This window comes from Oxyura jamaicensis, chromosome 1 (genome assembly GCF_011077185.1).
Source record: "Oxyura jamaicensis isolate SHBP4307 breed ruddy duck chromosome 1, BPBGC_Ojam_1.0, whole genome shotgun sequence".
NCBI classification, from domain to species: Eukaryota; Metazoa; Chordata; class Aves; order Anseriformes; family Anatidae; genus Oxyura; species Oxyura jamaicensis.
The window spans coordinates 173,684,925-173,807,635 of record NC_048893.1 but is presented as its reverse complement, the minus strand read 5'-3'; the positions used below and the strand labels follow the sequence as shown (position 1 = coordinate 173,807,635).

At 39.7% G+C, this 122,711-nt stretch overlaps 2 protein-coding genes and 1 long non-coding RNA gene across 7 annotated transcripts; 1 reads left to right on the top strand and 2 right to left on the bottom strand.

The window, feature by feature from the left end:
- Positions 1-24,304: 24,304 nt before the first annotated feature.
- On the bottom strand, positions 24,305-48,514 carry DNAJC15 (DnaJ heat shock protein family (Hsp40) member C15). Its single transcript, XM_035322321.1, has 6 exons — positions 48,354-48,514; positions 40,967-41,018; positions 38,977-39,050; positions 32,131-32,207; positions 27,765-27,835; positions 24,305-24,601 (listed from the first exon to the last, which is right to left on the bottom strand). Exons 1-6 carry the CDS (start codon positions 48,453-48,455, stop codon positions 24,531-24,533), a joined length of 447 nt encoding a protein of 148 aa, XP_035178212.1. The 5' UTR covers positions 48,456-48,514; the 3' UTR covers positions 24,305-24,530.
- A 6,076-nt stretch (positions 48,515-54,590) lies between these two features.
- On the bottom strand, positions 54,591-59,211 carry LOC118164647. Its single transcript, XR_004749586.1, has 3 exons — positions 58,872-59,211; positions 58,376-58,390; positions 54,591-54,884 (listed from the first exon to the last, which is right to left on the bottom strand). It is a non-coding gene; the product is annotated as an uncharacterized LOC118164647 (long non-coding RNA).
- EPSTI1 (epithelial stromal interaction 1) lies at positions 54,760-110,494 on the top strand. Of its 5 annotated transcripts, none has more exons than XM_035322282.1 (12): positions 54,760-54,887; positions 57,935-58,181; positions 68,259-68,317; positions 70,103-70,186; positions 74,460-74,533; positions 75,151-75,234; positions 80,976-81,049; positions 91,281-91,374; positions 98,128-98,201; positions 99,662-99,767; positions 105,142-105,182; positions 107,627-107,845. In XM_035322282.1, the coding sequence occupies exons 2-11, from the start codon at positions 57,997-57,999 to the stop codon at positions 105,160-105,162; spliced, it is 855 nt and encodes a 284-aa protein (XP_035178173.1). In that variant the 5' UTR covers positions 54,760-54,887; positions 57,935-57,996; the 3' UTR covers positions 105,163-105,182; positions 107,627-107,845. The 5 variants fall into 5 exon arrangements, with proteins under 5 accessions (XP_035178173.1, XP_035178178.1, XP_035178196.1 ...); XM_035322287.1 differs by lacking the exon at positions 54,760-54,887 and adding an exon at positions 57,766-57,836 and having other exon boundaries at positions 57,930-58,181; XM_035322295.1 differs by lacking the exons at positions 54,760-54,887; positions 107,627-107,845 and adding an exon at positions 109,559-110,494 and having other exon boundaries at positions 57,850-58,181.
- The last annotated feature ends 12,217 nt before the right edge of the window (positions 110,495-122,711 follow it).

The following is a 122,711-nucleotide window of genomic DNA, read 5'->3' as shown; positions in this document are numbered from 1 at the left end:
AGGAGAAGGAGAAGGAGAAGGAGAAGGAGAAGGAGAAGGAGAAGGAGGAGGACGAGGAGGAGGAGGAGGAGGAGGAGGACGAGGAGGAGGAGGAGGAGAAGGGGAAGAAGGAGGAGGAGGAGGAGGAGTAGGAGAAGGAGGAGGAGAAGAAGGAGCAGGAGGAGGAGGAGAAGGAGGAGGAGGAGAGAACAAGAAAAAAAAGAAGAAATGAAGAAGAAGAATAAAAGAAGAAGAAAGAAAAGGAAAAATCTTGCTACATCTTGCTTAAAATCCCTGCTACACCTTCTGGGTTTTGATTCTTCAGCCAGCCTTCAATCCCACCTTCAAACTTTTTTTCCCCTGCACTTACAAGAACTGGAAATTTATTTAATTGAAAGGTCTCAAAAAACACCAAGGATTCTGAGACCGTGGGACATCTAGCCCAAGCATGTGTACAAATGGATACAGTTGTGCACACACAGCTTCTCTGCAAGGTGTACCATCATTGCAAATTTGCCCTAATTCTGAGAAGTTCACTTCTAACCCTCCTCCACACTCACACATACTCGATTGCACTCCCTCTTGTACAAATCCACCCTCTCCCACGCTGACATATATAGTCTCACTCTCCTTCACCACTGTCTTTGCCACTGAGCTAAATTACTCTACTGTAGAAATTTCCATCAGCAGTTTTCACCCTTTGCTGCTCTTTCAAGGAGTTTATGCAGTGATGCAGTCATGATATTCAATCATCTACTTGATATCTTTTAAGATTTTTTCCAACTATTTGCATCCATGTGTTACAGGACAGCATTGTTTCTCATGACTTCTGTGTACTGAGGGCATGGGCTGGGTGAATGAGGTTGCACTTTTGTGTTGATTGGGCTCAAATGTATGTTTTGGGAACTAGATTGGTCCCATTATAAGGTCTCTGACTAAGCTTGGAAGCTTCCAAGCACTTTTCGAGTCATGCATGGTGCACATTTGCATTTTATAGGGAGAAGGTTAGTTCAGAGGCTGAAGAGGTGTCCTAAGAACTGGAGGCAGTCTCAGATCCTGGTGCTGTCACAAAGAGAACAGATGTCCTTCTGAACTTTTTGCTAAAGTCTGTAACATCACCCAGATGCTTCTTCCCATCCTCACAGTTCATGGTGAACAATGTGATAAGTGAGGTGAACATTCTGAAGGTTGTCTTAATTCTAGATATATCCCACAAAGACACTGAAATATTCCCAGGTCAGAGATATGGAAGTTGCTGTGACCCATTTTCCTTAAAAGTAAGCTTGAAAAGAAGTGAGAAGTGAGGAGGTCCCAGCTGAAGGCATCACTCAAATACTTTACCACTTACTGACTTTCTCCGGCCACTAGAAGAGTCTTCTAATTTTTCTGCACTTCAGTTTCTCAGTACTTTACAACACTTCAGTTTCTCAGTACTTTACCAGCACTTTACAACATGGAGAAATTTTGAGGAAAACACATTAAAGACTGTGGGCACTATCACACTAGAAAAACAAAGGACATACAAGTGCCCAAGATTTTTTTTTTTTTTTTTCATATGTGAGAGTAAAAAAGCAAACAAAACAAGTTAAAATGCTTACATTTGGGATGGAGGCAAGAGCACTGTAAGTTTTACTTTTTTTTTTTTTTTTTTTTTTTTTTAATTTTAAAGCAATTTTTTTAGTTCTATTCTTTGTAAATCACTAAAAAAGTATATTTACATTTGAAGGCTGCAGAACCTCTCGTATGAAGATAGGCTGAGGAAATTGGGGTTGTTCAGCCTGGAGAAGAGAAGGCTCCAAGGAGACCTAATAGCAGCCTTCAAGTGCCTGAAGGGGACCTACAGGAAAGCTGGGGAGAGACTCTTTGTCAGGGGATGTAGTGATAGGATAAGGGATAATGGCTTTCAACTAAAAGGGTATGTTTGGTTTAGACATAAGGAAGAAAATCTTTACTCTGAGGGCAGTGAAGCACTGGCACAGGCTGCCCAGAGCAGCTGTGGATGCCCCATCCCTGGAGGTGTTCAAGGCCAGGCTGGATGGGGCTTTGGGCAACCTGGTCTGGTGGGACGTATCCCCAAGCATGGCAAGTGTTGGTTCCTTCCAACCAAAACCACTCCATTAATCTACACGGGGGCATTTAAAGGAGAAAAAACGCTGTGGATTGAGGAAGTAGATGAATCTTTATTTCACATCAAAATGGTGGCTCCTTCATATTGTTAATTCCCTGTCAATACCACTGGTGGTTATATCGAAGAAGCTGGTCCTAAGCATTCAGTAGCTGAAGGATGAAGAGCATTGATAATTCATTTCTCACCTAAAGGAATGTCAAAGAAGCAGGCATTTAGGTAAACTGTAGCCCTTGAATAGATTAGTATCTAGAGATATCCTTGAAAAGTTTCCAATGATAATACCTGTTTCTCCATAACCCAGGTGAAAAGGTTGGGTTCCAAGAACAGCTTTCTGTTCATGAGAAATGCTAATTTTGTGTGAAGTGAAGAAAACCTTCACTCAGCTGTTCTGATCTTTTAAGTAAATATTTATTTATTTTCTGTATGAAGTTATAAAGTTTCTTGGGAATACAGATACTGTAGCAGAAGGAAAATTAATTACCGTAATTTTGCCTGTGCTTTTGGAAAATAATCCATCTCATATGTGCTCCATTTACATTTTGTGAATTGCACAGCTCAGCATATGAGCATCTTAACTAGATGCATGCAGTCCCTGTTTATCAACCACTATCATTCTCATGCTAACAGAAGCACTTGTCTTGGCCTCTTGCTTTTCAAAGAACATGTGACTAAGATGTCATTGACTTTAAGCGTGCTTTGCATCCATTTTTTTTTTTTTGAGAAATGACTTGTTTGCTGCTCGGAGATGCTCCCTGAGGGTTAGCAGTGCTTTGAAATGGGAAAGAGGAACCTCAGCCTGTGAAGGCAGCCAGGCACTGAGAAGTTGCCTGTTCTTTTCTGCATGGCTCTTCCCAGCATTCTGGGAAGGGGGTGGTGCAAGCATAAAACCAGCTCACTTTCTTCTTCTTCCTAGATGTTTATTTTCTATCAGAGGGAAATATTTATCACTCTGATTTTCTGGGGACAAAAAAATAGACTCTGGAATAAAACCTCATGAATTTACTGTGCTATAGATGACATCAAAAATACATGCTTTAGGAAGAGAAGCCACAGCCTGCAGGGGAGAGGGGAATGAGAACTGACCTAGCATCCATGCCCGCCAGGTAGCCGGAGGATTGTGTGCTCCCATCAACATGAATGAGGGCTGAAGGCACTCAGCACCTTGCATGATTAAACCCAAAGTGAGAGCAAAGCTTCTCATCAAAATCGTGCTCCCTTCCTCCCTCCTGAAAGGCACATCGATCTGTACGACTGCTATCCTTGGCAATTGTTTCCAACTGAGCTCTTTTGACCTCCCTTCCCATCATCTGATGGGAGAGCGAGACCTTCACACACACCAGCTAAGAGCTTCGGGAAGCTTCAAAGGCAGCCCACAGGTACTTCCATTGCCCACATCACCTTTTTCTCCCAAGAAAAGTGCTTTTTGGGCAACTACAGGGCAGAGCCAGTTGGCTATTTTCTCACAGCTAGAGGTCAGTGAGATAGGAGACTGGCCTCCTTTCCCACCTCCAAGATGTATTTGTCGCAGTGGCACCTACATCATGGAAGCAATGCAGTGGGAGGAGGGAATGGAGGAAAAAGAGCATCCCACCTTAGCTCAGCATCATCTGTGTCTTCAGGACAGCATTTCCAAGCAAAGCCTGGGAAGGCTGGATAATCTCCATAATGGTTTGCTGCTTCATTCAGCGTAGGTTCAGGGTCTGCAATGATATCCAAGTCACCCAATGTCCAAGCATGTGAAGAAGGCAAGCAAGATGCCCTCTGCTTGGAAGAGTCTGAGGGCTTCTCTCTTCCCTGTCCCTTTCCTACCAACCCTCATGGCAGCTGAGCTGTGGCTTTCCATTAGGCTGCCAGCAGCAAAGTTTTTATTTATTTATTTATTTATTTATTTATTTATTTATTTTAATATATATTCTACTATGTTTTGCACAGAAATCTGTAACTCTGCAACAGCGTTCATGTGACATGCAACAATACTTTTTTTTTTTTTTTTTTTTTTTCTGCTGAACATTTTCCCCTTAAAAACACTTTCTTTCCTTTGCAGAGCAACACACAATATTTCTAAGGCATCGAGCTTGTTACACAGATTTTTCCTCACTGCCTATATGCCAAAGCATTTCACAGTGGTAAAAATTATGAGGCTGCATACAGTGAAATGTAAGGAAAGCTGTTGCAGAGCAGCACTGCACAGCGTGTGTGGGAGAGGGAAGGAGGAGTCAGTCATGAGACCAACAACTGAAGGAGAAATAAATTAAGAGTCAACAAACAATAAAACAAACTGCCATTCAAAACTCCCTTTCCGCAGCAAGGCCATTACTGTGCTTTTTGACAGCTTTACAAAATGAGGATAATTTGGGAATGGTCCTGAGGATCTCTGCTCCTGAGGTCTCTGCTCCTGTTCTGTGGCACACGTCAGACCTCTTCCACAGCCATGCTCTGAAATCCAGCAGAGCACAGGAATGGGGAATTCATAAAGATAACAAGAACAGCCATAGTTAGAGCAAATGAATGAAAAAGGGAAAGGGATGTAAGGTTTGGCTTCCAAAGCAAAACCCTTTGCTGACTGCTCTCCCACTGGAAGCCCATTGCCCGGTGCCTCCTTGCCTGGCATGTACTAGTATTATTCTCAGTATGTATGTGTCCCACAGCAGTATCCTACAGGCCTGGTAGGCAGATCACTGGCTCAGTTTGGCAGGACACCCACCCCATGATCAATCTGTGTTTCTGCATTAAGGCCCCTGCATGGATACAGGAGTTTCCCAGGGCACCCACCTAGCTCAGACGGGCATAAGAAGATGAAATAACATCTGGATGAGCTGCATGGAATGGCACTACCACAGCACGGAGCATTCTTGCATATATTGAGGTCAGAGAACTCTAAAGGAGGAAAGCAAACTGGACAGTTAAAATGCTAACATGGTGGGAAACACACAAGCCCCAGCCTATGCTTTTTATTGTCTACTTGCAGATACAGAGGAAAATGTAGCTGGCTCAAGGACCCCCTGTATCTATCTGCTTCAGTGTATGAAGAAAATAGCAGTCACAAAATAGTATGGTGTTAAAATCTATCCCAGTGCTTCGCTTCTGAAGAGATCCCGCTTGCTACTGCCAGTGTTGTAGAACAATGTAAGATTTTTTAAAAAAATCTTGATTGAACTTACATACATATATATATATATGTGCCCAAAGTACTGATTGTTTTGTATGTATAAACTGTCAGTGTGAAATATAGAAGAAACTAGTGGTGCAAAATATAAAATAAATGTGCCACTAAGTGCTTTCAAAATGAAAGGAGCATGAATTTTTTTTTACTGACCTCTCACTTTAGTCTTAGAACATCTCCTGAGACACTGAGCAAACAAAACATTGCGTGTGTCTCTCATCAAAGCTCATTTCTTCTCATTTTCACCATGAATCTCTACCCTGGCATGCTGAGTGAAAAGGAAAGCAATCAAAAGGAATACTCTGTGTAATGGAGGTTGGATAATCTTCTGCCTTTGGAAGAAATTTCTGCAGAAAATATATATATATATACATATATATATCACTTGGTACTGCTTGCTTTTTACAGCTTCTCCTCTGCTTCCCACACACCCTCCCTACCTGTTGCTGGTTTTGTGGAGTAGCCATCTTACTTGGATTACAAACAATTACTTGTTCTTGTCCAAAAACATTGCAGATGCCAGTAGGGCTGTGAAAATAATAGTCAGCTTAAAGCCTCATCAGTAACAACGCCAGATACAAACTGAGTTCAAAATTAAATGGTTAGTGGAAATGAATATAGAAAACACAGCATCACATAGGAAAAAAAAAAAAAAAAAAAAAAAAAAAAAAAGACTGTGGGAGAGATGTGCTTGGGATCGCTGGATGCAATGGGTGTGCTTCCCCCGGTACACAATTACCACTTCTTTTTGTGGGTATGACACATTTGTGCAGACACTTATATAGCTCTTGTGCCTTCCACCAGCTCTGGTGCTTTCCTGCACAACTGCTGCCCCTATTACTGCACGGAGTGAAGATGAGGAATGGGAAAAGGTAGGTCACTGAATTTAGTGGTACATGTGAATACTTTTTCATCTTCTCTTTGTGCAACATAATAGAAAATATTTAGGAATGCCTTTTCCTCCAAACATGTCCATAAGAGCAAGCTGTTCCTGAGCAATCAAGATCCTTACACACCTTCTGGCTCAGTATCCAGACTCTTATCTCTTTCTCCAGCAGATTGAAATACAAAATCACTTGGGTCTTGAAGCAAATAACTCACAAATTCAGATGCTATTTCCAGTAAGCTTTGATGCCTCTGTTGCAGCTGTCAGCAAGATGGTAATTTACTTAATTTTAAGTGTGCAGCATGTTAGAAGCTGTTTGTGCTTGCATTGGTGTCAAAACAGATGGGGTCTCTTGTTTCCTGTGAACTGCATTTAGCCAACCTCGTTGCATGCACACCGACCTATGCACTGCGAATTGCTAGGGTTTGCTATTGGTAGTTAACCAAAGCCAACTTCACAAAATTATTTGTGCATTGCTACAGTCAAGCACCTCACAGATGCACAATATGTATAGCAGAACCACAGCCTATGTGGAGGACATCCATCACACATGGTGGGTCAAACAGTGCATCCCAGTAGGTCTGTGTAAACCAGAGAGAGGCCAGTATGTTGCACAGATAGCAAACACGAACAAGAGAGGCCAATCTTTCCTAGAGTGGTGGAATCTGAGTTTCATCTTCTTGTTTCAAGGATTTCTGTTGTGTTTTAAGCAAACAGTCTTTGGAGCAGAGAACAAATCCCAGGATTGTCCATCTCTTTCCTTATCATGGGACATGTTCTTTGGGTTTTTCAAAGACATGCAGGAGCTACACACTACAAGATCAAGGGCACGCTTCACATTTTGTTCTGAAAGACACCTACACATGCCAAAATGTTTTGTGTAGCACCCACTCCATTAGGCACTAGACGTCCTCAAAGAACAGCTAGCAGTGGAGACCCTTGGTATCACTGAATGCCTAATGTGTATTCAGGGTTTTTCCGGGAACTTACAGCACCATTGCTGGGTTTTTTAGAGGATTCTCCCTCTCCTTACAGGTGACAAGGAGGTGCAAGGTTATTTGTTGGAGGTTATTTGTTGAATTTAAGGTTGGAGGCCATCCTTTGCTCTTTTTGTTGTAAAGTTGATGCAGGCCCGTGAGGTTGCAGATGATTCTGGTTGCACCTGGGTGCGGCATCCCCAGGACTGGAGACCTTCAGTGATGGAAACCCACCATGTGCAGCCTTCTCGTGCCTGTTGTAGAGCTGGATAGTAGCAAAGCAGAAGTTTCTAGATCTCCACTGTGGATTGTCTCAATGCTATCCAACGCATCTATTGTAGGGACAGACTTTCATTCATATTTAAACCAGCAGCAGTAGCCTTCTGGGGTTCTCAGCATGTTACATGGACTATAATGTCCTTGTGAACCATCTGCCTTATCTGGGAGAAGAGCTCTCTCTTTGAATGTGATATAACCTGATCTTTCCCAACAGGTATTGATTATATTTTTGTCTTCCTTCAAACATTCACAGGTCAGCTGATGCCTGTGATCTTTTAATTAAGTAACAACAGGCTCTGTTGTAATGAGTGGTGACCTGAGAATTTTAAAATACATACTGGCAAAGGGTAAGTTGCAATATTTTGCCACCAAGAGTTTTATGATATATATTTCCAGAGAGTAACTAGGTCTCCCACAGTCTCTATCAATACAATCATACCTGTCCTTTACATGCCTAAAGCTGTGCTAACACATACTCACAACTCCTCTCTTAGGAGATGATGATGATGCAGAACATGAGGGACTGTCTAAAAGTCAAAGAAGGTGTATATCAGACTGGTGTTATTGTTTCCAAGTGCCACAATAGTCCCACCTGTCACAATTTTCTTTTCCAAAACATAGTTATCTTTGCAAGATAACATATCTAGAAGCCATGTCACCCGAGGTAATTAGAAGATTACCACACAAATTTCAGCCTGTTTCTAATCTGAGACAGGCTGTAGTATTTCAGTCACTAAACATTATTTTTATTTATTTATTTACTTATTTATTTATTTTTCCTTTGTTTTAACTTGCCAGCTACAGTGAGTTTTTAAATTTGGAAAACCTCTTCCTTTTCCCCTAGTGCTCTGCTTCTCTAAATCCTGCAAATAAAAAGTTACAGTTTTCTCCTGCATGCAAACAGCTCTGTACAAAAGGATAATGAGATTAAAATACATAACTTGACCATTTCATATATGAAGCCTTGAAAGGACTGCAGGATAGGATTTGGGGAGCAGAGGAGGGAAGGCTCTGAAGGGTGATATTTCCTAAAGATTCGTCTTAGCAGTTGCAATTAGCTTCCTCAATACCCTTTTGGATAAAAGTTATCAGATAAAAGATCAAGAGAGAGAACATGATTTAGCTTTAGCACATCTCAATTTACAGTCTGTCTTCCCTGATCTGAGTTCATTTTGTGCAATTCCTGTGTCATGTTCTTCTCTTGCAGAGATGGAAGAAAGAGTTTAAGTCAAAATAGATAAGTGTAGAGCCTCTGGAAGCCAAAATGAAATGTCTCTTAATAGCATCTTTATGGCACTCCCAGGATATCTCCATATCCTACAGGGCTATTATAATGGGAATTTTGTCAGCTTTACTCAAAAAAAGAGCTTTGGTGACATTCTGAAAAAAATGCCTAATGCAGCAATTTAAAATTGCTTAAATATTTGGTTCAGATTTCCTGGATTTCAGCTCTGTCTGAGAAAAAGTGGTGGCAGGATGCAAAAGAGAATGCAAGAAATTAGAAATAACCTTCTTTCTTCTCTTTTTGCTCATTTTTTGGGAAAAAATCCCAACTACTCTCTTACTTTCAAAATCATCCCAGGGATGGAAATAGAGGATGCTCCTATTCAAGAGCACTGGCTAGCAGGCTTCACTGCAGGGACATATGATTTTCATGAGTGCAAATGGGAGACCTCTCTGATCATGATTCCAGGCCAGGATTATTAATGGTCGTAGTTTCAGCCCTTTAATTGCTTCCCCTTCTAGTAACATCTTTTTTAGTCTTTCTTCAGCTAATAAGTGCTCAGTGATGAAAATGCACAATCAAGGCGCACACGCCTTGCCACTGCTGTTTATACTTGAGGATTTAAAACTGGTAACGGGAGGTTAATGTTATTCTTGGGAGATAAGGCTCGTTGCCATGGTGAAGACATCTTCTGTCATTCACAGTTGGAAAGATGGCGCCTGTGCTGTGAACACTTGACAGTATTTTTGCTTTCAAGATTAGCAATAGTAATTATTTCATTGCAGATTCCCATACAGATGCTGTGTATCAAAATAGGCTTGTCTCCGCCTCCTCGGTGGGCTCCACATACCAGTAGTGATAGTGGTTTTTGACACCTGAAGAAACAGCAAGAGCTTGTGTCTGAAGATAACATTCTTGCAACAAATAAACTAGTGGAGAATTTAATTTTTCTTTGTCTAAAGTACATTGCTGTTTTCATCGTCTTGTGGAGATCCTTCAGCTTTCTGAAATATATAACATTTCACTAGGCCCAATCTGCTGCTCACAACTTCATGATCTGCACTTCCTGCTGAAATTTATTCAGGCAATAATCCACAAGAAATTGGTTGTTTTCAGCAGTTTATGACTTGTTATTTAACATTTAACAGAATGGCAGTTTATTTTGGTAACAACCAATACTGAGAGGTTTATTGCCATTGTAAACCATAATCAACTGTTTGTATCATTACTAGTTTTTCAAGATATAAAAATGGCCAGCTGCATTGGAAAATTGTTTAGCAGCCATAAACATTTGCATTGAAGACTATGTGTGAGGCTATTTCACCTTAAAGGTCAAAAGTAGTTAGAGAAACCGCTCACTTCAGTGTAAATTATTCAGCAGATTGGTAAAGCCCAATCCCTGAAAGATAATACTGAAGCAATTTCAGTAATTTTTTTAATTATGGTCATGAAAAAGGAATCTGTCAGAGATGGACAATGCAGAAGATTGCATTTTCTTCATTACAGCATCAGGCCAGAGAATAAGGCTTGGTGCCTTTATAGACGCTGCAACTGTTTTGCTGAATAATTTATTGTACTGTACTCAGAAATAGCTTAATCATCAAGGTTTTCTGTTTCTCTCTTGGCATCAGGCAACTGGCCACAGAATTCATAATTGACATGTTTAGAAAAATTTAAAATACTTACATGTTGATTGGAATAGGTTTCAAAAGACAGCACACATGTTTTCTAACATCACATCAGTTCTTCATCTTAGACCATTATTGTGGGCCAAATCCTCAGCAGAAATAAGAGAATAATTCATGGTGAATAATTCAAGTGTTCAAATTAGTTCCTATTTCTGCTCTCAAAATGTATCTACAAGCAGACTGCAATTTCCTTTCTTCTATTTATTTCACTACTGTTTCATTTTACTCTGTAGTTGTACAAGTAGTTATAGCAGAATATTTGAGCTCAGTTTTATCACAATAGCTCTTCTGTTGCCACTATTTCTGTGGATATATATATTCGCACAATTCTTGCAAATGCTGTTATGATTTAAAAAAAAAAAAAAATGTTTCTTTTAACACTTGTGCCTGGCTATAAAGTTCATTTACACAGAAAGTTTGTGCTAGCAAAACTTTCACATAGAACAACTGTACGCAGTGGAAAAATGGATGAAAAATATTAAGCCTTTGAGCACTTAAAAGGAGGGTTGTTTTTTTTTGTCATTTTTGTTTTGTGTTTTGTTGTTGTTGTTGTTGTTGTTTTTGTTTTTTAATTTATGTTTAATAGTATCCATTCGCCTCTTCTCTTCAAAGCTGATTGGAATTTCTGGCAGGAAGCATTAACTCATTTTTCCTCCAGTCTTCAAACATTATGAAGCAAATTAATCCCTAGTATAACTCCAGTGAATTTGAGGACATTATATAACAGAGATGACTTTGGCACTATATTTCTTAAAGTGCTTACCTGCTCATGCACACTTTTTATACTGTCAAGAATGATGGTTGCTGGGTTTCATTATTCACATTCAAATGACATAAAATATGAGAGATTCCCTGGCTTTAAATCTCACTGAATTTTTGTGGGTTTCACCTTCTGTAACTTGAAATGGGTTCTTCGGATTTCCAGGTATATGCAGCTGTTGCCACACTACTTAACTAGAAACAGGTTTTCTGCATCTTGACAAAGGTGCCCAGCACTGTGGTGAAGAAAAGAAAAATGAAGAGACATGCCTCTTGGAAGCATGGTCCACCATGTCAATCCCTTTTGGAGGGAGAGGAGAATTTATCTTTAAAAAAAAAAAAAAATAATAATCAAAAGAACAACAAACACTTATTTTTCCCTCCCTCTCAAGCCTAGAAATAATATGTGAGATGAAAGGAAGTGAAACAAAGTCCTCAGGAAAAAGAAATCCAAACACAAACCCTGTGCCTAGCCATGTTCAGTTTGCTTTCATGATCTTAAAAATTCTCTTCAGCCCTGGGCACTGGTGGCAGAAGCGCGGCAATGAGGATCAGGCAATCTTTCCTGTCAGTCAGAGGCATTAGCTTTTTGCTGGTTGCAGAAAAATAAAAAATAAAAGCCAAGTATTTCATAAAGCAACAAAAGTAAGGCAGCTTGCTTTCTACTGGGCTCTATCAGTATAGCTGTAGGCTACCAGGCATTGGAGATGAAGAGCATTTAGAGCTGTTTGATGCTTTTTCACAAATGCAAGCAGGGATACAAAAGGAAGACTCAGAGGTTGACAGAACAGCTGCATTCTTCCATTTACTTGTATTTACTGAAGTGAAACTAGATATTTGCAATCAGAATCACTATCATCCTTTGCTGGTTTGATGCAGTAGAGGAACACGTGAATTGGAGGGTAGCTTTTCCAGGCATGGATGAGTTATTTAGTTGAAAACATATTTTTTTGTCTTTTGTGAAGTCATTTCAACTCCATATTTTTATGAAACATTGAGTCATTCAAAAAAATTGAAAGCATTTATCTTCACACTTTTTGCTGAATTTCAGGTAACATTGTAAATCAATGATATTCCATTTTTTCCCCTTCCTGTAAGTGAATCACAGGATATTCCAAGTTGGAAGGGACCCACAAGGATCACTGAGTCCAGCTCTGGCTCCACATTATACAACCCAAAAATCGTTCCAACATATCTGAGTATGTTCACCAAATGCTTCTTGAACTCCATCAGGCTTAGCGCCGTGACCACTGCCCCAGGGAGCCTGTCCCAGTGCACAGTATGTGTTCACTTACTTTTTTTTTTTTTTTTTTTCTTTGGTCTGGAATCGTGTGGGCCAGCAGTTGGTATCATTAATAACTTTTGATTCATTGTGTTTCAACTTCTAAATTGGGCTATAAAAGATTAGGCGTTCATGTTTATTAGGGGCTACTGCTAACACCAGCTTGTATCAGAAGACTCATTTTCAGGGCTGTAAAGTCATTTGCTTACGAGTTCAACATCCTCACCTTGGGGGCATCCTGAAACCAGGAATTCATCAGGCAGCAAGGAGACCTCAACAAATGTTGCTTCTTCCGTTTTCTTGTTATCCATGGACAGGCTTTTGAAATAAGACTTTGATGATATAGAACAAAATTATGTGCCCTCCCTGCCTCTACTCCCAATCCAACAAAAAACACGTGTTTGCGGCTAAGCTTCGAGTCAACCTGAATGAACAGGTTACACTTCCAAAGCACCGTCTGCTTGTCAGCTAGCACTGAAGTAGCATAAGCTAATTTAAATTCTGTAAGGTCATTTAAACTCTCAAGTGTTAAGCTAAAGTGTCAGCCAGGTCCCAGCGGAGCAAGTCTCTGCAGCTCTTGGAGCACTTATTAGGAGGGCAGTTTCATCCCTCATTCAAATTAATTTTGCATCTTTCCTTCCTTCCTTTACTGGAAGGAATAATTAGGAACAGTTATCACTGCGATGTTTAAAGCGTTAAAAGAATTGAAGACCACTGAAACAAGCAGGGAATTTGTATCTCCTGTATGAACTCCTGAAAATGCAGTCATTGTTAGACTGCAGGAGGGTCACTTTAAAGCTTTCCTCAGCTTCAGCTCCAGCAACCTGGCTTTTATTACAAACCAAGAAGACAAGAGTACAGCAGCTGCTGCCTGAACCTCTGGCTTGGCCTTTCTTTGTCCAGATTTTGGAGGAAGGTGTTCAAAAGAGTAAAAGAAGCCCTGATAAACTTCTCTGTTTTGAAGTCTGACACCTCCTTCTTGTGCTCATTTTTGCTACCACATTCACCTCCGCAGAGGCTATTCATTCGCTTTGGCTAAATAACTTTTGTAAGGTGCTGTCTCTGGGTTTTGTCAGTTCAATATTTCAGCTGAGCATAAAGAGACAAGCATCCCTTGCTTTGGTGGGGGGAATGAAAACAGGGGAGAGATCATACAGCCAAATAGTGTAAATCACTGAGCTGAAGAATGCATAAGCTGTCCGTTTGTGATTGGCATTAATCCAGGCAGACTCCTGGAGTGCACTGAGGATAAGTTCCTGGTCCAGGTATTGGACAACCAACCGGAGAAGTGTTACTGGATCTGGTGCTCACCAGTGCAGATGAACTCATTAAAGAGGTTAAGACTGGAGGCAGCCTGGGCTGCAGTGAGCACGCCCTGGCTGAGTTTGTGGTCTCGAGGAATATGGGCCAGATAAAGAGCAATATCAGGACCAGGAACTTTGAAAGAGTGAACAGTAGATAAGGAATTGGCTTAAAGGCTGCACCCAGAGAGTGGTGGTCAATGGCTCCATGTCCAGGTGGTGTCTGGTGACAAGTGGTGTCCCTCAGGGGTCTGTCACAGAATCACAGAATTTCTAGGTTGGAAGAGACCTCAAGATCATCAAGTCCAACCTCTGACCTAACACTAACAGTCCCCACTAAACCGTATCCCTAAGCTCTACATCTAAACGTCTTTTAAAGACCTCCAGGGATGGTGACTCCACCACTTCCCTGGGCAGCCTGTTCCAATGTCTAACAACCCTTTCGGTAAAGAAGTTCTTCCTAAGATCCAACCTAAAACTCCCCTGGCGCAACTTAAGCCCATTCCCCCTCGTCCTGTCACCAGGCACGTGGGAGAATAGACCAACCCCCACCTCGCTACAGCCTCCCTTGAGGTACCTGTAGAGAGCGATAAGGTCACCCCTGAGCCTCCTCTTCTCCAGGCTGAACAAGCCCAGCTCCCTCAGCCGCTCCTCGTAAGACTTGTTCTCCAGACCCTTCACCAGCTTCGTAGCCCTTCTCTGGACACACTCAAGCACCTCCATGTCCTTCTTGTAGCGAGGGGCCCAAAACTGAACGCAGTACTCGAGGTGCGGCCTCACCAGAGCCGAGTACAGGGGGACGATCACCTCCCTGGCCCTGCTGGCCAAACTGTTTCTTATACAGGCCAGGATGCTGTTGGCCTTCTTGGCGACCTGAGCACACTGCTGGCTCATATTCAGACGACTATCAACCATCACTCCCAGGTCCTTCTCTGCCTGGCAGCTCTCCAACCACACATCTCCCAGCCTGTAGCTCTGCTTGGGGTTATTGCGCCCCAGGTGCAGGACCCGGCACTTGGCCTTGTTGAACTTCATGCAGTTGACCTTGGCCCATCGGTCCAGCCTCTCCAGATCCTCCTGCAGAGCCTTCCTACCCTCGAGCAGATCGACACACGTACCTAACTTGTCCTGGGACTTGCACTGTTTAATAGCTTTATCAGTGACATAGTGGGATCGAGTGCGCCCTCAGCAAGTTTGCAGATGACACCAAGCTGAGTGATGCACTCGATACACCAGAAGGAAGGGATGCCATCCAGAGGGACCTGGGCAGCTGGAGAAGTGGGCCCGCATGAACCCGATGAGGTTCAACAAGGCCAAATGCAAGGTGCTGCACTGGCGTCAGGGCAATCCCAGCCATGAGCACAGACTGGGAGAAGAGCTCACTGAGAGCAGCCCCACAGAGAGGGACTTGGGGTTCCTCGGGAGGCCCCACCTGGAGTGCTTCGTCTAGAAGGATGAGGACCCATTAGAGCAGGTCCAGAGGAGGGCCACAAAACTGATCAGAGGGTTGGAGCACCTGTCCTATGAAGAAAGGCTGAGAGACCTGGGGATGTTCAGCCTGAAGAAGAGAAGGCTTCAGGGAGTCCTCATGTCGGCCTTTCGGTACTATCAGATGAGGCACTGGAACAGGTTGCCCAGAGAAGCTGTGGATGCTGTGGTGTTCAATGACAGGTTCAATGGGGCTTTGAGAAACTTGATCTAGTGGGTGACATCCCTGCCCATGGTGGAAGTTGGAATTAGGTGATCTTTAAGGTCCCTTCCAACCTAAGCTGTTCTATGATTCTGTGATAAAGGGATCTAAGACATGCCACAGTCAAAGGCTACTCCCCTCCAGCACCTGTGTGTGTGTGCCCCTATCTATTAATGTCAGTGCAAGCCAGAGACCGTGCAGTTATAAGATTTGTTGAAATTACAGCCCCATCACAAGCCCTAATGCAAGGGGGAACCCTGTGTAAACCAAGGATGCTTTCAGGAGCTACAATGATATTTTAACTGGGTATAAGCATGTTACGCTACTGCAACCTCTGTCCACAGAAAATCTGATAGAGATTCCTAGACATTCAGGAAGAGGTATGCCATTTTCATTCCGACTTCAGCCTCTGATAGAGCCATAAGAATCTAGGTTCACATCTTCTAAGCCTTATCACTAGGCAGAGAAAGTGGAGTGGGAAAGAGAGCCCTTTCCCATTTAATTCTCAGCAGTTGGTACCCTAATCAACTTGCTAACCAGCTTTTCATATGCAACTTCAGTGCTTAGCAGTAGATAGATTCACACGTGTAAGGAAGGGAAAAAAATACCAAAAATAGATCACGTTTATAAATTCCAGGCAGATTCCAGTACCAAAATGGAAGCATGGATAAAGTGTCCAGAAACTTAGGAGGAAAAAATAAAAAATCCCTCTGAGTGCTGCTGAAAAAAAGACAAAGTCTACAGAAGACTTCATTATAGTGTAATCCTTCCATCCCCCAAAACATTTTTAAGCAATCTTCTCTGTTCCTGATTGCCTTTATATTGTCATTGACATTGTGTTGCATTAAGTCAGTCTCTAATATTAGATGCAATTATGATACGTGACATTGAAATCGTGCTTAAAGTAAGTTTCCACTTGAAGAAGTCACCTTAAGATCTATGCCTCTGTAAGGCTGTTTATTGCTTTTGTGATTGTGCTATCAAGTATTCTTTCTATACAGATGCCAAGGTGCTAACAGCCAGATCCAAAACAGATAAAAAGAGCCAAACATTTGAGTAACTTGAACTCCAATGTCTGTGGTCAGATTTGTACTCTAGAAACCCTTCTATAGCTGCTTCCTCACCTCAGCTTTGAAATGCACTGCAGCTATGTATTTGCTTGTTTTAACCTCTGTTTTCCCAAAACTATGTTCTGCCTTTGCATGTTAGAAGAAATAAGCACATTAGTGCTAACCACCCCGATACCCAAGAGATAACAAGAAACTAGGAAATTAGAAAAACTATGAATTTTGTTGGAGCCAACGTGATTCTGGACCTACAATTGGACATACTGGCATCTCTACAGTTAAGTCCAGTGGAAATTAAGATTTTAAGACATTTGGTGGATTTATCTCTGGATACTCTGTTAACAGTTTTTTCCCCAGACTTACTATCACCCTCACTGAATAATGTTTCTGAGGCCAGATTGCACCATGGGTAATACCGACTTGTGCTTTCTGTCTTGAGCAAATACCTACAGCACTGTTTGCCTCATCAGTGGCAACTCACGCAACTCTAACTCACTGGCAATTAATCCCACAAGGACTAAGACCTGCCCAATTCAGGGTTAAAACCATGACAGCAATACAGCTAACAGCAGAAAACAAATTTAGAAGGAGAAAAAAAAGATCAACAGAAATAGGATGTGACAAGTGCTTATTTACGTAGGCAATTTTTTAGGAGTTGAGCTGCACTTTAATACATAAATGCATTGTAACTTTAGTGAAACCTTCCTCTTGAATAGCTAATGAGTTATATTTAAGTGCTTTCACCAACGAACTGACTTACTTTAGTTACCGTGAAATCATGTTTATTATCCTTCTGCCCAAAAAAGTTGTAGTTAGCTAAAATCACTTTGGAGCACCTCCTGCAAGCTTATGAATTATTGAAGACAGAAGGTAAAGTGGGTGCACCGAGAAAAAGACAGATAGCAAGTGCATTTTCACCATTACAAAGATTGCTTTCAGGGACGACAGGAGTGCCGGAAACATCTGCAGGATTGTATGCTTAATGAAGGGGGTGGTAGAAAAGACCTAAGCTGACTCACCAAAGGTTGAAATCCTTCGTTGTGCAGCATCAGCATATGGAGATGCCAACCGAACACGTAAGCACGTTGCAGATGTTTCTCTGTAGCATGGCACCTGGCTCTCAGCGCTCTCTCAGGTATTTCAGGCCCCATGGTATCTATGTTCTATTCACAGCGATGTTGGCTGGTGGTTAAATCACGTGCTCGGATCAGCAGAAACATAAATTCTCAAACGGGGATCCTGCTGCTTCTTCCCTGGCTGCGGCTAAAGAAAGCCTAACTGGGAATCTTGTATCCCTCTACTTAATTCAGGCAACCTGTGCTGCTGTCAGTAACCTCAGCACTCAGATCTTTAAGCCTCTCTTAGCTGATCAATTTGTCCCCTACAGCAATGCATACCACAGTAATTCCCACTGACGCCAGCCAGAGAAGCACTGAACAATTATGGGCTGGCTGGTTGCTGAACCCACGAACAAGGCACTCGTGATTTGAGGAGAGATTTCTGTCTGTTTAGGCTACTGGCAGTTTTACAAGGCCGAATGTATTGCTCTCAGCCCAGTGGAGAATGGAAGGCTTTCCCCACCTGGTATTAAAAACAGACTGACCTGACCAGCCACACCAACACTGGGGTCAGTCTTCCCCAGTACCACCAAGGAGTGGTATCACAGTACCAAGCTTCAGCTCCTCTGCAGCTCTCCAAACATTCAAGACTTTTAACTATGGTTCTAAGCTCACACTAGGCCACAAATGTTGTACTTTGGACTTCACAAAAAGCAAGTGGAAAAAACCTATCCACAGACATTGTTACAGGGTATTTCCCAGATAAGATGGTTGTGCAATTATACCTCTTCCATAGGATAAGGCAACAGAGGCTGAGAGGGATCTAAGGAGATCTCTAGTCTGTTGCTCAAAACAGGGTCCAAGCCAGGGGTGCAGTATCTGGATGTGCTTGTATGAGTAGATGGGAACGGATGCTTCTGGCAGCCACCACGCTCCTGTCCATACAGTCATTAAGCTGTTATCCTTCTTTGCTGCTGGCTCATGACCTTATTGTCCTCCAAGTGTTGTCCTTTCAGCAGAGCTGCTCCCCAGCCTGGCCATGCACTGCCCATAGTGCTGAGGGGCTCTTCCTCCCCAGGTGCCGGGCTCTGCATCTGTGTCCTTGTCGAATTGCATGAAGAGTTCCTGGTAGCCCCTTCCTGCAGCCCTTCCAGGGCCCCTGAAGGTCAGCCCTGCCCTTGAGTATTGGCTATTTCCTGCACTTTGGTGTCATCTGCAAATTCGATGCTAACCAGCTTTTTACCCATGGAATTGCTAAGTGGATTTTTGTTGAGGTTTCTCACGTCATATATTATTCACAACAGTGTTTGGGAACACCACCATTCTTTGCAAGACAAGCTTCTCACTCACCTACCAGCATGTAATGAACACTCACGGTGCCCACATCAATTCCAACGGGCAGGAGAAACCACTACATCCAGAAAGAGGCTTCATGTGACATTTAAATCATGTGACATTTAAATCATACATTCATTTCAGAGAGGAATCATTCTCAAGAACTTCTCAACTATTTAAAACTGGAGTTTATTACATGATTACATTATCTGCTATATTTAAAAAACTAATTAACCTCTCCTTGTATAAGTTAGTATACAAATAAGGAAACCGTAATAGCACAGTAGGTGGTTTTTAATGTCATATCAAGCTGTACAGCAATTATTCTGTGTACTATGACTACCTCCTGAAGAATCTTAAGAATACTAATGTGATGGGGTTACCATTGTCAAAGTGATATTCCTCATTCTAAATATAGTTTGGTTACTTCTTAGTATTAAATGAAGTATGCTTATTGCTATCTTGGCTAATAATTCAAGTTACTCATTAGAGTTTCTCACTTCATGGTTCCTGGATCACCAACAGTCAGTAAGACTGATCTAAAATTCCCTCCCTAGTAGTATTCAGTGCCCTGAGCAAGTGAACAAACCTATAAAGTGAGAAAGTACAAATAATATATTTACATGAAGTTTTAATTGTTTGCAAATTGAAATTTTTATTTGGGCAACAAAGCTCTAGAGTTTTTTGTTTTGTGTTTTCCAGAAACTTTGTTATTCTCTTTATTTAAAAAGGGTTAGGAACATGCACCTGAAAAGGAAAAAAAAAAAAAAAAAAAAAAAAAAAGCTTATAGAAGTACAATATTGGAGGTAGGGGGAGGAAGAAACAGTGCCAAAATTTCACCTAATCACTTTAAGCATGTGCTTATATCAGTGCAAAATCAGGTAGAAAGAAACCGAATGAAAGAATATAAATTGGATGTTTTTGGGTGGTGTATTTTTTTTTTTTTAATTGGCTTCCTCTTTATGTAACAACAATTAAATTTTTAAAATAAATTGTTTTGCAACTTACTCTGGCATTATTTTTTGTGAGACGTGTGAGGAATTGCATGTACCCAGGAAGAGGAAAGTTTTTCTCACTCTGAAATAACATTAACCTGATTTGGAAAAATAATATAGTCAAAAAAAAAAAAAAGAAATATTTTTAAAAGTGAACTGCACTATTGGACCTTGAGAAGCAGTACGTGCATATACACGTGTTTATACACACATGTACATATGCACACATTCTGTTGTTTGACAGCAGTTGTTGAAATGACAAACATCAAAGTCCCAAGATTGTGCTGGCATCACTGATTCACAAATAAGTATGTCTTGGCAACCTCCATGCCAAAAGCTGCGTTGATGACCCAAGGAAAATGTTAATTTTATCACCACTCAACTAAAAAGTTCTGGAGGCTACAGATGGAAATTTACTGCCAGCCTACTGTGCTGCTTGTCAAGGATGGAAAGACAGACAAACTCACATGAGTGTGAATTAAAGGAAAGATCCTAAAGATCCTGTAGAAAATGATGCTCCTGAAGAAGTTAACAATACTTTTGATCGTAAACATCTTCGGTAAGAAGTGAGGACTGGAGCTCACTACTCTGTTCCTTGGATCTTGCAGGCTTTATTGTTTTTCTGTTCTGCAGAGAGACACAACTTCAGCAATAAGTGGGATAAGCACCATCACCTACTCTGACCAGCCTAATCACCAGCCTCATCTGAGTACCAGGACAGACGCGAGGATTTTCACACCAAGGCTGAAGGCACATTATCCTCTGTAATGCCCTAACCACATCCTCTGTAATGCCCTAACCCTAACCACCTACTGGACCAGGTTTTTCAGGGAACTTAGACAACAGACACCACATCTGTGGATTAAAGTGTGAGAAGACCATTAAGATGAGCAAAGATCTGGCAAGATAGAAGCAGTCTTACATCTGTGCAGAAGCAAAAATTTAAGCATACAAGAACACAAATTTTTACTTCTAAAATTCCAAAGAGATGAAGCAAAGGTTTTGTGAATTGTTCCCTTGTGCTTGTATGCCTCGATTCTACCCAAGTCCCATTTTAGGCCAGTGAAGGTTTGCAAATTGCACTCTTGCAGTCAGATGACCAGATTTCACCAAGTCTTTATGTAAACTTATGTCTGCTGTGGCAAGGGCAAAGGAAAGAATGATACTTCAGATTAAACTCACACGGATTAAGAGCAAAGAACAGGCAGATGAGTAATCTGTTCATTAAGCAAAATGGGAATCACCTGCAACAACGACACATGAATGCACTCAGTCCTGTCTCACTTCTGAAGTGATTATCATATGAGGAGAAAACTACCTAGGAATTCCCAAACTAAGAATTCATAGATGCATATTTTCTAAGCATTAGAACACACACTAAAAGTATTTTACTTGTTGCTGGAGTTACAGATGGAGATAAATTGCATCAGAATAAATCAAATTCTATGCAGTTTTCTTACACAGATCACTTCTGCATCTGACAAGTGCAGTAGTCTCAAAAGGCTGAATATTTTTAAGGTTAAATTCATGTAAGGCTATGCTACTAAAGAAGTAGTGTCTTGTTCTTCCCAGTCCAGCTGAGGATGAAAATACCAAGCACAGGTGCTGTTCTGCATGGCAGTCTGTGTGAGCATCCTCCAAGGACATTCCTTAGCCTGCACAATTTACAGTCAGTGACAAGAAATTGAACAGTATTTACACGATTTGCTTGACTACATCTTTCCTTTCACTGTCCTATCTTCAACCTCCCAAACATCATTTGGTAGGTAAAACATAAGCTTGGCCAGTGACCCGACAAGGAAAAAATTAGTTGCTTCCATGGATATTTATGCTATTGAATGTGTGATGTTAGAGTACTGGACGTACGACTATTATGCTTTTACCACCACTGTTCATTAGCTTCACTCATTTTATGGCATCTTTCAGAGACACTACTGGCCAAAGTTAATATTTCAAATTTGTTAATTTGCATTAGTCTGTCCTGCAAAGAGGGAGAGAGCAGAACTAGAACGTGGATCTTTTCTTTTTAGATCAAGGAAGACAATCTCTCTCTAACTCAATACCAGAAAAAAACTGCTGCTTCCAAAATAATCGGATATGAATAATGAGATCAGGAAGAAAAGAATCAACACCACCATCTGACAAAAATAAACACTGTACTTCCTACAAAGATATGGGATGTTAATTTTTAAGAACAGAACTAGATTAGCCATCTTCAGTGTGTTTGCTTAAATTGATACTTTAGCTATTTATACCTCATTTTACTCAGCAACAAGAAAAGGCAATCACATGAAAACAGCAGCTAGTCAGTTCAAAATCATTAGAAGGAATATTTTTGCTACCTACCATACTCAGCAACTTTGGTTTGGGGCAATGACTCAGATCACCAATACTCATTCAGAAAATTAGGGACAATCCCACCTCTCCCCAAAAACCTGCAAAAACCCTCATGCTTTTTTTTTATTTTTCCCCCTCATACACACTGATGTATCAGTGAAAAGAATAACTAATTTTTACAAGTAGTAATGAGTGGCTACTTCTTCAAGAAAAAATCAGGGATACTGCATAGGAATAAAGCAGCTTCTTGTATTGGAACATTAGTTAAATGACTCAAATGTAGTACATAGTGTATGCCCATTACCAGGCTGGATTCTCCCTGCAGCCTTTTTTGCTTTATCCAGTCAAGATACAATATGGATGTCCACTGCAATTGTCAAAAAGTCTCTAAATCACCTAAATTTAGCATTTGCTGTCAGAGTCAACTTAAACTTTTTCATCTCTCCTTAGTAAAAGAAAGGGAGTTGTGATAAAACGGGAGGAACCTGATATACTAAAAACAAAACAAAACAACAAAACAAAATCATATTTCTTTCATCCTTTCAAGGAAATATCCAAATAATATGGCCATCCACCACTGGGTGGGCAGGCGTATTTTTGTTCTGGTGTATAATATGTAGCTGTTTGCTTTAATTATTTAACTGCTCTTATCCACTTTCCTCTAGCTAAATATCAGAGGGAATGGGAGTATCTAGATTTTATATCTGTAGCACTTCAATGGGTTGTTTGTTGTACCTAAAATAATGAGTATGAATGGATACTATGAAGTTTTTCGGTTTTACACTGAATCCACTAGACTGCTGTCTCATCTCATCTTTGTCCTCTTAAGAGAGCTAATTCATCTGCAGCCAACTTACTGGTAGGAATTTGCAGTAGCCAATAGTGTCTGAAATAGCATCTTCTCACAGCTGTCAATTAAAAATTGTTCTCTTTAGTCAGATTCATTGGCTTCAGTATTCCGGGAAACCAGCACTAAGTTGCTGCTTAAGGAAGTATGGACAATACTTCTGGAAATGGAGCATAATGCAGAGATGTGAGAATTACTGGAGACCTAACCCAAAAAGTCTACACAAAGCAATAAGCAAAGCACCTGCCATCAGGCATCCAGCCATGTTTGTTCCCTGCTGTATCAGTCCTGCTCCAGGCTGATATGACTGGACTGACCTACACAACAAGGAGTAAATCTCCATCTGACTTCACACCATGCAGACCTATCTCCTTCACTTCCACTGCCATGAAAACAAACCCCCATAGTACCCCGGCTTCTACAGACTTAATGCCCTCTGCAAATTCAAATAAAACTATGTTCCAATAATTATATGACATTTACAAGGATTTTTTTTTTTTTAATATGCAAAAGAACTAACCAAAACATAGAGTCTTCCTTCACATCTAAGCCCCATATATAAAGCTAGTGGAAAGTACAGTCTGTACTCCCATTAAATCACAGAATCATTAGGGTTGGACAAGACCTCCAAGATCATCTGATCCAACCATCACCCTACCACCAGTGACACCCACTAAACCATGTCCCTAAGAACCACGTCCAACCTTTCCTTGAACACCCCCAAGGACTCCACCACCTCCCTGGGCAACCCGTCCCAGTGCCTGACTGCTCTTTCTGAGAAGAAATGTCTCCTCATTTCCAACCTGAACCTCCCCTGGCACAACTTGAGGCCATTCCCTCTAGTCCTATCACTGGTTACCTGTGAGAAGAGGCCGACCCCCAGCTCCCCACACCTTCCCTTCAGGTAGCTGTAGAGAGTAATAAGGTCTCCCCTGAACCTTCCTCTTCCCCAGACTAAACAACCCCAGTTCCATTACTCATCCCCTCCCCTGAGTAGCACCTCTGAAACTGCACTCATCAATAAACCCTACTATTTCAGAGAGAAATGGATTCATTTGTTAGGTATTGATGAAAACTTGCCGTATGGGGTCTGTTACGCTTCCAGTGACCAAACGCACTGTCATGGATTTTCTCACAACAGTTGTCTTCAACAATGAAGGAAAAGTCTATATTTAAGATCTCTTCCAATTTTAAGTAGGTCTAAGAGTTTAATATAAATAACTACTTCAGACGAAAAACACATTAAGAGAATTTTCAAAGCTTGTAACTTACCATAATTCAGTAAAAAATACACTAAATCTTAAACGTAACTGTAATAGAATTGTTTGCTTTTAAATAGTCTTACACCTTTAATTCTGACAATAAATATAAACATTCAGTGCAGTGTTAAGAAACCATGCAGAACAAGTAGATGTACTTGTAGTTGCACACAATGTATCTATTGAATCTTCCACAGAAAGACGTGTAAAAGTTGATTCTTTTTTTTTTCTTTTTCTTTTTTTTTTTTTTTGGATCTCCTTTGATGGAAGGATTTCAATTTTTGGCACTGGATTCCAGCAAGTCTTTTGCTTCATTTATTTTTGTTGCTAAGTAAGGTGATCCACCTGAGAAGAAAAAGAAGTATCAACATCAGTATCAACCGCTTCACTTACAGCATCCCCTTATTACTTGCTTTTATTAGCTCCCCTTCCTAAGTAGATCCTTTTCTTACAACTGATTAAAAAAATGACACTGATATGAAGAAAACTAATTGATAAGGGAACATGAAGAATGTAATCAAAACTGAAGTCACTGAAGAATAAAGCTAAACAATTTGTCTTGGAAACAAGTCTGAAATCTAAAATCATTTCACACTGGTGTGAGTTAGACTTGCAGTGCAGTTTTGCTGCAAATGTATGCAAGGTCAGCTGTCTTGAACATTCATCTAAAGCTAATAGCTATTATGCCAACCCACCCCAAAAACTAAGAGGCAAAATTTTATAAATAATTTTAACAAAATCATTAAGCATGTGCACACACACACACCAAGCCTCTGCTATTCTAGATGCCCAGAATTACCAGGCAGAAACTGTCACATTAAAGCTATTTAAACATGGTATGCCTTCTAACTTCTAGTCCTGAACACTGTCATTGCTTTACGCTCCATCTAACAATTTGATTACAGTTCAGCAGTCTTTTTGTGTTTGTTTTTTTACTCTCCCCCTGAGTGCCAACCATCTGCCTACAGTCACTGAAAACAGCATTACAAGGTCTGTATCAGTAACTTACCATTTACTAGAATACACCTATATTTTTTTAACGTAAAAATGTGATTCCAGCAGTACTATTCAGCACATTGAACAGCCTTTTCCAAGGCATCTGTTCAATCATAATTTTTCATTCATCATAAAAGACAGTGACTGAAGAAACAGAGAAGAAGTAGCAGTAAACATGTGTAAGCAAAAACAAAAAGCCATTCCTGCAGCAATTCAGATTATTATAAATTCAGTTCATGGTCTAATAAAACAAGTGAAAAAAATAATGGAGCTCAAGTCTCTTGTTCATGTTTTGGTTTTGTTTGAATGTAGTCCTAATTGCTAAAACACATTTGAGCGAAGTGAGGCAGGACAGGGAAGGGTAGAGAATTGAAATATAAAAACTAAAAACTAAAACTAAAAGTAATAATGATAAAAGAATTGTCTTTCTACCCAGGATTTGCTACATTGGTTGAGTATTGCTTCTTTCAAAGAGTAGACAAGAAAATAAAACAGTAAAGACTATAAACTGCAATAAACAAGGTATCCAAAATAATTTTTAACTTTGCCTTTTATCTTTGTCTTTGGTTTACTACATATCTACAGTGCAGGATCTTAAATTCCAATCTGCTAGAAGTGTTTTCACTACATTTACATCCTTGAGTGTCATATTAATTTTGTAGCCCTCCAATGAGAGAAAATTCAATTTCATGATTGCCTAAGTGTTTGTTTATAATTAAGGCAAGTCCAAAAGACTTATCTCTTCCTCTGTTTCTGTCAGCAAGTATTCTCTCATAAAATTATTAACTGATAAAAAATAACATACAATATATAAACATAAAAACACTTTTAAACTGAACTAAGTAAAGGTTAATAAGCAACCATTTTAGTACTGCTCACTGGGGATGTTATTATGCAAACTTCTATATATTTCTTATTTATTTCTAATCATGTTCTCTTCAACGTTTTGAGTCTCAGATAGCATGTAACTTTTAAAATCTGTATTACTGCCCTTTCTTCAAACAACTCCAGCTGGTAAAACATTATTTTGGAATAACACTCTAATTCTGGATATTTATTTTTAAAAGAACATCTGTGCTACCAGAGCCAGAAGAAATCAAGATACATACATGCACAAAAAAATCTCTCAGTGATGCCATACGTTCAATATCACTCGAGGCCTTAGCTCTGCAGCTGAAGACATTAGAAAACGTTTTTCTTTTTGGTCATGCCAGGAGAGCTGCAGGGGCAGCAAGGAGGCACAAATCCCTTCAACTGGTGCTCCTGCTGTGAAAACGCTCCATCCTAATAGTGCACAGGAGCCCTCACTACATCCATCGAAACCTGCATTGTGTCCAGCTGCAGGTGCATTATGCTGTAAGAGCCGTCGGTCGGTTAAAATGTATGATCTTCGTAACAGGAACTGCCTCCTTAGGGCTACTCAATACCCACATGGAGATTCATGGTTCTGGCTCAAGTCTCTGAATACTGCTACAATAAGACTTTGAAATGTATTATTTAAATCTTTTGACCTCCTGGGTACTCTAGTGGTTAAGAGGCCTTTGACCATCATCATTTATTAAAAATGCAAAAGATAAATTAGAAATTATATTTAAGCAGCTTGTACATTAAAAAAAAGTGTAAAGAGTGAAAGCATGACATCAAATAAGCAGGAAAACTTCAGAATTAAATTGAGGGACACAGACATTAAAGAAAAGCATTGACTAAACGCTTTACATGGCCAGTGGTCAGTTATTTTTCCCTTTTTCTTAAAATGGGGTGCAGGCAGGGAGCCCTGTAATTCTGTCAAAAAGATGTAAAAAAAACCCTCTGATTTCCCCTTTTGACTTCTGAAATACAATGCAACTCTTCACCATCTGTTATTTTAAAGTCGAAACAGCAATGAACATATGGGCTTTCTTTCTCAACCAGCTGTAGTGTAGTTAAAGTTATAATAATAGCCTTTCTGTAAGATAAATTTACATTAAAAACCTGGTCAGTAAAGCAACAGTGCCCAGCCTTACATTTTTTTCCAAGTAAATTCAAGGAAGTCTAAAATTCGTAAATGATATACCTACTGCCTGCAGAACATTTCCCCACGAAAAGTTACTTTTGTACATGTGACTGGCCCATCCCATTTCAAAACAGGAACAGGAATTTAATATAAAAATGTTGTAGCTCATTTTTCCTTATTTTGCAGAAGGGTTCTTTTTTTTTTTTTTTTTTTTTTTCCTTCTTCTTGTAAACCAGTGTGGAGCACCGGTACACGGTACACAAGCTCATAGTTTTATCTGAGCAACTTACTAAAGATGTAGTTCATAAAGTCTGGAAATCAGTCTAGTTTATCTGAGATAAAATGCACAGAAGCTTAAGTCTATAAATAAACTTCATACAGCGTGGCTCTTTATACAATCAGTAAACTGAAGAGATCTCATTTAAGCCTCTGCCTTTCCAGCTTTGATTGAAAAAAAAAGAAAAAGAAAAAGAAAAAGAAAAAGAAAAAGAAAAAGAAAAAGAAAAAAGAATTACTTACCTTTATCAGGATGATTCAAAATCATGATTCTTCTATGGGCTGTTCTGATTTTGGCCTTGCCAGCAGATGGACTGCAAAAATAAATTGAAGTGCTTACTATAAATGCCACTGCATTCAGGCTATAAATTAACAGTTTATACTGGCTTCAAAAATAATTAAAACTTGAGATTTTCACCATCTTGTGGACGAAACATAAAATTGCACCTTTGAGGAAACAACAAGAGACATGCAAGATACTGAGAAGGACGTTTTTAAAAAAGCCTGTGTATTTGACACATACAAACATCCTTCATCCTTTTTCTTTTTTTTAAACCCAATACACCCACAGTGATTTAAAATACATAATTCAGGAAAAAAAAAAAAAAAAGGCAGCTTTAGGTGTATCTAGTTGGTATTCTTATCATCAGATGCAGAAAAAATATTTTTTCCTCCTAGAAAAGAGGTATTTATATGACCAATGACAAAACAACGAATATTAAATATTATCATATTTTTTCTACTGTAAATATTTTTATAGTTGCTATAAATACTCTCTGTTGGAGCCTGGTAAAAAAATATATTTGTTATTTTTGCAAAGCTGTTCAATACATTGCATTTAGGGACATGTTGATTTACAAGAGCTACATAATGTTGTTTTCTTCAATGACAGATACATAAAATATGTACTTCAACTAAATTAAATATGTACCTTACCAGACAAATAACCACTTATGGATGCAGTATGCCAGCACAGTAGTCTCTGGTATGCAAAAGGACAGTTTAAATGGTTTAGTTTTTCGTAATTTGTTAGCATGCAGAAACGAAGCAATATTTTCCACTTCAGGTAGCTTCTTAATCAGTGATGATTCAATTAATCTTTTTGTAGATACGGTCTGAACGCAAGGTATCAGCCTAACTATGCTCCCGAGGTAAACAACCTCAAATTATTACTCTGTCACAGGGAAATTAGTGTATGTTACAAAAATAGTTCACAGAAGTGTGTAAGAAAAGAACATTTCAGTGGAACAAAATAATCCAGAAAGTAAGAATTAACCAGAGGGTGAAGCACTTAAAACTATAAAAATGATTTATTATCAGATAACTAAAAATAAGATACCCATATTTTTATTTGTCCATCTGTTGCTTAATATTGTAATAATAGTTTTATATCACAATAATATAAAGGTAAGTTGATATAGCATGTTTAGAAATTCAAATGGCTAACTGGAAAAGTTGCTGCTGCATATTATGGAAAATCACACAGTTTAGTGTTTAGTCTGGAGAAGGGGAGGCTCAGGGGAGACCTCATCACACTCTACAACTTCCTGAAGGGAGGTTGTGATGAGGAGGGGGTCAGCCTCTTCTCCCAGATAATTAATGATAGGACTCAAGGAAATGGCCACAAGTTGTGCCTGGGGAGATTTAGATTAGATATCAGGAAAAACTTTATCTCTCAGAGTGGTCAGGCACTGAACAACCTGCCCTGGGAGGTGGTAGAGTCACCATCTCTCACGGTGTTCAAGGAACATCTTGACAAGCTGCTAGGAGATACGATCTAGTAGCTTAGTGGGTAGTATTGGTGATAGGAGGACAGTTGGACTAAATGATCTTGTAGGTTCTTTCCAACCTTGTGTTTCTATGATTCTGTCGCATCCAGATGCTGCACCCTTGCACAGAGCATACATGGAACAACCAGAGCGGGTTCAGGACAGGCCCCACCTTGCTCTGGGGCTGGAGCATTTGTCTTGTGAGAAGGGGCTTGGGGAATGGGGCTTGTTCAGCCTAGAAGAAACAGCCCCTCGGTGCCTACACAGAGACAGGGAAGAGTACAGGTCCAGGCCTGCCACCGGGACTCCTGGTGGGATGGTGAGAGAAAATGGACAAAAAGTGAGATGAGAGGTTTGGACTGGACACGATGCTTTCTGCTCAACCAGGACAGCCCAACAGTGACACAGGTTGCCCAGAGCATCTTTGAAGACCCTCTGGGTAAAGAGCTGAGCAACCTTGTTTTGAGCAACAGAGATGACTAAAGACCTCCTGAGGTCTCTCTCAACTTGAGTGGCCTTACAATCATACAACATAAGTGTGTTTATAATGAGAAATAAAACACAAGGAAAAAAAAGAATAACTACCAAACCTTAAATAAACTAAATCGTTTACGTAGTGTATGTTCTTTTATGTAACAGCTTTTTTAAAAAAAGGTTAAGTCATTCATGTTTTAAAAATCACAACAAACATTTTCAACTAACGCATATTATAATTAATTTTGTACAGTAACAAACACTTTATTTGGAAAGAAATATTTTGCATCTCATTCTGTGGAAGAAACTGTATGATATAGATAATTTTATTAATTTTTATCTAGAATTTTAGCCTACAATTTTCATCAGACATTTTCTAACTTCAGAAATTCAGCATCAGTGATTTGATAGTAGTAAGCCATTACTACTTACGACATCCATAGACAAAATTACTTTATACTGGCAAATCTAACGTTTGGATAACACTCCTAACATTTTCACTTCCTATCTCATCTCAGACATTTTCCCATCTCTCCCACTAGCAGTTCCTCCTAGAGGGTATATAGCTGTTAAAAATTATTGCCATGTTGTACTGAATTTCAGTAATCGGTTCTGCTTCAGAACAATAAAACTTGAAAAGAGTTGGTATTTTTAGTACAGTACTCTGTAGCTTTGGATACGTTTAAATACAAACAATGCACATACATGTTTCTGTCAAAAGCCTTGCAATCTTAGAAAATGGTTACTGGAGTATATCTAGAATGTGTAAAGAGCCAATGTATTTGAAATGTAAAAGCTGTCATTATATGTTCACCTTTATCATGCCTCTTTAATTACAGAGTGCCCACAGACATACTGAGCACTTAAAATAATGTACAAGGTCTCTGCCCCCAAATGACTTGGAAGTGGAGACAAAGACAAAAGCTACAGAAATAAGATCAATGCCCAGACAAAATCTAGTTTATGCATAGCTTGGCAGTTTCCATAATACTTTAAAACACACTTTTTTTTTAAATGTCACCTTTATACATGCAATACAGTAAACCGAGTTAAAACTGGTCTATGAAGATGTTTTCAAACAATGTGAAAGCTTCCTATAAAGGTATTAGCCATGCAGCTACACAAAGGCTCAATTCTTTAAACGTCAGGAACATTCTTTATATCTGATTAAGAATGGTATTTGCAAGCCTGAGCCTAAACACATCTAGCAGTGTCACTGTGCCCTGTGCAGACTCAAGCTATTAAAATAAAAAATTAACAAGGGACTGACTTCAGACGTGAAGAAACTTCAGGCATGTACATGAGCAGTGTTCAGACTAAGCATTACCACTGTAAACAGACTTTAATGAGCTGCAGTGTGCTACTCTGCAACATGACCGAATCTGCCCTTATAAAGTAAGTGAAAATGTAAATACATTATCAGACATAAAGGTCATAGGAACTATTTCTGAATAGCATTCATATAAATCTCCTGTTCAGTGTTCAAGCATAAAATGTTTCAAATGTAGTTTTTTATTTTACAAATTCTTGAAATGAATGCTACATCTCCATAATTTCCATTATGTTAAAAGTAAACACAAAAAACACACAAACAAGATTCTAAGTCTCAGTTTTCACTACCTGAAGTAATTTCTTCTGGAGATAATTAAAAATACGCTCTTTATTTTTTCCTAATCTTAAGATTCAGAAGTATTCTAAACTAGAAACAGGCCACCTACTACCTAAAGTCAGATCAGCCCCTCTCACCTGGAGAGCCTTTAAACTCACCATTTGCTTTACAGAAAATGCTAAAGCATGTGCTACCGTTGGCCATCCACGTTTCTGAAGAAAAAAAATCTGCTCGAAAATCCACTGATTCCTCAGCCTGGAAAAGACTCATTCTAAAATGACAAGTCTCTCAAAAATACATTGTTTGGAGTATGCTGTAAACTCTTAATCCATACAAATTGAAGAGTAGGGAGAAGAAAAGAATTATTGACAAAAAAAAAAAAAAAGAGCAAAATTGATTTGTTTTCCTTGTTTATCAATATAATCTACAATATTGCTCATACCAAAGTTTTTTACTGGAAACCAAGCCATGTGATCACTCTAATTAGCACAGTCTGTGCTATTCTGATAATTTTAAGAGCACTAATTCTCCAATGCAGTATGTTACCATATCTTCAAGCCAAACCTAAGTCACATGTTCCATCACTATTTTATTCTTTGCTTTCTAGCTTAAGCAGAATATTGGAATGGTTTAAGCCATTAGATGTCATTAAAAAAATAGTAATACGATTTTGGCCAGAGTATTCCACATTCTTGCAACATGCATTTTCTTCATTCAATACTCGCCAAACAAAAACACATTAATGCAACACACCTACCTTACACCTAAAATAAGACTTGCTTCTCGCCTACTCATGTTCTGTTCAAATCCTCCTTTATAGTAGGATGAAAGGCTCTAAGAAGAAAAAAGGCAAAACAAGCAATAATTAGTTTCATCTACAAGGTGCTAGGACCTAAATCCTATTTATTTGACCCCAGTCAGAGCATAACATTCATCTATAATTTATTTTGAAGACATGGAACGAGTAGAAACCAGATAATGTGAAAGGACTTCTCCTGGGTGTTAACACTTACAAAAGCCAACTTAAAAATAGCTATCTGTATTTTTACAATCTTCAACTACTAATAGAAGATATTAATAGCTACAACCATTAAAATCCTGCCTTCAGGCAAAACAGTCCAGAATCAAAGTACATGCTAGTATAAAGTGGTACACTGCCTGTATTTGGGGAGACAGGGAAGAGAAAGGAGGAAAATTGTTTAGAATAGCACTGGTAGCACTGAGATTGAAAATGGCAAGAGTCACAACATTCTGGCATCCAAAGAATTATGGATGGTCACTCTGAATTCCACATATTTCTACAAAGAAAGTAGGTAAAAGCTATAATATAAGAATGATAAATATAATAAAACGATGAAGAGTCTTTTTTTTTTTTATATGAATCAATGTTACTTAAAAAGATATATCAAAGAATTCTTTGAAGGAATCCTGGAAAAAACAAACACGACAACAACAAAAGAAAAAATGAAAAAAGAAAAGGTTTAGCATAAAACTGCAAGCTCTATTTCAGGAAATCACTGTGCTGGAGAACACTGGAAAGTAGCAGAGTACATGGGAAAACCCTAGCCAGCTTTTGCCTTTATATCCTTCCCTATACATTAACGACTGATGAAGATTAGAAACGGGATTTGGGGTTAGTTTTTCATTAAAAGCTCACTGGCATGTGCGACTTCAGCCACTGTTTTAAGACAAAAGTAAGAAAAAAAATGGAAAAGAACATTAAAGAAGAGATAGAGAGTAAATCATTGCAACAATTAATTGTCATAGGGAATAGGTTGAAAGTATACTTGTCAACTGCAAATACATTTTTAAATAAATTTTTAAATAGTAAGTGAACCACAAGGATGGTTAGCAACGATTTCCTCAACGCAAATGTTTCTTACATTAGAATTAGGAATAGCCCACTGCTATACAAATAACAGTCCCAGAGGCAACAGTCATAGCTCCAAGACAGCCTGCCTTTGGGAATTGGCACACAGTGCCAATTGAATCTGTACTCAACAAGACTGAAGTTTTTTTTCCTCAGTGCATAAACCTATCAACTAGGGAAAAATAAGCTGCCTTTGCTGCTATCAAAGCGAAGTCTGGTCTGAGAGCTGAGATTATTTTTAAATGTTCCTTTTACCCCCAAGTAAACGTGTGCCTGGCCCTTAATAAAACACTTTTCTCACTAGCTACACTAAATATATCCATTCATATCCGGTGAGAATTTTGCCTTACATTTATACATACTCTTTCTCAAGTAATTTCAAATGCATTAAAGCATTTATAAGGCTCTGTCTATGATAGCTAAATAAAGCCTTTAATTAAGGTTAGGAACAACATTCACCCAAAAGCATGGTTCAGAAATAATCACCTATTGCTACCGGTACAGAATGTCTCTGAAGGCAACAATTCCCTCGTGTAGCCAGGAAGTTTCACACAGCCACAGAAAAGATATAATATATATATATATATTTGTCAACTTTTTTTGAGCTGCTATGATCTGTAGCACATCTTACTTTTCTTCTTCCCACCCCACTCAAAACATACATGAAATTACCACCACTGCAACACTTCGGTTATCAAAATCAAAGCAACTGCAGACATGCCATGCCTACAACAAAAATCTGTTGCAGAACCACTGCGACAGCTATAGGGTAATACAAAGCAGGTCTGTCATGGTGCACAGCAACATTAGAGGTTACAGTATGTAATACACAGAGAACACAAATGGCTTCTCTAGTCCAAGAGGAAATTATTCTAATGACTTAATGGTCACCAGGTAATATCCTTGAAGAGATAAAACTGCCCAGAAATTTGCAAGGACGTTGAAGAATTACTACAGCCAGGAGAAAAGAAAAAAGCATGCTTTAATGCCCTGTGAAATATTTTTCAGAGCTTCTTCCAAAGAAACTTAAATACAGATGGATTTCTGAAAAGGTTAATTCTTCAACCCTAGCATACAGCTCTAATACAATTGGACACTGATTCATGTACAGAAAAGCAATATTTGAATTCCCTCTAATAAAGCTCCTCTCTGTTCTTGGTAGATTTCATCTAAAATAGCTCATTTGAAATCAGGGAATAAGGAGAGAGATGGCTATAGGCTTAAATTCAGAAATACTTTTTCATGTTTTTAAATCACTTTTCCTTGACACTGTTCTAACCTCAGGAAGCCTTGATTTGGTTCACTTCCAAGAGAAATCAAAAAAGACATTCTGTTGTCTATGTCCTTTGGCACATAAACAAATAGGAACCTTCAAAAACAGCCTGTGCAAGTGGGCATCAAGAAAGAGCATTTTCTTCTCAGAAATGAAGCACAAGGCAAGAATAATCAATTTCTTAAATTAAAATATTGAACCTAAACAAAATTTAAAGCAGAAGGAAATTAGACATCGAAGCCACTGTTCCTCTTGGTTAGAATATGGGGAAGAAACATCAAGTCTTCATCTTAGGAAACACCTTGGCAAATTTCTAGTTCCCAAATAAAACAACTTTTCCACGCTATTCAAATTAAAACTAAGAAAAAATGCTTTCTTTTCTAAGTAATGACTACAGTGAATGAAAAAATACTCAGATATTTTTCTGTTATGAGAACTTTCTGATGTGTAGACAGTTCCAGACACTTTATTATTTATTATCTCTGGCTATTGCAGAAAAATTTTGTACTGGAAGAATCATTAAAATGAGCTCTCAGTTTCTTCATCCTAATGGAGAGGGGCAGGGGAACTTGCATTTAATTTACTTCATTTCCTTGCATATTGTTACTGTTTAGTAAGTTATATAAGCAAATTCTGCTTACTGAACAAATGCTATTAATAGGTTGAGGGTGAAATAGAAGATGGCTGGACTTGTTCTGCAAACATGTATTCACTCTTGTAAATTCTCACAAAATCCAATTTATTTGGACTGTGACGTCTTCAAGATACTTTTACTGGAATAGCACAGAGAAAGCATAATGACTATTTCCATGCAAGATAAATGATATTCAAAACTCCGTAACTGAAACCAGACATCACATCATATTATACAAGGTGGTGTTTTTTTCTGATAACCTTGTGTGTTGGTCCACCAACAACACAGTCCCCCACAGAAAAAGATGATAAACACAGTATGTATGTGCTATTTAGAAGCTGTGTTATAAAGTAACCTAAAATTTGCTGAGATCATCATAGAGATTAACATAAAATGGGCTGCAAATTGTATTAGCCTCTGGTAGCTTTATTTTCAACGTACGACAAGATGGATGATTGCTACTCTTACTTCTTAATTCAGAACTCTATGCATCTGAGCAGAAAAGGATCAAACAAGGGAAAATGAGTGCAAAAATTTCCTATGAGGTGTTATAGAAGGTATCATTGTTTTCTGGAACACAATTTTCAGGGTTGGGGAATTTGAGGATTTTAACAAATTTGCCTAGAATTGTCTTTTCTATAGCTGAATACTAAGTATCATTGATTTAAAAAAAAGTAGCGCTCTTGAAATAATTTTTATTTACTCTTGTAAGAAAATATTAACATTATGATTAATAGCATTAAGGTCTCTCCGAGGAAGAAAAAACAAGTGACTACTTAGCACCATGAACCTTCCATTTGCAATACATTGAAGACACTACCCAGACAAACAAAAGAGTGCCATTGGCATTAGTGATACAAGTAACAAAATAAGGTTCAAGCTAAAAATAAATAGATTTAGAAAAAAAGCGTTTCTCTGGAAACCATTATGATGGACTTGCTATAGAGAAGAAATAAAAAAAATGTTCCCTCTTATGTCTTCTTCCCCTGAAAAAAAAAAAAGATGGTAGAAAATTTCACTTCTAAATTACAGCAGCATTTACTCTTTATACTTAAAAAGACTACACATTTAATTGCCATAAGTTAAAGCTAAATGAGAGGTAGGAATTCAGAATAAAATGTAACACTTTTTACTTGCTTTTACTTGCTCCTTTTGGCTAGAAGATGAGTGGAATTGTTGACTCTACATGTTAGTTATTTAGGTAAATAAATAGTGTCAGACACTCAAGATCCAACAAGCAGGCATTTTAAATGATCACTTTGTAACTGCTCAACTTGACCTCAGGTAAGTAATTTATTAGTGAGCAGGAAGAAAGGATAACACTGCAGCTATAGCTAACAAGAGGAAAAAAAGAGTAACTGCAAATGTGGGGGGAGGGAGAGTAGGGGCTTAGAGAAAGAACCAGCTAGCATTTCAACAGGCAGCTGCTTCACACTGTTCTCGCAAAAATGAAGGCTACAAGGGACAGGGTTTGTTTCTAGAAGACTAGAATAACCACTGAAAACTACAGTGACCAAGTTAGGTGCCTCCAAACACTCCAGGAAACCAGCAAAGTAGCACTAAGCCTAAACACAAAATGAATACCAGGTGCTTTTTCCAGTAAACACAGGCAGAAGTACTAACTGCTTGATTTCCATTGTCAGCACAGTTTTGAGAGCAATACACTGTAAAGAGACATGATGAAAGTGCTAACCCATAGATTATATTCAGCAGCTTCAAATTCCCCCAAACGAAATCCTCTGAAGCAACTAAAATAAGAAGTTTGGACAACAAGCACTTACCTAGAATCTTTGTATGTAGTATTTTCTCTTTCAATTGTTTTACAGACAAATTAGAAATAGGAAATGATTGTTAAGGAAAAAAAAAAAAAAAAACTCAGAAAATATACAATCCAATAAAGTTGTACCTGTAGAGTAATAGAGAACAGATAACCTTTCCTTTGGAATTAGACAAGGGACTTAAATTTGAACTATGATAGTAGAAAAAAATTGCCATTACCTTCACAAGTATACAGTTAACAAATACCTGAAGTTAATGGCAAACCAGAAAAGAGTTTTAGTATATCCAGCAGATCTCATGTCGTATTGAAAACTTCTATTTTTATTATCAGCAATAGAAGAGAAGCACCCTACCGGAGATCAACGTACAACTCTGGGCTTTAAGGCAGGATGTGAAGGCAGAAACAGAACTCAACTCCAGGAACACTGGGAATTCAGAAGGTACTCTGGGTTGTTGGTGAATTCTGAAGGACTGTGAAAGTCATTAAGGTAAAAATGAAATCGACCTCTGGTGAGCCAGGCTCAGCCAACATACTGGTTCTGAGGGGTACGGTTTCCTAGGAAGAGGCACCCCTCCATGCAGTAGCGTGTCATATTTCAATGTATTAAAGAGTCACAGCTTGCATTCTTGCATGCAAATGTTAGATATGGATAGATGAAGTGCTGGACTAAAACTTCTGGAGAAGGAGGATGAAGACTGAAGCACTGGTGAAGCCACGTCCTTACTGCTTGCTAGTTGTAGTCACACTGTATCTGCTTCACATGAAAGCAATTTAATTTACAGTACCTAAAGTCCCCTCTGCTGTTTTGGCAGGCAACATGGGAATCTCTCCAAAAATGACTTTAGAAAGGAAAAATGAAATTGGTGTTGGTCTCACAACAACAATGCAATAGAAGGGCAGAGAACAAAAATTGATCCTGGCACACCATTTCTGGCTGATACACATCACAATTAAGAACAAGTGTGGAACTGCCCTAAGAGGACAGCCCATGTTTTGAGTGTCTTTCCTTCCCCCGGAAGCTTGCACTGATCATTCCTGCACCTTCAGCACATCAACACAAAGTAGAGAAGGCAAACAAATATGGCCTCTAGCTTCTGCCTATTCTTGACATGCAGTATATAGACAAGCTCCACATTGCAACTGGCCTCACAAATACATGCAATGTTAAGGAACACTTCAAAAATCCTGCCTGTATGTTTTTTTTCAGAAAATAATCATCTGCAATAATTATTCACTCATGCTCACACATCAAAAGGGGAATGGTGGAATTGTCCACTTCCATCTTGGACAAGTGTTCACAAACTGAACTTTGAAAGAATCAATTGCTATAATCAGTCACCTACCTCAGTAGGAATTACTTTAAACAAACAGGAATTAAACATATTTATTTATTTACCAGATGAGAGTGTAGTCATTGAAGCCAAAAAGAAAACAGCCTACCTTTTGATTTGTCTTCTTCATTATTTTATTTTAAAACATGGAGCAATAAAGAAAACAGAATGTTGGTTCAATGTTGTAGCTGGGGAACTACAACAAAAAAGACAACTTGTGTGCAAAGAGATGGAGGAGCTTGTTTTCTTGTTCACACGTGAGTTGCAAAGAAAGAAAACAAGCTCCTCCATCTCTTTGGCAACCTTTCCTGGAAGTTTATCTGTAAGAAAAATGACTGAATTTGTTCCTTTTTAGCTTCTTAAAATGAAACTGCAGGTCAATGCTTTGTAATTGCTAGGATTTAGCTATCTTCTCACAGTCCACTTCAACAATTTCTTATAAAACTTACTAGTAAAAAGTTCTGAAACACAGAATGTCACCAGGAAAATCAGAATTGCTTATGAAATCTCACAAACATTTTTTGATACAGTTTCATCTACAGAGACTTAAAATATACCAAGTAAAATGCTAGAACATACAGAGTAAGGAGCGCCCTCACCCTGGGGGAAAAAAAATCTAGCTGGCACTTACCATGTTCAAACATAAAATGACTCCTTTATAAATACTTAGATTTTAAAAATTATTTAGCTATTATGAAATAAGCTCTAAACTTACAGAAGCTGAAATCTTCCTTGTTGTCTCTGTAATTGCTTGCTCCAATGGCTTCCAAAGGTGGAATGCATAACGGCCTGAAAAAGATTGAAGTTAGGTGAACTTATAATCAACATTCACATATACACACACAAATAGCCTCTGATATCTGTTCCTCAGCTTACAGAATAATTTTCATTAAAAAAAATAATAACCAAAATCATTTTTCATTGTTAGTCTTTTCATTTATTTGCTGTACAGCACTGTTGCATTTTGCTGCTTTTCAAGATACTTCCTCACCAGCTGGTTCTAGATCCTGCCCAGCAGAAATCCCGTGATAAACCTGCAGTGGTTTACATTTTTCAATCTTTATACTGGGAGTGGGGGCAGGAGAATTTTAATACACTAAATATAAAAGCTCAGTCACAGATGGCAAAGGTCCTTTGTGCTTGCGCACAAAATAAATAGATTTAAATGCATTTCAATATGACAAATGAAGTTATCTGCCTTTGTGAACTTTAAGGAAAAGCAAAATATGAAACCTTAGCTTTCAATAAACATTATTTATTAAATACTGTTCAAAGGTTATGTCTTCCAAAGAAATCTATATACTACGTGCTTCTTGGCATGATGTTGTACGCTTCATCACATATTGTAAGCACTGCATTTTTTATCTGGTTACAAAGAGAAGGCCTTTTGGGATTCATAGCCATTCAACTCCCAAACGGCAGTGAGCATCTATAGCTAAGAAAGGCTACATCAAACTAAATCAGGCTGTATTCTCTGAAGCACAAAGAGGGTCTACCAACTTAAGAATCAAATTTTGTATTGCATTACTGGCAGGTTTTCCCTGGAAGGTTCCCTTCCCCAGATTTCTGTTTTGATTAATCATTCATTAGCAACATAACATACTATTATACATAATGGAAAAGCATTGTATCAAACGTGTCTGCGCTTTACTCTTATAACATCTTGCTTTCATTCTTAAAATACAGGATGTCTCCATAGGTTATTTTAGCCATTTAAGTCTGTGCCTACGCTAACACAGGAGTTACAACCACTGTTGGAGTATCATTGCTGAAACGCTATCATGTACAAATAACATACTACCTCACCTTCTTCTTAAAGCTTTCTGTTACCACTTCATTGCTAGCTGTCACTACTACTTCAGCTCACCAAAAGAAATTGTAAAAGTACTCCTCTTCTGCTTCTATACAAGCACATGTAACAACCAGCTTAACAGGTGTACATCACCAAAGATCGTGACTTTCCTTCCCCTAATTAAGCAGCTGTACCCACAAAACACCTGCTGAATTGTAGCGCAATTTGTTCATCTATGTGCATCTATTCTTGGTGTATGCATTTGCACATAGCTGACCATGGCTGATTTTACATCCTGGAAGTAATGGATATCAATGTGTATTTCAGGACCAGAACAGACCAGTTATCCCATCTGAATAAACCAGCATGTAAATCACGTTAAGCCCATGGCCCGTGTTCACACTGGAATACATTTTTCAGAAAAACAAAGTCTGAATACAAATAGTTCAGGTAACAAACAAGCTATTATAGGTACAGTTTAATCTGATAACATATTGTAGCCACTAAAGCCTTTTATTTTTCTCTATTTGAATTTGTCTAGCATCACCTTCACACCACAAGATCCTGCTGCACACTTCTGCACTAAAAAACCTCTTCCTTGCAATATCTTTGCGTGTGTGCACATGTATAATGTCATCATTTTACGTTACATCTTGCAGACAGAGAATACGCAGAACCTTTTCACTGCTGCCCATAAAATATGTTTCTCTAGCAGCGACTTTTTCAAAAATAATTTAGTACAATGTATCGGGGAATTTTGAAGGGACAGGAGCTACAACTGGGCACTATTCTCCACAGCACTCTCAGGCAACTTCTCCTTCCCCAAATAAATATTCATAAAAACTCCATTAACCTGTTTGAAAAAAGCAGCAGACAGGTAGCAGTTCCACAGCCTGCTAGAAATTCAGCTTACCTGCAAACGCAACAGTTGCAATGCCAAGTCCAACTGCTATCATAGATCTGGCCTAAAGCAGAAAAACAGGAAACAAAATAAACTGCAAATTCAATTTGAAATATGGGCATCTTCAACAGCAAGTATTTCTTATGCCTGCCATATATAATTTATATGAAATATAAAAGAAGGATCTGTGTTCCACAGGCTACATCAGATTTTATACTTCAGCCCCACAAACCCAATGCTTCAGGTTTAACTTGCAACTATCCATTAGCATATCAGTGAATAAACACTAACAGCTTACTATATGCAATAATAAAAACATAAGGCAGGCGCTGCTCAGGATTACCTGATCTTTTTTTTTGTGCAGACTAGTTCAACACAGTCTGAAGTGATGTTTGCCGTAACAGAAGGTGTTAGTTTATTACAAAAACATGGGGAGCAAAAAAATAAAATTTTTAAAAAAATCACATCCCACAGCTGTAGCCACAAACAGTCAAGTCTTCCATCTCTCACTCGATGAGTCATGGAAGCACCACAGTCATCACACGGAGCCTGGATATCTCATTATTTACCGTCGACCACTGTCTGAACTTATAGTAAAAATATTTGTAAACAGACTTAAAACAGTTTTCATTTTCAGCTTAAATTTGCTTAACTGGACTCTTGGAACCACGCTCACCAGAAGACTTGACCATCTGATTCACTAGTAACTCCTACCTTTTGCTAGCTCAAAAGACCCCAGATAAGGTGTATATATTTTTCTACACAGTGTTTGAAGAAAGTCAAGCCCCTTATGAAGGATATTGAACAAGAAGCTACACAATACGCAGTAAACCTTGAAGAAGGGACTGACTCACTCCTCAACCTTTTCCAGAACTCAAGAAGGGTAACAAGCATCACAACCACACGTCTGGTGTGTCAGGGTATCTATCCACATCTGAAAAACCTACGTTTAACCTCTGAAAAAAAATGAAATTATGTTATCTGTGGCATTACCTGTTTTATCACGAGAGTTTAATAATGCCTTGAACTTATTCCCAGGAACCATAAGAAACCAGATTAAGCCTGTTTAGTTGGAACTCAAAACGTTAAGTACAGTGAAAATGCTTTTATCACCAGATTGACTCTTCTACGTATGGCTTTCTGCTCCTATTACTTCTGCATTTATCGAGAAACTGGTTTATAAGATTTCTACCAACAAAGCCATGAGCATGACTGGAAGCCCAAATTTCAATGTTAGCGTCCTAGTAACAGGATCTGGAACCATGTAGCCTTCGCTACTAAGACCCCCAGGGCTAAAATTCTTTGTAGCCAATCTTATTTCTAGACAGAGGAAGGGAAGAGTTGGGAAATACAGGTTTTAAAGCCTTCAAGAATTGGACTATCAGGGGCTAGAATCCTGCTAGGGCTCTGAAGTTAAGACTGGGGGCGTTTTGTACAGAAGTACTTAACATCTACCTGTCTATCCCATTTTATTTGTCTAACTCTCCATTTCAGTGTAGCCTTAAGTCTTGATATTAGCAATCATTTCTGAACGATAAGTATGTAAAAATAACATAGTAGTTTAGTGTCTGTTGTTCCTTTCAGTTGCACAAAATTTCCCTTCATCTTCAGACCATGAAAAAAATGTAAGTATGCTGCCTTAAATGGCAGATGAAATAAAACAGTGAAGCACACAGTTCATCTCCTCACTAAACTAAAATTTGTTTCATTTCTTCTCACAAATCGGTTTTCCCAGGCTCTCAATATACAAAAACCTTCCACGAAATTCTTCTGATCTCTGTTTAGAGACTAAGCAGCAACTGCCACGTTTCTGGAAATATCAAAACCCTATAGAAATCCCGTATTGTTGTGTGCTCTGTGATCATAGATTTATATGCAGTACAGACTTTCCAGAACTCATTCAGAGTGACAGCGAGAATCTTTCGCTAAGTGGTTACAGCCAATTAAGAGCCCAACAATGTGTGAAATAGATCATATTGGAAAAAAAATAATATTTATTAGCCTGTGCTTGTCAAAATTAAGTTATACTTGCTTTGCCACCAAGAAGGTGGCTTATGTCAGCAATTTACAGCAAGGTACACAGCCACTGGTAAGAGACACCTCCTTGCAGTTAAAGGCAGAGCAGAGACCAGGCTAATAAATAATACCTGGGCCCTGTCAGCTCAGCACAGACATTGCTTAAGTGTTTTTGCAGAGTGGTTTGGGAACACAGGGCAGAGATCCCTGAGGGCCTTTGATAGAGTCAGTCACGTCCACTGGCGTATATTATTGCAATCTCAGTGGAAAACACTCACAGTTACTGGAAAGCTAGTGGAAAGCAGATAAGGAAAAGGAAAAGAAAGGAAAAGAAAGGAAAAGAAAGGAAAAGAAAGGAAAAGAAAGGAAAAGAAAGGAAAAGAAAGGAAAAGAAAGGAAAAGAAAGGAAAAGAAAGGAAAAGAAAAAAGCATTCCAGCAGCTCTAGGTTAAAAACTGTAAGGAAGATCAGCAGGAAATCAGCAGGAATCTGAAGACCAGCTAGAAAAGTAGCTAAAAGGCAGGGGAAGATCAAGCCAGAGAGGCATGAAAGATTGTCCACATTTACAGGTGAGATAAAGCTACCCAAAATGCTGAGAAACATTGGTTTAAAAACTGAATTTAAATAAATGGAAGAAAGATGGCATGGTTCATCTTTTACTGTCACAGCCTCTCTCATAAAATCAGAGGTAACTTCAAGTACTAACCAGTAAATCCTTTAAGTCCAGTCTGCTTCAGATTCCTTTTCCACGCTCACTTAACTCTGATGATTATTTAGAAGAATAAATCAAGGCTACTCTGGTGCATTGAAATACGGAACACAAAATTTTATTCTTATAATGAGGGCAAAGCTTTAATTAAATGCACTCTTTTCCTGTCAATATTAAAGAAAACAATTCATTCTCAATGTGAAAGGGATCAGCTTATTTATGGCATGCTAAGACAACTTTCACCATGACCATTTTGGATCACACTGCTTGAAAATGCCTGCTATTTCAGATGCAAAGGCTCAAAAAAAACCATCACAAAAAAAAAAAAAGACTTTCAACTATGACAGAATTGGCTTCCCCCGCCACCCCCCCCCCCCAAAAAAAAAAAAAGAAAAAAGTTTAAGAAATTTAAAATATGTGGGTTTTTATATGAGAGCATACTTTAAAGATCCAAGAGGGAAAAATAAAGAAATATTAAAAAGTAAAGTCTGTCCCTTTCTTGATTCAATGAATCAGCTCCCAAAGGTAAGTCATCAACCCTGTGCTATTCTGCTGATCTCAGTATTTTAATTTTACTATGTAGTTCAGTTTTCAGTAACAAACCCTCTTCAATACAGACAATAAAACAAAGTTTTGCTAAATCTGCAACACCTGGATTTTTTTTATTATTATTCTTTTGAGAATTATGTATTAGGAAATATAGGCATTAGAAAGGCAATTGCAATCCCGGATTTATCAGAGCATTTGGCAAACAAAAAAGGATAAAGCATATTAACTAACATACAGTATATATGCAGAGGTATACCTTATATGCTGTTAGCATAGAAATCTATAGCCTCCTTTTTTAGTACACAGTTTTCCAAAACCTTTTATTTTTTTAAAAGAAACTGGGAAGAGTAAGTTATTCTTTCTGGAAATTCCTAATCCACAGTGCCCTGCTAACTTAACTGTGCTCAAAAAGGTAACTTTTGTAACTCGTAGCATTACAGCTTTTTCTTCCATAGAAAGAAAAATAGCAGGAAAAAGTTAAACTAACACACATAATTTCAAATGCATGGTTTTAAAATTTCAACACAATTTTATTACATTTGACTACAGGCTACCAGAACCAACTTCACAAATGTCAAAACATACCTGCTTAAACAGGGTTTGGATTTTATACTCTGGTTCTTCTACTATCATCAGTGAAAACACCTTTCTTGGTTAAATGAAAAATATTTTGCATTTCCCACAATTAGCTTTCAGATACACAGCAAGAGCTGTATTCCTTTTTTGGGCCACAGAAAGCTACAGTCTAATGGAATAAAAAGCACAGAGAAAATAATAATTTGTTCTGATGGGCTGGACAGTAATTCATTAGTCCTTTTTTTCTCTTTAAACAGCTGCATGCTGCTAAGAAATAGGATTCACAAGTATATTAACCAAGCATACAAAAATATTTCTGAATATTAAACAATACTCAGAATAAATAAAAATGCCTGAAATAAACTATTGTATTTGGCATGGAAGGCAGAAGGTTTCCTCTACTCCTCAGAAGAGTAGCTACAGTGTATTAGAAGCCTGTTTCAGAGCAAACCACCTAATCAGCTCTATATGGAGCCGGATATGTTGGGTTTATATCATAAACTATCTGCAACAGATTTGATTTCATAACCTAATGCCTTGCATCCACTCTTACTTTCCTATAAAATTTAATTTCTTTTCCAATAGCAAATTAAAAGTAATTTCAGCTGGATATTCCTCTGCATACTCACCCAATTTCCATGTCACTTTTTATCATCTATTTTACAGCAATTTTTCTCTTTTCTGTTTAAAAACAGAACGCTCACAAGCTCTCATCTGATTTGGGACTTCACCCACCTGCCTGTGAGCTGGGGAAACCCACAGCAGGCTGTGGGCAATCCAGGAGACTCCCGGAGTGCCTTGAAGATAAGTTCCTGGTCCAGGCATGAGACAACCCAACCAGAAGAGAAGCGTTGCTGGGCCTGGTGCTCACCAGTGCAGAGGAACTCATTAAAGAGGTTAAGACTGGAGGCAGTCTGGGATGTAGTGAGCATGCCCTGGCTGAGTTTGTGGTCTCACAGAATACAGGCCTGGCAAAGAGCAAAGTCAGGACCCTGAACTTCCAAAGAGTGAACGTCCAGCTGTTTAAAGACCTAGTGGGTGGGATCCCCTGGAACAGTGTCCTTAGGGACAAAGAAGCTGACCAGCGCTGGTGGCTTTTTAAGGATGCTTTCCTTAGAGCACAAGAACTCTCCCTCCCCCTGTGTAAGAAAGCGGGCAGGGAGGGCAAACAACTAGGATGGCTGAGCAAGGCTCTGCTGGTCAGACTGAGGTGCAAGAAAGAAATGCACAGGCAGGGGAAGCAGGGACACGTGGCCTGGGAAGAGCACAGGGATGCTGTCTGGGTGTGCAGGGCCAGGGGCAGGAAAGCCAAGGATGGAACCAAGCTTGACAAGGGATGCAAAGAATAACAGGAAGGGATTCTCTCGGTCCATAGAAAGGCCAGAGAGCATGTCCCCTCTGATACAAGAGAACTGGTAATGACAGACATTGAGAAGGCTGAGGTACTCAGCACCTTCTGGCTTCAGTCTTTGCTGCCAGTTAGGCTTCCCACATCTCTTGAGTCCACGAGCCTCTGGGCGAGGTTTTGCTGGGGGAGAAAAGTCCTTCCCACTACAAGTGAAAAGCAGGTTCGAAACCACCTGATGGAACTGAACAGGTATAAGTCTGTGGGGCCCAGGGTCCCGAGGGAACAGGCTGATGGAGTTGGCCTCTCTCCATCTTATCTGAAAGATCCTCACAGTCGGATGAAGTCCCTGGTGACTGGAAAAAGGGAAACATCACTCCCATTTTAAAAAGGGCAGAAAGTAAGACCTGGGGAACTGCAGACCTGTAAGCCTCACCTTGGTGCCTGGGAAGGTCATGGAACAGATATTCCTGGAAGCAATGTCAATGCACATGCAGGAGGACAAAGAGGGGATATGAGAGAGTTGGCATGGCCTCACCAAGAGCAAACTGTGCCTGACCAACTTGGTGGCTTCTATAATGGGTTAGGTGCATCAGTTGACAAGGGAAGACCAACTGATGTCATCTATCTGGACTTCTGTAAGGCCTTTGACACAGTCCCACATGACATCCTGATCTCTAAATTGGAGAGAGATGGATTCGATGGCTGGACCATTCAGTGAAGAAGAAATTGGCTTGAAGGCTGCACCCCGAGAGTGGTGGCCGATGGCTCCATGTCCAGGTGGAGGCCAGTGACAAGCAATGCCCGTCAGGGGTTTGTCCTGGGAATGGTCCTGTTTAATATCTTAATGACAAGGTAGGAGAGGGTACATGGGGAGGAGAGGAGGGGCAGGTGTTTTTAGTTTGCTTGTAGTTTCTCACTGCTCTAATCTGTTAGTAATAAAGAATAAAATCTATTAATCTCCCTATGCTGAGTCTGTTTTGCCTGTGCTGGTAATTGGCGAGTGATCTCCTTGCCCTTATCTCAAACCTTAAGCCCTTTTTCATCATATTTTCTTCCCCTGATTGTTTGAGGAGGGGGAGTGGGCGCAGTGTGATAGAGTTTATGTAAACATCAGTGTGAAACTACCGCAAGACCTTGTTGACCCTGGATGTGGTAATGAATAGACACACAACGCTACAGTTGATCTTGCTACACCTTTGAGTTCGGTAACAAATAAATAAAATTGCTTTGTCTGGCAACACTTTTGCATTTAATTATTTACAATTTGACCTCCTTCTGAATTCTTTAGCTGGGAATCCAATAAGCATGTACCCTGTCTCTTCCTCCACTGTTTACATGAAACCATGAAATAGGTTCTAGTCAAACTACAAATTAGTCTCCATTGCCAACCATTTGCTAACAGTTTACAACAAATTTATGCGTATTATTCCTCAAAAAGTATTTACAGTTAAATGTAAAAACGTATCTTAGCGCCTGGAAACTCAAGGGTGAGCTTTCCTCCCTTTTTTCTATGAGGTTCTGGCCACAGTACTGCATGGATTTTCATTTAGACTTGCTATTGTTCACAGCCTCTGAACCTGAACGCGTGAACACCAGCGCTGGTCCCGGTGGTACCATGGTGGCTGGGTGCTGGGACATGTGTTAGGCTGCACCAAAGCCCATTCTGAAACATTTCCCACTTCTGCTGTAATGTCAGTTTAAAGCCCTAACTCACCTTCGAAGTTGTTACAGGATTACTCTCCAGCTCCCACTAAAACTTAAGTGTTAATCCTACAAATCCCTGTGACAGAAGCACAAAGACCACAGCCCCAGAAGAAACCCTTAAAGCTGAAAATACCATTCTCCACAAAAAAAAAGGCCTGTCTAAAGAATAAACTTCAAGGAGAAAGTCGTGACAGCCCAGAACCCAGTAACATAAAACCCTTCCATAGAACCCGGGGCACACCACGACAGAACAACTCCCGCTGTAGACACCGTGCTCCTGGACTGCTGCAACAAGGAACAGGGAGGTTATGGAGGCCTATATATCATATATACAGACCTATGATGTAGAAAACGGCATTAAAAAGTAAACTCATAGAGGCAGACGCACGGACACAAGCATGTATTTACAGGCATTTAATGAGCGTGAACCCAAGCCCCCCGGTGCGGGCAGAGCCCGTCCCTGTCCCCCTCCCAGTGCCTGCCCCGCCGCGCGCTCACCAGCCCCCGCTCCCGCTGGGTTTGGCCCTTGCCGGCACCCGTAGAGCCCCCGGTGTACTCGGCATAACGCAAGGCCTCGGAGGAGGCCCCGGCTCCCTCCATAATGGCGGCGGGGATGGCACGCTACGGGCCGCCCGAACGGACAAACTAGCTGGAACGCGAAGTTCCGCCCCGTGTCACTCTGCCCTGACAGGGAAGGGGCCCCCTTGGCGGGGAGCGGGGTGGGCGGTACCACTGCGACTTGGCGGGGGGGGAGGAGCTGGGATGGAGACTCGGCCTTCAACTCCTCGTTCCCGCTTCGTGGCTGCTATTGCGTATTCTCTTATTTCGGGTGAAAGAGGCTGAGGACTCGGCTTTACCTCTGAGGTTGCCATGAGGGTGCTCATCTCTCAGGTGGAAGTTGAGCCCCCCCGCCTCACCGCTGGTGGTACGCGCCGCGCTGAGGAGGTGCGGTTGGGCGCGGCGCGGTGCTTTGCCCCCTGAGGGGGCCTGAGAGCGGGTGGTTCCCTGTCCCTGTCCCTGTCCCTGTCCCTGTCCCTGTCCCTGTCCCTGTCCCTGTCCCTGGGGCTACCGTCCAGTTCTGTTGTCGTTCAGCCGCCGTGATGAGCTGGGGTTTGCCAGGCAGGTGGCTCCTTGTTCAAAATCCAGAGAAAGAAGGAGGGAAGTGGAGTGAGAAAAGGATGAGGGAAAATTTATGCATTAAAATTTAGGGTAAGAAGTGCAAGAAGGAAAACACTTGAAAGGAGGAAAGGCCAGGCAGAAATTATTCATGTCGGTCTTCAGAGAGTAGAGGATTTTATAAGGAGGAAGATGTCTACAAAGGAGAAGATAACAGAAGTTAGAACTGGAGAAAATAAAATAAAATTCTTCTTTAATATTTATATTTTTGCACCTTGGCTGATGTCTGTATCTATCAATATAACCCGATGTCCTGAAAATCCTGGCAGTTGGGGTTCATATTTCACCCTGCTGGAAATCTTCAAGTGACAATTCAAATGCAGAAGTTGCTGGTCACCGTTGGTCCTGTATCACCAGCTGAAATGTTCCAGCTCTTCTCAATAATGCAGCATAACTGATCTTCTTTTCCCCTTACCTTAACCGCAATCTTACCTTAACCTTACCTTACCGTTGTAGTACCGGCACTGGAATTGAATTGTCCGGGCATCCTGGAATTCAACAAGAAAAAGTAAAAATAAGTATCTCCTGTTTCAAAGTGATTTTTGTTCAGACGCGTCGTTCTCAGCATGTATTGTGGTTTTGTATATCTGATTGATACTTATCAATCTTCTCTAACACTGACAGGCAACTACTTTAATTCATCTTTAAGTGTCTTCATAAAGTACAGCTGCTATTAGCTGTAAAGGTGAGAAGAGCATTTCATTAATCTCAGACAGATAGATAAATTCAGCTTGCTGCAGCACAGAAGTCGTTGGAAGTTGTCTGATGATCCTTTTGGGAAGAAATATATACCTTTTTACTTCTTCATTCAACACATAACATATGATCATACATGATTAATATTTAAATTTTCAGTGGAATTGAATTTCTTGTAATCCCGAAACCTATTTCAAAATCAATAAAGATGTCCCCAACTGATCATTTTTTGTTCATTGATTTGCATAGAAGTAATGCAGAGTAGCATGTCACTTGCTACCTTTTTGATTAGCAAACTCCGTTTAAAAGTAATAAATTTAAAATAGTGGAATTGAATAGGCTTTTTTTCCTCTTAATTCTCCTCTCCCGCACTTTATTGCAACGTGTTTAGAAAATCTGTGACTCTCCCGACGAGAAAGTACTCTCTGACAAAGATAATCAGCTATAAGAGAAGAAACATTGTACTTGTTTGGGGGAGAAAACTGAAATAGTAGGAAATAAAAAGAAGCCAAACAAATAAGAGCAGGGGAAGGTAAGAGTCAAATCTGTGAAGTGGAAGACTGCAGAAAATATTTATTTCTCATTCTGCTGTGTATAGTTTTCTTTGGTAATAGCACCAGTATTTTCAAAATGAGAAATCCTAAGAAAGTAATGAAACTACCTACTTTACTTCTTGTCCTCTCCAACTTTTTTATAGAGAAAAAATGATGAATGTATTACCAACAGAAGTTAATAACATCAAAACTCAAAAGCAAGGGAGTAGGTTTGGAAAGGGAAGCCAAACAACAACACGTCCTACCTCTAACTTCCAAAATGTGTTACTAGTTTTCTGGTTGCTGGTAGCACATCAAGGACTAGCAGCTCTGGGAAATAGCTGTCCACAAAGACATTTGGTCAACAGCTGACCACAGTGCAAGGATGTTGTACTTAATATGTACTATTCTGAGTTGCCTACTGAATCATCTACTTGTGAAAATTTAACAGTATACTTGAAGTTATATACTTCAGTAGGGCAGTATATTAACCTATGTATTTCTGCTAGGTTGTTTTGTTTTGTTTTTCTCTTAATATTTTAGTGTATCTATGATAACTTAGGGAAGAGTCTACTACAGGTAGTTACAGTGGTGTAAATCTGTAGCTGAAGATAGCAGAGCAGTGAAGATATTTACCATGTAAAAAACTGCTACGTCAAATATTTAGTGTAAATGGTAAGTGGAAAATCCTTGGAACAGCCCTACAGGTGTGGTGACCCAAGGCCTTGCCATAGAATCACAGAATTGTTTAGGTTGCAAAGGACCTCTTGTCTGTTTGGGCATTGGTTCTGTATTCCTCATGGGTCACCTACCACTGCTTCCACCTCTTGCACACTTTTTTATATTTGAGTTTAGTCAGGAGCAGCTTGTTCAACCATGCAGGCCTCCCGCTGCTCTGGCCTGACTTCTGCATGTTGGCATGGACTGTTCTTAAGCTTCTAGCAGGTGATCCTTAAGAATCAAACAGCTCTCTTGGACTCTTCTTCTGTACTATATCCCATGGGATCCTTCCAAGCAGATCTCTAAGATCCCTGAACAGACTAAAGTCTGCTTTCTTCAAGTCCAGGGTTGTGATCCTGCTATTTGCCCTAACTAACGTCTCAGTATCACTGCGGCCAAGGCTGCCCTCAACCTCCATACCCTTGGCAAGTTCTTCCCCATTTGTAAGTGTTGGGTCCAGCAGAGCATCTCCCCTTGCCAGCTCCTTGATCACCTCTGTAAGGACATTATCATCCATGAACTCCAGTAACGTCTTACGCCATTGAAAGGGTAGCAGAACTTGGCCTTTAAAGACACGGAGACACATTATAGTCCATCCAAATATGTCTGGTCAAGCTCTGAGATGGAAAACATTGCTCTGAATGCCTTCTTCATATCACCAGCTATGCTACTTTGATCACATTCTGAACAGTGAGACTTCAGAAGAATGTAGATTAAGCAGAGCTAACCAGTCAATCAACACAAGGAAAATCAATCCTTTCCTGGGAGTGAAAGACACTCGGTCATTTCTCTTAGAAGCAAAGAGGGGAGGAATGAAAGCTGCTAGCTCTTTGGTTATGGCTGTCTCCCTGTGCTCCTCACAGCATGGCACAGCTGTGTGCTTTGTTGTGCACAGAGTGGTACTGGTAGAGACAATCTGTCCGTTACTATTTTAATGTAATCCTAAACACTGATACGCTCCAGCATTTTTTCACTATTAATGTGTAGCAACGTTGTCCATATTTGTTATGCCATTTAAGTTAATTGTCTGCATATTTTTCCTGTAAATGACTTTCCTAAACAGTCTGTGTTACAGCATTCCTCGCTGCAGTCAGGATCAATGTTGGCAAGAATATCTGTCGGGAAGGAAGGAGAAACAGAAAACAGATTGAAGCTTGTGAAAACGATAACAAGGACTTTGGATTTACTCTTTACTACTGAGAGTTGCCAGAGTGCCTGCAAACATAGCAGCTGACCAGTGACATGAGAATGGCAGGGACTGAAGCTTCACGCTGAAGATTAAAGTTTCTGAGGTCATGCAGAGAAGGGAGTATAATTACGAGTTATCAAGAAAATCATAAGGCGTATCATATAAAATTGGTAGAGTCGGTACTTGAGCCTTGCTGAATTGTCATGTGCATACAAATGAATAAAGAAAGAATCTTTCCAGGCACTGCAACAGGATTAGAGGTTGGAAGGGTTCCTTGCTCCTAAAAGCATTTGTATGTTTCTTTAATTACCGCAATATATGATAAAAGCAAAACGAGGCATGGGCTGTGGGCTTCTCCTAATTTCTTTAAGTAACATATTCTGAAACATTAAACAATAAAGAATGTAATGTTCTTTCTTGATACCGTAATAATTATATGATGCCTTTGGTTGACTAGGTACCACAGGGAAATATATTATATGAAATCCTAAGCTGGAACTAATCATGGCCTTCAGGAATTACACGAGTACAATTATTCCTTGAAGACATGGTGGAGAGGATGGTATGTATATACAGCAAGAGGCTCAGGTACCTTTTGCGAGTAAGCGTGTTAAAATAATCTATGCAGAAGTCAGTCTTCACTTTAAAAAACTGTTAAGAAAAAGATATATTCATGAATTTTAAAAATGTTATGTTAATGTTAGCAGACCTCCCAAGGACTTTTTCTTCTGGACGCAATGCTGGCACACTAGCTGTAAGAGACTTTTGTTTCTAATAACATTTGTGTAGTTTACCAGTTGATTTTGCAATTGTCTTTCCCAACAGATTTGTTACAGACAGGTATTTTTAATGGCATAAAGCACTCATTTGTATTGGTGATTTTTTTGACATCAGACCTTTAAAATAACCCTGCATAATTATTTACTATTGTCTATATAGTCATATAGATGTGCATAGCACTCTCCAGGCATAAGAATACCCTACATCTAATGTGTAGCAATAATTTTCAGGCACTACTTCAGGACCTCAATATAGCAAGTTCTGGACATCAGCTCAATTATATTTTCAATCTCCTCTTCCTTTTACTAAAGTGGTATTAGATAAAGGATAGGTGGACCTGCTCTAGTGCTGGAGGATAGTGCAGAGAAAGCAAGGGTCAATTTTCTTTCAGAGAGTGGAAGATGATAGTTTTTGACAGGTACTGTCAATTTCAGCTTTTTGCAATAAAATGGGAAATGTGTGCAGCATTTTACATCTCCTAAATAGATTACCCAGCACAGAAACACACACACACACACACACACACTTGTCAAAGCTAATGACATTCTTTCTGCTGAGCCTGACAAATTCCAGTCCTAAATCCAAACAAGAATAAATCTGGGCCAAATGTAACATTTTGCCCACCTTCTGGGGCTATCTCTCCAGGGGTCAATGAAATTTCTCTTCAGCATCCTGAGGTGCTACAATTAGTGCTATAAACCTTGCGGAACACGCTGTCGGCACCACATAACAGTCTTGCTTCTAACTGGACGTGTTCAGTGAAGTGCACAAAGCTGACTGCATCCCAAAACCAAAGTCTTACTACAGCATTCATTCATATTAATGTTTGGTGGTTTTGGTCTACGGGTGAGCTCTGATATTTTGCTTGCCGTAAGCATGTTTCAGATCAAGTATTTTAAAAGCAGAACTGAAAGTTACTGTGTTTTCTGGTTTTAGGGTTTTCCATTCATGACTAATTGGACAACAAGCTAGAGTAGTCAGACAGAAGAAACCTTGGTAAAGTAGAACAAATCCATCTTTAAAAATTCAATTTCCAATTTGCCATCATAGTATATAAAGACACTATATGCAATGCTAATTATAGGTATATTTCTGTGTATATTTGGCATTCCTTTGTCATTTCTCTAAAATATAGAGATGCTCCCAACGATCAACTACATGTGGTAGTAGTGTAGTGTAGTGTGTGTCTTACCTAATTAGCCAAAACATCCAAGGAGAAAACTACGTATGTGAACCTTTGAGCATCGCATTCAGACGTAGGGCTAAGTATTTTATCTGACAGCAACAGAAAAAGCAGCTCTCCAGCAGCTGAGGCCTTCTGATACCATTTGCTGACTCCTGAGAAAAAATGAGAGTGAGGCTGTAGGATATCTAGCCTGTCCTGTCTGTCTTTCTCAAAAGTCATTTGCAATTTGATGCTTTTCTGCAGGCTTTAGGCTTGTAGTCTCTTCGGATTAAATGAATATCTTAGCTTTTAATGAAAAGTGTCTATGGTTGTGGAAAAAAAATGAAAGTGTGAAAATTTTAAATCCAGAAACCAACCATGAAATCATGAAGAATAAGTAGGTGTTTTCAGGGAAGGAGAGGTAGGGGCCCTGACATTGTTTTAAATACTTAATTGTTTTTCCTTTTTAAGACTATTTCTTTTATAGAAGAGAGTTTTATCCTATCTGACATTCCCCAGAAAAGGATGAAGTGGCGGATGAGGATTGAAAGTATCCTTTGTAGAGAGAAAAGATCTCTGATATATTTCACTTTTAGAAGAGTTCATGGTGCTGCTAAGATGGAAATAAAAGTTCAATTATTTAGTTATATTATTGCAATTTCATGGTAAAAACAACTGAGGGAAGGAATGTGGTGATTCTTAATGTTTTACATCTCCACTGAAGGAATTTCTCAATTTAAAAGAAAGATCATTTTCTATTGAGGACTTTTCTCCTGCAAAATAGAGAAAAAAATGTTAATAGCTGGAGGAAACAGAGCTTTACATTTACAGACATAAAAACAACAACAACAACAAAACCACAAAAGATGTTTTTTAAGCATGGCAAATGTTAAGAAGCTTAAATATTCTCTTTCTCCTCCTGCCTACCAGGTTCTTATTCTGGTAATCCTTTATTATTATTATTATTATTATATTTTTTCCTTTTTTTTTTTTTTGGAACCTAAGAGTCAAAGATCTGGGAAGTCAGCATGGTTTACTCCTATTTACCAGCAAGACACATCTATGTTATATGTTTAGCAGCTCATGTTAAAAGGTAAAACAAGAAAAAAAATGCCTTTTTTTTTTTTTTTTTTGCTCTTTTTTGTTAATTAAGTGTAATCAGGCCAAGTGTGCTTGGCTCTGGTATAAGCCATATGCTGTCAAGCTTTATGAGACTGGCTAAAGTGGCAGGGAATGAGAGGACTATGAAGTGAAATTGAGCCTGGACAAGTTGGAGGAAAACTGTTTTCCCAAAGTCCTTAAATGTTTGTCTTTTTTTGATTTCCCAGTACTCAAATCAGTAATGAAATATTTATGCTAATTGGCAACAAATTAGGTTAAATTCCCCAAGTCAAGACTGTTTTGCCTGCAACAATAGCTGGCAAGTGGTTTCCCTGTCTTTATTTTGACAGATGAGTTTTCTCACCCTTTTTCCTGTTTTCTTCCCTGTTTGACTGTCGGGGAGGAAGCGGGGCCAGCTGTGTGGGTGCTTGTCTGCTAGCCGATAGGGCCGATACACCACAGCATCTGACCCAGTTAGGGATGTAAGACAACTATAAACAGTAGCCAATATTTGGTGGGTCTATAAAAATATAAGTACTGTGTTAAAATTCTTATAGAGTATTTGGGAAGGGTTGAGGTTTGGCAGGAGATTATGTTTTAGGAGGCTGAATGCACTGGTATTGGGAAATTTAAGAAGAACAGACTCTTTTAACACATATTTAGCTGAATATATGCTGAATAAAATAGGGCCAGAAACTGATACCTCACCTTAAATCCAGATATCACAGACTTGATCATACCTAGGCTGCCTAAGACTAACCTCCACTAGGTGAGAAGGAATCAGAAGGAGCCTAGTGGAGTCAGTACACATCCATACTATATAATACTTAGATACAAGTGTCCTGAGTACCTCAGGTGATACTGCTGTGACCCCAAAACATTATTATTTGGGGGCTATTTCATCTCAGTGTAACTGAAAAAGTTTGAGGGAAGTGTTACAGCCCATCAAATGCTGTGTTTAAGTAGCATGAAGGGGTGAATGACATAGTGTGGAGTACAACAAAGAGGCTGGATGCATTTGATATGCAGAGATGGTGTTAGTGGGGAGGAAGAAGCTAAACCTGGTGCAGTCGTATCTATGCTGACACTCTGGGAGTTGTGTTGGTATGAGCCATCCTCCAAGTTAATCTTGGACATGTCCTGGAGAGAGATAGTTTGGATTGTCCAAAACAGAGCAAAGAAATAAACTACTGTTGAAGCAGCATGAGTGATTAAGTTTCTAGTGTCTGGGTTCATTTTACATCCCTCTCTTTTTGAGCAATATAGATGTAAACTGCATAGGTTCTACAGGTACTGTTTGCAGCCAAAACTTTACAAGTTTCAGCAGGAAACAGTTATTAGATCTGAATTTTACATAACAATGTGGGATAGAAGATACAGCAGCAGTAGGCACATTCATTATAATCGATTTTGGTAATTAAATTTGGGTTGTTAAGACATAAATCTGCATGGGTTAAGAAGAATACAGATGTTGGAGCTGGATTTTTACTAAGTAGAATGCCTGTAGGCACAGCTGGGCCACAAATCTTTGCTGTTCTCAGACATGACTTTCCAAACACTTCCTCTGCTCTTTACATAGGACTCCACAGTTCTACATAAGGGACTAAACCTGATGCTTGCTTTCATTTGCCAGCGCCTTGTACGTAAAGAAATCAATGTGAAGATGAAGGGGAACCTGTGTTAAGAGATCTTCCCCGCTGTAACTGGCAGTCCATATGAAGCAGGACAGCAAGGCTCAAGCCTCCTGACCTACCTGGACCCCTTGCTGGACTACTAGGGGATGACTCAGGTTTTCAAGTGCCTTTACATAAGATTTCTGATGAGAGACCAATCACTATCAAGGCCAAAATATGTGTTCTCTGGAGAGACCAGAAGAGAGAAGCTCACACAACTACTCCAAGGCTGTGAGGCCCATTGCTCTTTTAGCAGTTCCTGAAGACATGCAGCAGAGGAGACACTCTTTCTCAGAGTAGAGCTGGATTTCCTTAGCTCTGTTGCATAAAGTTGCATTACTAGTATACTTTCCTTGGGTTAGGAGCTGCCCAACATGTTTATTGTACTGTTGATATTAAGATGGTTCCTAGTTTTCACCAGCTCTCCAGATTTCACAGTACCTCATCTGATTGATACAGTACCACTGCTCAGATGTGTTCACTGAGAGGATCTGTGTTTTTGCTTAAAAGGATCATGTATTTGTTCTCTTTTCATGAGCTAGAATTAGGAAGATATTTTTTTAAATAAAATATCTGTCAGAGCAGAACTGAAAGGCAGAGCCGGAATTTTGTATGAACATCACCTTAGGATTAGCTAATTATTATTAGTTAGCTATTGGTTTCACTTTCATCTTTCTATATACACTCCTGTAAAAATTTAAACCAATTTAAAAAAATCAAAACAAAAAACAGCATTGTTTCCCTCCCTCACTGGGAAATTTGAAGTGCTGGGGTAAAAAATTGTCAGAAATATGGCTTTCAGCCAGACCTTTCCTTACTTATCAGTCTATTCAAAGATTGCACAGAGTGTTACTTCTATGTTTTATTAGCAAAAATCAGCATTGCTGTCAGCCCATGACTCCACCTCTGGTCTTACTCAATGCTGTGGTTCAGATGATCAAATCGAGCTTCTACTGGAGGATGAATCAGAAAGGAGTTTGTGGATTTGCATGTCCTATGGCTGTGAGTCCAGCTGGGGGTGGGTCTTACAGGGAACTGAAACTTAATTGAAAGAAGTCAGTGCTGGGCTTTTCCTTAGCCTTAGCTGCAATCCTCCATTCTGACAAGGATGTCTGGGGTTGGAGGATGGAGGGGAGGCAGCAGGTACAGGACAGCTGCTGCCTCCAGTACCCCGTTTTCCTCTCAGGTTTACAACAATCAACCAGAGGCGGCTGGAAAACCTCCGCAGCTGATGACATCTGGAGAGGAGCAAAGGCACCAAGCATCAGCCTACCATCAGCAGCAAGAGCAGCAGTAAGTAGAAGGGAGCCTAGGTGAGATTTACTAGGTGAGATCTCATTACTCAAGGTACACACCTGTAAATGTAGAAATACTTCACAGAGGTCCTGTGAAAGGGATTGGACACAAAAGCAGCATGTCCTCCTGCACTCAGAGAAGCCTACCTACCTACCATCGTTTTCTAACCAGAATTTCAAATCCGGTCCTACCTCCCTGTTTTCTCTCTCCTAATATTTCATCCTGGGAAGTCTAAAAATACTTCTTTTGGCTGCAGAGACGGATGTCGGCTGCGTTCCAGCACTGATCTGAATGCAATCCAGGACATGGAACAGCTTCTAACAACTTCATACTGACAGAAGTAAAACCAAAGCTTCAGCCCCGAATTTCATTTTAAGTTTTACTGGGATCTATGCCCTGTCCACCTCTGGTTTTCTAGTGACAAGCTTAGATACCTTATAAGCTGTAACGTGCAAAAATAATACAGAACAGAAACTGTCAGTAGCATGTGTGTATTTTGTGCACATGTGCTTAGCTGACCAAAACTAATCGTTGGCAGTTTTTTCACCAAATCTTTTTTTTTTCCTTTTTTTCTTTCTTTCTTTTCTTTTTTTTTTTTTTTTTTCTGAGCTGTTAGTAAAAGTGCATGTAATTCTGTTATTATTGTGAACTGAGTTTGCTTAACTTGCTTCCACCATTCCCCCCCACCCCCCATGTTTCACAGTGCAGCTGACGGAAACTGGTTCCACTTTCTGAAGGCTGTTTCAGTTTCCTTTCCCTGAAGAAGGAGGAGCCAGGCTGTGCGTGAGGTGGCAGACTGCTGGTCATGAGCAGCAATCAGCAGCTTGCCACTGTAACCCATGAATGGCTATCTACTAGGTAGTAACAATACACAGACTATTAAGAGCTGGGCTGCTTTGAAATCCTTCCGCACTTTAACAACTCACCTTCAGGAAAGCAAACAGCCATTCTCAAGTTATTCTATGCTTATTTCATGCCACTTCCAAATATGAAGGACCCTCTGCCTTGCCTTCCTGCACACTGGCATATATCCACAGTACAGTGAAGGCAGCCCAGATACTTGTCATACGTCAAATTTTATTTTTTTTTCTTGGGGATGGGCAGTAGACTTTTCCCATGGATGTAGCTGTCTGTGCCAAAGGCTTGGTCTGGGGTACAACCCCCAGTTAAAGTTAAGTAAATACTTAATCAGTTGGTTAGCCTGAGTTCCCTGCAAAATTTACAGCAAGATTAAATACGGATGGAATCTGTATAAAACCAGGTAAACTTTTGTGGAAGAATAGTTAAAAGTCCTGTTTCATGTTTATATGATTCTTGCAGAGGGAAAACTGGTACACATCTACTACAAGGGCTGCACATAATATTTTTCCCTATGTGATATGAAAGATTCTCTCTGCACATCTTTATATAGCTGTAACAGTGAATTCATTCCTAAACGTGGAGTATACAAATTAAAGTCTGCAGTATTATGAAGTTAATGAGAAAGAGGAATGAATGAGAGGCTGGATCAAAGAAGAACCATGTAATATGAGTGGGAAACAAACACTCAAAGAAGTGAACGAAACTGGGGTTTCCTCACTACCCTCAGGGAGAAGAGTACTGAAGCTGATGAAGGGACTAGAAACAAGAGTTATGAGGAGCAGCTGAGTTAATTGGGACTCCTTAGTCTGGAAAAAAAGGAGTCTGAAGGGAGACATCATCACTCTCTTCAACAACCTGGTAGGAGGTTGCAGCAAGGAGGGTGTTGGTCTCAAGGAGGAAATGGTCTCAAGTTGTCCCAGGGGTGGTTTAAACTGGGCATCAGGAAGAACTTCTTCATGGAGAGGGTGGTCAAGCATTGGAAGGGGCTGCCCAGGGAAGTGGTAGAGTCTCCATCCTTGGAGGTATTTAAGAGATGTATGGATATGGCAGTAAGGGACACATTTAGTGATAGGACTTGGTGGGTCAGGCTGATGGTTGGACTTGAGGATATTGATGGTCTTTTCCAACCTGGATTATTCAATGATTCTATGAGTGAGATGAAGACACTTAAAAGGGGATTTCTTTAACTAACCCAGATGAAAGTGGTAGAAAGTATCTGAAATGCTGAAGCAGGCAAGAGGAGTCTTCTATTCTTAAAACTATTACATTCATTGTTAAATACTTGTTCTGTTATTTCAAGTTATGTTTCAAGCCAGCTCTCATATTAAAATATCCTTTCAGTAGTGGCAAAGCTAACTCAGCCTTTTGGTTCTCAGTCCCTTTGAACATGATCCTTCAAACTAAAATACTAGCACACCCTCACAATAGTCCAGGCTTTCAGGTTCAGGGTTAACAAAGGGTTGAACAGAGATGTTTGACAGCTAATGTTGAAGGGTGTCAGCAAAATTTAAAAATCCACAGACAAGCAGTAGTTAGGAAGGCTTTCTGGTATATGTGTAGGAGAGGAAACATGAGGGGCCCAAGAAACGGGGCCCTCTGTGCCAAGAAATGGCTCTATTCCAGTCAGTGTGCTGCTCGCTATTTTCCAGAACCAATCAAGATCTGGTCTTGATGCCAACAGAGCAGGAGCCTGAGCCTCTGTTGAAGCCTGTGTGAGTAGGGTGTGTGTATATGTTGTTCCCATGTGAAGTCTCAGCCTGTGCTTCAGAGCAATTGGAAGAGGGAAAACACGTTAGCAGCATCTTATTGTGGGATCAGGTGACTGAACCCACTGTTCATGTAGACTGGACATGTGAAAAACATGTGAGATGTGACATGTTAAAGCCTCACACACCAGCCAAATCAAAGTCTACTCTTTCCCAAAAAAAAGTGCAAGTTGGGCAACTGGTATTAGATGGTAATTTGTCTCTTGCTTTGGAAAAGCTCTTATATGATATGTTGAGGATGCAAAGTGATTATAAAGTGGTTCTAATTAAGTTACAAAAAATACTTGTTCAAATGCAAAATTGAAATAAAACTTCACACATCACCCCCCTCCAGTTCTGTACAAGATATGGTTTCAGGCTACGGAGAAAAAACGCCAGGATGACAAGTGCTTGAAACTGCTTGTAATAATAAGATTGCATTTAAGTTACTTCACTTTGTCTGCTAAGTGCCATGAAATTAACTTGTAGAAAGTGAATTCCCAAATTGCCCCTGTTCATATCTATTCAGAAACAAAAGTCTGTATAGAAGAAAAGGTGGAGGAAAGTGGGGAAATTAGAAGCTGAACTATTGCTAGTGTCTGAAAAATAAAAAGGTTGTGATAGTCCCTGCCCCCATTCAGCAACGGCAGCCTGTCCATGGTGTCTTTAAACCTGGCAAGAATAATACTGGTTCTGGTAAAATACATTAAAAAAAAAATCAAATTCAAAGTAATAAAATGTGAAGATATATTGTCACACAGCTGGTAATAGTCCTTTATTGTCCAGTGTGAAAGGAAAACAGTTACTAGGATGCTTGACTTGAGAAATGTTATTCTTTGACTGCAGGAGCCAAATCCATCAGGGCTTTCTTCCCTTCCTTTTCCAATCTTCATCCTGAATTAAAAAGAAAATCTATAGTGTTGTAGCACCTCTTAATCTTTTGCTGATAGAGTGTCCTTAGCAGTTCTTAGGAAAATTATTTTGTTTCACAATCTGAAATTTCTTCTTTTTAATAACTCCAAATTGGTCTATTAAACTGGAGGAGGCTTCTTCTCTAAATGCTTCCTTTGTCCACTGGTGGTACTGGTGTATGTGTAATCTGAATTACAAACAATTTGTTTAGAGTTAACCGCTGTATTTGCTGCACAGGAAAAAAAAAAAAAATCTCCCAGCTCTGTATCTTTCAGGGTGATGTACTAATCTTTGCAGCACGGTGGGGCGATTCAGAGATGCCTGGCTTTGGTGTTATCAGTATCCAGCCCTATCTCCAGTCAAGCGTTCAGTGGCTGAATCTAAGTAGGAGGATAGCTATGCAGTAAGATTTGGGGACTGCTGTGTTCTTCATAAGGTGTGTGTGTCCTAACTCTGCATTAGAAGAATACCTAGGAAGATCTTGATTTGCGTGGTGTTTGACTTGTTCTCTTGATGCATAGCTTGATGAGGAGCTGGGGTAAGAAAAGTAGCACATGGGCAGTGGCACTGAAAGGACACCAGTACTATGGCAGAGGGGGAGTGGAGGAGGAAGCATATTGCTGGAAAGAAAGTGGTAGAAGCGGAGGTGAAAACATGCACTAGCTTAGGTCTCAGTCTTCATATGGTAGTCTGACCTGCTCATCTCTCCAGGTGTGCTGGCAAGCACCACTCACAGCATACAGACGCCTCTGTGGGGCTTAGCTGAGCTCAGCGCTGATGCTGCCAAGCCCAGTGCCTGGCCTGGCTCAATATAGATGCTCTGTGCTGTTGATTTCCAGGTGCTCCAGATGACGCTGGCGCATTCACCACATCGCAGGCACTGTGTGGCACTAAGGCAAATGAACTATTTGGGGACAGCATAAATACAACTGCATCTGACAGGACGGACTTCATGGACTTTGTTGGGTCCAGTGTTCAATATTCTGTTTATTTGGGTTGGAAAATACTTTCAAGGTCCCCAAGTCCAATCATCAACCTACTCAATCCCATCACTAAATCATGTCCCTTAGTGTCATATGTCTCTGAAATACCTCCAGGGATGGGGACTCCACCACTACCCTGAGCAGCCTGTCCCAATGGTTGATCACCCTCTGCATGAAGAAATTCTTCATAATGTCTAATTTAAATCTCCCCTGGTGCACCTGCTATTCTTCTTGCGGTGCTATCTCACACCAAGCCCAAAGCAAGCTGCTGAGTCTGAAGTCAATCTTACCTGGGAAATTCAGTTCTGAGTTTTGGTTTTACTCTTTGGACCTGATTTTAACTTTAGGAAGTTTTCTGTCAGCTTCTGAGAGTTGAGATTTGAGTGAAGGACTGTTGCTTTACTGCTTGTTTCTGACTCAAGCCTTCTCCTGGGCCTTTCTCTGCTGCTGTTTTCCTTCTCACTCATTCCTAGTGCAAGTTTACATCTCCAGGATTTAACTCTTTGTTTTATCCTTAGGCCTCAACTATAGCAAAAATGTTGTTTTAATGAAAGCTTTAGCTAAACAGAGGGACCAGATACAGAAGTGAGTTATCCTAGTTTAATAAGCTTCCAGACATCAGCTGAACTGTGGTTATTAAGTGCACTCCTAGCCTGTGGCAAGTACAGGGCAAAACCCATGCACATAGATTTTTGGTGGTAAACATTTTCTGCTAAAAGCAGTTTATTTTCAGTCACTCATGTTAAGAAAGCTAGGATGACTCAGGCAGTGTATAATGTTAAGCCCCAGTAATTCACTTTTGTGTCAGAGCTGTAAACTGGTAAGATAGTGCTGCTCATAAAGATGGAAAGCCAGAGCCCCAAACCTCCAAGCAAGATTCGTACGTATGGGTGCAAAGCGTATTGTATGACTGAGGTCTAATGCTAGGGCTGTCGGTTATCATTAGCCTGTACACTGCGACCTACAGGTACCTACAGGACAGTTGTCTCCTTGCTGGGGCTTGGAGTCTCATAGCCCTCTGATTTGGCAGCTTTCGTGGTGTTCAGCATCATATGGGCTGCTCCAACAGCCATGGGAGCCTTGGTGATAATAATATGTTGTGGTGGTATTGACTTAACTGTTCTCAAACAACTACTGGTAACTGGATGCAAAGTTCAGTGCAGTGTGTCTTTGAAGAAGACTTTATGATTGTCCTTGGCAGTTTGCTCCTTTTCTTTTTCTCTTAAAGTCATCCAGTCTTAACATATTGGTTAATGCAGTATTTCATCTGTATCTTCTGCCTTAAGCATATACATTAAACACATGTACTATAAAAAGAGGAAAAGATATGCACGCATATTCCCACAGTCATGCACATAAACGTGTGCAAGTACATGTCTACATGCCTGTGTATTTTTCCCTTGTGCTTCTCTTTTCATTGATTACCGAATATAAATTAACCTTTTCCTTTCAGTGGTTCATATGCAGATGTATATGGAGCCCCACGGCTTCCCTCCAGTCTTTCCTCTAGACTAAACCTTCCCATTTTTTCACCAAGCTTTAGTCATTTGTGTTGCTCTCCCCTGCACGCTCCTTGGTTTCTGGTTCTTATTGAATGCAGACAGCACATTGCCTAGCAGAGCGAAATATTTAGCTTTCAGCTTTGTGGCATTCATGTACTGATGCACCAGCAATATAAAACACAGTGGAACTGGAAATAGCTTATAACAACCATTACTTTTGTAACTCTTTAAACTATTTCACACTTCATTTGGAAGGCTCCCCAGTGGTAGCTGGCTGGAGTGGGCTTGAGGAAAAACTGAAGGGCAGAGCTCTGCAAAAAAACATTATTGGTGAACAGCAGTTCTCATGTGTTTATTCAACTTCAGAAATAATCTATTTTATACAAACCTAGGAGAAAATAAAGCAAAGGCTGTGCCCTGAAAACATTGGAGACTAGGCCTTGAGTAGCGTGAGTTAAATGTGTCAAGTCACCCACAGGCTTACAAATTTAAGATTGCAGACATGGTGTTCTCAATGTTGCTGATAATTCAAACTGTAAGCTATCTTTGCAGATTTTCTGTGAGGGTATTGTACATTTCTCCTGATTGAAAGATTTTTCTATCTGTTTGTATATATTGCTATATAGATATTAATCTTCTTAGTATTGAGATATTTGATGTCTATGTGTTTGAAAACTCATATGAGGTTGCTTTTTGAGTTTTATTCCAATACAGATGCATTCTCTTATTAGGTTATAACTTTTTCACAGTTGTTAATATTTGCTCAGTCTGAGTAATTAGGCAATACATTCCCCTTTTCTGTGGGAAAAAAATAAACCAAAAAAGTCTTATCAAGATTAATGTGACTCATAGAGGCAGAATAGGGTTTGTTTCTCTTTTATGAAGAGCTATAACCTGGGTAAGATGTTCTTCCCACTCCCAGTTACTTCCATATTTGTATTTGTAAATCAACCATATGTCAAAGATAGATTTAAGTCATAGAACAATAAGAATCATTATTAGGGAACCTGAAAAGCAAAATTCTCTGTAATCTTTTCAACTTCACTTCATGTACTGGTATAAAGTACAAAAAGTCTGCACACTGCTGATAGCTTAAAATCTTTACATTTCCTTAATTGCTATCCAGGTAAGTAGGATAATTTACTCCAGACTTAAAGCTGCAGTGGCAATTCGTAAGCTGCCTGAAATATTAAACTGATAGGCTGTAGCATTTTCTATAGGCTCTACAGGATCAGAGGTTCTGTCTGGACAAAGTACTAACTTGCAATATCCCACAAACTGGCTAAAACATGAGGTGAAAGCTGCTGGTGAATTTTTTACTTTCTTTCCTAAAAAAAAATAAAAATAAAAATCAAGAAAATGAGGGACAGTCGGTGTGGATTTCAATTTTAGCTTTAGAGCTAGTAGGCAGGTGGAATCTCTTGGGTAGCAGCTCATCTGGCTCCTCCTGTGGCTGCAGATTTGAAAAGCAAGGGTGGTTCAATCCTTGGCTTTCACCCATCCCATGGGAATCTTACTATATGCTTGCTCTTCCTTCTCCCAGTCCAAATACCCAATGTTACACTCTGACATGTCTATCTTTCCAGAGAGACCAAGGTGAGCACTATTGAAATAGATAAGCTCACTAATGCTTATATTCTTTTTTATTATTATTATTATTTATTTATTTTTTAACTTGGAATAAAATAGAGCATGTGGTATAAATACGAAGTAAAAGAAAACAAAAGTATCCTGTTCTCCTTTTTCTTCCTGAACCGGAGACTTGAAATCCTCATTTTATTTTAACTTTGCTTTTATTTCAATAACATGGAAACCAAAGTGGGCTTTAAACAAGCACCTTTTCAACCACAGTGACTCTTACTCTTTGGAAAACAAAGCTGAGCTGTCTCTAGCAGTAAGCATAGTTCCCTGTCACTGGTCTCACTTCTATCCCTTTAATAAACTGATTGATCTTTGTTATATTTCATGTGCCGTCCTTCTGAACTTCTGGATAATGGCCATGGACGGATATCAGGAGAGTGGCCCCACCTTGGCCTCCTCCAGCCAAAAAGCAAAAGCAGATAAAGGAAACGATTCATGGCATAAAGGCTATCGTGTCATAAAGCCTAGAGCTGATATCGTGGTTCTTAAACATGTGCAGACACACAATGCTCCTTGTTGTCTTTTTAATTGGATTCCTAATTTAGAAAAAAAAAAAATCTGAATGTCATCAAAGTAAATCTAATGATATAAAAACTCTTCTGCACCTTATGCTATGAATCAGTGGGATTTCTTAGATGCAATAATGCTTTTTGAGGGGGGGAGGTGTGTAGTCTTGTTACTTAACAATTCCAGCCACCTTTTTTCACTGACAAAAGGATGGCAGTGTAAAAAGTATGCAATTTGTGTGTGTGTGTGTGTGTGTGTGTGTGAATTTGAGAGAAATATGATATTAATACCTGAAAAAGCCAAGAAAAAAGTAATACTTATTGAAACTGACCAGCTGTACAACAGCTTGTTGGGGCAGTAATGGAGAACATTGTGCTATAGCATGCAAAGGTTGTCAAAACTTACTTTAAGTAATGGTTAAAATTGTGCAATGATGCTGGAAGGGCAATGCTGCTACCTTGCTCCTGCCTCTGAGGGCCTGGGGTTTGGTGGAGAGGCGAGGAACAGTCTCACTGGACACCAGAGGAAGCAGGCAAGCAGGGAAAGGTCCACATTAAAATGACACCATTAAAGCTCGCAGCTCTGTCTTTGCTAGTTTAATCTCACAAATTAATCCACATCCTCCTAGAATAAGTCTTCAAAGAGAAAGAGGTAATTGGATATAAATGCTTTCCTTCCCCAATGCCAAATTACAGTGATATGGCAGCAGGCGGCTTTTTGCACTTTGATCTCCTTGCATGATTTTCATTCCTCTTTTTAGCCTTTGTCTCAGACCTCCTTCTCTCATTACTTTTCCACAGCCAACTGAGCTCTCTCTCCTTCCTAGCTTGTCCTCTAACCCTTTCTTCTTTCAAGGGGTGCAGTTTTCATCTCTCATTAGTCTTTGTTTTCTGCTCTTCTCCTTCTGCCTTCCCAAAGATAACATCAAATAAAATACCAGTGCCCGCGTGTGCAGCTAAAGCTGTGCCGAACGCTGCAGAGATGTGAGCACACTCTGACACGTGGAGCCAACCCCTGCTCAGTGCACGGCTGGTGAACCTGCACCCCTGTGGCCCTGCTTTTGCTGAGGTGGAGTGCAGGTGGTGTAAACTCCTACCCACACAGTATACCTTGTAGATTAAAAACCTTTGTTTCCTCTGAGTGAAACTGACATGTTTTCATCACTCATTTGATCACCTCCAGTCTCTAATACACTCCGAGCCCTGTCCTGTTTCTTTGCTGTCACGCTAGATTGATAGCTCTTTGAGACGGCAACTGTGTTTTGAATTCAGCCTAACAAAACAGGGCCTCAGCCTTTATTCAGTGTGTTGCACCTGAGGCGTGACAGCAAAATAAATATGCCCGAGGAATTCCTGGTGCCGGACAAACACAAATCTGACGAGGAAACTGAGGCTTGGTCAGGCAGCAAGTCACCTAAGCCCATGACAAACAACGTGCCTTTGAATTTGTGAGGAGTTGAGTGCCATCAAGGCATGGGGTGAGACTACCAACACCAGTGTTTTTCCCATAGACAGGGATCCTTGACTTGTGCTCAAGCAAGCTGTGCTGGAAAGCACCAATAGCTCCACTGGGGAAGTAGTCCTCTACCATGAGGAACTTCTAGATTTGAGGAATTGATTTGGTTTGAAACAGCTGAGATTTGAGGTCTGCAGTCTAGAGTGAGTCTTAATAAGAAACATGGAGACTGGGCTAAAAGTTTCTGAAAATATAATCCTTGGTGTTCACTGTCAACTACAAATATAACTATTTCTAAAATAGTTACCAACAATTCCTTAAGAGCTGAATCAAAGTAAAAACTGGTTTTGATATAATCTTTTTTTTATTAGAGCAGCAGAACACTGACCTCACTGATGAAGAAAACCCCTTCCAGCCCATCTGTTTTTCTATAGACAGGAAAAATAAGAGTGTTTTCTTTCATTTTAGTGTCAGCTCGTATGTCTTGATTACTCCAAATGAAACCAGAAGAAACCAGTTGCAACAAAGTAAGTTGAGATTTCTAATACATTATTTCTACTTGAATAAGTCTATTTTTGTGTGTGTTTTATCACCCTTGCAACTTTTATCTGCATCCTTTCAATACTTTTATGTCTGCAGCTGTAAGTATAAATTCAGGGCTAGGAGCCTTCACCATCACCCTGTAGGCTTTTCTCAAGATCAGCTTCTCATCTGACTAAACTGCACACATAGTAAGGCTTCTTCAGGAACAGGTTTTTGGTAATAGCAGTGCTGTAGCTCCTTGAGCTGACTTGTACAGGACTCATCTGGAATTAAGTCAACCCTGCATTTGCAGGATTGAATTTAGATTGGAGAAACCAGCTTTGAATGCTCTTTAGGTTATGGGGAGGAAGAAGAAAAATACAAGTAAGAAATATTTTTGAAAGTGCTCTCATGTGGAAGCTAACGTAACTAAAACCACACCATCTGTTGGTTCCTGAATCCCTGTTTAAAGATTGTATATGGATCTATTAAGGTGGGAAAGATTTTAGATGACAAAACACCTGTAGTTATATAAGATCACTTTCGCTTGGCTTCAAGTCTTGCTCGTGAAAGTAGGTAAGCAGGAACATCCTAAAGCTATACCTGAAAGAATAGGCATGTGGTACAAGTCTTCATTGGCCAAAGTTAATACAAAAGAGCCATGAAAAAAAATTCTGTGTACAGACATGACCAAACACTGCAGTCCTGCACTCCTGGCTGTTTATTTGTGCAGAATATGACAGTTGAGGGAATGTCAGTCAGCACTCCTCAAGTTTTGAGCCCTCAAGTAAATAATGCAATTAAAACAATTCTCCTCAAACATTGTGAGTTTGGCTGAAATGCTCTATCAGCAGTCTAGCGTGGGGTGGGATTTCCTTTGTTTGCAAGAAAGAAAATGGACTTTTACTGAACCAAATCATAATCCTCCGGAAGGAGGAATAAAAGCAGGTCATCATAGAGGTGACTGATTCTAAGAGGATAGGTTCTGCTGCTTTAGTAAAGGTCTGTTTTGACTGTGTGCCACCAGCATGCAAGTTCTCAAGCATGCAGAGTGCTTCCACCTTCAATACCGGCAGAAAGGGGGCCTCACTGAATCCAATCCCAACCTAAGGGCTTGTTTTAAAGGTGAAATAAAAAGCTCGTGTCAGTCTTGGGGCTCTTTAGAGACCTGCCCATGGACTGGCAGGTTATCCTGTTAGAGGAGAACTGGTGCTAGCACCTGTTAGCTGTAGCCTGGAATTAGAAAGTATTGTTTGTGTCTTTAGTGCAAGTGAGCAACCAAGGTACTGCTTTAAAACAGCTCCTTTTTCCATACACTTTATGGACTTTGAAATGAAATGAATTGCCTTTTTCTCTGTCGGTTAAATCTGGGGAACGGTTTAATCAAGCAGCCATCCTAGAGAACAGGGCTGGCTCCACAAGTCTCCCAATGCCTCTGGCTGCATTGACTGGATTTTCACTGAATACACCGGGACCTTGGCACCCAGCTCATCTATGCTGAGGTGTCTTAATTTGAAGCTGAATCATGCATGGCTCCCGTTTTTATTTAATAAACACGAATGGGAGGGAAAAAGTACTTACCATGCAGTTTTGAGTTAGCAAAAATATTTGCCTCTCCATCTGATTGTTCCAGTGACTGTGTAACTTCTTGCAGGGGTGTCTGCATCCCTTGAGAACAAGTGGGTCTGTTCCTGGATGAGTCTTCAGTGTTATATACAGCTAATGACACTGTCTGCTTTTTAGGATGGCTTCTAATTTCCAAGTATTTGTTTCTTTCTGTACCTGTTCAGTTGCTAAGAAAGAGCTAGATGACCTGGAGCGCTGGAAGGAAGAGCACAGGCCAAGGCCCATTAAGTTGATTCCACAGAGACTGGGTAAGACATTTAAGTCAGCTATTATGAATTGGAAAATCAGTACTTTTTGTTTTATGCAATACATATTATATATGCTCACACACCCTTTACAACATAAGACATCTTTCACTGTTTTTCTCTTATGCTACTTATTAAGGAGATTTGGTGTCAATAAAGGGCTGACATGAGCCTGCTGTGTGCGCTCCGTGCTTTTTGATGGTCATGACAATGAAGATGTTTCTGAAGCAAAACAGCACAGAATGTCACTCAATAAATTTGTCAACATCAGTGTAGAAAATCTATAGTTACATTTGGGAAAAAAAAAAAAATAGGTTGATGAACCCTCCTTCTGGTAACATTATTCGTTGATGTGTCAGAAGGGCTGCACATATGGCATTAGCATGCAGATGGACAGCAAGTGTTAGAGACCCTCTGGTTATCCATAAAAAACCTCCTCTGTTTTAGGGGACAGTACACATGCGTTCCTGATTGCTGGCTCCTGAAGAGGTAAAAGTGATCCCTGCAGCTTCAGGCACTTGCAGGCTACGTGTGCATGAGGCTCCGTATTACCAACTTTATAAAAAGTAACTGCAAGAGTGGGTAAATGAAAAGCAGGGTAAAAAGCTGCATGAACTTATGTCACGCTGAATTGAGCTGATGTGTTTGATAAGATAACCAACCATTTTTTTTTCTAGATGAGAGGAACTGTAGTAGATCTCTTCAATTGTAACCACTATAAAGCATTTACTGTAGTGCTTTGGGACAGTTAAGTTTTTGTTTGTTTTGTTTGTGTGTGTGTGTGTGTGTTTTAATTAGAAATTGAAAGAAAAAAGCCAACAACCAACCCTTAGTCTTCTATAGAGAATAGGGTTGCAGGTTGTGCTACAGCAAAGAGAAGGTTATTAGAAATGCTTTCAGGTATCAGTCTTCAGACCTATCTTGTTTTAATATCTTTCTTTAATGTCTTTGGCACAAAAGGTAGGAGAGAGCTGATGAAACTTGCTGACAAGACAAAAGTTGAAAGCATCATTCTTATAGAACATGATGAGGATATTGAGCAGCAAAGTGGGATGCCCTTGAGGGCCTGCATTAGTAGAAACGGGGCAAAATTAATTATGACTAAGTGAAGGATTATAATGATGCCTTTTATTAGTTTTATAAATGTAGAGTTCCTCTTCCTTCTTTTGGCTGTTGTAGGGAATTTGGGGGTGTACACTGCAGGTTATTGTCTGCTTTGACCTCCTGGGTATGAAGCTGATAAGCCATGCTACCCCATATTAGCCTGGGGTGGCTTTGTGCACATAAAAATTGATACCAGGTGGGAGTTGGAGAAGTTTGATCTGTCTTCAGCCCAGATTTGTTTCTGCAGTCAAGGTGACACAGGCCCATGTTTCAGCCTAAGTCCCAGCTGTTGGCAGTGGTGAGCAACTCTGCAAGTTGGTGTCAGGCCTTGTGTTTCCACTCCCCCATGCAGTTGTGTTGCCAGGCATACTCTTTGTGAGCTCATGTGTACTGGCTGCTTCCTACCTGTGAGCAATTCCTAGAAGAGATGCTTGTGCCCCAAGAGGACCGCAAAGTTTATTGCTGAAGAAAGTGAGATCTGAAAAACAAAGTTAATGTGTGGTGTCTGCTCAGAAAGCATTGCAGGCTGGCTGTGTGGCTGGGGATGTGGTGGGAAGCCTGCAGTGGATGTGGGGAGCCTTAACTTCCCTCTGATCTCACCGCGTTTAAAAACTTCCCAAGGAAAGAAGTGAATTTAAAAAGTAAAAAAAAAAAAAGATGAAAAATAAAAGGATAAAAAAAATAAAAAAGCTTCTGAAAGAATTCAGCGAGGTTATATGAACTCTTCAGTCTCCATCTAGCTGCCACTTAGAAAGACCCCTGGAGACTGAGACACATGCACTATGTTCAGTGTCTCTGCAAAGAGGAAAGGTACAAAGATTATTAGATCTTAGCATTCCCAGAGGAACAAATTTGGAACAGAAGAGAGCTCAAGGAGGGAGAAAAAATATCTAGCATCTCTAATTTCAGAACTGTAGGTACTCATTAAGGTAAAAAAGTATCCAATGTTATTTTCTCAGAATGATTTTAAGAGACTACCCATCTAGTCTAAATCACCAGAGAATTCTCGAAGTTTCTTTACACTCATGCTTTCCATAGGGAAATAAGTGTTCTGGATTTCAGCTCTGTAGTATTTGACTGGCAAACTTTCAGGTACCATGGAGGGATGAGAGCAATGAATGATGCAAGTGTCACCCTCCCCCATAAGCAATGAGTGGAGGAAAAAAAAAAAAATCATGCCTGTTAAATGCAATGGCCTCTTTTTCCATCATATTGTATAAATTTAGCCAGTCATAATACATCCTGACTTCAGTAAAACATTTGACAGATTACAGTCTAACCAACTTGAAGGAATTAAACCTGTCTGAAAAGCTATAGGCAATGGTTATTAATGTTGTGGTTTAACCCGTCCGGCAGCTAAACACCACATAGCCGTTCACTCACCCTCCCCTCTCCCTCTCTGGGATGGGGGAGAGAAACGGGAAAGTGAAGCCTGTGAGTTGAGATAAAGACAGTTTATTAAGACAGGATAATAATAATAATAATGGTACTACTAATAATAATGTGTACAGAACAAGTGATGCACAATGCAATTGCTCACGACCTGCTGACCGATGCCCAGCCCAATCCCGAGCAGCCGCCCCCCCCCCCCCCGCGAGCCACCCCGATATATTGCTTAGACTGACGTCAGATGGTATGGAATACCCCTTCGGTCAGTTTGGGTCATCTGTCCTGGGTCTGTCCCCTCCCAGCTCTTGCTGCACCCCCAGCCTGCCCGCTGGCAGGACAGAGCGAGGAGCTGAAAAGTCCTTGGCTTAGTGTAAGCAGTGCTCTGCAACAAGTAAAACATCAGCATGTTATCAGCACTCTTCTCATCGTAATCCAAAATCAGCTACTAGGAGGAAAATTAACTTTATCCTAACTGAAACCAGGACAGTAAGTAAAATACTTATTTAGATCTGGTATCTAGCAATACATGCAGAAACAGACAGTGAACACAAGTGTGTTAAATGTTGACAAGAGTAGGTTAGAAAGAAAGCTTGTTGCTTGTATCCTGCATGGCCAGTCATTCCTGAGTGCTCAATCCTACGAAGTTTTTTGTGTGCATAAGAATGTTCTTGTGCTTAGGGAATTGATCTCCCATTTGCTGAACCTCACAAAGTAACGTAAATATTGGCTGTCTTCCATTAGTAAGAGGAGAACACTACTTTCAGTCAAGGGTGATCCATCATGAAGGATCTAGCATGGTTGTCTTATATTTCAGGCACCCAGGTAGCACTGGTACAGCTGATTGTATTAAACTAATGGTCATATAGTGGGGAATTTTGCAGAAAATCAGTAGCTGTAAATATAGCCCTCATCCTCAGAAAGGAGTGGGGACTGCTGTTGTTTTTTTCTATTTGTTTGTTTGCTTGTTTCCAACAACCAAGGGAATAAATTATTGGCTTTCCTAAAGCAAGAAAATACTTCAGAATATAATAGAGCATAATAATTGAATCAGAAGCACTCCTTCCCATCCCTTGGGAGCTACTAGCACTTTCTATTTGTTCTGCTTTTTTAATTATTATTATTATTTATTGGAAGCCTGAACACCATGGCCAGAGGTCTAGATGGTCTCAGTAGAGAGCCTTTGCCTTTGGAAAGGACACCTTCTGCTAGTTGGATATGAATATCAGGTCTGTGGAAAAGGTTTTGATTTCCATTTCAGAAAGCAGATTCTTCCTCAAGTCCCAAGACATTGCTAAAAGATACTCAAATGATAACATCCCGTTATATCTGGTAGAAACTCCAGACTCCTAAACTTGATAAAGGAGAGAGCCTTGGTCAGTAAAGTTTTTGACTCAGTATGTGTGCATGATAAACTGAGCAAAGGTGAGGTGAGCTAGATCTGAAAATCAAGACTCATCTGCTAAGCATGACTGATCTTCTGAAAATGGAATAGTTCCTCAGTAAACTGATCATACAGTAGGATATATTTGCTGGTAGAGTGGATGATACAGTGGATGCTCTGCAAATAATAAGCTAGTGCTTTTGACGGATGGACAAAATGATCAAAAAGGTCTCCTGCCCATTCTCATTAATGTCAGAGAGCTACTGTAATTATGAAAAATTTTCTGTATATGCGTACATTCAATTTGTTATATTGCTCTGTTCAGAAATGACTGGCATTTTAACTTTAAATGCTCATGCAAAATGCAATTTATACTTTTTTTTTTTTTTTTTCTTTTTTAAGGTGGAAAGGAATCAGAGGCTGCAGCAAGACAAAAACAGCAAATGATGCTCATGCAATCTAAATACCAACAAAAGGTCAGGAAGAATAAATTTGTTTGTTTATTTCAGGAATTCAAAAAACGCATTTCATGAAGTGTTTCATATGGCTATAAAATGAACTCACAGCTACTCAACAAAAGAAAGTCATGAAACCTGAAGGAAACAGCAGAAAACTAGAAACAAATAATCTTCACCAAAGAAAATGAGAAATCTGCCCATGAATACGTATCAAACAGTATCACAGATCATATATAAAATGATAACCAGTACAGACAGTTATAAGCCTCGCTGTGTCTTCCAGCGTGCTGCCTATAGTTTCACTAATTGATCAATGTACCACCCCCATCCAGTGCTATGTAGTAGATGTGTTGTTCCTGTTATAAAAGGTATAAATGCTTGTAAGTTATCGATCATCTGTGTGATTCTTTGCATGGATGCCCATTCATCAGTCATAGATTTCTCAGCCTTCCTAAAGCCAATATTGGAGCAGTGGTTACATAGCCTGCTTTATTCAGCGTCTCTAAGAAAAAATTCTGGAAACTTTCATCAAATGCACTCCAGTTTTGCAAGACATGTGGTACAAGAGTCATGTTACCTTATGTGTTCTTTTTATGTACATATGTGAAATATTTTTTAATTTTAATTTCATACAGCACAAGAGAGAAGAATACATGAAAGCAAAAAAAGCAGCAGAAGAAGCTGAAATCCTGAAAAAGAAAGCAATTCAGAGAGAAAAGGTAAAACATGATTACTGCAGATTCAGAACCAAATAGCAAAGTTTATTTCTTGATGCTTGGTTTTCCTGAACTACGTGAAACAGGATCATTAAATGAAATGGTAGTCCTGGATAACATCAGGGAAATGGGAAATCCAGCCCTCCTCATAGTAGCTCACTGAAGAATATCTGGCCTGATTTTCTTTGGGGTTTGTACCTTCCTTTGGTTCTTCACAAACTCTAGCTTTTTGGTAGCATGCAACCTGAAGAGTTAGTAGAGAGAAAGGGAGAACACTAGGGTCTGGGCGAACATCGTGACTAGTGATACAGCTTATACAGTTCACTTTGGCTTGAGATTTCTCTGTAAGATCTGATTGTGGCAAGTGGCACAAAGACTATAGAAATCCATAGCTGCTTGCTGTACACATGGGAAGGAAGAACACAAGAAAATCCAGCCTGTCATGGTGGAAAAGGCATCCAAACATGAAAAGGTCATTATAGTCTAACTGCATTGTGCTGAGTGCCCCCTGAATTCCTAATGCTTCTTCAGCCCCTCTATGGCTTGCACACTCAGGTGCATAGCTAAAATGTAGTATCTCTTTTCCTTCTAGTTTCGACCATGTATCCATATATTGACACCAGCAACAGCTCACTTTCAAATCATCAGTTTTATTTTGCAAGTGTTTGTCTCTTTGAGTTAGTTATTCCCACAAAGCGTTTTCTCATCCCGTGTGCTTTATAAACCTTTGTAAAAATTCATTCATTTCTCCTTGGTGGAGACCAAGTAGCACTTGGCTGAGAATGTAGCATTTAAGAAAAAAAAAAAAAAAAAAAAAAAAAAGAAAAGAGGAAGGGGAACATGACACTGATATGTACAACAGTAATGAGGGAAAGGGAGATTTCAGGTTTGCAAGTTTTGTCTCCATAACAATAAAAATGATCTTCTGTGCAGAAGCTGAAAGCTGAGAGTTAATTCCCAAATCATCACTACTGGATTGCATACAAGGAGATGCATAAACAAAAATAGCCTTAATTGCCTCTAGATGAAGCTTAGTTTGTTCCCAGTCTTTTAGTGGTTAGCATTAATCTTTGTGAAAAAGCCCATACACAATAACTCGCAGGGGCAATAAATAGTACCATCTGAAATGTTTTTAACAGTTACCAGCTCATGTATAGCTCCAGAAACAGTGATGATAGCAATGGTAGAAAGGGGATTAATTATATTTTATTCAGCTATTAAATATATGTTTTTTGCCCATGGGCACTGGACAAGAAGTTGTTGCAAGACTGCAATAACTTATAGTTACACCTAGAAAATATATTGATATATCAGTTTTGTTTTCATGCTCTTTAATTTCCTTACCTTCACACTGACAGATTATAAAATTTTTATAGGTGTTGTAGATAATAAAACTGTAACTATCAGTTTCTTCTAAAGAAGAGTGCAACATCATGGCGAACATCTTTGCCAAACAAACTGTTTAATTTGAATAAATAAACTTACACCCACAAAGCAAGCAAACAAAACTGAGAAGCATGAAGAGGAACTCTTAATCTGAATTTGTTTATTTGTGTTGTCTCCCACAATAGTAATTGAGCTGATGAAGATTTCTGCTTGGAAGACATTCGTATATTAAAAAAGCAACTCTGTGGTTAAGAAAAGCATGCTAGAAAGCCACTAAAAGATGCCTATTTGCATATCTCACCCAGATATCTCTCACCCAGAGAGCTAGACATGACAGAAAGGGGATCCTAAAGAACTAGTGCTTTAGGTACTCATACTATAGGCTACCACAGGAGAGAAACTTTTTATTTTTTTATTTTTATTTTTATTTTTTAAAGTCATAGATTTGTAGACCACTAAACCAAAGGGTACTGGCTGAGAGAAAGTCTTTCTGCAAATTCACAAGCCGCCTTCTTCCTGGCCAGTCCTTCTTTTGCTCATTCATTCAACAACAAAACAAACTGATGGTCTGAAAGACTAGCTGCCTTTATTGTCAGGGACCCTGAAACTTCCACAGTTGGAGAGCTACTCTGCCAACAAACTTGAATGTTGAAGCCCTACAAACTAATGTGTCATGACAAGAACAGGTGCTGGTGCTCAGCTCTGTTTTCCCTTGACTCTCAGGATGATGTGCTGTAACCCAATGCTGCTCATGAACATAGGAGCTGTTTATGTTAATACTTAAATACTTGTTTTTCACAGAAAATCAACATCCACTCTTCCTTTATCTTTGTGACCTAGAGAAAAACGGGTGTTTGCCTAAGCTGTACCCAAATGTGGAAGGTCTGCGTGACCACGTGTATGAGTGCACCTGCCTGTCTCTGTTGTTCTTTAATTAACCATGAGGGTAGAATACCAACACTCCTGGCATCAACCTTGTCTCTCTCCAGCTCCCAAAGAAAAGAAAGGGGTTCCTTCCCCCACCATTCTATATTCCACAAGACCAGTCTCTGTGTGTAGCACTGAGCGGGGATTTGGGATCCCTTTTGCTCAATGCCAGCCAGCTCGTCCTGGGACTGCTTTGTTTTGTTCATGGGGTAACCTGGGGTTGCATGAGTTCGTCTTTTCCTTTTCCTTAAGCTAGTGAGCTCTGAGTGCTCACAGAAATAATTTTGGAGAGATTTTATAATGTTAGCAAGGGAATTCCTATTTCTGTATTTCTCCCTAGTGCTGAGATATGTGTCTGATCTGCAGACAGTGTGGGAGTACGGGAGAAGCAGTGTTGTTATTTGCTCATTAGTAGCAGGCATCTGCAGCTTGGTGTCTTTTGTACAGTCTTCACATGACAGATTTTGACCAGACTGAGCCCTAACTTACTTTGAGTGTTTTGGATGAAAGGACTGTCAAAATTCCCAAGAAAATAAACAAGTGCCTGATATTTGGCTTCTTGATTTTTAAGCTTTCTGTATACCAAATAGCGTAACTTCAGTGTGCTGCATGTTTCTGTTTCCTGTCATTCAGTCTCTGTTCCTGTTATCCTGCCTTTAGCCTTTCCTGTGTATATTCTAAATGTTGACTAACTATGAAAAGGTTAGAAGATTTGAAGTAAAAAGGCTGAGCGTAATTCTACTGCATGCCACTTTCTTACTTCTGCTCTTACATTGCACAGTAACGATCCTGCCATCAAAATGTCCTGTTTAGAACAAACTGTAATTTCATTTTATTTTTTATCACATCATGTGCTCTTTAATTTGACTGTGTTAATCATCACAAATGGCATTTTTCAGGAATTTGCTAAGACCAGGCACTTTACAGACCTTCTGCTAATGCTTTTCAACATGTTTACCTTCAATATCACAGCTGTTCCACGTTTGGCTTTGTTTTTGAAGACCATGCCAAATGTGGAGTGCTTTGGCAATATCTACTGATAGATTGTCATTAGTTAGAGAATGTCTGAGTCCTGTCTCCCATCATTTGTATGCATCCTAAGCAAGGGTCCCAGGGTAAACCTTTGTAATAGGAAGCAGTTGCACCAGCCACTGGTAAGTAATTTGAATATACTGGGATTTTCGTCAGGCAGCCTCCTGGTGGGAGAACAGCCATAGGATATTTCCTTCTCTTTTATCTAGTGGGAGATGGGGGTGATACTGTGATACTGAAGGATTATATTTATTACTGTGTTGTCCTATCTAGGAGATAGAGCAGGGCAACTCCAGCGAGCTTTGGTTTTGAACTTAAAGGAGGCTTGCATGGTGGTGGATCCCATTTCAAATGGTCTTTCAGAGGTGAAGTCATCAGATTTCACCGTTGAGCAGTAATTGTGAAAAGTCTGGGAATTCTCATTGCTGCCATGAGGGTATCAGCACCACCTTTGCCAATAATAGATGCCATCAGATTCTTTTCTTTCCTTTCTGCCCTTGTAAGTTGTTAAGCTGCACAGATGGATGGGAATTTTCTGCCTAAAAAATCCTCAGTCTCTGGATGGATGGGATAGGAGCAAATAAGCTATTTTTTAAATACTGTCAAAATTTACTCATATTGTGGGGTGATATGCCTTACTTTAATTTGAGGTTTCTTTTAGTTATGTCAGTACTTCATGCATTCTACTACTGTCTCGACATCCCAACTGTCTGAGCAACAGGACACCTTATTCAGAGATTTGTCTTTGTTCTTTTGTTTAATTTCCCATTGCCTTTTTCCGAATAACAACTTCTAAGTCATTTGTCTTTCAACAGTTTATAGCATTGTTACACAACGCAGTGGCTCTGTTCCTGTCTGCATACATCTGACAGGATTTTTTTTTTTCTTAATCCAACACATGCTGAGAAGGAATTTGCACTTGTTAGGCAAATCTCTTCCAGACAGTCATTCTTTATCCAATTAAAAAATACCCACCCCAAAATCACTGAAGGCAAAGTAATTGAGTGACTGGCAGTAAATTGCATTTTTTCTGAAATACTATTGATTGTACTACAGAAAGAAAATGATGGGATGGGGGGTTACAGCCATATTCCTAATATCAATTTTCCCCCTTACATCCCCCGACACACACACACACAAACACTTTTCTACCTGGTCCTGCAGAACACCTCCACCTGAGGTACCAGTGTCATCTCCAGTTTGGGGCTCTGCCCAAACAGGCCATTCCCAGCTACAGTCCCTTTCTCATTTCTTTAAGGTATTTTCTGAAATTTCCAGAGCACTTTGTTTAGAGCAAGGTCTGGTTGCTGGGTTACCAAACAATTGCTTTTTTTTTCATCTGAAGGTGGGAGGTGAGCAGAGTGACAGTCGGAGGTGGCAGTGCCTGCTTGCTCAATGTGGTGGTAGCTGTTCTGAGCCTCAGATAGGCACTCTTCTTGCAGCATCCCCCCACCAACCGCAGAGTGGGAGCCTTGTGCTCAAAATATAGCAGGGCTGAAATCATGGTTTGGCACTTCTGATTTGTTGCTTTTAATACACTGAACTGCCTTTTGACTGTTCTTCCCACCGGACCTACTTACAGCCTGCATGTAAAAAAAAAATAAAAAAAAAAAAATTGGCTGGCCTCCTTTTGACTGGAATTTAGCTTGAGCTACATATTGCTGCTGCAGAAAGTTCTCAAGCTTCTGCTCTATTTTAAAATTTTATTCTGCTTCTCTTTGAGGGATAGAGTAGCTCAGACTACCCTTCCCCTGGAAATTGTGCCATTTTATGTTAAAGGACCAGATCGCTTGTGTGGTATCCAGATTTGCCCATGAGTTTTATGTGTTGAGACTTTGGTTGACTCTTGCACTGGACATAGTATCTGAGGTAGAGTTGGATAAGCATAAGTGGGTAACACTGGATAAGCATAAATGTCTCCCATCCTCATCAGCCTTAACATTTATCCAAACTGATCAGTACCTGATGCTCCTGAAGGCCACAGGTCCATCTTCTTGAATCATTGTCCTTTCAGTGCTACAGGGCTAAGATTGGCTTTTGTGCTCTGGTTCTCATCCTCTACCTTCTTACTAGAACCAGTGTTGCACCAGATGTTAGGAGAAGTGGTCCTAACAGTGGTGTGAGAGTCATGAAGGCTTACTAGGCCCCTTGTGAGGGTACACCTATCAGCCAGGAGCATGGTGTCATTTTCAGATTGGTTTCTTGATGAGTTTAGTAGGAGTTGTTTGTCTGGTTGTGCTTGAATACTTCAAAATTTGGGATTGGGTCACTTGTGCACCCAGCTGCTGCTATTGTTGTTTTCAGAACCAGAATATAGAAATGCTTGAACTAAAAAAATCATTTTTTTTTTCTTGCTGACTAGAAATCTCAAGTATGTTTTCCTGTTTTTAATGCTGTAGGCAGAGAGACTTGAAGTTAAAAAAAGGCAACAAGAAATGCAAAGAAGAGAGATGTTCCTCGAAGACCGATATTAGTAAGTAAGATTTGAAACTTACTATTTAAATGTACTCATTTTCTTGTCCTTCTGGTATATGGGGTTGGACTTTCTTGTTTGTTTGCTTGGTTGGCTGGTTTTCTTTTGGCTAGTCTGGGGATCAAGAAGGGTTTGGCTTCTGCTGTTGTTCTCACTTTTTTTTTTTTTTTTACTTGAAATATTCCAAGCCTCCTCCATACCTTATCCTGTTAGCTCTTTGGTTAAGTAGATTTCTCTTAGCTTCTCAAAGCATACACTTTGAAGCGAAAACTGTGAATTATAGACTGACTTTGTGCTTTCTTTCTCTAACTGAATCAATATGTGATCATTCAATCCAAGACTAATTATCAAAGCAGTATCTAAATTACATCTCCACCCATTTATTTTAGTGAATAGTAAAGAAATCTAACCCACATGAAAAAAAAAAAATGAGGATTCTATATTCACTACAGTTCTACAGCTTAGATGTAGAGATCTGCAGTGAAGACCTGTTTCCCAATAATCTCTCTTTAATATCAGATTTAGATAGGGCTTAAGTCCTGACATAATTAATTCCATTGGCAATGAAGTTCCTGCCTTGCTAATTCACTCTACCCTATTTATTTATTTTTAACTGATCCAGACTAATTCCATCACATAATTAACACACAATGGTGTTCAGTCACCTTTACCTTTTTTTATCTTTGACTCCTGAAATTACTCACCTGTGTTCCTAGCGTGATTGATTGCTCTTTCTTCCTCTGTGAGCTTTGGAGGAGTCAGTTTTGTCCCATGCTAGAAGCTCCAGTTCCTTCATCATTTGCCCAGACTCTGTTCTCTAATCTATAGATATTTTAGAGCTTTCTCACTGATCTCAGCCTTTCTTGACATTTTTCTCTTATTTCTTCCTGTTTAGCTTTAGGTACAGCTCTTTCCTAAAATATATTGCTAACGTTTGTCTCTATATATTGTCATTTTGCCTGCAGTTTGTCCTCTGCTTGTCCCAGCATGGATTTCCCCTCAGCACACCCTGATTCCTCAGGATTACTGAAGACCATGCACAATGTTAATATCTGTCTGTTCCTGACAGACACTTTCATGCTCTTTGAGCCGAGCCCAAAATAACCTCATCAAATCTTTACAGTACAGGGTCCTCAGTTATGGGACTTGCTTTTTTCCTGTGGGGATTGTGAGGGTTCTTATTTTCCTCTTTAAATTGTTTATTTGTCTTAAGGCTTATTTAGTCATGAATGAAGACACATCTTCCCTTTCCCTCATCTTCTCTATCTTTTTTTTTTTTTTTTTCCCTTAGGGTGAAAGGAATTCTGCTGGTTAGTGCCTTTTCTGTTAAAAGTAAGCTTGGTCATGTCAAAAGCAACCCCAAATGCTCTGGAACACCTTCATGTGGGCAGTCAGTCTGTCCCCAGGTGTAGCAGGGTCTCAGGCTGTCTGGGCACTGAGAGGAGACTGGCTGGCAGCCACTCTGTCCACTGATTTAGGAGAGCCTTGTGAGTGTTCAGCTGGAGTCATCCCAGGAAACCAAACTGACTGACGTGACTGAAATTAAAGGTGGACTGTTGAGCTCCATTGCAGCAGAGATGTCTAGCTGTCAAGATATTATTTGTATATGCTGTTTATTAAACATATACCAGGAGAGTCCTGTAGATACTGAAAGATGTGAGCTGAAAGCCTACCTACAGTGAATGCAATTTTGGTTAACCAAAAGCCTTTCATATTGTACAAAATAACATTACTGCCTTCCCTGGTACAATGAAATCCCCTGATGGGAAGAGGAAGGGAGGTCTTGAGCAGTAATGGATTTACCACCAGATGTTGAAGTCATTGGTAAGATGCATTGGTGTTTCAGAGCACACCATCCCATAGTAATGGCAAGATGTTATGTGACATTTCAGATCTTGTGAAGTAACTCCAATGATGCACTGCTATTTACTAGAAAAGTGCTTGGTATTTAAAGCAGTTGTGTGCTTTTGTGCACTATGCAAAAATGAGTGACTCATTACTTCCATCATCTAAAAGCCTGTGTCTAGTGGCAAAGAGAACAAATATGAGGTTGTGCCCTTTTCCTTACTGTCTGTGCTAGAATATTTTGATTTCCTTCCCTGCTTGGGAGAGGTCATGCACTGCATATAAAGCAGTGACCTCTGCAAAGCCATGTCTGTGGAGCCACTTCAAAAAATAAGCTGCCTTGTTAGTCTGTCTTCTACAAGCATCTGTAGCTGCAACATCAGTATTTTCCTGGGGAGATCAATGCCTACCAATGGTCTCATTAGCTGGGAAACCTTTTAAATTGATCACCACCATCAGCTGTATCTTCCTCCACAGGGTACAGCCCGATGAATGCCTCTCTGGTATGAAATGCTGATTGTTTTTGATATGGAAAGGCAGATATGGTTCTCATGTCATTAGCATGCTCTGCAAATAATGCATAAGACTGCCCAGAAGTTCCTTGTTCTGATTCAATTCCCATCACTATTAAAAACATGGACTTCTCAGTGAAATCCCTTTTCTAAGGGTGTATACGTGAAATAAGCAAATGCCAAAAAGAAAAATTGCCTGCTGCCTTGTCCCCTGCCTGCAGACTACAGGTATTTCCTATCTCCTGAAACCCTTGTTAGCATCTTTGTGTGGAGCTGGCCCTTGAAAGTTAACTGTATGTGTTATCGCAGTTGTTAGAGTAAGTGTTGTTTTCTTGCAAGAATGAGGTCTAGGCATGCATGCAGAGTGTTGTGGAAAGGGCTGTGAGTCTCTTTGGGGGTCAGCTGGATGAAGGCTCTATCTGAGAGTCCAGGTGACTGAACTGGGTAAAACTCACAGGTATGTTCTAAAGTAGCCTTGTATAAAAAGTCTGAACAACATTCAGGAGCTGTCTTTGGGCTGGAGGAATTGCTGCAAGACAGGATTGCTGGGGTTGGTGCTAACAGAGGAGAAGCACTTGAGGGATTTATTGGTGATAGCATTGCTGTGGCTGTGCCTCTGCAGATACCAGATCTAGAAAATACAGAGTACGTGCACGTTTCCCTACTGAAAGCTACTTATATGTGAAATGGAGCCCTTTCTTCTGAGTAATGGTGTCTTGGATGCATTTTACGTTGATAGCCTGTGGTAGAGGCTGTATTTCTGTCAGATTGCATTAAAAGATAATAAACATGTAGTCCATGCTTTGCAATTACCTAATCCTTGTGAGGAAAGGACTGAGTGTAATGTTACAAATGGGAATGAAGAAATGGTTAGATGGTTGGCCCAAGACTTGTCAGGATGCCCCTCTTTAGTTAGGACACAAAATTTGTCATTTAAACAACAGTGAGGGATGGCCAACTCGTGACTTGCTTTTCTCTGTGGCTTGCATGAATGCTCTGTGTAAGCTGTGTGAACCTGAGCCTGAACTGTAGGCTATCTTTCCACAAGGTTTTAGCCCAGCTCTCTGATAAGGTGCTTTCATTTAATTTGAACGTGACTTCCCAGAAACCGTAGTGTTGGATGTGGTCCCCTGCATTTCTAATAGCCATCTACCAATTTGTGTAATGGGAAAAGCAGTCCACACATAAGGTTTGTTTTTAAGAGCACACAACGGCAGTTGTACAACTTCACCCTTGCCTTTGTTACACACTCATGTCTCTGTTTTTGTGAAGGTTGCACTCCTGTAAAAATTCCTGGCACTGTTGCACTCTGATACATGTGTGTGCTTGATATATTCAGCTCAGAATTTGGAGCTGGAAACGCAATTTGCCAGAGTGCCTCTGAGTGCATATTCCAAACACAGTAGAGGAGCTTCACCAAACCAAGCTGATATACGCTTGCTTGCCAAGGCAGTTTTCTCAAAAGTCATAAAATGCAAGAAAATAAAACCTGAATCAAACCAGAATTTTTATTTATTTATCTATTTTTACAGGATAAATACTTGCGTCCTTGCCAGTTTTCAGTCCTCTGTGATGTGTGGTTCAAACAGCAGGCTGGTAACAAATTTTCCCCACAGAAGTGCAAATGTAAACCTGACCAGACTTTCAATGTAGGTTGCGAAAGAGAGTGAGAGGGCTCTCACAAAAAGGTTTGCAGCCTTGAGAATCTTTTGTTTGCTTCTTTTCACCACAATGGTCTTCATTTTGTTCATTTGCTCCTGATTATTTTAAGCGTTGTCAATTATTTAGCTAACAGGCAGAAAACTAGGCTTTTATAGACATCCAAAGGGACTCTCTTGAGTGTAATAATGAAGGCAGTTTATTGAACGCCTGTGAGGTTGCTTTCTAATTGTATGCATTAATCTGCCCATGCAAGCTGGCTGAAAATATAGAAGCAGATTGCACATGCAGATGGAGCACACAGAATGGAAGATCTATGCAATAGACTTATACAAAACTGCATTTTCCTTAAAACTGGATTTATGCTTATTGCTTCAGATAATAAATGAAACTTGATGTCTAAAATAACTTCCAAGAATATTGGATGAGTCGGTGGGAGGAAAAAATAGCTCAGTAGCATTATTTCATTCTGTCAGGAAAACAAAAAAAGGAAGTGGGTTGACACAAAAAAATAGTTTTGTGTGTGAGTGGGAAGTGATGAAAATAATTCTGCTGAGAAAGTTCCTATTTTTTATTACTATTTTTATACTTTCTTCAAGCCTTATACCTAAAATGAACAATTGCCACATTTTTTTGTTCTTATTCCCTAGACCTCATGCTCAAAGACTTGCAGGCAAAAATGGCCAAAGATAGCACCGTTTTGATCATAAATACCCAGCCAAAGATAGCACCGTTTTGATCATTGTTATTAGATTTGTGCAAGTCCTCTTTGGCATGCTTGTGCATTACTCCCAGTGAAGTCTGTGAATACTGCATAAAGTAAGTAAACTACATAACCAGAGGATAGCTTTTCTTCTCAGGAAAGTGCATTGGGGAAGAGCCATCTACAACACACAGGAATTTAATGGGTTAGTTATTCAACTGTGTAGTCTTACATCTTATAAATTCCAGCAAAAGATGAATCTCCACAAACATATTCACCAAAAAATAACAACAAAAAAAACCAAAACAACAACAACAAATAAATAAATAAATAAATAAATAAATAAATAAATAATAATAATAATAATAATAATAATAATAATAAAACAACACCAGAAGTGTATCAGTTCATGCTGACAACTTTGCACATCATTAATGTTTGTTTTTTTTCTTCTTACCCCAAAGTGGATTCTGTTCTCTGTGTGTGGGTTAGAGTTGAGGTAAAGAACAAGAATCCATGTAGAGCTGAAAGCATGCTTGTTGGCAAATGATGGAGGTGTTTTTCTTAAAAATAACTTTCTTAATGGCTTAATTTTGAAGTATGTGCATTTGGTGGAACTTGTTTTCACATTTCTTGGTTTTGGCCTCTAGCTTCATTCACACTTAAGCAAATTATTTTCATATTCAAAAATACCAAATACAGCTCTGCTTGGAGTCTCTATGTCCTGACATGGTAGCAATGGGAAAGCTGCATAAATGGGCAGTAATCTCATCTACCTTTGGGACAACTTCTGGAATTTCTCCTATTTTAAGATTTGATTTTGATGGCCATTGTAAAGCCATGAGACAGAAGAGCAACAATCACCCTAGTTTCAGCCAGCCTGGTTTGTTGGTCATAGCAGATGCATGACTGAGATGTAGTGCACAAGGTAAAGCTGTTGCTGAGGAAGGAGCAAGAGCAGGGTTTAGACCTCAAAATTTTCTTCTGTTCTGTCTGCTGGTTGTCTGGGCCTGGCACAACCTAGCCTAATTTTAGGCCTGTAGTGAGAACACACCCACCGTGGACTTTATGGCAATGAAGGGCAGCTTTTCTTGCAAGTAGACTTACGTAGAGTTAAGCAACAGATCTTAATTTCTGCAAAAGTATATGAAGTTGTTATGCTTAGCCAATTAAATATGCTGAGGTGGGGAGAAGGATAGGTATGCTTGTTGGTGCTGAAAAAAGATGCATCTTGAAAGAAATTAAGTTTCATGTTTTGTTTTTGAGAAGGGGAGTCCTGTTACTGTTTAAAAAACATAATGAATGGTGATGTATGAAACTAACACTAGGTATGCATTATGCATGGTTGTTAATTTTTTGGTAGAATTGGAGGGAAAGGGTGAAAAATCACTTCAGCATTGCTCACTGGCCATGAATTTGGAACCTGGTGTGTCTGTCATTCAGCATGAGAGGCTGCTTATGTTGTCTTAGCCAGTCAGATTGTCTCCTCTCTGAAATGAATATAATGATTTATCTGGCTTAGGCTTGTTTATTTTTATTTTTTATTACTTTTTTTTTTTTTTTAATGGCTCTTAGCATACTTATAGACATTTGTTAGAGTAGAATTGTAATGCCAGAGATCCTGCAGCTTGAGAAACTAAAGAGCTCAGGAACTGTCTTGTTTTCAGCAGCAGTAAGTGTCCATTATCTTTTAAAAATTGTCAAGAGAAATACATAGATTTATGATATATAAAACAATATTGTGCTTTGTTCTTTTAAAGCACTGGCATTAAAGCTGGTATATTTTTCCACATTCTGGCATTTCAATATCCATCAATTAAAGCAAAAGAATTAACTGCCACTGGTTTCACTGGGAAGCGGTAATGAAATTATGAGAGGCCTTCTTAATTGATGCATTTTTAATGTTAGTCTGTGAAAAGGACTTAAAGCCAAGAGCTATATTTGTAGGAAGAAAAATTGTTTTCATCTTCTAGGCCAAAGGAACCTAGGCTCATTCAGGCTTTTATATCCGCCCCCTTGTCTTACCTCAGTGGGAATATGGAGAGCACTTGCCTTTAGTCCCCCCAAATTTGAAATACATGTAGATTCCCTGATCTAGATGTAGCTCGTGAGGGTGCAGAATATACTACTGTAAGTCCCTAAATTACACCACTTTCAGTGGAACACCTAACAGATTCACGTTTCTACACTCTACATGTACTTGTCGCACTTCAAGTATAAGTTTTTAAGTGACAGCTTGTAAGAGGTGCATAAGAAAAGACTCTGCTTGAAGAACAGTTGTGAAATGTAAAGCATTATATCTAAGGACCCACAGAAAGAGTCGCAACATGGACTGACTTTGATGGTCACGCACTGTCCCCATGTTACTCAACATGTTACTGGCAACAGAGTCAGGATTTTCCCATGACAGCTGTTAAGAGTTTTTCAACCCCAGGCTTGACAGTGCTTCACTCCACCACAGCTGCATCAGTACTAATAAATTTAACACTGTCAATCACTGTCACTTTTGAGGCCAACAGGCTTGAGGCTGCCTGTTTCTGTTGCTAGCAAAGTTTTTTTACCTCCCAAAATGGGGCAATTGCATCCATAGAGCCTTATGGGAGATATTTGTGGTTAATATTAGTTCCCAGACAGCAGCCAACAGTTATCTGGGAAAGTACTATTTGGAACAGGTCAAAACTATGCCAGGAACTGTTACCACAATGCAGATCGCTGAGTTCCCATTGCTACGGGTATTGCCTGGTGCTATTAAGCCAGTATGGGGGTAGCCTATTTTAATTAGTGTAGCAAAAGGCTTGTTCCCAATTGTGTGATGGGAAACAGAACTACAGAATACAACACAAAACACAAAATATTTTTGTAAGAATGCCTCAGCTTAACCAGTGCTTCTAAACGCTGCTCTCTTCCCTGCAGCCTGATGTTTCGGGGAAGTAAGAGCTCAGGTTAACAGCCTGTTAGAAGGGTGCCATCTTATTGCTTTGTCTAAATTTTGTATTTCCTTCTGCCTAACTCTTTTCAAATAATATCAGGAGGCTGTTGTATGCAGAATAATGCTTGGCACAATTCTTCAGCTCATCTTCTTCTTTCCTTCATATTAATTATTTTAGAGGACTGTATTTTATCAGCATTTTTGATTAGCCCCTGAAGTTTCAGCAAGTGAGAGTGAGATGTTGCTCTGACTGTCTGTATGTGAAATACCTATGGACACTGATATGCTGATTTCCTTCTGGAGATAATGCCTTCCTCTCTGGAACGTTAATTGAACTGTCATCTCGCTGACTTCCCCCATTCCCTGCAGCATGGCTTGTGTTATGCTCTACGTTATTATGACTTTAGGATTAATATTATGAAAAGTACCATTCAGAAAACATTTTGACAGTCTGGCAACTCAAGATGCTCTGCTGGGTTTTCACAGAGACAATACATAATGAATTAACATAGATGAGTGACTTGACAGAGTTTGTCTTCAGTCATATTCAGAAACCTGTGTTCCTTTCTTGTGATAGGAAAACATTATTACTGTATCACTTAATGTGGTGTAGTGGGATGCTTTCTGTACACAAAAGCAGTACACACTTTTGCTGAGAAACTTTATTTGCTTCCACTCTTGTAAGCATCTTTTTTAATACCGAAACTGAGTTAGCTTTTCATGTACCAGTGTGCTGATCTGGGGAGAGTAATGTCTTAGCCATCCACCTCCTTTTTATGCAAATACTGAGAACTTGTACATATCCCAAGTCATTCTTTCACCATCTGTAAGGAATTAAGGCATCCAGATATATGCCCAAGAGGCCAGATATTTCTTTACAGAGTACCACCTTCTCAGATATAGTCCAGACTTTCTGTAGGAGTTCTTGGTCTTTCTGGTGTAGAAATAAATAGTAATTTTAGCATAGGTAGAGAAACGCTATCTGCAATTTAAAACTTCAAGTTCCCAAAATTATTCCGTGCAATCTCATCACTCTACCACTCTACCACTCATCTTTCCTGGAAAAAAAAAAAAAAAAAAAAAAAAAAAAAGTGTGTGCTTAAAGCTTGGATAAGAAGATATGATTAATTCCTTTAACATACAGGTGCTTTGTAGATCAGGGTATCTTGCTTTGTAGATCAGGGAATCTTGTGTTCTTGTTTATCACTTGGTTCTTTCTATATTGTGCCTTGGCTGAGGTTATCATAACTTCCCAGGCAATGAAGGAAAGGGAGTAACTTGGAATGCTGACTCTAAAGGCATGGTTTGCTACAGTGTGAGCAAGTCCTCTGTACTTAAATAACTAACGTGTTTTTATATTCTGTAGAGTAGCACAGAAGAACTTGTAGGTAGGTTCCTTTTCATTTTCTGCACTTCTCCTCAATACACCCACTGACCAGCAGAACATTTTGCATCTACTCTGTTTCAGGACATGGAGTGAAAGATAAAACCACTTTTGACAGTTTATTCCTGCAGTTAGTCATCATCACTATTTGGCAGACAAGGCTTTTTCTGCAAGGTTAAGTAGCTTTCTTTGCTGTTGGCATCTTCTCCCCCACAGAGTTAACTGGCTGCCCTGTCAGGAAAGTAAATCTTTGTGTTGAATCCCTCTTGAAGTACTTTCATGCTTTGCAAAGCTGTATACAGAAATAAAATTGCTTCTAACTCTACTCTTTTGAGTGAGCAAGGACTTGAATGTATATGCCTGGGCATGGAGGTTATGAAACTGATTCCCGATCACGGCACTGAAACTCCTGCTTTTAGTATTGATGTTATTCTCTGTGACTTTGCTTATCTGTACTTGGGCTTTGAGCAACCTGGTCTAGTGGAAGGTGTCCCTGCCCATGGCAGACGGGTTGGAATTATATGATCTTTACAGTCTTTTCCAACCCATTCTAGGATTCTATGAAACTGTGAGACACCCGATGCTACTTTGAAAATATGGTTTATAAGGGATGCCATTGGAAAAATAAAATTGTCCTTGCCAGAATGAGAAATGACAATGTTGTGCAATTCTTTTTCAACTAAAGACAAGCATTTTTTTTTTAATTCTACAAAATGGTTCAAAATCTTGCTACCTGATTAAGTAATATGTTGTAAGGGTGCATTGTATTAACAATGAAGGAAAATGCATTAAAATAATCTTTTACATTACTTATCTGAGATTTATGGATCTGGTAAAAGGATTTGCAACAATTCAGTGAAGCACTTGCATTCTGATGAAGTCCAATGGTATGTGAGTCTGTATTTTAGGAGCTTTTACCATGCAGAAAGAAAGCATAGCCCCTATAGGCTGCAAATATGCAAATGACAATAACTATTTGCCTAAAAAATTCTCCCAGCAAATGTCTTATCCACAATATAGTTTCTGTTTCCTCCGTCCCCTTTCATTCTGTCTGTTCCCATAACCTTTTGTTCCACCTGTGATGTTTTTCATCAGTCACATGATAAAATGTCTAGTCTAGATTCCAAGGGTGGAATAAAAATCTGTATTTATTTTTATGGAAGCACTAACAATTCTATCTGGATTGGATTTCTTTGTAGCAAAACCAATGAATTATTGAACAGATTGGACTTGGGCTTGCCAAAGAGTGATTCCTGTCAGATTGCTAATCGTGGCCCAGAATCAACAGCACGGGTAAGCAAAACTGTGGAATGTGCAATATTTTTCTGTCAACTTTCCAGGTGCTGTCAATAGTGTGATATTAGAATATTCTAATTGACTTTAATTGCCTATACATAACTCAGTGAGAACCAAGGAGTCTTTCTGGGTGAATTGCCTACGTTGTCTGTGATAAATCGACAGAGTATCCTACATAGTAGAGGACTGCCTTTATTACTCGCAGTTCTCTCTCTGATAAATATGAGCCAGATTTATATTCTATGTTGAGATCAGAATCTTAAATGTGCTCTGTACCCATCAGTCAGTGGCAAGCTTTTATGAAATCTCAACTAGTTCATGTCAGCAGATGCTCTGCTGCACCGAAAATCTAGTCGGAAGCGCAGCTTATTTCTCACTGCATCCTAAAAGTGATTCCGTAGAGTGCTTGGGGACTTTATCCCAGTTTGAATGAGCCTGGTAAGTATCAATGTAATTAGGGAATAGATAAAGTATTGCTAAAGTTTCATTATTTTAATTGCCTCAAGAAGCCTTTTGCACATCTGATTAGTCTCTTCACATCTAAACCAAGCATTCCTACTGATGTAAAAACCCTCAGTGAGGAATATTAACCCTGAAGACAGAAATCTTCCCCTTTAGAGGGGTTTCAAACTGGGAGATGACAAAGCAGTCAAGTAGGCAGAAATTATTGTTACAAACAATGGTCCCAAGTCAGCAAAAACTTGGAAATATCTAAACTGGGTAATCCTCAGTTGTATACAACCTTGAACACCAACAGCTGTGTAAGGGATGTAAAAATTTGCCTGCATGTTTCCTCAGAAGCCTTGGAAATGTGCAAAACCCTCTCACTAGAGAAATTTCTCCAAACGATATATGACAGCTCTGTCTTGCTTCTAGTATCTCTTCCTGATTTTCAGTTGCTTGAAGAGGGAAGGTGTTAATGAAAGTAGGTTCCTTTCCCCTTTGATTCCCCAGGTCATTTTGTATCTCTGGAAAACAAGGAGAAATCTTAGCACAAATGAGCAGATTTATAGCTTGAAGGAGCCAATGTCTGCTCAGCAGTGCTGGGTCCTCTGGACTTAATTGTAACAGAGTGGATTTCTGACTGTATTTTGTAGTCCTGAGTAGACAAGCAAGACAAAGGACTATGGGAAGGGAAAAAAAAGATGTTTTGAAATTCCTCCTACCTCCCTCTGAAGCATCCCATGCTCTGAATGGTGAGGAGCTTGTTCTTTAGTAGGGAAAACCCAGCTCCGCAGCCTTTTGTACAGTGTGAACATGGAACTGTGAACATAAGAGAGCTCATGGCCCTGAGACTGACATAGATTTCAGCATTTTAGTATGGTGTCTGCGTGTCTGTGCAGAAGTGGGTGGATGCCTAAAGTAACACTGATTTTTTTCAGACATAAAGGTGTATCTGCAGCCTTTGCCTTCTACTTGACCTACATACCCCTGCCTTTCTAGTTGCAGGTTTTGAGGATTTCTTAGTAAGTTATGCCAAATTACATACGACAGTTCAACTTTTGCTTAACCAGTATTAAAACAGATAAAAATTCATAATTTCTCTGTACTATTCTTTATTAATAGCATCTGATGCATGTCTTTTGTATGGCAGCATGTCTATACTTTTGTGAATCAATTTATCACTTGCTTATAATGCAGCAATACAGTTAGCAAGAACTGAACCAACTTGGATGAGATACAGTCTGTAGGCATACACACAGCCGTCTGTGCTCTGCGTAAGGAATCTGAAGCACCTAACTAATGAGTTATTATCTAAATAAACTTGGCATAGTACTGAAAGACTAAACCACTGGCAAATCTTATACTCTAATTTTGATGTCATCTTGGATCTGTCTCCTTTGTTCAGAATAACTAAAACGTTCAGGAGCAATGTATTTGAAACTGGGATGTGCGATAAAACTACGAAGTGCCTGATATGCATGTTAAAAGAGGGGGAAATATATATATATATATATTTTATTTAAAGTTATTGCTCTAAAACAAATCTGGGACAATGCCATGTTGACTGATTTTTTCCCTTGCAGCATTTCTTTGATAGTGATACTAATTTAGTACATCTAGTTCAAATTTCAGTGTCAAATATTACTTGATGCATGTGAACAAATTTGCCTTCTTTGGAGTAATTCTACCATCGGTGACTTTTTTGGCCTACTTCTTTAATCAAGCTCATAAGTAATTTTAATCCTGTCTTTCAAAGCGTTACCAATCCTGTGTAGATTTTTATTGTCTTCCAACTTGATTAACATACACTCCACACAATTCTCCAAGCCATTACGGAGAGTAATGAATAATACTGGACCCAGAATGAGTCTCCCAGGACAGATGTAACAACTCCTCCCAGCTCAAAATTGAGCTATTAATAATTGCTTTTTCTATTCGGTCTTTTTAGCAAATTATGTGCCTGTCGTTTTAATGGTGTCATTCTGTACACATATATCAAGTTTCGAGAACATTGTGTAGACCTGCAACAACTTCCTCTCTAAAGTCAAACCTGCACACTTCTTGTATTATATTATACTGGCTCATTATTTAGTGTGCTACACTCTGTCCCTGCTCAAAGACTTATACATAAGTTCCTAAGGATCCTATAAGATCCTAATGCTATGCTGGCCCTTTGCAGACAGCTACAGCTTATGAAAGACCAGGGCTAATCATTGTAATGGAAATTTACACAGGTGAATACTTTATTCATGATGTCTGGTTCAGATTTTCTGTTCTCTTGGCTGCCACCCAACTAATATAGTAATCATGATCTCTCAGCTTCTGTTGCCCTATGACCACACATCCCTTTCTGATACTCCTATGGAAATAATCTGGGTTTCCCCTCTGCTACCAGTCCTCCCTTCTACTTGGTAGCACTTCCAGTGCTTTTCTGTTTTCCCACAACACCCCATCTCACTGTTGTATATCCTGATTGTGTTTTCTGATTGCTCAGGGTAACTTCATGCTTGCCACTGGGATAAGGAATAGAAGGTGCAGTGGCTGCTTTGTTGTGATGTGCAGCTGAACGTTCAGCCAAACTGAATGCCTGAAAGGTTTTAGACCACTCCTTGGTTAAATTCTAGTTTTTGGTTTGATCATTTTTTTTTAGTAACTGGAATCCTTCAAACAGGTCTCTTTTGTTAATAACCTGTATAAAGATTTGGGAATGAGGTCTGGGATGTTGATCCTCCCTCTCCCCACACCAATATGTGTATATTCTCAGCTGAACAATAGGGTAGAAGCCATTCATAAGCAAGCTCTTCAAGAGAATGAAAACAGAAGATTAGAGGAAATGAAGCAAAAACAACGGAGGAAGATAATTATACATTATCAGTTTGCATATTGTATCATTTTTGCATGCTGTGAAACCAATTAAATGCATTGATTACTTGTAGCCTACGCACACAGCTTCTCTATAAGGAAAGTGTTTTTAGTCACTGTTTTCAAATATTGTGAGAGAGATGAGCCAAGTTGTAAAATTTGGACAGTTATCTTCTGGGTTCATGGCTATTTGTGTCTGGATGACTAGCTCCTGTTTGCCTCTCCATTTGAACAATTGTGCAGAGCATTTTTTTGGATTGTGGTACACAATTTCATAGTCTAAGGAAACCAATTTCCTCTCTTTCAGGCAGAAGTAATCTTACTGAGATATTTATGATCTCAGATTCTCAATAGTCTCTTTCTAGAGAATAGAGGCCTGTGCACCCTGCCATCCCAAATGAGTATGTGGAAGCACTCAGATTTGCTATCAAGTCTACACTTGCTAACCACCTAAATGAAGAGTTTTGAATTGCCTAAAAAGAGGGCATTCCATAACTACAGGTTTGAACTGCATCTTCTACATGTACAGCATGCATTGCCTGAAATGCATCTGAACCACAGCAGTTCCTCTGGCATGGTTTTGGGTACTAGATCCACTTAAAGTTCATCTATACCAGGCAATAGCACTGTAATAAGTCATCTTTCTAGACTCCAGATGTAATTGTGCAAGTGTGCAGAAGGCAGCACTGACTGCAAATCATTCAAAAAGATATTAGCAAATAGAATCACAGAATGGTTTGGGTTAAAACAGACCTTAAAGACCACTCAGTTCCACCCCCCTACCATGGGCAAGGACACCTCCCACCAGACCAGGTTGCCCAAAGCCCCATCCAGCCTGGCCTTGAGCACCTCCAGGGATGGGGCATCCACAACTTCTCTGGGCAGCCTGTGTCAGGGCCTCACCACCCTCTGAGTGAAAAATTTCTTCCTAATATCTAATCTAAATTTCCCCTCTTTTAGTTTAAAGCCATTACCCTTTGTCCTACCACTACACTCCCTGGTAAAGAGTCTCTCCTCAGCTTTCTTGTAGTCTCCCCTTAGGTACTGGAAGGCTACTATAAGGTCTTCCCAAAGCCTTCTTTTCTCTAACTGAGGCTCTACTTATGTCTCTGCTTTTACTAATACCCAAATTAATGTTAATGTTTAAATGTTGAGGATAATTGTGCTCCTTTCATAGCAACCAGGATGCTGGAAACACAAGGTTGGGGTAGGGAAGGAGACTCTTAATTGCTTTCTCACAGGTACATCCTTATTCCTAGAAACTATATGGAGGAAAAATCTTTGAATGCGAGTCCTGTTGGGCATAAAACCTGTAGCTATTGTATTCTTTATGTTTATCCTTCCATAGAGAAAATAAATAAAAATGTGGATTAGCATGCCCCTTCTTTATTTGCCTTGGTTTAAGGGACTTGTGTAGAGCTTTAGACTCCACACTGATTTCCATAGATTAGGAAGAAACTGTGGACTGCCTCTAAGTCTGTTGTTTTTTAGTACACACTTCCAATGCTCCTTGCCTTCACAGTTGCTATTACCCACTGCGCAGAGTAATGCACTACGTATAAACCTACTGTAAATAATATGCATTTTAAAGGCTCCAATAATTGTCCCTCAGATTTATGTTGGTTCATTTCTACTTCAAACCAATATTTATTAAAGTAATTGTGAATTCTGTCCTGTGTGCACCTCCTAGCACAGTGTAACTATAAAACGAATAGGTATTGTCAGTTGCATTTTTTTTTTCAGAACAGGTTTTAGTATGTATTGCTTGATTTAAAAATATTCAGTACACTTTGAACACCGCATCATATACATGCAATATATTTCAGAACATTACTCCAAGTGAGGACTCAGCATATTGGAAAGTCAGATACTGGGTTTTAATTTTCAGGTTGAATAGTTATTTAAAACAGTGAAAATTAAGGTTGGCTTTTTTATTTCTTAATTCTCTTTCTTCTTTTAAGGCTAGACAAATATTGATACACAACACATTCACAGTTATTGATTTTGTTCACACATTTATTGCATAGTTTTTATTTAATGTTCCACTTAAATTGATTTTTTTTTTTACTTTTGTAGTTCCGTCCAGTTATTGAAGCTTTTATCTAACTGCATCATTTTATTTTACTTCCTATTCCTACTGCTACTCAGTGGCAATGGAAAATATGAAGGATGGGTCTGTTCCCATTCATTCCCCCCTCACCCTGCAAGCCAAATTCTTTTCAGGAAAATCTGCCTCTTCAGTCCTTGGGTGCATTGCAGGGAGCAACGGACAGACAAACAAGCACATGTGCGAAGCACAGTCATACAAGCTGTGTTTCCTTAGCAGTCCCAGCTAAAATTGTATAAGCAAACTCTCCTCTTCAGAGAAGTCCCTTTGACATTGCTTATAGAACTCAATACTGTGCAACGTAAGGATTGTAGGCTGCTGCAACACTGGGAGCTTGCACATGCTTTCACCACACCAGCAGGTACCATTTGCCCTTCCCTCACGCTATGGGGAGTCCCAGGGAGCTGGAGGTGATGCATTGTGCCACGTGCTCGTGTTGGCTTCCCATGCTCCACAGAGGCCAGAGGCAAGGGGCATGTCTCCATCGTATCCTACAGGCTAAGTCTGCTTCTGCTAGATGACTCCAGCTTTCTTCCCTTTGGACCTGCTGGGAAATTCAAACCCGAGGGTTGGGGAAGAGGAAGCTGAAGGTCTGCTCCCTACTGCCCTAGGGCCATAGGGAAGCTTCCTCAGAGTATTTTAGACAGCAGAAGAGCTGCAGGCATTCCAGCACTTGGGCAGGAGCACAGGCAGGTGTGCCTCTGCCTCATACAGTATGGCCAACTGGAGCTAGCGCGGGCTCGCTATGCTAAGGAACAGTGTTTGTCTGGAACATAAGGGCTAGGCTTGAGGGACAAATCACAGAATCACAGAATGGTTCAGGTTGGAAAGGACTTTAAATATCACCTAGTTCCAAGCCCCCAATGTAGGCAGGGACACCTCCCACCAGACCAGGTTGCCCAAAGCCCCATCCAGCCTGGCCTTGAACACCTCCAGGGATGGGGCATCCACAGCTCCTCTAGGCAACCTGAGACAGTGCCTCACCACCCTCTGAGTGAAGAATTTCCTCCTAACATCTAATCTAAATCTCCCTGCTTTTAATTTAAATCCATTTTTCCTTGTCCTGTCATTATCTGCCCATGTAAAAAGCTTGTGTTCAGGTTGGTGTCTTCAAATGTAGGACTGTAACTGTCTGAATTCACTTATACCCAGTCCAGTGGAACACTGAACAGAAAAAGGAGCTCTGTTTTGAGCTCCATGCTGTCATGTAAACAAAATGCTGCTGAGTGAAATTGCAAGAATGGCACATAGCTCCAGCTGAAGTTAATGCCACATTGGGTTTTCAACATAGGCACATTAATAAGTTAATTTTTTGTTTTCACTTTTATCATTCCTAGGCTCAATTAAAGGAATTGAAACAAAAGCAGGAGGAGGAAGCCAGGACAAGAGCACTTCAAAATGAACAGAGGAGGTATGATGCAAAAACTCATAATATACTTTATTTTGTAACTGGAAAGGGTCTCAAAATTGCAGGCATTCATGCTTAAGGAAATTATTGCAATGAGGAATCATGACCTAGCCTCTGGTTTAACATCACCTTCAGATAAACCACCAATATCCATCATTACAGCTGCTCACAGTAATGTGGTATGACCCAGAGTGTCTTGTTCACTTTATTTTACCAGCACAGGATATAGCACAGGACAGAAACTATTAGTAGTTTCATGAGAACTTAAAGCCAGTTGGGGAAAATATACACATATCTGTATATATCTGTATTTATAAACATATATATATGTAATTTTATTTTGGAATAGGCTACTTTGTTCACACAACTTTTTTTTGCAGTTGACTGTCATTGAAGCTAACAGGCAGAGCTAAGCATGGGATTAGATACTGATACCTGCAGTGCAGCAAGGCTTTCTGCTGCTGTGGTGCTTCGTGTCCCAGGCTGTGCCCACTCCTGCACTGACTTTTAATTATCTTGAAGCTCAGCTTTTTTTTCTTAGCTTTATTTTTATTTTTCTGCAGGTATAAAGAAATAGCCCTCAGAAGTTATTTTTTTAATTTTTTTTTTAAGCAACCTTTTTTATAGGTAGGTAAATTAAAAAAAAAAAATACTTCTGTAGGCTACCACTTTCCGTACAGTTTTCATGGCTTTATTTCTCCAGCAAAGATATTGAGATAATTACCCATAGAAGTTAATGAAGGATTTTCAATTGAGTCTATCTCGTGTCCCCAGATAGAAATAATCCAGTACCTTGCATTTTGCATGCTTTGTGCAAAGAGCATTGTAAAACACTGAAACAACAGTCATGTCTAAGCATGTGTGTCAGTCCTAAGCATTAATAAGGATAAAAAGAAACAGTTTTCAGATGGTGTGAAAATATTTGGAACAGATGGAGGGAAACTGCATCTGTCTGTGTGCATGCATTGCAGATTGATAAAGCAGTACAAGAAAATGCTAGAGTTGCTTTCTGAACTGGATGGCTGGGAAAGTTGTCAGCTACACAACTGGTCTCTCTTAGGAACCCTAAGTGTTTTTTTTTCATTAGAAAATCAGAACTTGTAGAAAATTGTGTAATGAAGGCTGAAAGACTACCTAAGGTGAATTGTTGAAATAGCTAACCTCGCTGATCAAGTGAGTGGTATTCAGGATGACTTTCTAGAGAGACTTTTGGGCCATTTCTCACAAAAGCCAAGGTATGCCTTTTAATCATGATGGATTGATCACAGGATAAGAATGCACCTAGTGAAAAAAGCTACCTTATCTCATGCCAGGCTGTGGTTATTCAACACACGCTTGAAAAGCACAGAATGATGTGCATTTAACTGGGAATAGGGAAAGCTGCTCACAGAATGTTAATTTTCAAGAGTTTGTGAACTCCTCAGCTATCTTCAATCAGTATTCATTTTTAATTATATTTTAAGGGTAAATAATGCTTTCCTGGACCGACTCCAGAACAAAGAACAGACTAATAGCATCTGCCAACCTGGATATTCTGGGAGTCTGGACTACCTCAGTAATGGTGCCTGGGTAAGTTTTTGGGTACAGAACATGAAAGCAATGGGATTGTTTAAAAAATGACTTTTTCCTATACGCTATTATGTGTCTGTGTGTGATTAGCCTGCCTGGCAGTCTTGGCTGGCTGCCTACAGTAGCTTTTTAAGAAGAAAACCTGTCTTAAATATAAGCTTTTCAAGTAGGAGGGAGTAGCAGCTGCTCTTGCAGCAGAACTTGGTTGCTTTGCATGGAAGGTAGTGCAAGGAACAGCATCCAATGTACTTCCTGAAGTTCAGAACAAGAGTAGTGAAATTGTATGGGGTTTTTGGAAAGTCTTTAAATGAAAGATGTTTGGAAAGGCTGTAAATGCTTTAATACAATATTGAAGGTGGAGGAGGGAAATCTCATTTCTGTTCATCTCTTCCTGTATAAAATTAGGGTAAGGAAGAACCAACTGCATCTAACTGAAAATATATAGTATTTGTGTTTTTTTTTCTTCTTCTTTTGTTTTTTTTTTTTTTCTTTTCTGGAGAAAACGTATCTTGACTGGAGCCTATTAACAGCCAGTACTAAGTACTATGTTTTTTTTTTCAGCTGTCCTAATGAGGCATTAATATGACTTATTTAGAGTTGCTTCAGTGATCAAAAAACAAACAATCCAAAAAAGTGCAGTATTCCCACCATGAAAATTTCCATTAGGGTGAAATTCCATTGCTGAGAGGACTACAGTGTAGAAATGGAAGATTTTCAAAGACTGAGCAGCAAAATGATATGAGCCTAAGAGAACTAAGTGTATGTGCCAGTGTAGGCAAAACTATCTAGAAGATAACCAGAAGAAAAGTTTGAGGTGGATTGCTTGGATTTTTGGCGTGGACTTAGATCTTGGCAGATGAATGCCAGGAAAACCTGGGCATCTATAAAATGACAGAGAATTGATAGAGAAGAAGATAGTGTTGCTGCTCAAGTTTTCCAGATACTGAAAACGGAAAAGGAGTCTCAATCCCTTCAAGCTTTGGGCAAGCCCCAAGCTACGGCAGAAGGCTCAAGAATCCCAGGCTGATGCCACCTCTGTGCACAGCAGTTTTCTTAGACTTGCTGAGGCAAACTCTATATGGCAGGCCTGAATGATTTTCTTGTAAGTAGCAGTGTTAGACTTCCGGTAGGACAGAGGTAACTAATATGTAGTAAGAAGCAAAAGGTAAAATCTGCTGGAGGGGTCCTGGTTAATCATGGCAACAAAGGTAGAAATAATTCTTTTTATCTCACTTTGTGTCCTTTATCCCAATGTGTAAACTGTTTCCTGATAGAAGAAGGTCTATAACAACCAACATTCTTAATATCTGAACTCCAGCATCTCCACCAGAGCATCTGCTGTCACCACCTAAACCTTCTGCACTGTCTGCAGAAGGAGCAGGGTTTTGCCTGCGGTCAGTTGCCACACGTCCTCTTCCCCACGGCAGGTGTTGGTGCCACCGCATGCAGCCCAGGAACAGTTTTAACAGCAGTAATGTCCGCAGCCAATTTAAGCTTTTCTTTTATATATATACATATATATATTCAAAGAATACATCAACATAATTAACAACAAAACCCTGTGTGCAGAAGTGATAAATTTCCTACTCTGGTTGTTTACTTAATGGTTCCCAAGGAGCCTGCCTTCTGTTGCATAATGCTAGATTATCCATTTTTCCTGTATGCAACAATACGAAATGTTCAGAAGACTGAACAAAGCAGGGAAAAAATAAAGCATGAAAGGGTATGTCATCAAGGAGAGGAATTAAAATGAGTTTTGGTAACAAGAGCAAGAAAGAAAAATCTCTCTCAAACGGTAGGCTGGAGGCTGCAGCCTTGGTGTCTTTGATTATATCGAGGCTCTTCTCCATTCCCTTGGGATTTTAAGCAAAAAGAGGTGAACTCCAAGAGTGGCTTACAAGTCATGTCGTTTGCAACATGGTGTTTTGCATTACAAGGGAGCTAACTGAAGGAGGTCATACCATATACTAAGATTAAAAGAAAAAGGTTCCCAAAGTTGAGACCTGCAGGTAATTTTTGAGCCTGCTCCTTCTTTGTAGTTGCACTGAATAGGAAATATTTGTTCTTCCCCATTTTTTTTTTTTTCTGATTGAAGTCTTCACAGTCACAAATGCTTCACGCTTACAGAAACTGAACATTGCACTGTTATCAATATACCTGCTGTATTTTTTGTTATTACTTCTATTAGCCTGGTTTCCTAAGGAAATGAAGTTTGTACGATCATGCTGTCTGTCTGCATGTAATTAGGTTTTCAACCTACTGGCCGGTCTTAGATGAATTTGAAAGGGAGTGTAAGTCTCAAAGATAATTAAGTTTCCATTTGTTCCATGAAAAGCAGTGGCTAGGCGGATAGCAGAAGCTGGGCAGTGGCTGGGTAACATGAGGGACATAAAAAGGAAAGGGAAGATAAATTTGTTGCCTGTGTTTGGCCAGGGGAGAAGAGAGCAGTTGCACCACCCAGTGGTCCACCAACTGATAATAAACCAGTTCTGCCTTCCAGACATCTTGTGTTTTATTAGGAATATTTATATCCTGTCATTTCAAGAAGTGTCTTCAGAAAAGTAGTCTTTTCTCCCTTTCTGGTTATAAATGCCAGAGCGCTCTCTGGGTGGTTGTGTGGTTTGCTTTTTTAATGGGAAGACAAATTAATGAATTTCTACTTCTCTCTGTTGAATTACTGCACCCTTGAGAGAGAAATGAGTCTTCTTGTATGCTACCAAGAAAATGTTGATGTCCTTTGTGCTGCCATTGTCTCTAACATAAGTACAAACCTTTTAGGATAGGAGGGAAAAAATAATGGTTGTCATATCAACATCAAAGTTTAATCAATAAGATACAATCTTTACTCAGCTGGGGCCTATAAGTGAGACAATATCTGTTCACTGTAGTGACACAAATGGTTAGTTTTATTTAAATACAAAAACACTTCTATTTTTACAAAAGAATAACTTTAAAATAATGGCACATTTTTATATTCACTCCCTTGTGAGATTTGCCCATGCTCAAGCACTGAGGGATTTGCACAGGCCATGTGCTAATGCAAGGCAAGCCTGTAACAAAGCCCTTGTTTATTTTTCGGGTCCCTGTCAAGGACCCTATTGTCTATTCTATTTATGGGGAGAGGTCACATAGTGAATAGATGAAATTTATATGTCTACTCTTCTTTAATGAAGTACTGGATGTCTTGTTGCAACTCTCTGAGCTATAGTAAACCCAGAATCTAGAAGGCAACATGACATATTGCACCTTCATGTTTCATGCCTCCATTATGCCCTTTGTCATGCATATGAATGAGAAATGCTCTCTCAGATGCTGACTCTGGTCTTTCAGTTGATGCATAATTCTAGATATTTAGAGGGGGAAGCAGCTATGCCCTGAATACACAGGTGCAATGCGACATGAAACCACATTCTGTCTCTTTTCCCTGCACAGGACAGGAACTAAGAGGATGCGGGACAAAACTAACATTGTTTGGGTATAAAACTATATTAAATGAGCATGGTTTGTGAATTAGCACTTGGTTTAGTTCCTGGGATATGCTCCGTGGAGATGTTACTTTGGAGTCTTAACCAGATTTATGCTGTTCGCAAGAAATTGAGAGAGCGTATCATTGTAGAGGTTTCACACCAATGGGAAGCTAAGCTCCACGATGCTGTTCCCTCACTACCTATCCTCAAAAGAAGAGGGGGAGAAAGATAGCTCATGGATTGAGATAAGGACAGTGAGATCACTTACCAGTTAACATCATGGGCAAAACAAATTTGATGTAGTGGGATTAGTGTAATTTATTGTCTATGGCTAATAACTGACTAGAGCAGTGAGAAACTAAAAGCAAACTAAAAACACCTTCCCCCCATCCACCCTCTTCTATGTTCCCCCTGGACAGTGCAGGGGAACAGGGAATGGGGGTTGCAGTCAGTCCCTAATGCTTCATCTCCACCGCTCCCTCTCAGTCACTCTCATTCCCTGCTCCCTGTGGGGTCCCTCCCATGGGATGCCGTCCTTCCTGAACTGAGCCTACGGGGGCTGCCCACAGGCAGCAGCTCTTCAAGAACTGCTCCCATATGGCTCAGTACCATGGGATCCATCCCCCAGGAGCAAACTGCTCCAGCACGGGTCCCCCACGGGTGGCAGCTCCCCCCAGACCTCCTGCTCCTGTGTGGGCTCCTCTCCACGGGCTGCAGCTCTGGCCCGGGGCCTGCTCCTGCGGGGGCTCTCCATGGGCCGCAGCCTCCTCCAGGCCACATCCACCTGCTCCACCGGGGGCTCCTCCACAGGCTGCAGCGTGGAGATCTGCTCCATGTGGGACTCATGGGCTGCAGGGGGACAGCCTGCTCCACCAGGGGCCTCTCCACAGGCCACAGGGGAGGTGCCTGGAGCACCTCCTGCCCTCCTGCTGCACTGACTTGGGGGCTGCAGGGCTGGTTCCCACTCCTTGCTCTCCCAGCTACTGTTGTGCAGCAGTTTTCTGTTTCCCTTTCCTCAACCTGCTCTCCCAGATGCCCACCCAGCGTCATTCCCTACGCTGAAAATGCTGGTTTCCCAGGACAAAGAAAAATATTTTATTTAACATGGGAATATTTGGAACAGAGTATTTATATGAGAAGGCTCCAGAGTGCTCTCCACAATGGCTAAATTTGTTTTAACAAAGACTGTTGTTTTCTATCTTAGCTTTAGTCTCATTAGTCTAAAGTTTTTTAAAACTGTTTTGTTGCAGTTGTTTAGAGTAATGGGCTAGTCTTTCTTGGCAGAATGATGAAAGAAAAAAAAAAAAAACAAAATCAAACAACAACAACAACAACAACAAAAACACTTAGGAGAAGTACTGGCATTGATACAGGGACCTAAGATGAGTAGATCCAGGCATGCTGTAGCTGAGTTTAATGACTTACCTCTGATGAGGCAGTCAAACAGCATATGCAGATGTGTTCTGCCTGGCTTGACTGTGAGCTCAGTCATACTTTCTTTTGAAAATCTCATCCTCAAAGAGAATAGTGCTAGTCTGGGGAGGAGCAGAAGAAACCTCTCACTCTTACAAATTGTGTGTGATCCAAGAAAGGATCAAGACATCTAAAGACACCTGGAACACTTCTAGACTGACTTTTTTTTCAGCAAAACCAAAGTATGTTTATCTCCTGAGTCAATATATCCCACTGTTCACTTACCGTTCAAATCAAAGAAATATTTATTACTAGAACTCGAATCTTCCAAATGGATTTACTTATTATTTTAAATGGAGCTTCAAAGGACACGAAGGGGCACCAAGTGACCAGGAAAGACCCGCAAAGCTGGATAACCATAATTCCTGGCATAAATGTCCCATTGTACTGTACTGTGTAAACTGTACTGATGCATCTTTTTTCTTTATATCTAGGGATCAAACTACTTGGAATAAAGGATCAGTGTTACTGAAAGGTAAAAATAATGAATTTGTTAGTTCTTGTTAGTATGGTGGTTTTACTCAGCTGGGTAGCTGAGCTCTACCACAACCACTCTCTCATACGCCTTCCTCAAAGGGAAAGGGGGAGAAAATACAGTGGAAAGGGCTAAAGCGTTGAGATAAGGACAGGGAGATCACTCAACAATTATCATCATGGACAAAACAGATTCAGCATAGGGAGATTAATGAAATTTATTACTAACAAGAGAGAGTGGTGAGAAACTAGGAGCAAACTAAAAACACCTTCCCCTCTCCTACCTCCTCCCCCCCGAGTGGTGCAGGGGAATGGGGACTGGGAACTCTAATTCCTTGGGGATTCATCTCCGCTGCTCCCTCACAGTCACTCTCTGCCCTTGCTCCACGTGGGGCCCGTCCCATAGGATTCTGGCACCCCCAGACCCCTGCTCCTGCGTGGGCTCCTCTCCACGGGCTGCAGCTCCGGACCAGGGCCTGCTCTTGCGGGGGCTCTCCATGGGCTGCAGCCTCCTCCAGGCCACATCCACCTGCTCCACCAGGGGCTCCTCCACGGGCTGCAGCTTGGAGATCTGCTCCATGTGGGACCCATGGGCTGCAGGGGGACAGCCTGCTCCACCAGGAGCCTCTCCACAGGCCACAGGGGAACTGCTGCTGCCTGCCTGGAGCACCTCCTGCCCTCCTGCTGCACTGACCTGGGGGCTGCAGGGCTGGTTCCCACTCCTCTCCCAGCTGCAGTGGCACAGCAGGTTTTTCCCCTTTCTTAAATCTGCTCTCCCAGAGGCCCAGTGTTGCTCATTGCTTGGCTCTGGCCAGTGGCAGGTCCCTTTTGGAGCTGGCTGGAGCTGGCTCTGATCTGACATGGGACAGCTGCTGGACTCTGCTTGCAGAGGTCACAGCTGAGGCCCCCTGCTACCAAAACCTTGCTATGTAAACCCAATACACTTTAGTACCGAAGCTGGTATTTATTTCATTTCATTTCATTTCATTTCATTTCATTTCATTTCATTTAATCTTTGACATTTCCGTATGACAGCTTGTATGGTTTAATTCTATACTATTATGAGGGAATGTCTTAAACACTTTGCAACTCTGTGCATGGGGCTTTGCAATGCACATACCAAATCTTAAACTCCTTCTCCCTCAAAGAACTGCGGAATGTTTATTTAAAGTCAGAGGAAACTGATGCCATTGAAAGTGCTCACTCAGGGTGTGGTGATATTTGTTGCTAATACCTTAATAAAGTCATATTCTCTATGTTGTGGACTGTGAGTGGATACCTCTGGGCAGCTGAGAATTGTGACTGTAAATGCAGAAAGTAATTCTGCAAACTTTCAGCGGCTGTAAGTGAAAGACTACAACTTTGTTGTGGGCTGCAGTCTTCCTGCAGTTTCCCATGTTCAAAAAGGGAGACTATTTGAAGCAGTAGAAACAGTCAAAAAAAAAAAAAAAAAAAAAAAAAAATCAACAGTATTGCATCAGGAAAATGAGGTCCTCTGTTTCCACATGACTTTTTCATAAGCCTCACTGAACCTATGTTCTTTTCTGAAAAGGGTTCCCTGCCCTAATTCCAAGTTCTGATTTAAAGATTTGTCCAGAACCTTTACTTTTAGGCTTGGGGACTTTTGATGCAGGTTTAGGTAGTGACACGCATTACTCTTGCTTTAGGAGATGACTGGTAACTCCTTTTTGGAAACCTACGATTTTTAAAGAGAAATTAAAAAGTAATAATTTAAAAGCCCTTCTCTTTCAGATATGAATTGACATAGTCTTAATTTCTTATACAACTTTATTCAGCATTTTCTGCTCCAACAGTAGTTTTAGTTAATATTTTCATAGCAGGGTTGTATCCTAAAGGCAGTATCTAAATAATACAGTTGGCCTCCTGTGAGTCATCTTTTCAGTTTTATGAGGAATAGAATTGTTATTAAAAATTAACTCAAATTCACCAAAGAAATTGCAATAAGTGAATAAAGACAATTCCCCACAGGGGTAGAAATGACCATCTTTTGCAGCCCAAAATACTATTAAGCTTTGTAAACTTTGGGCTGCTGAAGGAGTTCAGCATATTGGGTTCTTTGTTCTTTTACTCAGTATCTACACTACCACTGATATATTTACATATGGACTGTATAAGAATTATGGATGTATATACTTTTTAAATCCTTGTATTACTGTTGTTTTTAAAATCCATTTCAGCTTGCTACATTAATATATTGCTCAGACTTATTAATATGTCTGCAGATAATTAGAATGTTTTGTGAATTAAATTTACAAAAAGATATAAATCCCTTCATGAGTGCTTTACATAATTAAAAGCTAAAACCTGTCACAAAAAGGGAGACTTTATTTTCCAGTGGACTTAATCCTAGGGTAGTATGACTTTGATTTTTGTTTTTTGCTGCAAAAGATAATTTTTAATTCTGTTTTCTCTCTCTTGTTACAGGGTACTGGAGAAATATTCACTTTTATCTGGTCTTGGCCAAATGACCTTGTAAAAGCTCCAAGAAAGAGCTCTTTTATCACTGTGATTTTTTTTCCTACCCTGACTTCAACTTCGCACCCACTTCATGAGCGATCTGCAGAGGCTGGTTTCTAGCTGTCATTATTCACGCATATTTGAAGCAGCTGATTGTGAAAGCCCTATTTAATTTTTAATAAGTGAATACATCCTTTTCTTTTTCTTTTTCTTTTTTTTTTTTTTTTTTTTCACTTACATTGTTTTGCCTTTTGCAGAATGCAATTATCCCAGTCTTTGGGATCTCAGAAAAAGAAGATATTAGTGGCTGCAAAAGCTGCAGGAATATCTATGTTTACTTCCTTCTGTATCCAGCAAAAAAAACTTCTAGAGACTTAAACTGGAAAAACAGTGCTTTCTTTCAGGCACAGGGGATAGGAGAGCTGCTACTTTTGTTGTTGTTGTTGTTTTGTTTTCTTTTGGGGGGGTTTGGAGGGACTTTTCCATTGTATCAAGTAGAGACAAGGAGAAACGAGTGTGTTTATTGTTGTGTATTGTAGATGAATTGTTCTAAACACGTTTTTAGGAAATAACAACACATGAAAGAAATAAAACTTTAACACTGAAAACTTCAGCGCAATATTTGATCTCTCACATCTTTTGTCATATACCAGCTTTTCACTTTACCTGTTTTACCTTGATAACCTTCTGTTACATGAATGGGGAAAAGTACTACAAGGTTAGTTTTTCACTTTTTCTCTCTAGTCTAAAGGAATTGAATTTATATATCCCTCTTTCTACAAACAACATTTTAATACTTTCCAAAAGGCAGTTGCACAACCTAGATATTTCTAATGAAAAAAGAAGGGTCCACAGTACGTTAGATAAACTATACAATCAAGAAGTATCCTCTGCATTTACGGGTACATATTATGCAAAGTTGAAAATTTCCTGAACAATTTTTTTTTTGAGTGTACAGGCATGCCATGATATTTTCCCACCACTACTGCAATATGGTAATTTCATAGTGGATCACCTGATGTTTTCTTCTGAACGTGGGATGTTGCTGTGTTTTCTTTCTCCTCAGGGATTCTCTGCAGTTGCTCGTGGTTATCTCTTCCTCAGAGAATTACTCTAGCTTCTCATACTACTAGCTAGATGAGGTTAATTCAAAGTGCCAGAGGTCTTGATAATGCTCTGTGGTTTTAACCTTTTTTCAAGCACCTGCCATTGGGAAACTTCCTTAGGAAGACTTCTGCATTCCTACGGAAGGACACTTGATTGCAAATGGTACTTCACTCTGCTATTGGACTGCTGCTTTGAAAATTAAATTCACATCTCCTTCCAAGAATGCCCTCTCCCAACCTCCTTTGGTAGATACCAGATCTGGAGCTAGATGTCGGCAGAGTGGCATATATGTACATGCATGCACATTTATTTTAAAGGAAATGTCTTGATCCTTCTACTGTATTTTGATCAGACTAAGGCTTGCAGGTAGTCTTTCTGAAGTTGTGAACCTGCAGCTTTCCATGCTTGGAGTACCGTAACTCTAGACTTCATTGAGAAAGGCCGAGTGGAAGTCTCTGTGGTCACTGAGAAGTTAAAATTCATGTGGTCATGTTGCTGTGTTTCTATTTCAAAAGAAAAAGAAGAACTTTTTATTAACCTGCTACTTTCACATTCAGGAACAGTGATGGCAAGTCACCTTGAGTAACCTCTTCCATTAAGCTTGTCTACTTTCTTTTGGCTGTCTTCAAAGATGAAACTGGATCACAATCTTCAAAGTGCTTCCCCTTATCTAGCATTTCAATCTCTTATTTGAAATGTTCTCTACAAAGTTTAACTATTATTTCAGACATTAACTATTCCAGCACTTTTTATTGTCAAAGTATCTGAATTTTCCCCCTTCTTTCTGAACAGAACAAACAAATCTGTATGAACAGTGAAATGTCTTTGAGAACCATGGCCTGCAATGGAGATGATAAGAAGTTACATTTATCCACAAATTGATGTTAACAGGATGTCTGGAAACTGCTGTTCTTAGCCTGTTGGAAGGCTTCCAGTATCTCAGAATTACCACTTCCCCACACATACATCCTGGCAAAACTTAAGCTTGAAAGTAAAGGGATGGTATGACATCTTTTTAAAGGGGTTATAATGAAATGAAAGGCTCTGAACTGGGAAAATGGCTTCATGTCAGTCAAGAGTTAGGAAGTAATAGTTGGGTGTGTTTGCTATCAATCTGGTAGAGTAAAACTTTGCTAAAGGTTTTTAAATAAAAACAGTAGGTTCCTCTAGTTACAAAATGCACCAACAGAATTAAATATCTATTATGCAGTGACATAAAAATAAATTTTATAAGTTTATAGCATAGTATAGTATTATTGTATATAATGAACGTTTTTTGTTTGTTTGTTTTTGAAATTGTTCTTGACAAATATAATCTGGAGTGATGATCTCAGTGTTATTTCAGAAGCCACCCTTCCAACAGGAAATTGTATGGGGTTGGAAGCTACAACAGGACATGTTGAGAAATATTCAACCTAACAGAATGACTAAACCATTACGATCAGCTGTTCTGAAATCCAATATAAGCTGACAGTAAGATTCCTATGTTTAGATTTTACAGTCTGTCTAAATCAGAAACTACCTTCCTGTGAAGAAATGCAATGTTCATTTAAGGACTTACAAGACTGATTCTCCATTATGTTCCTAAAAGTTGTTCCAACAGTTTAACTGTCCCTACATTTAAAAATAGCTACCTGACTCCTAACTGAAACTTGCCAAGTTTCAGGTTTTCATTACTGAATTTTCTTATACAATTGCCTAGCACATTAAAAAGTTTTGTTATTGGGACTCTTGTTTTTTCAATGTCCATGCTTTAGGAAAACTTAATTCAACCTGGAGTCGTTGTTCAGCTTTTATTCTAGGGTTTGCTGTATCTTCTTTTCTACTTTGGATCTGAGGCACAATATTGTTATCTATTAGAAAGGGAACTAATCTGAAGCTTACATATTACGGTACTCATCCATGTTCAACTCACACCTCTGCTTGAAATTCAGATCCCCTCTTGAAGAACATTCCATCAGGCTCTTTTGGGTAGTTCTTAGGACCTGTGCTGTGGTGGCTATTCTACTTTGCACAAAAGAATAGAAATCATGGGAAGTGAGAAGACACATGGCCTAGCCCAAGAGTGGAATGTTTCCTGCCCTTTCCCATGCGATGACCCTGTTCTCCACTGGGGGGTCTTCCCTGAGGGCTCCTTCCCATAGCTCACTTAGTATTTTACACTTGCAAATACTGGTTTTCTCTAGTCCAGCTCCCAGAGAACAGGCTGTCTGGCAGAAATTTCTTTTACTCTCTCTTATTTATTCCTCCTCCTTTCCCTTCATTCATGTCATCTTTCTCGTTAAGTCTCTCTACCTCACCAGCTGATTAAATCAGGTGCCTGTAATACATAGATTCTTCTTTGGCACTCTTGACTCTGGTCTTCAACAGACTCTCTCTCCACTACATCTTGTTCAAGAACAAATGGAAAAAATACGATTGCCATTTTCTGTTTTGATTTAACTCTGCTCTACTCAGTGCTTGGTGAGATCCAGCTGGAGTGAGTGCAGGGTTCCTTAATGCAAGAGATAAGGACCTTAAGAGCTTCACATTACCTGGAATAAATGATTTTTCTTATCCTGATCTTAAATGAGTCACCTCAGCAATGATGGGCAAGCACTCAGCAGATTCTGGCAATGCTGGTGCAGGTGGAATTTCAGTGTGGCTGGGGCTGTGCAGTAGTGTAAGCATGAAGATGAGAGAAAATTCACCTGAGCTTCTTCAGTCACTTTTTAAAGGCTTCCCAAATTTTACGTCATTCTAGAGATCTCATCTGAACTCTGCAGTCTGCTCTCATTAAAAAGGGACGTTTTTTTCTTGTAAATGTTAATTCATTTTTTATTTCATTTACAACCCCCATTCCCCATTCCTAGCCGTGTGATCTTCGCACCTAGCTCTTTAATGAAAAGAAGGTAAGCCCAGATTTTCCTGCAGTCTGGACCTTTCTCTAGAAGCTATCTTTATCTCTCATTCTTTTTGTGCCAACCACAGCCTTTACCCACAGATTTCTCTTGCCTTCACTCTCTATCCATGAGCTGCCTGAACTACATTTGGATGGAAAACCATACAAGAAACGTTCCTTTTGAAATATCATTTGCATTTAGCATTTTCTTTTCAAATCTCTCTGGTAAATTTTTAATTTGCTTACCTAGACTTTGAAGTTTGAATAGTCCTTTTTTAATGAGAAAATGATATGGCCTTACATAACTCTGTTATTTTAATAATTGCACATTTTGTCAGACTGGTAATCCCACCAAAAATGAATCTTATTTGTGTTTAATATTTTATCTTTCATTAAACCATATTGTCTGGTATTAATTATGGTTCACACCCTTAATTCTCTACTGAGCACACCCTAGTTTGCCTTCCTGAGATTTTGTCTTGGATAAGCATTAAACTGACAGACCTATAGTTACATTTTCAGCACATTATCCTTTTGAAATACTGATAAAATTGTTTCTTGTCTTTTCTGTTCAATCTTTTGGACAGTTACAATATCTCAGAGGACTTACCCAGTATTCTGCTTTGAAAATAGCAGTTTAACAATCCCATCAGTCAATACTTCTACAGACGATGGTCCAAGGTTTCTGCTTTGTTGATAATTAGTAACCCGTTACATTACTAAAGGAAGAAAGAATGTATTTGCTAACTCTAAATTTGAAATAGCCATCTGTCTGTTTCCCAGAAATATATAATAATATATTTTATTACCAGAAATGAGGATTTTGCACTTTTGCCTCCTCTTTTTTGCAGTGTTTATTATTGAAATAATTTGCGGGGGCTGCAAAATTAATATGCTGGTGCTGTTGTCTTAAATATATCAGTCTCTGCACAAAATAGGGTATTTCCCTAGAAAGGAGAGGTAGGCACCTAGCAGCAGTAGCCCTCAAAATGACCCTGACCCCCTAAATGGGAAAATATATTGGGTGTACATGGCAAGGGCTTGGTAGCTGGAGGGCTGCTGGGAAGTTCTCAGTTTGGGAAGGACGGCATCTCGTGGGAGGGACCCCATGTGGAGCAGGGGCAGAGAATGACCGTGAAGGAGCGGTGGAGGGGAATAGGGAATGGGGGCTGCCGCCAGTCCCTAACACTTCATCTCCACCACTCCTTCATGCTGTACCAAGGAAAAGGTTTGTCTTTGGATTGGAAAGTTAAAACCAAAGTTATAACAAGAAAAACATCAAATTTGGTCTTGGTGTATTCCTAACACTAAAGCTGTCTTCTAGGTGTCACTACAGAGCTTTGAGTAACACTGTGGCCCAGCGGCCAAGAGGAAAAGAGTCATCTCTACTCTCCATTACCATCCTCTCCATTATAGCCAAAAGTTTTCAGGTTTGTTCAATTATATTTGTTCAATGGCAAAAAGCAGCTCCCACATTGAGAACCTACAATTTCCTCCTTAATGTAGCATAGCCTATGCTATTTCAGTTTTGCTCAGCTCCTGGGGACAAACTTTATTGCTATTGACTCACTTTTTCTCTCTCCTTTTAGAAAATGTTTAAAAGGATTTTTGGATGCTTGTACCTTGATTTATATTTGATTTGTTGATCTGCACTGCAAAGTAGACACTTCAGCCTTCAGTCCTAGGAATTGCACTGCCTCTCCTTATTCACATAATTGACCCAGCCCCATTTAAATAAATCAAAAAGACTTGATACATTGAACTAATCCGGACCTTTTACTGGAGGTTAAGGTAAGAAGACTGCATCTGAAAAGCAGTAATACATGAGGAAATTTCTTAGGTAGATTTCACTTATTCTTCCCATTATTTTTTTTTTTGTTACCTTGAATAAAATGGATAAAGAAAAAAAAACAACATTCTTTTTTTCCTTTTCCTCAAGAGAGAAAGAAAGGTTGAAGTATAACAACTTGATAGGCTGAAAATTTGAGGGTTTAACCTTTATTTTACATGACTTTTCAGAAGTCCTACAGTACCTTGTCATACTGAATCAATTCTGATGAATTCTCTGTTCTCTTGAACTTTTATGTTTTTTATATGTGAGATCAAAACTCAAAAGAGTGCCAATTACTTTACTCTTTAACTCAATGTCTCTCTTGGCTCTCCTTCAAAAAAAAGAAAAAAAAAGAAAAAAAAAAAAAAAAAAAGGCTGTAGCTGTGATTCATTCTGCTTTCTTTGTTTAATCTGGGAAAATGCATTGCTAGCTCTTTGGCAAGTGTCTCCAGACAGAAGGCAATGGGAAATACTGGAACTGAAGTAGGTTAAACTGATAGGAAAGAAGCCCAACCATAAAGATAAAATAACCTAATAAATGGTAAATAAATAGATTGCAAGTAATTCCTGCCGTATAAGTTTCAGCTCCTATTGACTCCACGTAGGGTAGCCAGCACTTGGGTCTTCTGAAGGTTAACCTTCTGGTGTCACAAAATGGACATGCAAAATGGACAGCTTTTAAAACTTAGGATTGAATATGTGAGCACAAGAGCAATTACTAAAAACATGCTACTCTGTCAGCATTTTGCCAAATTGATGATTTTTAGGGGATATCTTGCTTGCTTGTTCTATATTCAATTTAACATAGGTAACAAGAATCTTTACTGCAATCTTTTAATGTTGTGAGGCAGAATAAACTGAGTAGGCAGGTGGAACAAAAACAAGGAATTGGTACAAGTTGACCCCATATAAGATTTGTTGTTTACACGTGGAAAGGAAAAGCAGACATAAATCAGTCCTGCAGAAGCAGCTTATTTTGTGTTCTGAGGAGTGTCTCTGTGGAGAGAAGGATTTGTTTTCCTGAACTTCAGCTGCCTGAGGAGCAATCTGTGGAGCTTTCTGGTAGCAGACTTTTGATACCCAAGGTGAAGGAGCCTCTGAGAATGTCTGTCTTTCTTTGTTGTCTATGGAGAGAACTCAAATGATTGCCATGGACTATTTTCCTAATTTGTAGTTGGTGCGAATCCCAAATATAAGAGACTAAGCACCAAGAAAAGCGATTTACTTGCAGCATGTTCCCATAGTAGCAACTATATGGGCAATCCTGGGGCCTTTTTTAAAAATTGCTTTCTCAAATAAACACAAGGATTTTCCACAAAGTAACAGTACCTCCACTGCACACTTCACTCTACCAGCTATCACATACCAGCCTTCAAGGCAAATACAAGGATCATGGTTAAAAGAGGAGCCCTCAGTGCTCATTGATATCACTTAGCACCACATCCTGCAAACAGCTGAAATTAAATGTTGATATTTGTGGTTGTTGAAGGGTCAGCTGAGATTAGAAGCCCATTGTGGCAGCACACGATGTTGTATATTGCTATTCATTAGGGAGTGCCTGACCCAAGAACACTTTGTTTAAACAGACAAGGCAAAGGGTAGGGGAAAAAGGGATCTAATATATGAACACAGTGATGGCTGGCAAACAATAAATTAATTCTCAGATGTGCTTTTTTTATTATTATTATTTAATTTTTCAGGAGTTAATTAGAGAGGATTAGCTAAACAGAGGAAATAAGGGAAGATGACAGAGATCCAGGAGTGGAAGGAAGGGTGATTAATGTGGGGCAGAAGACCGCAGGGGAAAGGCAGGAGCCTGTAACTGAAGTGAAGAGGTTGTGGAGACAGTATGTGAGCTGCCAGCCAGCTCAGAAGCCTTTCTGACCCAGGAAGGTGTCATCTCCTTAGAACTGCCCTCCATGGAGTCCACATGGCTTGAGTGGTAGAAATAAATTACTCTGTGGACCAAATACATTGAGAGAAACGTTCAGGTCATCGTGGTTGTGCTGTAAGTGGAGGTGCAACATCCAATAGCTGTGGAGTGGGATTGCTGGGGAAGCTCTGACTATGCCAAAGGGGCATCTTTCCATTTCTCCCCTTCCTACAGCCTGCAGAGGTGCCTCTGCCATTGATGGGCTTGCATTCACACCTCAGATAGTAGGCAACTAAGCAGGGTCGTGCCTTGAGAAGATGAGGTGCTCTGGCTTTATTGGTGCTAAAAAAGCTTTTTATCCCTGAGCCACCTTTCTTTACTCTAGGCTGCTGTTTGTCAGGCATCCATTTGAAGGAGAGGATGACAGCCATAAATACCCACTGCCAGTACTGAGGTTTATGCCACTTGATACTCTATTTCATCCTAAAGGCAATATAGACCACACGGAGCTCTAAGATACCGTGAATCTGACAGCACTTTAAATAAATATATATGGTCACATCATCGTGAGGGGTAAATCAGCATAGCCTCCGTGAAATTGGGTCCTTTAAACTGCACATGAATTACATATCTCAGTGTGAGCAATCCTGAGCAGCTGAGTCTCATGCACTGTGAAGGAGCCACATAGCTGGCTCCAGGCAGGCTGTGGGATTTGCAGCCACCCCTGTGTCAGACTGGGCTGGCAACAGACCTGATCCTGGGAATCCTTTGGGCAAGGTGAATCCTACTGCTACCACACCTTCTTGCACTTTCTTAAGACATCAACTGTGTGTCCACTGTGGGTGCCAAAGCAGTGAGGTCATGCACGTCAGTAAAGGAGCTGCCTGGCAGGGTCAGTGATATGTCAAGACATTGCCTGATCACCGTTGCAGCCCACAGATGAAGGCAGAACACTCTCACTGTGTTTAATTGCAGAAGGACATTAACTGCAGAGATATGAGGCCAAATATTTGGCTGTTATGTTCTACCCTTCCACATGCCAGGGAAAAGGGCCAGTACTTCTGCATGCTAATGGCTCCCAGCAGTGACAAGTTAGTCTTGTCCTTGGACACTTCCTTACTAATAGACCTATGAAGTGTTTTCCCCCCATAATAAGGTACAGCTCACCTGTCAAAGGTGGTACTTTGTTCCAAAGCCTGGTCAAGATATTCTACAAATATTTTATTCAAGGATTTCCCCAAGCTTCCAGCAAATGGTTAATCCATCTTCCGTTCATCAAAGGCTGCATTCCTCAAAAGTGTTAAGGGGCCAGTAAAAGTCTGCCATAAACTTTTATAATGAGCTTATCCATCCGTCTCCCTTTCTCTGTTACGTGGCCTTGCATGTGTGCAGATCAGACCCGGCCTGCAGTGGGGTGCCCATGTCTGTCTCTCGGAATAGATCGCGATGGTATTTATTAATCCGCTTTGTTCAGCTCTGCCGTTCAGGTCAGCACTGCAGCATTAGTTGTGTTCGCTCAGTTCTTCCACTTCTTATTGAGTGATGATTACATCTGAGCAGCGGGGACTGGTGAGTCATCAAAGGGTATAAATTCCGGGCTCTGTTTAAATGTTAAAAAGGTGGTAAATGCATGATATATGAACTGCTAAAATCTTCTACAGTTGGGAAAGCGGTATGCTATAAACAGGATTTATTTTCAATATATTAAATATTTTTTTTGGAGTATTCCACTGATAAATATCACAAGGGGCTGCATTCATATTGTGCTGTAATTAAAATGAATGCTTTAACAATGCCTGCCCTGAGGCTGACAATAATGACACTGGAAACAGGTGAGGAAAATAAAAGTTAATGAAACTGGACCACAGTTAGGAGATGTCACAAAACACACTTTATTCCATATGTGCACAAGTTCCTTTTAGAAATATATAGTAGTAAGAAGATAACCATCATTATATTCATAAATTAATCTTAGCTGACGGTGAATGGTTCATTACTTGTTACTGAGAGTTTAACATCGAGCGCACAGCTTGCCAAAACCTTTCAGCTCAGGGGCAACAGTTGTTTTCAGAAGATGACAGTGACAAATATCCCACACATTTCATCCAAAAGGTCTTTGGATGCAGTTCTGTTATTTTCTGAGGGGCACCTCAAGACAGATTTCCTGTGGAGGCGCAGACCTGGGTGCCTCACAGGGCTACCGCAAAGCACCAAGCAGGCTGTGCAATCAAGTGTGCCTATGGCTTTGGCATGAAGTCTGTTGCCAGCCCTCTCTGCCACCGGGGTGGCTGGAAGGCATCCGTATGTCTGGGAACTGAGCAAGACAGGGAGCACCGTATGTTTCTGACTCTGTTCCTCCAAAAAAAAAAAAAAAAAGAAAAGAAAAGAAAAAAAAAAAGAAAAAAAATAGTGTTGATTGACTTCCTTGGAGCAGGGATTAGCTTTTAGCATCAATTCTTAGTTTGATCTGCAGCACAAAAGGACGTGGTTGTCTTTGTTGTGGGGCTCTGCAAAAATGCAAGAAGAGCAGCAGCATGCACAATTCTTACCCTCAGCTGGCACAAAGAGCAATTTTGTGTTAAAACTGTGAAAGAGAGGCACTGGATACATGACCAAGAAAACCTGTCTCAAAACATCTTTATCTTGAAATAAAACAACCAGCTGGGAACAATACCAGGAGTGACATAAAAATAATATTATTATTATTTTTTAAAATAATTTGATTATTTATATGACTAGAATGTAAAACCAAACAGAATAATGAAATAATCAAATCCTTATGTTTTGTAATTTAAATAAAATACTTATAGGAAACAAAGGCTCTTCCAACCTAATAATAGTGTAAGAAGGAGACCAGGAAGAAGAATATTGGATTTTTCAAGGAAGTCCAGAAAGAAAACAAAGAACTAAATTAATAATATAGTAAAGGAAAGAAAAAGAAGCCAATGTAAACAACTAGATAGAGATGGAAATCAAGAACCCATCAAGCCTTTAACAGCAATAGCTAAGAGTAGCACTGAGGTATGATGTACAGTTTGGAGCTTTTGCAAGGCTCTTTGCTTATCCCTGGGAGATAAAACTTCATTCTGAGGCCCGTCTTTGGAAGAAGTCTTGTAAAATGTTTGCACTAAAAAGAAGTTGGTCAAAAAGCCCATATACTTTCACAAGGCATTTATTCATCTTGTTTTACTGACCCATAGCATCAACTAGCAGAAGTGCAGGTTTTTTACTAAGTTCTGTGTTATGGTGGTATAGAAAGCTTCACAAACTCTTCAGACTTCTATACGACTTAGAGGAGGACAAAAGTCAAAGAAGAAAGGAGGAGATATCTGGAAGAGACATGAACAATGTTTATATTGGTGGCAAAGGATTGATACCCAAATACAGTATGAAAAACATATTACTAAACTGGGACAATGTAACAGAGGGATTTTCCTCTGTGGAGGAAACTTAAATGTCCTCATCTGCTTTTAGCAGTTTATCAGTCTATAAAAACCAACCTTATCACAAACTAATAGGGAACAAGCTACAGACCTTACTATTTTTAATGAATTATGTTGACATGCACAAATCCCAGTCCCATGATCTGAATTATCCTCAGTTCTTCGCTCCATTACAGAAATAAATGCATAGGAAGAAGGAGATGGAACTGCTTTGATATTGCTAAGCAAAGCAGCAGTACAGGCAAAGGCGAGAACTAGAAGGCATGAAATAGATAATATACCACCAGGAAAACAAATGAAAAATGTCTTATCCTTACCATGAAACAGAGAATGGTAAAATAAAAGAACTCACTGTTCTGACATGACTCTAGTAAGGTGACAGTCACTGTAAGAAAATTATATTAAGCAGCAGGCCTTGATACGCTTTTTCTATAATGAGCCCAGGGAACAGAGCTCCTAACTGATAATTGCTTATTACATGTATATTATTCTGATTGTACACAATACTTGTATCTCAGCTAAGTTCTTTCATGGAAACAACAAATTGCCTGCCTGACCTGTTACTTGAGGAACTTTTCATCATTGCTGGCATTTTTATTTAGTTTAGTACTGAGATTTATAGTAATTATTTAAAATTAAATTTAAATTTTCTGCTTCTCCAAAACCTTAATTTTTTATCTCTTTCTGCTTAGTGTACAGCTAGAATTTGCCTGCTTCTAAAACAAAGACACACACAGATCTGATGTAACCACCCTTGTCTCCTCTCAGTGTAGCAAAAAAAAAAAAAAAAAAAAAAAAAAAAAAAGTATATCTGTTGGGTGATGAATTTTATCACTATGGAAAGAGGCTCCTGGGATTAGCTCAGTTTTGGATGTCCACTGCTGGACAGTGAAAGTATTCTGACTTGGATCCTTCAAAAATCCTAAGACCTTGATATTCCTTTTCAGGTTATTCGTCAATAGAGAGTGATGGAATTACATCAGAAACATGGGCAACACCTAGCAGCCTGACTTCTAGTCCTGTCATGTCCTCTGCTTTGTCCTCAGTGAGACCAAGTGGTTGACTCTAAACTGGTATCTTTAAAAGTCCATCTGTAGGGAACCTGTCTTTGTGGAAACCAAGAATTCTGCATGGGATTGGTAAAGGAATTGCTGGAAAAAAATAATGCATTAAGTAATAAAAAAGAAGACAAGCAAGGAAATTGCTTGAGAAGTGTGCATTCAAATGTGTGCTTTTGATAGGTTGCTTGGGATACAATGGCTATCTCACATCAGCAAGGAGTTTTGCTCAATAGGATCATATTTGTATAGCAAATAGTTGTTGCTGAGGAATCTGGGTCCACACTATCCTTATTTCAGGTTGTCAGACTACTGACTTTGCAGGCTGAAGGCCCATGAGTGATTGGAGCATGCTGAAGGTACTGCAGGAGTGCTGTCTATATTTCAACTTCATTTGGAAACAACAAGATGCTTCAAAAACATTCTGAAATGAGAGCTGACATGTGGCACACGGGATATTTGGTTCAAAAGTATACTGCTGATCAGAATTAATATACCTATGCAGACCCACCCACAGTTTCAGTTCCATTGAAAATTTCAAGACCTTGAAGAAAATGTTCGTGTAGAGTCAGAATGAAGAGTGAAAGCACTTCCTTCCTTTTCCCCTGAATTGCAGTTTGACAGTATTTTATTTCAGAAACGCTGGGAACAATTTGTTCATTTTATAATGATGAAATGAGCTCTCTGGATTTAGAGGGCAGAAGAGCAAGGCTTCTCTACTTACAGTGCACAGAGGACTCCTTGGAACTCATAAAGCAGCTTGCCTGGGAAAGCAGTCAAGATATCAGATAAGTCTCAGCAGTAAGTTTCAACACACAGAGCCAGTCCCCATCAGGTCCTTCTGAATTTATTGAATCAACGTTTTTTGACATGTTGAAAATTCTCAAAATAATTATTTAAATGCTGCTAAATATAAACTTATCTCTTTAGAAATACAGAAGAAGACCCAAACAGACAGGACAATTGCCTTAAAAAGCAAGTTTAAGAAGACCTTGAGGTTTCCTCCTAATTCCTGGGGGGCTGGCTTCTTGTGGGGAGACTAATCAACGTCTTGCATATAGGTGTGGGAAGGTGTTACTGCCCCAATGTCTAGCATTGGAAACGATGTCCTGGATATCTTGTCTGATCCTGGAGTCACTGATTTTGAGCAAATGATATTTTAAAAAGTCAAAGCTCAGAGAAAAAATAAAAAATAATAAAAAACCCACCACACAATAGATATGAAGTCTGAAAAAGTGCATTTCAGAATAACAGGCTGGAGGTGTACCATCTTCATTACATGTTGAGTTGCTGAGATGGTGACTAGTTCACATTCAACAAGCCCTGATGTAAGGAGAAAGTACATGAGTGTTGTCTAGTAAAATGCAGAAAAGAACCAAGGACTAAACATTAAGAAAACTGAATAAAAACACACTGTCAGGCTCAAGAAAGGGCTACCCTTAGGAAAAAAATAAGGAGAAAGAGAGACATCAAATATTGGAAGTCAAGAATTTTTACCCTAGTTCCAAAATAATATCTCTGAGGGAAGATGTATTCTCAAAAATGTGACGTCTCTGCGTGCTCTTCCTTCAAGTTGCTGGCAGATTTATTTTATTTTATTTTATTTTATTTCCTGTAAATCCCTGTCTCAAAGTGATGCCTATTGGAGTAATGCAGAAGCAAATGACAGGACAAATCAGTAAGATCTCCATCATTCCAAGTCATTAAGCAAAACTAGATGGCTCTCTAAAAAGATGCATTGCTCACTCCACTGAGGAAAGCAAGTTTGGTCTTAAAATTATAAAAGGGGTATCAGGACAATATTAACAAATTTATGCATTAGAGGTCTTATTTGTGGTAGTACCAACTAGGAGGATTTGGGCTATGGATGATAAATTGACCGTTCAAATTGCAACCATCTAGTAAAAATCATAACCCCACAGGTCAGGAAATGTAGCTCTAGTAACACTAAAAATGTTTGTTCTTGATGCAGGAGCACATTGTTCAATGTAATCCTATGGTCTTTGCTGGTATATAGGAATTGACACCATCCCATGTCCCTTAAATTTAGGAATTTCAGGAAATAGTGTGAAGAAATGGGCTGTGTTTGCCATATTTCTGAAAGACTGTGAGTGTGGAAGAAATGGATACATGATTTCGAAAAGAGCAGATAAACTAAACCATAGCTGCTCTTTGATAGGTTCTCCTTGCCTTCAAAATCGCTGCCTCCCTCTAACATGCCCATGGAAGAGAAATGCTGTGGTGCTACTCCCAATTCAGGTATTTTAATGAATTCCCTAATATTGGTTTATGGAGTGAAGATACCTCTCCTTCTCCTTGGAAGTTAACACATCCTTAAGCACCATGAACAATGCAAAAGAAATAATAAAAAACATTAATAAACTCTGCAGACAGTCAGACATTCCACTGCTTTCAGCCCAGCTGAAATATACAGCACTCGTGCACTGGTGCTGTACAAGTAAGTAACAATAATGTGTGGAATCTGTGTCTAAAAATTCATTAGGGAGTGAGTTAGAACTATCATATTTACACATCCTAAAGCAAGGCTTAAACACTTGGTAAGAAAAATGTCTTTCTTATTTTCTTTCTTCCTTCCTTCTTTCCTTTCTTTTTCTCTTTCTTTTTATTTTTCTTTTTCTTTCTTTTTCTCTTTTTTTTTCTTTTTTTTTCTTTCCTTCTTTCTTTCTCTTTCTTTCTTTCTTTCTTTCTTTCTTTCTTTCTTTCTTTCTTTCTTTCTTTCTTTCTTTCTTTCTTTCTTTCTTTCTTTCTTTCTTTCTTTCTTTCTTTCTTTTTCTTTCTTTCTTTCTTTCTTTCTTTCTTTCTTTCTTTCTTTCTTTCTTTCTTTCTTTCTTTCTTTCC

What these genes read in the sequence shown, in the direction of transcription:
- EPSTI1 (XM_035322295.1), top strand. Translation starts at nt 57,997, where the DNA reads ATGTCTGGGGTTGGAGGATGGAGGGGAGGCAGCAGGTACAGGACAGCT. An exon ending in CATCAGCAGCAAGAGCAGCA is followed by an intron (nt 58,182 to 68,258) that starts GTAAGTAGAAGG and finishes CTTTCATTTTAG; the next exon opens with TGTCAGCTCGTATGTCTTGA. An exon ending in TTCCTCGAAGACCGATATTA is followed by an intron (nt 81,050 to 91,280) that starts GTAAGTAAGATT and finishes ATTTCTTTGTAG; the next exon opens with CAAAACCAATGAATTATTGA.
- DNAJC15 (XM_035322321.1), bottom strand. Translation starts at nt 48,455, where the DNA reads ATGGAGGGAGCCGGGGCCTCCTCCGAGGCCTTGCGTTATGCCGAGTAC. An exon ending in TGCAACTGTTGCGTTTGCAG is followed by an intron (nt 39,051 to 40,966) that starts GTAAGCTGAATT and finishes AATCTTTTTCAG; the next exon opens with GCCGTTATGCATTCCACCTT. An exon ending in AGTCTTATTTTAGGTGTAAG is followed by an intron (nt 27,836 to 32,130) that starts GTAGGTGTGTTG and finishes TTATTTTTGCAG; the next exon opens with TCCATCTGCTGGCAAGGCCA.